The sequence below is a fragment of the Solea solea genome, chromosome 1, assembly GCF_958295425.1.
Source record: "Solea solea chromosome 1, fSolSol10.1, whole genome shotgun sequence".
NCBI classification, from domain to species: domain Eukaryota; kingdom Metazoa; phylum Chordata; class Actinopteri; order Pleuronectiformes; family Soleidae; genus Solea; species Solea solea.
The window spans coordinates 21,662,754-21,779,971 of NC_081134.1; the positions used below are offsets into that span (position 1 = coordinate 21,662,754).

Sequence of the window (117,218 nt, forward strand, 5' to 3'; positions counted from 1 at the left end):
TCCTCAAGTGAAAGCACTTATGAAGAAAAAAATGTTAGTGTCTGTATTTGCACACACATCCCTGAGAGTGTGTGTGTAATTCAAACACACTCGCGTCTCGCCTCCCCCTGATTGGCACCGCTGCATCAGTCCCTTCGCTCCCTCATTGGCCGGCACACGAGGAGGCGGCAGATTGTTGCTGTTGCCACGATCCAGTTGCTAGGTTCCCGGCTGTTGCTAGGAGACATGCGATGCATTATGGATGCTTGGTTTCCTCACAGAGTGAATGAGTGAATGTGAAATGCAGTCTGTGTGTGTGTCAGTGTCACTCATTTCAATAGTTTTGAATGATATTTCTGTCATTAATCCACTGCCAAAACAGCTCAGTTTGAACAGGATTAAATATCACAGAGAAAATACAGAGGACGTGACTCTGTGTGAACTGATGTTCATCCTCAGGAGAGAGTGACCTACTGACCTATGACCTACTGACCTATGAACTACAGTCTGTCTGCTGGAGCCACGACAAAAACACAGCAACTTATTTTTTCTGCAAATCTAAAGAAAACATTTAATTTCTACTGAAAAGGAAATGGTTAGCCTTTAAGCTATGTCACTGTTACAGTAGCTAGCTTAACTGGTTTAAAAAAGCCTGTCTAAATGTTTAGCATTGAAGCTAAGTCATTGCTCCAGTAGCTAACTCATTAACACAGAAAACTCTTCTGTTCATATTTGGAGCTAAAACTTCCTTAAAATTCAACATTGAGCTTAAACGACAACTAGCGCTATAGACGTGTTTGTATCATCAGACATGTGACTCAGACATGTGACCTCGTTCAGAGGTGGAAAACCCCGGATTTAAACATGGTTATTTTTAACATTCAAATTGTTAATAAATGATTTAACTCTGACAATAGTGTGATACACTGCAAACAAACCATGGACATTCTACAGCAGGTGTTTCTGATGTGAAGACTGTGGGCGTTTTCAAAGATAAGAGCTGTGTGTGTGTGTGTGTGTGCGTGTGTGTGTGTGTGTGCGTGCGTGTGTCTCAAATAGCTTCCTGAAACACATCCGTCTGAACACACTGCTGCTCATTCTGTCAGTGTTGTTATCAAGTCAAGTCGTCGTCTTCTTCATTCTCGCCTCCTCCGAGGCCACCAGAGCAAGACGGATGGGGGGGGGGGGGATATGATTAAAAAAAAGAAAGAAAAACAAATCCCCCAACATTTGCTCTATGGAAAATAATGTTTTTTTGTGTTTTTTTTTTTTGTTTGTTTTCATAAATATCAAAAATAACAGTGACAAGTAACCAAAGGCTGGCATTTAAAGGGTTAAAATCCTCAAAACTATCAAATATTTGGATGTTTTGCCCAGGGATGAAGTTGTTAAAAAGACTTATGCAGAAAGCTTTGTAAAGTTTTTATGGCAGTTTTTTGGAAGTGGACATTTTTATCCTTAAAGTCTTAAGAGGGAAGTAAATGTAGGGGTTAAAGAAAAAGTGTTGATTTACACGAAAGGAGTAAGTAAGAAGTGTGACATTTAAACTAACTCATGCAAACTACCTGCCATTGCTATTGCCTAGCAACAGTGTTTTCACGACTTTTACGATTTGACCACAAAAGGCAAACCAGGAAATTTTAATGCAAGCTAACAGGTGCAATTTTTTTTATAGCAATGAATGTATGATTCGCGATGCTAATGCTTATGTGGCTCTATGTTTGCAGAAGGAATAAAAAAGGTTCCTGCTAACATGCTTTTCTGATGCTAATAAGAAGCTTCTCATTGACCAACAAGTCTTTACAGCTCACTACATATGCTATGCTAAGCTAGGCTAACCAAGTCTGATTCCACATGATTTATGTTGTCTACAAGCTAATACATATGTTACATTTTTGAAAGCCTCAAATATATTTATATGTCTTTAGCGTTAGCTGTTTTTTCTAACTACGTCTAGTCTATGCTAAGCTAGGATAAGCAGGCCTGTGACGTGATTGACTGAGAAAGAAAATACTCCATTTTCCCTTGTTGTTTTGAAGTAGAATAAGAATGAAATGTACAACTGTTGTACAAACAGAGAACACGAAAAAAATGAAAAATAATTAAGTAGAATTGGTTTTTAACCATTTTTATTCAACTTTTGTATGAATGTAATCTGATATTTTAAAGGACTAAAAACAGTATCCGACACATCATATCTACTGCGGTCTCTCACTCTGTCGCACATCATTCGTGATTATGCAAAACAGAGCTGTTCTGGTTGCATGGAGAAAAGCAATTTCTCTATGCAAATAGTTCAATTCCCCACGAGGGCAGCCACCACACGCACGCTCATGAAGGTGCTAATGATGAGCGACGGCAGGCGATATTGAGGTCACTGCTCGCTCCACACCGATGAAAACGATCGGCTAAACACCAGAAGTGTTTGTACAACGGGTGAATCCACGGAGCAGAGCAGCGCGGCGAGAGTCGTGGCCCGCGAGTAATCCGAGAGGTGGTAACGAGAAGAGACTTGAACGGTCATTTCAATGAAAGACTTTTATTTATTTCTCATTTTAATAATCGCTGTCAAACCTCTGTGAAGGACTCTGAGAAAGGAAATAATACCAGGATTAAAATTACATAATCATACACATATGATTACATTATATATGAGTACAGTATATAACAGTATATATCTATACTATAAGCTGCTTTTGGATTCTGGAACTTTAAGTAGATTTTGAAAGTTTAAGTAGATATTGGAACATTAAGTAGGTTTTTGGAACTTTAAGTAGATTTTTGGAACTTTTAAGTAGATTTTGGAACTCTAAGTAGATTTTGGAACTCTAAGTAGATTTTGAAAGTTTAAGTAAATTTTGGAACATTAAGTCGATTTTTGAAATATAAGTAGATGTCGGAACTTTAAGTAGGTTTTTGGAACTTTAAGTAGATTTTTGGAACTTTTAAGTAGATTTCGGAAATTTAAGTAGATTTTTGGAACTTTAATTTCTGCAGTTAGCGCCCACTCCACTCTCTCTCCCTCCCCCCTCCTACAGCCACTCTTCCCCCAGTGATGGCCCCCCACACACCTCCTCCTCCCCCGGCTCCCAAAGTGACAACACTCTCCAAGACAACACCCCTACCCCTCCCCCACAGGTCACCCCCTCACTCCACATCACTGCTGACCAAATCATGAGGCAGCTGAAGAGACTCCATGCAGGCAAGTCTGCAGGACCTGATGGTGTGAGCCCCAGGGTTCTGAAAGCTTGTTCCCTCCAGCTATGTGGAGTGCTACAACACATCTTCAGCCTGAGTCTGAGTCTTCACAGGGTCCCCGTGCTGTGGAAGACGTCATGCATCGTTCCTGTGCCCAAGATACCACGCCCCAGCGGATCCAAGGACTACAGACCGGTGGCACTGACGTCACACATAATGAAGACCCTGGAGAGACTCATCCTGGATCAGCTCCGGCCCATGGTGAGACCACTGCTAGACCCCCTCCAGTTCGCCTACCAGCCCCGACTAGGAGTTGAGGATGCCATCATCTACCTGCTAGACCGTGTCTACGCTCACCTGGACAAGCCGGCGAGCACTGTAAGAGTCATGTTTTTTGACTTCTCCAGTGCATTCAACACCATCAGGCCAGCTCTACTGAGTGAGAAACTGACAGCTATGCGGGTGGAGCCCCCCCTTGTGTCCTGGATTGTGGATTACCTGACTGGCAGACCACAGTATGTGCGCCTGCAGCACTGCACATCAGACAGACTGATCAGCAACACCGGGGCACCGCAGGGGACGGTCCTCTCTCCCTTCCTCTTCACCCTCTACACCACGAACTTCAGCTGCTGCACAGAGACCTGCCATCTTCAGAAGTTTTCTGACGACTCTGCAGTAGTTGGACTTATCAGTAAGGGTGAGGAGACTGAGTACAGGGGTGTGGTGGACAACTTTGTCACGTGGTGTGAGCAGAACCATCTGCAGCTCAACGCGACAAAAACTAAAGAACTGGTGGTGGACCTGAGGAGGACCAGGGCTCCAGTGACCCCTATCTCCATCCGTGGGGTTAACGTGGACATAGTTGAGGATTACAAGTACTTAGGGGTGTACTTGGACAATAAACTGGACTGGACTAAAAACACAGACGCACTCTACAGGAAGGGTCAAAGCCGTCTCTATTTTCTGAGGCGGCTGAGGTCCTTCAACATCTGCCGGAAAATGCTGCGGATGTTCTACGAGTCTGTGGTGGCCAGTGCCATTCTCTACGCTGTGGCGTGCTGGGGCAGCAGACTGAAGGTGCGGGACGCCAACAGACTTAACAAACTCATCCGCAAAGCCAGCCATGTTGTTGGAGAGGAGATTGACTCCCTGACAGCAGTGTCAGAGAGAAGGATGTTGTCCAGGATTAGGTCCATACTGGACAACTCCCTCCATCCTCTACATGATGTGCTGACCAGCCACAGAAGCACATTCAGCAAGAGACTTATTCTACCACGCTGCACCACAGAACGCCACAGGAAATCATTCCTGCCTGTGGCCATTAAGCTGTACAATTCCTCTGTATGATAAATAACTCTGTAAATTTATTCTTATAATAGAACTCTGTAAATTTATTCTTATTTTAATAGTATTCTTTAATTTTGTAATTTTATTCCTATGTTTACTCCTACTTCTTCTTATAGTTTGTAATTTTGTAATTTCCAAAAAAATTGCTGTTACAACATTTGTTACCTTTGTACACTGGAGCGCTGTGACAAAAGAATTTCCCGCAAGGGATTAATAAAGTATTTTCTATTCTATTCTATTCTATTCTAAGTACATTTTGAAAGTTTATGTAGATTTTGGAATTATATGTTATTGTCAGATTTTGTCAGTTTGTTTAGGTTAGTGTGGACATATAAACCTCTGGTGGTCTCTGATGGTCTGGAAGTCTCACACCGCTTTGCTAGGACACCGCTATCTTCTCACGAGTCAGGTTTTGTGACTGTATCTCAGTCATGGAAGCAGAAGGATTAAAAATACACTGTAAAAACAACCTTGCTAGAAATAAGCCAACTATTCTTGTTGTTTTAAGAAGAAGAGTCTGCTAACGAGTAATGCACATTTTGCTTGGTTGTAATTCTTAAAATTAGCTCTTAAATATCAGACTGTAATGTTCATTAAACGAGGGGGAAAATGTAATAAAGTTATAGAAATTCTGTCTTCCTTTATTACATTAAGCTAAATTTAAGAATTCATACCTCCAAATGTGTACTACTAACTGGTAATTCAAACTTAAAGTAAGCTGTTTGATACGACAAAGTTTGATGCTTTTTCGTAAAAGTCTATTTTTTAAGACAAAAAAAAATACAATTCCCCTTATTTACTCTCTCGATAATCACATCAGCTTTTGCTGTGTGAACACAGAAAAGTCATGAGTCAGGAATCCATAACAACACTCCAATCAACAATGAGACTTTATTCACAATATGTTTACACCAATAGAACAAAAATATCTTCTGTTGTTTCTGTTTGGCTTTATGTACAGAGTTCATGTGACACTGGATGAAAAAATTATGTTAAAGTAGAAAGAACAGCGTTCGCGGGGGAAAGCAAATTACCTTTAGATCCTCAATGCAACAAAAACACAAAGGTAGAAAATCAAAGACACACTCAAAAAAATAGTTTCTACAGCAGTGTTGCAACACGTCAAAGCTGCAACACCTTTCCGACCTACTTCACTGCCAATCAACACAATAATAATAACTTTATTAATAATAATAATAATAATAATAATAATAATAATAACAATAATTATTATAATCCTTGGCTTTTGCACTCTGCTTCCTGTGCATTAAAGAAACTAAAAGTGAAGAGATAAAATGTATTTGCTTGTCAAACAAACAGCCATGCAGTAGTAGCATAATCTCTGAAAGTCAGTATTATTGGATTACCACTGGACGATCAAAAATCAGAATTTGACGGATTAGATATTTAAAAATGTATAATCCACTTATCGGCAAAAGCGTTGAGAGGAAACGTTGGATTTCCACACAAAACACAAGTTTTCCCAAATTCATCCTGAACAAACTGGCGTATCTGTGCAGGAATGACGTGAGTACTTCATTGAAAACAAGCAAACGTGCTGTAAAGAGAGAGGTTCGCAATCTCGAATCTAACCCTAATTGTACGTGGTAAAAAGTTGTAAAAGAGACTAAATCGGAGTGATAGCGGTAACGGCAGATTGTATTGTGTCGGACGCACAAATTGGTCGCAAACGTAGGTTTAAAAAAAAAAAGAAAAAGAAAAAAAGAACTCAAATCTTCACTCTCGCCCCCTGGTGACTGGCTGTATTACACGTCATAAACCCAACCTTCTCTCTGTTAGCATTAAATGTCATGTCAAATGTTATAAATGTTTAAAATGTATTATTTTTTGTCCAAAAAATAAACCACTATTTTAACCTCTATATAACCTACATTTTAATCTGTTTTAATCCAGGTAAAATAAATGTTTTATTATAATTATTATTATTTTTATTACACTGCAAAGTTCATCAAGTTAACATCAAATTTTCAAAAAATAATTATTATCACTTTTGAAATTTGCCATAAGCCGTGCAGTATTTTGTTATTTTTAATGATATATGCAGTGAATATGAACCAGAAACTCAACAGTCAAATTCAGTATTTGAGTTTTCAGTGTTCAAGAAAACAGCGAGTAAAAAGATGCCTTTGGGAAAACCATCGCAAAAAAACATGTTCAGCACAATTAAGTTTCAGATACAGAGTCCGTACACATCGTCCATTTATGCTACGTAGAAGAAGTGCAGTTTAAAAAAAACAAAACAAAACTAGCATCTTTATCACAGAAGTACTAGTCAGGGCGGCTTTTATTTCACAAACGACTCCATTCCGACGGCGGATTTTTGTTGCAGAAAAAGCCTTGTTTCCCGGTCGACAGACACATTTACGACATCGTCTAATAGTGTTTTCTGTTAAGGCAGACATTAGTGTCGCTTCACTGATGAGCCACAATATCGGTTGTCCACGATTCATGTCGAAGAAACACACACATATATTGCTACGGCTAGGCTATGCTAAAAAAAAGAGTACACCCAAGAAGAAGAAAAAAAACCGGACAACCTGACACGTTTGTTTTTTTATGTTGGTTCGACAAACGCGCTTGGACGAGTTCGCTCATTGGACGCCAAAATTCAAAAAGGCCGACTTCCTGTTGAGTTGAAGTTTTTATACGTCTGGATTGATAACATCTTCACACCAAGTTTTGGGAAATTTGGTGGCAATGCACGGGCACTATGGTAATATCGCATTTTGGCCGGACCTGTAATAATAATCCGAAGGAAAACGATAGGTTCCTCGCACAAATTTGTGCCAGGATTCGTGCTTGTGCCCTAAAAAATAAAATCACAACTATGACATTTTAGCTCATTTCCAGTATTAGCATCTTGTTTATTTTTCTTAAAATACGCCGGGAAACCAGTGCCGTGTCATCCTACAGGTAAAATTTTTCAAATTGTTTATCGACACAAAAGCAGATCACGATCCAAACTGACGATCTTGGTTTTTTCTCCCCAACTGATGCGCGACAGGTTGACACTAATCTAATGAACACAAACGATAATTAAGACACTTGAACACACAGTTATCAGTTTATCAATTAAATACAGTGAAATTCACTCTTGAGAACGGGCGGCACGGACAGTTTACGATAGCGGGAAGTTCTACGTACGCACACAACTGATTCAACGGTTTCCTGGCGTAAGACGGACAGATGAGCAGGAGAAGGAGATGAAAAATGAAATGTAGTATTTGTGCATTCCAGTTTGTACACGGACGTCGTAAATTCCTACTTTACTAGAAAACATCTTTCCATACTATCTGAGTAAATGTCTGAACTAAGAATATGAAATATTAACTCTATTTGACTCTGAGAAGTAATTAAATATTTTTTCTTTCATCCATCGTTGAATGGCGACGAAATAGTGGAAGTTTGACGTTAATCTCAGAATTCATGATGTTGATGATGTGGCTCTAATACTCTTCTGTACTGTGAGTGGCATCACAGGTTTAAAGCTAATATTCCGATTCATCTGCTTTTTCCAACACTTCAAGCCTCAAGTTCAAAAGTCAAAATGGCTGCTCTTAGCTTAAGTTAGTAAATTACTTTTCTCATTCGTGTCCAAAATACAAAGTCGTACACACACAGTGCTGCGCTCTCTTTGATGATGTTTTTGTGATTAAATGTGCTACATTAGCCTGCTAGTTGGCTACAACGCTAACATTAACCAAAAATAAAAAAGCATCCTTTTTTTTAAGTTTTGAAGAAACCTTGACGGCCATGACTCGTGCGTAGCGTCCTTCCCACTACCAAGTTACGAGTTCCGAGAAAAACAGGAGTGCACTGAATGGAAAGAACAGAGGACAAAAACAAGACGGTGAGAGAAGAGAGAGGACGGGAGAGGACGGGATGGAGGAGGAAGCAGTAACAGAGAACAGGAGCACTTGAGAAACGGACGTGAGAAAATGGCGCTCCGTACTACTGTGGAAGCGATTTCAATATGGCATTCACTTCCTCAGCAACGGCTGTCAGCGCAAACTCAAACTGATCCTGTAGTGAGAGCAAGAGCGGGAAAAAGAAGGAAGAAGAAAAGAGAAGAAGTGTTAAAATCAGGTTAGCAAGAGTGACGTCTCAGTGAAACTCAGTAGAAAAGAGAAGACGTGTTGTGTGCGAACTTTAATGTTTGTTTTTTTATTTATCTTGCATGTGAAACGTCTCACACATTAACTGTTGCTTATGCTAACTACCAACGCTAGCTGACAAATGTAGCCATGAGAGTTCATGTTAGCATTTTCCAGCTAAGTATTTAAAGGACAGCTAATATAACTGTGTTTTGTTTTGGGTGAAAGTTAGCGCTTTGTAAGCTAGGTGAAAATAGCATTTAGCTTGAGCCAACACAGTTTCTTTTGTCTTTAGCCGTTAGCCGTGTGTTGTTTAATGCTAACAAACTTGGTCATAACAGCTTACGTTAGCATTTTCTAGCTCAGTATTTACTGTATGTAAACTAAAATACTGAAGAATTTGCCGTAGACATGGAGTTTTTTCATAAGTTAAGGTGTTTTCCTTGCCATTTTAAAAACGCCTGGCAAAACATGCGTGTGCAAAGTAATGTGGGTACTTCTTTTCCATGTTTTTTTGTGAATGTTAGTGTAAATTTACAATTTAGCTTCATCTTAAACACTGAGACTATTTTTATGTTTTTGAGCCACAATGAATATAATATCATCGCTTCCACTGCAAGGAGACAAAATGTGTGTCCTTGTACATAATAACAACAATAACAATAATAATAACGACAATAATAATAATAGTAATTGATATTACTATTTTAAAATGTTTACCTTGTTCTGAACCATTCCCGGCCTCTGGTCCCGCAGATGCTCCAGAGTTGCGGCAATATCAATCTCCTTGGCACCTGTCGCACAAAAACACACACAATCAACAAAATACTGTAAAAATGTACTGTTAAAAATGATTTAACAACGTTGCACCCACTCCACCCCTGGGTCATACAACGTAATGTTTGTTTAATGTATGTATATTTTAATATCACTTAATATTCTTGTTTCTGCTGCTGTAGAAACAAAAACGTTAAAGGGCCTTGAATTTTCTTCACAACACTTTCAAGGATTTCAAAGACCCTTGGGGAAACACTTTCAAGGCCTTGGAATTTTTTTCTCTGTACAAACCTTCAAGGATTTCAAGGACCCATGGGAACCCTTAAAGGACACACAATGTCAGTGGGAGACATTTAACTTCACTTCTTTTACAAACATTTCAACTTTTTTTTTCTCCAAATTCGAAAAACTTTAAAGGATTTCAAGGACCCTTGGGGAAAAACTTTCAAGGGCTTTGAATTTGAAAACAATTCAAGGCCTATCAAGGTTTTTTAAAAATCACTCTAAAAAGACAAGGGTCATTGAAAGTCCTTGAATTCTTTTTCTCCAAATTCGAAAAACTTCAAAGGATTTGAATTATCCTCCCGGTGTTGCCTCATTGTGTACATAGGAACAAAAGAAAATGGTTTGAACGCACACGTGGGTTTAAAACATGGAATTAAGACGCTGACAAACGGAGGGCGTGGACGTGAGAGGGTGACAGCAGATACAATTCAACACAAAAAGAAAACATGAGGAATCACACAATAAAGCTGCTTTTTTTTATAAATGCACCATCTTCTCTTCGTTTTTTCACAATACAATCATTTCCTCGTTGATGTTTTCAGACGACGAGGAAGCGTCTTAACGAGTCCTTTGTGCTGCCTTTAAATAAAAACCCTTAAAAAGGATGACATTAGGGAAAAGAAACTTCCTTGCAAAGAAAAAAAGCCTTGTTGTGAGCTTCTCCCTCGCTTTAGGGCGGAGGTCGAGGAGGAGGACTGAGGAGGGAGGGAGGGAGATTGAGAGAGAGGGAGGGGAGGGTGTACAAGCAGAGAAAGAGGAGAAAAAGAAAAGAGGGAACGTTAAGGAGGTCGTGAAACACCCACGACAGCCGAGGGCCGAGCGCCGCAGCTGAAAAGCTTTTCTCTCTCTCTCTCTCTCTCTCTCTCTCTCCGAAACTCGATGGGTTTCGTTCAGTTCTTAAAAGATGAAGAGAAGGGAGGAGGGGGAAAAGGGGAAGGTAAAAGGGAAAACGTGAGAACCACAGCAACACCTCCTTGACCCTGCAACACCGCCGTCCTTCATCTGCTGTGTGAAAGAGAGCGGGAGGCGGTGGGAGGGAGGGAGGAAGAAAAAGACGAGGAGGAGGAGGAGGAGGAGTGTCTTTGATCAGGAGGAAGGATGAATGTAAGAGCTGGAGGCCACCAGCTTCTCAGGATGGACAGAAAACAGAGAAGAGGATGAAGAGCTGAGACGTAACAAGCTCATTGAAAATACATGAGGTTGACTTAGTACCCCAGAAGATTCAGCAGAGGGCAGGTGGACAACACAAGAACGAGCAACTCTCTGGAAAGCCCCTCCCCCACTCTTAGGGATATTTGGCCAGATTTTGGGCCTTCAGGTTCTTTTTTAAGGACTTTCCAGGACCAATTCCCCAAAACTTCAAGTATTGAATGAGCTGACAGAGCACCTGTAAGAGCGTCTTCATCCATAACATAGTAATTCTAACTCTGGTCTACGTACATCAAGCAACGCAGGTCATGAAACTGTAGGTGGCGCCGTAACCCATGTTCCCTAAATTACCTATGTCTATTTAGGGTATTTTCAAAAACCTTCAAGGGCCTTGATTTTTTTTCTTTTTTAATTTACAAACTTTCAAGGATTGTAAGGACCCATGGAAAGCCTTCTTGAGATCCTTGAAAGTAAGGGAATTTAGAAAAAAGAAAAAAAACAGAAAAAAATTCAAAGCCCTTGAAAGTTTTTGAAAATCAACCTAAAAAAAATGGGTCATTGAAATTAAAATTGAGTTTTTTTTTCAAATTTACAAACTTTCAAGGATTTCAAGGACCCATAGAACCCTAAATATCTATTTAGCGATTTTCAAAAACTTTCAAGGACCTTGAATTTTCTTCACAATACTTTCAATGATTTCAAAGACCCTTGGGAAAACCCTTTCAAGGGCTTGGAATAAATGTTCAAATTCACAATATTTCAAGGATTTCAAAGACCCATGTCTACAGTATTTTAGGCTTTTTACAAAAAATTCAAGGGCTTTGAATTTATTTCTCTCCAAATTCTAAAAAACACAATAATAACAACAATAAAAATGTGTTTTTTGTGTTAATGGAAAATGTTGATGTTCCTTTGATTTTGCCGTTACCTGTTTCCGTGGTAACACATTTCCACATAAGCCAACATTCGAGGGAGACTGACTTTTTTTAACACCCACCTTTAGCCATCTTGTTGAGGACCATGTCGACCAGGACATAGGTTCCAGTTCTGCCTGAGCCGTCGCTGCACACGTGGGCGAGAGACAAAGACACAGAGAGAGAGTAAATCACTTCAGATTATTATTATAATTATTCCGTGTCTTTCCGGTCATTTTTGAGCAGGTTAACGCACATAATAACTATTTTATGTTGTCATGGTGCTTGGACCCATGTGTTGCTGATGAAACGTGGATGGAGCGAGCCAAAGTTGCCCCGAATGTCATGACACGGGAACTTGTCAAAGACCAAGACGAACAAATAAGTCCATCGGTACCACGGCCTCAACTGAACAGGAAGTCGGCCATTTTGAATTTGCCGTCCATCTCAGCTTTGTAAATGAACAAACTTGTCTGAGCGTGTTTCTCGTTCCAACATTGACACATCACAGACACATCACAGACACACCGGCACATCACGACACATCAAAAACCCATCACAGACTCATCACAGACACATCACAGATTCATCACAGACACACCAGCACATCACCGACACATCACAGACTCATCACAGACAAATCAAAGATACATCACAGACACATCAAAGGCAAAACGTTATCGAAAAGGTTTTGTGGATTCAAAAAACAGGTGGCCACGGCAACCATCGGAACACTACGTTTTGTTTTAGCTTATCATTAAAGCTTAATGTACGCTGTACTATCTTATAAAGAAGTTTAATATATATTTTATTGTAAACTGGATATTTTAATTTACATTTTTTGCAGCAAACATGAATCCCTCATTTTCTGATGACACATATTTACGCACTTTGCATTGCCGTAATTGCGCGTTGGTTCGTGCTATCGGAAAAATTCTGATTGTTACTGAAAGCTGAGCAGTTGCACGTCAAAGCCAAGGTGTGGTTATTACGATAATGTCACTCGCTTTGTTGCAGGAAGTCGGCGAATCAGCGTCTTTGTCACCAGAGAGGGCAAAAAAAGTGGGAAAAACGCCTGTGCATACAGTAAGTTTTTGGCCTGTTCTTGGACAAATATGTTTTATACAGATCAAATCAAACTCACAGGATAATTTCTGGTCCTTTTATGATTAAAATAAGTCAAAAAAGTCCAGACATTCTGATGCTTAGGTGTTAAAGAGTTTATATAATATCACACCTTCACTTTTCATCGTGGAGTAAAATCGTTATATCGAACTGTGTTTAAAGAACTTAATCAAAGTGTAAAGATGAAATAAAACAGCAACATTAAAGGCCCAGTTTCAGTCTTTCTATACTTGCCTGCAGTGGACAATGATTGGACACGAGCGTCCGCGGTAGCACTTATTAACTTTCCTGTAAAGAAACAGAACAAAAAAAGAAGGAAATATATCAGTCGATGACAAACAACCACAAACACGCTGTAGAAACCACAAAGAAACAACACACACACATCAAGGTTTATTCACATCTTCAATAAAGAAACAGTTCCCAAAATAAAAGCCTTATTTTCACACCAAAGCTGCTGTTAGCGATGCTTTTGGCTAACACTTCCTGTCCGTTAGAGTTCACCACCGGTTGCAGCATTGGGAATTTTCCCACATCATTCAGACTTAGTCAGGATTTGTTCCGGTGGCTGAGAATCCAGTTGTGCAACAGTCGGAATCAAAGCGACGCCATTTTGGCAGAAAGAGAAATTACAGGTTTTGACTCATAAAAAGCACCAGGGGGCAGTATAAGGGTCTGATATATTGTGGGTCTGTCAGATTCTGCGATGTATCGCTCGATCGCTGAGGATTTAACGTGCGTAGTGAACTCTGACGCCTTGGAAGCGGCACTAGCTTTGTACATTTTTCCTGCGAACATGGTGGAGTAAACAAACTGAGTCCCTCGTATTCATACAACTCACTGTAGTTAGTGCAAATAAATAAATAAAGACAGCATGTAAACAAAGCATCTCTTCACCAACGCGGGTGTCATTTTCAGTTTATCTTTTATTTTAAAGATCGAAACAGAAAGTCTGCATTTCACATCATTATAATAACATTCCAGCACACAGTGATATTATTCTGCACTGCTTTCATACAAAGAAAAACTGAAAACATTCTTATTAAAGGCAAAGCAGTGGATTCTCCTGCCACAACTCAAAAATCACAATATTCAGCGGGTAAATATTATGTCAAACACATGGTGTGACTTTGGATGTGTGTGAACTTATTATTCCACCTGGTTCTTTTTAAATAATAATAATAAAAATAAATAATATGGAGTTAATTAAAGCAAATACTGAGGAAATAATGAGTTTGTTCACATAAATATTTTGAATTTGTCACATTTCTGTCCATGAACCATGACTGTGCTAAAAACTGATTTTCAACCACTTAACAAAGGGCTTATTAAATAAGAACACAATCTATATGTGCTTAAAGAGGACATATTATACCCAATCTCTCCAAGTTAAAATAGTTCACTGGTGTCCTAATGAACATGTCTGTGACATGCTTTGGTCAAAATACCATAGGGGTGAAGCACCATAGCAGTTCAATAACCCTGCCAAAACCGCCCCTTTCAGAACGCTCGGTTTTGTGCATGGTCCCTTTATATGCAAATGAGACACAGGCAAACACACACCCACTTCTTCCAGGGGGTTTCTGATTTGTCCTTTTTACTGCACTCACTCAGCTCCTGTTCCCTCCGCTCCGTTCCTCCCCCTCCCTCCACTTGAAATCTCTGACAATATCAACATGGCAGCGTGTGCGGAAAACAGCGAGAGTGCCGTCACAGGAAGAGACGTCCGACACAAGGATCAAGCCGAACACTGCCGAACTGTAAATCAGTTAAAAACACTTAGGGACAGCACCGGTGGCGATCAGCGAGCTGCATAGACTGCCGCTATGCACTCTCGAATTTTATAGGGACAAGGTGGAGCTAAGGTGGAGCTCTCGAGGTAAACTTACTGGTGGGGTGGTAACATTCGTGGTGAAATGCGCATGCTGCCGTCAAAATGCGCAGGGAATTCAACATAGCGTGTTTTATCGCCTATACTTACACTAAGGGGGACCGAGGACTGAGTATTCTTTTTCCACACTTTGGCGACTAGTAGGGCCTCCAGAGTCCCAAATAAAAGTATTAAAATGATTAAGAAGTTGATTTTGCATAATATGTCGCCTTTAAGTCTGTTTGGGCTGGAGAAACATTCTTCACTGTCCTGCACCAAACCCCACAGAGAAAAGCTGCCATTTTACGTCACAGCACACAGGAGTTGGTGCTCCACCGCTGCCTCCGTCAGAAAGACTTCTGTGATTGAAATACTTCGTTCACATCTACCACAGTGGCATAAACTGACCACACGAGGCAGCAGTGGCCAGCGGCTCCTGTGTCCCTGCGAGCTAAAATCATTGATTTTCTCTATGGAGTTTGGTTCAGGAGAGAAATCAGTTTGTGAACTGTTTAAAGTTGAGATAAAGGAGTGAACATATTCTAAAGACAGCGTAGACTTGATGTGATGAAGATTTCATTAAAGCAGCGTTTTTGTTAAAAGGGTAAAAATCAGTTTTCCCTCGTTCCCACTTCCTAAGAGGACGTCTACACGTCCTGAGGCTGCAGCCACACTTCACTGTAGAACTGTCGCACCACAAGGCAGAAATCATCTGACAGCAGAAGCAACAGAGAGAAGACGACAAAAGAGAAAAAGGGACGCATGACGGGGGGAAGAGGGAGGGGCAGGTACGCAGTCAAGCAAACCATGAGTAAGCAAAAAAACAAGGGGCAAGAGGTCACCACAGGTCACCGGGTACAGCAAGGAGAGAAAAAGAGGAGCAGGGAGTCAAAGGGCAGGAGGAGGAGGAGGAGGAGGAGGAGGAGGAGGAGGAGGAAAGGCCATTTGGTTGCAGAGTCACAGTCTCCAATGATCACTTTTGTGACTATGCAACTGGGCTTATATTACTAGCTGCAACATCACAAAAATGACACTGGCAACCGCTTAGTTAGCTGGTAAGACGGAGGGGAAGGAAGGAAGTTAGGAAGTTAGGAAGGAAGGAAGGAAGGAAAGAAGGAAGGAGAAGAAGAAGCTCAGTCAGTTGTGAATGAGGTTAAGAAAATAAAAACATGCGGCAGCAAGAGCACAGAGGGAGGAGAGAGACTTCAGCTCAACATCCCTCTGAAACCATCAGAAACCAACGTTATCGCCATTAAACGACCAACATCTCAGTCTCTACATACATCAGAAAGATCCCCTACTGGGACTCAAACTAAGCCACCGTGCGTCCGCAGGTAGAGGAAGACTCGTGAATCACGTCCTCTTCTGACCCGAAGCCTCACAAGCAAACGCTGGATTTACCATCACATGTTGGGATGGGAAATCCATGTTGAGTGGCCGCGGCCACCAGGCAACCTTGACACATTTATTCCTAGTGGCAGAAACTGTCACCTTCCCAAAAATTGCTGTAAAAATTGTATTTATTAATATTTTCTTCCAGTTTAAATTAGTCTTTTAAAACTACTTCAGCCTGAACTATACATAACAAATATTAATAACTGGCCACACGAGGCAGCAGAGGACCAGCAGCTCCTGTGTCCCCTGCGAGCAAAAATCACTGATTTTCTCTATGAGGTTTGGTGTGGGAGAGTGAGGGGTTTACAAACTTCAGTTTCCTGTTGGAAAAGTCTCACAGTGAGCTAAAGATGTTAATATATTTTTTCATATTTTTAGAAGATATCGTAGACTTTTGCGTGAGCATCGAAACCACACCCCCAAAGAACCTGAACTCTACTTCTTTTGTCATTAACTGTGACACATTTAACTTCCTGAAGCAACACCTCCATCTCTGAAAGGCTCTGCCCACATCTCCCATTATTTTCCAATGTTTTTCCCCTTTAAATACTGTTTAGTAAGTTTGTACTGAGCATCTCTGGGAGCCACTTCACTTTCTTTAAATCTTTGATTTAATTTACCCGAATATAAGTTGCCTTAGTTCAGCCCAAACAAAAACACGTATGAGCAGCTGTTCTGAAGAAGAACATCACACAGTCTACTCTGTTGTTGTCAAACTGTGGGTTTTTTCTTTAAGAACTTTCCAGACCTGAGTGTTTTTGTAACGTACGTTAAAAGAGGACTGAGAGCTTTGTGACGCTTCAGGAAACATAAAGTTATGATTACTTTGAGAAAAACACATCCAAAACAAACATCTTCTCAGACGACCGAGGAAGCCACTGACGTGTTTGAGGAGGATCCCTACCTGCGGAAGTCGAGGAGCGTCCGGCTGGTCTCCGGAACGTTCTGGTTGAGCCAAGTCAGGAAGTGGAACTGAGTCACGGTGCGCGTCTCGTTGGTCTGCATGTTCTTCAGGTAGAAGCTACGGACCAGGAAGTCGTCACACCAGATGTGTTCAGACACGAGGTTGACCTGCAGGAGCACGAGCAACCATCACCGTAATTCACAGTTTTAGATTCTATAATGTCAAATTTGTTGATTTTTATCTGGTAAAGAGTCTCGAAAACTAGAAACATTTAGTTATAAACTTGTTTTTCAGGTGTTTGCAGATTGTTAACTGACGACTAAATGAAACGTTAAAAACACTTTTCACACAACTGTTCAGCTTCTTAAATGTAAATATCTTCTTTAGTGTCTTTGCTCCGTTGAACAAAGAAATCATTAAAACTCAACGCTGATCAACATTTTTCTACACGTTCAACATTTTATGGATCAAACAATGAATAATGGAGGAAATAATCACCTATGTCAATGCTAATTGGAGGAATCTAATAAATGAAAACAAAGTAACAATCTCCGCCAAAAAAGCAGCAAAGTTCTTGAAAAATGTGTACCTTTTTCAAATCGTATCAAATTACACGGAATCTTCCCAGAATCCTGATGTCTGATTTACAACGTCTAATTCACGAGTCCTGCTTGTGCTCCGATGTCTTACCTCGTAGATGTGGTACAGGTTGGAGCCCTCGTCTGGCCAGTAATGGTAGCACTGCTTCACGCCGCTCTCGACGAGAGGCGTCAGCATGACGATGACCACGCAGCCGTTCTCCCACACCATCTGAAACCAGAACATGTGCTTGCTCAGACTCTTTAACCCTGCGGACTTCTCATTACTGTAACTCCTGGACTGGTGGAGGATAAAGTGGTAGAAGATTCCGGAAAGCAGAGAAATATACTTTACGGACCTTTTTGACATCAGCCTCTCAGTACCGTGATTCCTAAACGGTTAAATACTTGCTAGATATAGAGAGTGAAATCTTGGACAAAAAGGGCAGAAGAACTCACTCAACATTTTATTGACAATTCTTCAGCCATGAAATCTAAAATCCAGACATCATGGTAGGGTTAAAGGTTTGGAGCGGTAACGTCCTCTATCTTCAGCCGTCGGTACCTCCACTTGGTCGGCGAGTCCGTAGCGTGACGTCGTAGCAGTGCGCTGACTACGTAATTTGTCTCAGCAGGACGTCAAACTTTGGGCGAGAATAGACTTTGGCAGTGGAAGAAACACTAGTCGGCCCAATATCGTACCAGTACTCTTGTACCCCAAGGGAAGGGTACTGGAGAATGGAACGGTTGTGGCCGGTTATTTTGGTTTATATTCTGGAGGGTAATGTACGGCGGAAACGCCAAAATAGCAAGTAGGGCCTGTGTCCATTCTGGAGAACACAGGTTTCGGGTTAATTCTGCATTGGCTTCACTTTCACATTTTAAAACACAGTCTGTGTTTGAAACTTTGGAAACAGACTAAATGGAAGTGGAGCGTTGTAATTGCTGCTGCTCCCGACTGGGTGATTTGGAGAGCGAGGTGCGGCGTGCCCTCGTATTTCTCCTGCTGGCAGTCATATTCTCACAGCCGGAGGGTGAGAGGTCTCTGGCTCTGGAGATCCATTCTCCTCGACTGTGATCAGAGGCAACAGTCAGCTGTTAATGGAAGCCATAAAACAACGGCGCTCCCACATCATCACCGTGCCAGATAATCAAGATGGATACACCTGTCGTCCAGTCAGGGACACCAACACCACCGCTGCTGCTCCTGCTGCTGCTGCTGCTGCTGCTGCTGCTCCTGCTGCTGCTGCTGCTGCTGCTCCTCTCAACTCTTTCACTTAACTCTGTTGCACTTTTCCATGGATTGTCATCGCACAGATGTGACCGGACAGTTTCCAAGGGCGACTCATCGGAATCCTCACGGAGAAGATGTTGTGTGATGTGATAAATATTGTGTTGCCTGATAAGTTGCGATAAAAAGGCTGTACACCAATGATTTGTATCGTAACAGCTTTTTATCCTACGAGAGTGCGTCCGTCGTCTACTGTTACATCATCACTGTCCACGTGCATGTCGTTGTATATTGAGGGTCAGGGTTAGGATTAGGCCAGTAGTAATTGTGGTTAAGGTTAGAGTAAGTCTCCAGGAAATGAATGTCAATGCAATGTCCCCTCAAGTCAAGAATGTCCAACATGTGTGAGTGTGTGTGTGTGCGTGTCTGTGTGTGCGTGAGTGCGTATGTCTATGTGTGTCTGTGTGTGCGTGAATGCGTGTGTCTGTGTGTGCATGAGTGTGTGTGTCTGTGTGTGCGTGAGTGCGTGTGTCTGTGTGTGTGCGTGAATGCGTGTGTCTGTGTGTGCGTGAGCGCATGTGTCTGTGTGTGCGTGAGTGCGTGTGTCTGTGTGTGCGTGAGTGCGTGTGTCTGTGTGTGCGTGTGTCTGTGTGTGCGTGTCTGTGTGTGTCTGTGTGTGCGTGAGTGCGTGTGTCTGTGTGTGCGTGAGTGCGTGTGTCTGTGTGTGTGCGTGAGTGCGTGTGTCTGTGTGTGCTTGAGTGCGTGTTTCTATGTGTGTCCGTGAATGAGTGTGTCTGTGTGTGCGTGAGTGCGTGAGGGCGTGTGTCTGTGTGTGTGTTTGTGTGTGCGTGAGTGCGTGTGTCTGTGTGTGTGTGTGCGTGAGGGCGTGAGTGCGTGAGTGCGTGTGTCTGTGTGTGTTTGTGTGTGTGTGCGTGAGGGCGTGAGTGCGTGTGTCTGTGTGTGTTTGTGTGTGCGTGAGTCTGTGTGTGTGCGCGTGAGGGGGCGTGAGTGCGTGTGTCTGTGTGTGTGTGCGTGAGGGCGTGAGTGCGTGAGTGCGTGTGTTTGTGTGTGCGTGAGTCTGTGTGTGTTTGTGTGTGCGTGAGTGCGTGTGTCTGTGTGTGTGCGTGAGGGTGTGAGTGCTTGTGTCTGGGTGTGCGTGTGTCTGTGTGTGTCTGTGAGTGCGTGTGTCTGTGTCTCTGTGTGCGTGTGTGTGTGTGTCTGTGAGTGCATGTGTCTGTGTGTGTGTGTGTTTGTGTGTGTGTGAACATGATGGTAAAACAGAGATTAATAACGACACTGACAGAACAGGCTGGTCTCCCATGCGACTCGCAGCACTAATGAAAATCGGCTAACTCTTGTTTAAGAGGAGAGAAAGTATCGATTGTAAGTGTGTGTGTGTGTGTGTGTGTGTGTTTTACCTGCCAGAAATCAGCCACCGTGGAGGGCAGAGGGCCTTGGGTTGCGATGTACGCCGGGTTCCTGGGATCGTGATCCATCTGAGGAAAGAGAGATGACGACATCAGGTCATAAATATCTCATGATATCGAGCAGAGTCGCCCCCTGGTGGCTGTCCAATATACTCCTACTTCCAAAAAAAACGTCACTCCCTTCTTTAATTAAGACTCTATTGTCCTCAGTGGAAAAGGCAGCACCTGTGTGTTTGAGTGTAATCCCAGTGTCACATTACAGAACGTTCTGACAGACGTGACCACGCCTCGCTCTCTGAAGTTAATCGGTTCTCGTGTTTCCTCAGCTGGAGGAGGCGAGGTGCACCGCGTGACTTCCTCTCCACGACTTGATGGAAATTAGAGCGTGAGGCGTCGAGGACGAGAGACGAGTGTGAGGCGAATGTGTGAGGAAGTGAGTGACACTTCCTGCCTATTACTATGCAAATTGTGTGGTAATAATGGGCAAGACCAATTTAGCTGGAGGCAATTACAGGGGGAGACAAATCATTTCTGCGGCTTCTCTGTGAACACAAACAACATCGTCTCTAATGTTCCTCTGTTCTGTTTATGAAGGCCAGACAATAACGCAACGCTAATGAGCTCAGAGAGAGAAAAGGGCGACATGGCACCGACCATTTACGCTCATTAAAACGTCCGAATGACATAAAATAACGTAGCAGGGGGCAGAGCTGCGCTTTTAAAAAGACGTTTGAAAGTAAAAACTGTTTACGTTTAAGTGTGCGGACACACCCACTGGACAGGTGAGAAAAACAGGAGATTCAGGAGCAGAAATCCACTGATGTGTTTCACAGTTCAACTAAAGACATGGGGAGCAATTTGAATATCAGGGAGTATGAAATTGAAAGATGCACCGGGACAAATAAAGAAAGACAAGAGAGACCGGAGATGACGAGTGGACGTAGAAAAGGAGGGAAAATGTTCAGAAAACAAAAGTAATTCTAACTTTAATCTCAGAACTCTGAAAAGTTCAATCTCAATATAAAAGAAAAACTATTAGAAAAAAAGCAAACGAGATGGTTGTGCCACGCCCACCTTGATGTGGGCGGGCTCAAAGCCTGATTCATTTGCATTATTTTCTGATAAAATTTTCTTAGATTTAGATTTGACGCAGATCTTTTTAGTTTAGTTTAGAATTGATTCAGATCGTATTTATTATATTTATTTGTATTTTTCTTTTTAAATTTGCAAATAAATGTAGTAAAAAAATTATTATTTGACTATTTTACTTTTATCATGATTTATGTTCTCATGGTTGTACTTTTAATTTTTAAATATTCTACAGAAATAAATAATAAACTTACACCATTTTTAATTTTCAATTTCAATTAGTGTGTGTGTGAGTGTGTGTGTGTGTGTGCACAAATGCTCAGTTTTTTAAATGCTAAATGTTTCTCATGCTTCCAAACAGAAACAGAAAATTTCCTCTAAATCTTCTTCCGCTGAACTTTTCTGCAGTAAACACACGAACTAATGTCAGATTATCCGAACTCAAAGTCAATGGCGAGCGCTTTCTCAACAGCCTGCGCCGATCCCTGTTTTCTGTCTCAAATGAGAAGAGATTAATTAATATTCATGGTGCAGAACATAAACACTAGCTGAGGCAAAGCAAGCGTTGCATCAAAATTGATACTGTACGACGCGAGGCTGCTTTTGTTCCCGTGGCGCCCCGCGGTGAAGATTGTGAAGTTCAGGATTTAAGATGAATGTGTTCCTGTTCTCACTGATGCATGTACACGACTGAAAATAAAAACTAACATTAAAACATGTTTTTTTTACAGAGATCATAAAAACAGAAGACTTTTATTTTGAAGGCCAGGTTGAAATGACGCGGTATGAAAATAACGTTTGGTTCATTCAAGGATCGTCTACATCGCTCTCATGTTTAAACAAACAGTGACTTTTATTTGATCAGAATATTAAAATGACGTGAAAAGGTTTGTAGGATTTTTATGAAAGATTTACATAAAAACTGGTCTTTTATTTTCAAAGAATAATTACAAAAAACCCTTCCACATACTGTAATCACAATTCACAAACTGATCTTTGGCCACTAGATGTTCGCATGTTGTCACCAAACACCAAACTAAAGTCTGCAGTATCGTCACAGCAGACTTTTCTGACTCCAAAAGTCTGAAACCAAAGTCCACAGAGAAAACCGTCACTTTTAGCTCACGTGAACACGAGCCGCCGATTGCTAAGTTTGTAATTCTTGGGTCCATCAGTACAAACGGTTTCAAACCTCAAAGTCTGAACTCAGTGGATCAAAGACTCTCGTCTGCAACGATGTAACATTTTCTCTCTAGACTTTGGTTCAGGAAAAGCCCGGTTTACAAAAGTGACACAAACTCAGGTTTGAGCGACACTGAGATCAAACATATGATTATGATATTGCAGACTTAGATCATGGAGGGTTAGGGTCCAAAGGCGAGTTCAGAGTGCGGGTACTTACGATGGGGCTGGCATTGATGTAGTCAGAGTTCCCGTGGCTGCTCTCCACCTTCAAAGTGATCCTGGAGTGATCGTCTGGAAGACAAACGGAGGAATTCATCGCAACTGTTCCAAAAAACAAGTCCAGTGATCAGGAGTTCGCGAGTAAACAAGAGTCTCCCCGTTGTCTTAATGAAGGAGAACAAAGAAAGTCTCTGTCACATTTACTGGTTTGTGAAGTTTGATTTCAGAACTTAAAAAAGTGTCCTCGGCTTTTTCTTCAGACTTGATCATCAATGTATTCACCGTCGAGAGGAAACTTAAGATTTAATGGGACGAGTAAGTCGTTTTCAACATAATCAGTTCAATAACCGATAAACTGTCCACTGATACAAAAGTATTATGTTTGCTTCAGTGGTTGAAGTTAAGTTAAAGTTAAGTCTCCAGGAAACCGATGTCCCCAAATTTGAAATTGGATGATTTGTATTTCTGTCTCGGACTCAGTTTAGGAACATTTGGACAAAAAGTAACGCATCATAGGAAAGTGAGGACAGTTAGGGAAGGAGACAAAATCTGGGACAGTAGGACAATTTGGGAAATAAAACACAGTGGGAAAGTGAGGACAGTTTTGGTAATTTAGGAAGTGTGAGTGAAGTCTGAAAAAAGACTACAACTTAGGAAAGCAAGGACAGCTTGGCATAGTGAGGACACTTTGGAATGAATAAGAAAATAATGGAAAGGTGAGGGGACAGCTTTTGAACACTGGGGCAAGTCGGGAAACATTGAGGACATTTGTTCACACATCTTAATAATAAGACAATAAGGAAAGGTTAGCGAAACCAGGGACACTTTAGAAAAGTAGGGACAGTTTGGGACTTTGCAGAAGTTAGAATGATTTGGAAGAAAATAGAATATAACGGGAAAGTGAGGACAGTTTTTAAAATGACAGACAAACTTGCTCTGCCAGTAACATTCGTGCAGTGATGACGGGAATATTTGGTGCGTGGTGAATGAGTCTGACTCCTGATTGACACGTTTCAGAGCGGCGAGCCGTCCTCAAATCTTCTGCAGAAGCCAGTGATGCTTCAAATGTGGGAAGTGCAATTTCTTCCCGACAAACTTCTCCTGCTTCATTTTTTTAAAGACGGGTTATTTCCACAGAAGCTTAGACATTTGAATCATTGATGAGGGCAGTGCAGGAGAGCTTTAATAGAAACCTCATTTACAGCCCTGCTGCTCACTGCAGCTGCTCACTGCAGCGATAATGGAGACTGTGCTCGGAGAATACTGGGAATGTTGTGGTGAGGTGTTGCCATGTTTGAGCGAGAGTCACCAGGAAGTGTCACCTACTGTCTTTCCTTTACACGAATGACGAAAAACAACATTCATTAATGTCTTTTTTACTTTTTTGCCTCCAATGCATCGTTTGAGTCATTAAAGGTCACATACGCTACATTTAGCCTCACATGATGTTAGCAGACATAATCATTTATGTCATAACAATGGAGTCGAGTTGCGTTTCCCAAACTTTTCTAAACGTGAGCGACGTTTTAAAGACGATAAACCAATCGTGTCAAGAGCAAAATATCTGAAACAGCTCATTTGTAACTGAAGAATTTCTGGGAGCCGTTCAGGGAATTGATTTTAACTTTATTTTAAGCATGTTCTTTAAAACATAAACACAAAAATCCCATCTAAATGGTTTGGAAAATTCAGTAAGTTTGTTTGTGGACGCCCAAAAACATCTACCTCAACCTATCTTTGGGTCCCGACCCAGGCGTTGGTTATCACTGTGGTAGAACAGGAAGCCTGTGCTCTGGTAGCTGGTCCGTCCAAAAACATCCGCACACTGTTTCATTTAAATGTGAATATGAGCCACGGCCACATTTAAAGTTTTTGTTTGTTTTTGTTTGTTAGCTTGTCCTGCTGAAACAACGCCCTACGACCTCAGAAATTCAGAGTTCCAGCTACAAATGGAACGCAGAGTAATGTTTCTGTAGCCTTTGTTTCGTGCCCACTATGGTTATTTTCAACAAGGGTCTAAATGATGAAAGTCACATAGAAGCAGAAAAGCATAAAACACAGGTTTGAAGTCTTACATGCCACCACAGCAGCAGAGCGGTTCTTCTTAACGTTGCCGTCCTTCAGGCCGATGGTGGAGGCGTTTGGTTCCGCCTGATACGCACACAGCGCCTCCCACTCCTTCTCCAGGCGGTCCTTGTTCTTCAGGTGGTCCTCCATGTAGGACTGGAGGAGAAGAGGAGCAGAAGGAGGAGGTGAGTAAAGGAGTCAGACAGAAGATTGACGGATGGATTTCTGTATGTGATGCCCCATCGCTGGAATATAAAGACAGGACCTCTGTCCGTCACCACGGTTACCACGGTTACTAAACAACAGTCAAGTCTGAGGACTTCTAAGGGGGGAAAGTATGTAGCACTGGAAGAGACGTGAGAGGAAACATGAAATGAAGGTGGAATAAAGTAAAATAAGAGATCCCGCAAAGTCTCCAAGTTTGACCCATGGAAACAAAAAAGTAGCATAGCAAAGAACACACAAACACTTTGCAAGATCTCGTTTTTGTCAACCTTCGATTTGTTTTCCTTCCATCTCCCTCACGGGGCTCCGTACAAAAGCTAGCAATAGCTGCTCCACTTTTGCCGGCCATCTCATGCAAGCTCCGCCCCCAAAACATAGTAATGTTTTTGTAACCGTAAAACATTTCTGAGTGATAAAAATTGTTTGTTTTTTGCATAATTATTCCATCTGTTTTGTCTGTATTTAGAAAATGTACGGACACATTTACGGAGTCTTAAAAATCAAGTCAGTAAGTGTGGAAAAATAAAAAACAGTAGCAGCAAAAGTAGCTGTCGTGGACAGAATATCGTTAAAACTGTGATTAAAATGAAAAATTTGCTTCTCTTCACTTTTGCTAAAGAACTGGTTCGATATCTATCTTTCTTTTGGATTTTTTTTTGTTAATTTCAGACAAGTTCATGCATCGATGTCTCTCAGGGAGCGTTATGAGAATTTTAAAAACAAAGATGAAAGTGTTTCAGGACTAAATTACAGACCTACGCTTTAATCAGTGAGTGTAAATCGGTCTTATCTTCTCTGACTCTGGTTAATGAAGATAATTTCCAGCCGGGTCATTATTACCTCAGCCAGTATTTCATAATGAAAGCAGTCAGAGTGACAGAGTGATCAGTTGGCCTTGGGTTCACGCGCACATGTGTGACAGTGTAGACTGCGACGAGGCGGTGGACGTGGCGCCTCCGTGTCAGACGTGGACATCGGCGGCCGTCGCGTCACAAAGTATGGATTGTTTGTAATGGATGAGGGAACAAAAATGAGCTGGCGAGGCTCTTTAAATGGCTCCGGCGATGATTTATGGTGGCAGTTACAAAATGGGGCGGCCGATCTTAATCAGAATTAGATTAAAAAAAGAAAAAAGAAAAAAAAAGGCTAATGGCTTCCCACTAAAATGGGAGTTGGTTAAAAATGGAGGGGGAAAGTGTTTTAATCAAAGGTTTATACGGGATCACATGGACTAACTGATCAGTCTTTGTAGTCTAAAACACAAGAGATCATTTATGTTTGAACGTAGCAGAGTGACAACAAACGATTCAATGAATCTCTCCTTTCAGGGTTCAAAGAAAGTTTGAAATGTAAAATAATTACAGCTTAAAATGCAAATTGACATCCAGTACTATCATTTCAAGTGTAATGTTTTATGTATCTTCTCTGCACTACAGTGCAGTACCACTAATAGAGACAGGGGGCGACAGAGAGCAGAACTGTAGCTAGATAAAACCGGCTCTGTATTTGTGTGCAGAATGTCGTTAAAAAATTGTGACAATGTCACTTCTCTACATGTTTGTTGAAGAAGTGGTTTGATATCGGAGAGTTTACGATAAGTGAGTTCACGATAAAGTGAGTTTATGATAAAGTGAGTTAACGATAAAGTGAGTTAACGATAAAGTGAATTTACGATAAAGTGAGTTAACGATAAAGTGAGTTCACGATAAAGTGAGTTTACGATAAAGTGAGTTCACGATAAAGTGAGTTTACGATAAAGTGAGTTAACAATAAAGTGAGTTTGTGACAGAAAAAAGGTCCCGAAGAGGTAAGACATACAAGAACACACACACACACACTCCATCACCCTCTCACCTCTGCCCTCACTCTCTCCCTCCCTAATGCCACAGTAACAGGGTTTTTGTGTAAAAGGATTATTGCAATCCAATCAGCAGATGCTGAGATCACCATGTGTCGACCAAACACTGAATAATCCTCTCACCGCCGGGGGAATGAGGGGGTGGGGAAGGTTTGGGCAGAGTGTGTGTGTGTGTGTGTGTGTGTGTGTGGGGGGGGGGTTAAAGGAGCTCAATAAAAACTGCTTTGCAATAAGACTCAACCTGTCATCCTGAGCCTCTGACACTCAATCTGAGCACCTGTAGCAAACACAGTGGGGGGCCGATGTAATCCAGCGGCCATTTTGGGTCGAAGCAGAATACTGTGACTTATTAAAGAAATAAAGATTGTGTTGTTTAATCAGAGTCTGTGTATAAAGTACCTTAAAGGTGATACTTGAGTAAAAGTGTGCGATCAGGACTTGATCGCACTTTTACTTAATAATATTAAGTAAAAGTCTTAAAGTTTATGACATCTACTGTACACATTTTAACCACTTCTCATAACCAAATCAAATCTACGCTTGCTTTAGTCAGCAACATCTTAAACGTAACATATTAAATGTTCTCCACTTTATTTTCCTGTTTTCTTCAACTTTCAGACTGAGAATGAAGTTTGTTCAGAGAGAACCTCACACAGAGGAGCTGTGGATCCACTGCTGCCTCCATCACTACGTTCACACATGTTCATATGTGACTTCTGTCTTTGAATATTAATTCCACTTCAGTCATATTTTTTTTATCTGATGGTTAACCCAAGATACGTTACATGGAACACAGTGAACTCGGGGGTTTCCCACTTCCCTTATGACGTAAAAACCTGAACGTTCGCTTTAGAAAATGTCATTAAAAACAAACATCATCCATCAACCATGAGTCAGTTGGACTTCATTTTAGAGGCCGGTGTCACAGTTTTAACGTCCACTTCCAGAAGCCACACCCACTCTTCCTGTGACACCTGGGCTGCAGAATAATAATCTATAACATTTAATTTATCGACGACAAAGACGAGATAATGAGGAGAAGAGAGGGAGGGGAGTCGTTTCTAGTGAGTCGAGTTGTGTATGAAAACAGATCGGTGACGTTGTTGCCATGGTTACACAACACAGCCCAGATCTCAAACTCAAACAGTGCAAATTTACAGCGTCGCTGTACGACGTCACAGCAGAGGAGCGGAAAATCGACGACGAGGCTGCGAAAATAAAGCAGCCTTAGAAGAAATTAGCTTGTTGGTTCGTCTCAGGTGTCGTGACGCCACGATTCCGATCTTAGAAGGAAAACGATAAAATATGCTGTGGTGATGTTGTTGTTGTTGGAAGATTTCAATTTCAACACAGGAAAACTACTTATATCTGCGACCAGGTGAGTGTTCCAGTGCTTCACACTGCGCTGCCACCCACAGGTGGCCATGACACGGCTCATTTTTCTAGATGAAAACTTCCCTAATAATCTGGTGTGTACGATGTTTGCGTGCATACGAGGGAAAACTGAGTCATTCTTGTTTTACGCAGATGTGATTGGTTAGCATGGCTCTACACGTCATGACACACTGCCACCAACAGGTGTGGCCATGACACAGCTCAGTGGCGTATTTATGTGGTTTTTTATAAATGAAAATCTGGTGTGTACGATGTTTGCGAGTTTACGGAGGAAAGTGAAGTCGTTTTTTGCAGGATTCTGATTGGCTAGCATGGCTCTACGGTTCCCGATACACTGCCACCTACAGGTTTGGCAAGGTCATTACAGCACTCAGCGGCGATGTTATGGGGAATTTTACAGATGAAATCTTGTGTGATGTTTGTACAAGTTATTGATTGCAAAAGTCGCCTCACACATGTCATTAAAGCGTAAACAAGCAGATTTTCCTCTGAAAACACAGTCCAACAGCTCAGAGTGTGTAAAATGAGAAGTGGGAGCGGGTGGAAGTGACATCCAGCGACTGCCTCTCAGAAACCACTCACCAGTATCATGTGACCGGTGGAGATGTCCATGCTGGAGTGGACGGGCTCCTCGCTCCAGGAGGAGATGCTGCTCCGCGCAGACGGACTGACGGCTGCGCCACCGCCGCCGTCGCTGAACTGTGACGACACGCTGTTGATCCTGGACGAGATGGGTTCTGGACGCTCGGCTGGAGGTTTGACCGCCATACGCTGACGACACAGTTCCTGCAGGAGAACAAGGCTCAGGTCAAACAGACGAACTCAACCAAGAAAACAACACTGACCCTGGTTTGGGATCTATGTCACTGTAATTACAGAAGAGGCGTAAACTTGATGTTTATGTGGTATTTAATGGTATAACAAAAGGTGAATTTGTTAATATCTACATTGCATCAGGTTGTAAAGTTTATATTAGTTATGAATGGAATGTTGTTTTTCACTTTTTCTTTTTAATTTATGTTTAAAATAAAGAAATGAATTAAAACACGAACTTGCTAATGCTAATCATCGGGCTCAGGCGTAAATCGCGACGTCTCACTACATCTATATCGTCAGTTATTAAGAGTTAAAAATCACAAATAAGTGTTTTCAGGTCCAATCTGTTGATAGATAACTTCTCTAAGTGCAAAAATACACATATTTCTTTGTGAAATAATAATAATATTTATATATAATATTCTAATTATTTAATAATAATTATAATAATAATTGTTATATGGAAACAGACGACACCAAACATTTAAAGTCTAAATATTTCTTCCTTTTTTTTTGTTTAAATATATTGATCAGTGTATATAGTTCACAGTGTATATTGATCACTGAAATCTCAGATGTCTTGTTTTTATCCCCAAATCAAAATTCATCAGTTTTAATGATTTCTAAAAACAGAGAATATTCACATTAAAGGAGGTGAAAGATAAAATAACTCAAATAGTTTAACGAGCGACACGGTGAGTTTGTACTAATCTAAAAATGGGTGTGGTTAATGTGTGACGACCTTCAAGGAACAAACACTTCAAAAAACTTTTTTTTAATAAAACCCTGGTTCTCTGTTTCAATCATGGCGCTGCCATGACCCGGAGATTCTGGAAACACGTGGGAGCGACAACAATGAGCAAGAGAAACTTATCGAACACAACAAAGCCGACGTCCAGCAGCTGCAGTAAAGTGGCAATTATTTCAAGGACGTGTGCAAATAAAAAACAAGGAACTCTGAATTTTTACATGAGAAACGTTTCTGTGTCGGAGTTCTGTCGCTGTGTGTCTTTCTGTGCTTGGACTTTACCACCTCCAACAAGGACTGTACCACCTCCAACAAGGAGTGTACTACCTCCAACAAGGACTGTACCACCTCCAACAAGGAGTGTACTACCTCCAACAAGGACTGTACCATCTCCAACAAAGACTGTACCACCTCCAACAAGCACTGTACCACCTCCAACAAGGACTGTACCACCTACACCTCCAACAAGGACTGTTCCATGGCTCAGCTCAGCACGGCTCAGCACGGCTGATTTACTTTGCTTCATAGTTGCTCTCGGTGTTGCAATGTAACAAAGTACAAATACTTCTACATTTCGTAATTGTTCACTCTGATTGTCGTGTGCACGTTTGACATTTACAGACACAGGACGTGTGGCTAAAGTAGCCGCTAACATTGAGCACTGATACAAAATTCAGTTTGTGGTTGGATGAAATTTTTGAACAGTGAGATTAAATCTGTGAATTTATCCTTAATAAGATTATTATGATAGATTTTAGTATTTGAGCCATTTGTTCATTGACTAAAAAAAAGCTCATATTTGATATCAGAGCGATTTCCTTTAGTTTATGTTCAAAGACGTTCAGAACAGAACCTTAGTTGGGCAATAACAAAAAACACTAACCCAAAAGAACACAGGCAGAACACAGGCAGGACCACTCACAGAACACAGATATTGAGCGGGTCCTGCACTAGAAGTTTTATAAAGTCAATATAGCGATGAATCACAACACAAGTTCTAAGTTTAAGGTCCGGAATTTCGTTCGTGATTATTTTCGAACAAATCCCGACTGAGAACGTATTTACTTCAATTGTTTTGATTTGAATGAAGTCATTCTTCAGCCTGAGTGAATAAAAACTCACTGTGTCAACACCATGGAGGCCAACTATCGAAACTTTAACAAGGCGCGTCTGCCTCATCAGCTCTGCTTTAATGAACCGAGGTTAAAGGAGCAGCCCGCCTCTTTTGGGCATCGGGCCAAGGAATGTGATTGACGCCGCATGAGCGACGCAAATCAGGCATCACGGTGGCAGCCATGTGCCACCCTGAGGACCCCGTCTTTAATAAAAAGCTTGTTAGTGGCTCTGGGTTTGGGGGTCGGGTTGAGCCGGTGCCAGCGGGGCCCTGGTGTGTCCACAGAGACGCCTCTGTTTACACAAACCTTTGACCACAACACGTGTGTGCGTGTGTTTCTGTTCTCAAACAAACAAAGAGAAGCAGGAAGGACAGAGAGTGATGGAAAAAAGACTGAATAAAACAAAATAATTTATAACCATAAGTAGCTAACAAAAGGTGAATAAAAATGGTAAAAAACACATATTTAAATATTTTAATAAGATATTATGACAAAATGTTGTCATAATAAAATGTTTTTTTAAATAAATAAATCATTTTGTTCAATCATTTTCTTTGCAAAACTAAAATCAATCAATAAATTTAAATAGAACCCTGTGTCACCAGGCGACAGGTTAGCGAGAGGCAAAATGTAGATATTTTCAAAAGTGTGGGGGCCTAAATTCGACCCCTGGGGAACACCGCAGTTTAACTTCAAAACACTCAGATGTGAATTTATTAAAGTACAGATTTGTTAACCAGTTAAGTGTCACCAGGAGACACAGTGATATAAAGGTGAGTGTCATCGGCATAGTGGATGACATTAGCAAGAGAAAAAATGTGGACATTTCAAAAGTGTGGTGGCCAAAAATCGAACCACAAATGTTTGGATGTTTGAAATGTTCAGATAAGGCCATGCTCATTAGTAGCAGTTTAAAAAAATCAAGATGAGGAAACTTTATTGTCAGTGTGCAGTGGACAACGTTGTTTCCTGGACAACCAAACAACACAGGTGCGTTTTTTATTCTGTCTATTAATCTCTGCTGCTGGATCACAAGTAATTTCTCCATTTTTTTGTGGATAAATCCCGTTCTACTTTACTCTCTTCTGTTCTATAATCGTGAGATTATTACAATCAGAACACAAATAATAAATGGTATATTTAACGATGAAAAGTATGCAAATATGGAGTTGGATAGTGGAGATATCGTTTAATGAGATATTTAAAGGGGTTAAGATAAAATCTCAATTTGCGGAAAAATTTAGTTGAGTTCAACAAAGTGCAATCCCATTTAAATCCCATCTGATTGTTATTTTATTTTATTATTTTTTTTACATCTAGTTGATAAAAGTTTGACTCAGATTTAAAGATAAAAACTGAATTTGCGACGTCGTGAACTCCGGGGAGCGACTGACTGACATCATCGCACCGAGCGTTCCGACTCTCTGCACACGTCCCTCTGTCGACGCCTGTCAGCCAATCCCATGTCACTGTTTCACTGGGATGTTTGGAGTGAAGGGCCTGGCCGGGGAGAGTGGGAGGGGCCTTGTGTGTGACAGGTTTGTGTGTGTATTCTTCGGACCCGTTGCCAGACCTCAGTCTTAAGATGGGCATATGAAATTCATGGGGGGGGCACAATTATTAGCCTACAGTTCGTATATTTTTTATTATCCTATATTCTATTCGCGCAGCATGTAATCATCACGTTAAACCGTTGTATAGCTTACAACCAGTGCGTCATTTGTAAATCATAAGGTGCCGGAACGCAAAGTACATATGACAGCGCAGGGATGACGAGACAGGCACAGGTCATCAACATCAACACACACGGCCACTTACAATGCTGTGGGACTTACAACAAAAATAATATCCATGGTATAAATGTTATGACAATAATTTCTTGCTGTCACTGAGCAACTCCACACTGCCAGGGTTGCCTCTCTCTCCTCTGTGCTCATCCTCTTGGACCTTTCTGCAGCATTTGACACAGTTAACCACCAGATCCTTACTTCAACACTTACCCTACACTTATCCTACTCTCATCCTATCTTCAAAACTGAACATACAGAGTAACCTGGAGAGGATCTGTGTCGGAACCCTGTCCTCTAGCTACTGGGGTCCCTCAGGGTTCTGTCTTGGGCCCTCTCCTCTTCTCTCTGTACACCAACTCTCTTGGTTCTGTTATTCACTCTCATGGTTTTTCCTATCACAGCTACGCCGATGACGCCCAACTCATTCTCTCTTTTCCCAGCTCCGACACATATGTAGCAGAACGGATCTCCGCTTGTCTGACCGACATCTCAGTGGATGTCTGACCATCATTTGAAACTCAATCTCGAAAAGACTGAGTTTCTTTTTCTCCCAGGAAAGGGCTCTCCCTCCACAGATCTGACCATCACCTTCGACAACTCTGTGGTAGCTCCTTCCAAACTTCCAACTTACCAAAATTCTCTCACACTACACCGCTCCTCTGCTCCCTTCACTGGCTTCCTGTAGCTGCTCGCATCCGCTTCAAGACTCTAGTGCTTGCGTTCCATGCTACAAACAGATCCGGTCCAGCCTACATCCAGGACATGATCAAAACCTACACCCCAGCCCACCCACTCCGCTCTGCATCGTCAAACCGGCTTGCTGCCCCCTCTCTGAGAGGATCGCAGAGGCATTCACAGAACTCAAGACTGTTCACTGTCCTAGCTCCCAAATGGTGGAACGAACTCCCGGACATCCGGACAGCAGAAAGCCTCCACATCTTCCGGCGCCGACTAAAAACACATTTCTTTCGACTCTACCTCGACTAAGACAACGACAAAAAAAAAAGAAAAAAAAAAAAACCAAGCACTTACTTGTGACTGCACTTATGACTAGCACTTTATAGTTTGGCTTACTTGAAGCACTTACTTACTTCTAGCTCTTGTTTGTACCCAAATGTTTAAATGCACTTATTGTAAGTCGCTTTGGATAAAAGCAACTGCCAAATGACATGTAATGTAATGTAAAAAGTGAGAAAATGTGTTAATTTACGAACAGAAATTGAATCCGTTCTTAAAATTACAGCCCCTTTTATTTTTTGTCATTTATAACTCAATAGAAATGAATTATTTCTTTAAATTTAAAACTGTTTAATTAATTAATGCATTAATATATCTATATCAGGGACGGCGTTTAGCTCACTTGGTAGAGCTGCCGCCTCATGTTGAGACTACAGTCCTGACATTTGCGTCTTGATACACACAAGGGAAGCTCTCTTCTGATTTTATTGACTGTGCCAACCAGGCCCATATTTTTAATGTTTTAATGACAAAGAATGTAACATTAGAATGTATCAAGTACTTTCTTTAGCTAATATGATAATATAAAATACAAATTAAAGTAATTTTTTTTTAAGAGATCTGTGCTTCAAGTGGGGGGGGGCACATGCACTCTTGGGGGTGGGCTCGGCCCCATATAGCCCATAGTGACAGGTGTGGTGTTCTTGTATTTGTTACCTCTTTAGGACTGTTTTTTTTCTGACCATAAACACTGACCTTGACGGGAGTCAGTAGTCCTCATGGAGACCAAAACCTTAGGCAGAATCTCATTTTCTGAGGAACTGGTTTAGGACTAAGATTCGACAACTGAAGTAAGCAAGTCGTCATCATTTATAATACTGGTAACTTTAGTTGCTCACTTTTTAGGTTGAGGAGCTTGGTGATGTGTGTGTGACAGCTAACATGATGGAACTGCAGTTGTATCAGGCCGTCAAGACTTCCTGTCAACTTAAACTGCATGCAGCCCTGGAGACGACACACTCACACACACACGGCTGACAAAGAGACGCAGCTTACACGACTAAGACAGGAGCTGAACATCGAGCTCTTTCACCACCGATGACGTCGACGACAACTTCTCTGTGTCGAGTAAACCCTCACAGAGAGAACGTTCATCTTATTTAAATAAAACCAAACATGTAAACAACGGCTCACATGACTTTTTCATTTGCATTTTCCAATTAGAGGATTAAACGAAAAGCTCGGAGGTAAGTAACCGCGAAGATAAGATTTTCAAAAACGACGGTTGAGCACATGTTTTTTGTGCCGAGTGATGAAGGGACAGGAACGTCGTCATTGGACATGTGGAATATCACACTTACAGGGATAGATTAGGGTTTTTCATGCAGTGTCGTTGAACGATGAACCACAACAACTTGACACACCTGTAATACAGCTGTACATCTTTAACACACCTGTAAACCTGTAACACACCTGTAATTCACCTGGATGGAAACTGATTTGTAAACCACTCACTCTACCACACCAAAGTCCATAGAGAAAATTATAATTTTTTACGGAGCCCCGGACATGACATGATAAAAAAATCTAAATAAATTGTGCCCACGAAATAGCTATAACGTGCACACGAAATACTACTTTGTGGCCACAAAATAAGTATAACGTGCGCATGTTATACTTATTTCGTGGCCACAAAGTAGTAATGTGCACACGAAATACTAATTAATAATACTATCATTCCTGAACACCTGGGTAAGCAAATCGAGCAGTGTTGTGTTGTTATTGTCGTACCTGCGCCGGTAAAAAAACCTGCCTCTCAATATTCTGTTAAAATGCCTCTGGGTAATAATGGTTCCTTGCAATGACAGGCTTCTCAGAATGTCTTGTAGCTCATTCACAGCCTAAAATAAAACTCTATCACGCTATCTCTGTCCATCGTGTAGCTTTAGCCACTCTACTGCCTCGACCTTTGACCTTAGAGGATGTGCGCTTGATTTGCTTATCCAACTGTCCAGGAAAATGATATTATTAATTAGTTTTTCGTGTGCACATGATACTTCGTGGCCACGAAATAGTATTTTGTGCGCATGTTATAGCTATTTCGTAGGCACAGTTTTATTTATTTATTTATTTTTTTTACCATGTCATGTCCGGGCCTCTGTAATGTTTAGCTCAAGGGGACACAGGAGCTGCTGGTCCTCTGCTGCCTCGTGTGGTCACTTTGTGTCACTGAGGTCAATCTGAACGAAGGATTTCAAACATCAAAGTGACAAAATAAGACATTTAACTCACTGCTGGAGGCAGCAGTGGATCAACAGCTCCTATGCTGCTGTGATTTAAAACCACTGTTTTTCTGTCTGGGGTTTGGTGTGGGAAAGTGAGGCGTGTAGATAGAAACAGTAGTTTCAGGTCAGAGAAAATCTTTTAAGAGCGACATTAATCAGAAAACATATACTTCAGATGTTGTAGGCAAGATAAGAGAAGACTTATCTTATCACCACTGGTAGAAATGTCTCAAACATTAAGTTTCCATGTTTGATAAACAGCTGATAATTATGCAAAACACTGACATCATGATCATCAAGTCCCCGTTGATGAGGAGAAGCAGCAGAAACAGCAGCAGCAGAAACAGCAGCACAGTCTATTTCAGAAGGTAAACGTCCCCGGAGGAGAGCGTAAAATGTAAGCACTTAGGGGAAGGGCCGGGCTCATTATAAAATCAATGCTCTCAGGACCACTCTCATTTAAAAACACGCGGTGAAAAGGTCGGGGGGGGGGGGGGGGGGGGGGGGAGCCACTTAATATTGATTCTTTAAATTAAATTTCACACCCAGCTATTCCGGCCAAAGGATAATTACAGTGACCTGTTGGATCGGCGATATTACAGCAGGAGGATCGAGGAGGGTCAGAATTCACTGCATGGAGTCGGTCTGATCATCACACGCCGAGTTTGTGAAAGTCAAAGACAACTTTCTTTATCTGTGGTGCGTTTACATCAGATTCTATGCAAACTTTCACAACACTGACTAGGACAAGTTTACTCGCAGAATCTCTTCGATGCACCTCCAAAAAAGTTATGTTAACACACCCAAAATGTGTTTTTGTTTTATGTTTTAAACAAACATCAGTCCTTTCCATAGGTATCAAATATTAATGAATTTAAAAAAATGTTACCCTTACGTTTTTGTCATGATGCGTTTTCAATATTTCTTTTGGCAATGTCATATTTCACGTTAACGCACCTAGACATAAAAACACCACAAAAATGAAGCTACAAAAATTGTATAAATTATTTAAGCCAACATCAGTTCTCATCATACATGTCAAACATGAATGCATTAATACATTTTTTAACCCTTCAATTGCCAAGTTTTTGTCGCAACAAATCAAAAATAGTGATTTGAATGGGTTTCAATGAGGACATTTTTGTCCGTAGAGTGTGTAATAATAATAGTAATATAATATTACTTGATAAAAAATTAGAATTCACATCCTGGCATATTTCTTTTAACAATATGCCTAAAAAAACATAAAATATTCAACATTAAAAGCCAAAAACACAAAAATGTGTCAAGGAGTGTTTAAAGGTTAACTAGCAATACTTAACTAACACAACCTGCAAATAATCATCTACAGTTAACTACTGTACATTCATAAGTTATTGGCTAAATTCACACACTGGGTCTTTAAATTAAATACATTTTACACTTAAAGTCTGATACATTTTTATTTTGCATCTTAATTCCAAAAGTAATTTAGGATACTTCAGGACAAAGTTTAGTCATGGCATCTTTTGCGTTAACTAGCGATACTTAACTAACATGACCCACAAATAATCATTATCAGCTAACTACTGTACATTGCGACAAATGACTCAAATTACATGATGGACACAAATTTTTGACGTTACATTGAAATTTGACGTAAGGACGGTGCAGTGCAACCTCCTACCTGATAAGTGGCAGTAGCATCACCGCTGGTGTCTGTTCCCAGGTTGGTGAGCTTCTCCTTGAGCTTGTGGTGGGAGCGATGGCGGAGGCAGTAGACAGTAGTGGAGGCCAGCAGCACGCCGACGATGCACAGGATGGACACGACAGTCAGGATGAGGAACTTGGTGGACTCGGCCTGACTGAACTTGGACGGGATCTGGTTGATCTGGCTTTCCTGTGGACGACAGAGGAATTTTTCATTTTTTAAACATTCGTTTTGTTGGTTTTTTCAGGCAGCATTTGTTTTTTCCTGAAACCAAATGAGACCATATTTAAATGAGAGGGTGGAGCATGAGGGCTGTTCATGATCTGTCACCTGTCAATCACAAAGACGCCATGCCCTAAAACAGAACTTCCTTTATATTCTATGGAACAAAATGGAAGCTGTAATGAATAATTAAAAACAACCTTAAAACTAAAATGTTTATTAACAGTAACATTACTTTGTTACTGTACACACATATAACACACCTGTACACCTGTTACACACCCGTACACACCTATAACACACCTGTACACACCTATAACACACCAGTACACCTGTTACACACCTGTACACACCTATACACCTGTTACACACCTGTTACACACCTATAACACACCTGTTAGACACCTGTTATACACCCGTACACACCTGTAATAAATACCTAAACCTAGAACTTAAATATCTACTTCTTTCTGGCACAAAATTCAAGCACTTTCAATGACCCATGTCTATTTAGGACAATTTTCAAAAAAATGTCAAGTGCCTTGAACATATTTTTTTTTTTTTTTTAAATTCACAAACTTTTTTGGATCAATCCTACACTTTCTTCAGATGGTTCAGATGAAAATGTTTGATTCTACATCAGAAGGTGATGAAGAGGAATAAATCACACTGTTCTTTTCTCGAGTATTTGCTACAACACCACCCAATTCAGAAACTCCTCTTTAGCTGTTATTGAAAGAAATTTCCTTTCCGACCTTCTCACTGTCTCATCTGCTGCTTGAGTAAACACAATGGACACACACACACGAACAGTGTCTGACGAAAGTCTCTGAACTGCTTCTGGAGAGCGTTTTTGTTTTTATTGAACTGTTCATTATAAGCTTCGCCTTCGCTGTTCGTTTCCAGCGAGCTCGACATAATGGGCCCGCCTCATTTCACCCGACTATAAAGAGTTAACAATGGGCGACATCATTTCCCGTCATTACACACACACACGGCATAATGATCTTGACAACAAAAAAACCCTGGGCAGGAACTAAAAGAGAGGAGACAATGACAAGACTCACAATTCCAACTGACAAAGAATCGTCAATAGCGATCAATCACTAAAGAAGAAGAAACTAGGACCGTGGAGTCATGAAAGGCCCTCGCAGCAGTTCCCTGACTTCAGCTCCATCCACGTTTCGCCTTAGGGGGCGCTATAGAGTGACGCAGGGGTCCTATATCGGTCAACGTTTGGCAAAGTTATATGGCACTTTCTGTTTGGTGGCGAATGGTCTGAATTCGTCAAACTTCCGATGGTTGCCGTGGCCATGCCCTTTTGAATCCGGAAAACCTTTCGATAACTTTTTGTCTTTGATGTGTCTAGTACAAATTGTCGTTAGGGTTAGTTATGAGTTTTTAAACGTGCTGAGACTCTGCAAATCGCCAAGAAGGGGCGCCAAATTCAAGATGGCCGACTTCCTGTTGCATTGAGGGTTAGGGTTAACCCTAACCCCAGCGGTAAAACAAACCGCTTACAATTTTTGAAAAAAAGTTTGGTCAAATTAGACGAAACACTGGAAGAAAGTGGTTGTGTTCTGTCGTGAATGTGCTACTCTGCTATACCACTAGGTGGCACTGTTGTAAAGCAGAGTAAAGAGACCTGTGAAAGATGGTAATTATGACGTCTTATTATGCTACACGACTGCTCAACTCCCATTTGTATTGTCAATGTTTAAGTAAAACAGCGTTGTTCAAGATTCTAGCTCAATCTACATTACGAAAAGTTAAAGATACACTCGTCAGAATCGTATAAATTCAGTCACCACTTCAGTCAAAAATACAACACTGCACTGGATTAGATTGGATTTCTTGAACGTAAACATGCAGTAGTTAGACTACAATTCGCATTATCTAAGTGTGTTAGTCCAATTTTGAGAATTCCGATTTATTACAGTTTCGGTCACACGTCACGTAAAGTTGTGAGTGGTAGAATTCGCAGCTAGTTAGAACCATTCTATGTAAAATTCTAAATATTATATACTTTAAGCTAATAGCATAAATTCCTGTAGGCTAGTTTGGGTCCAGTTGAACGTAAACATGCAACAGTTTGACTCCAATAGCTCCAAATATCCATGTGTATGACTATGTTACACTAGGTGGGGATATGCCCTCCTTTCAGCTTGTTAGTTTTAGGCTTTTAGGTTTCCAGTTGTCACACATTAAATTGACATTGCTGGAAGCTAGCTAGAACCATTCTATTTCCATAAACTTCAAACGTTTAATGTTCAATTGGACCCAAATAAACCAAAACAACTTGTTATTACTGGTCAAAGCTGTTAAAAACATGCAGAAAGTCCAGGCTAATTTTGGTCAAGTTGAATGTAAACATGCAATAGTTTGACGCCAGTTCTCATTATCTGAGTGTGATAGTCTGACTTTGTGAAATCCGATTTAGTCGGACTAAAAGTTTGGGCGGGATGCAGGACAGAAAGTAGAACAGTCCAATAATATTAAGAAAAATTCCCTGGGTAGGCGGGAAAAGGGGCGGATCAACCTCAGACACGGACTGTTGAGGAATTCCCCCCCCCCCCCCCCAACAGCCCTTCGCAACACCCCCCCTCTATGATTTCATTCATTCATTCATTGCTGCCACATTCAGCACCTGATAGAGAAAGACCCACAATGGGGTGGGGACAGGCGGGGGGACAGTTCTTTGTGGGGGCGTCCACTTTGCTTCTAAGCCGTACTGTAAGAGACGCTCGCATAGTAATGAGGCGACGCTGAAAAGGAAACACAGTAAAACACTTTTTTTCCACTTAATAATAAAAATAATAATAAAAGTGGTAGAACATTTTTTTTCCGGATACGCCAATTTAATTCGGCCAATTTTGTACATTAGTGTTAACTTTTTAAAGACCTACGGCTATGTTCTTTACACAATACCGATAATCAGGTAAAATACAAAATACAATTTTCGATACCGGTTTTGTGCAATATACACAACATGTAGCAGATTTAAAACATTAACCACTTTGTAAAGAACAGAACGTAACAGAAAATGTGTTAAATTAAAATGCGATCTTTGCGATTTTTTTGAATGATTAACTGTTCACTGTAACTAACATCTAATCTGATACACATTTCTTTAGTATTGATAAGAAATTATCTTTTTAAATAACTGTAGTGCAATGTTTTAGAAACTGCGACTTACGACCGAGCATGTTCATGAATCAGTAACAAACGTAGCGCGTATGTTACATTTGTAGATCTTGCATTAGATGTCCACGAAAGCAGACACAAACGACAGTGCGAGTATTTCTTATGTTTCTTTTCATTAATGTGGAAAACACTGCGACACAAACAAATGTTTAAGCTCAGCTCGGTCAGTAATAACAAGCGGCCGTTCATCTCCCACCAGTGAGACGGGTTTCTCTCTCTCTCGCTCTCTTAACCCACGAATCAAACAACTTCATTTGTCATTTTACTCCCGAGTCGTCGTCTCATTGTTTTTTGTCAAATTAAGTCTCGTGGAGAGCGATGGCGTCCTGCTGCACAGTAGTAATGGCCCATAATTCAAGGCTCTAACTGTAACAGCTCAGTCATCTTACACAGGACAGATGTGCCCGGCACACACACACACACGCACGCACGCACGCACGCACACACACACGCACGCACGCACACACGCACACACACACGCACACGGATTACAACTCCTTCCTCTGCCTCTTCATCACGGCTGCCTAACACGTCCGTCTATTGATTCAAACAAAGGTAGCTCGACCTCAACTGCTTAATGAAGTTTGGAGAGAGACAGAGAGAGAGAGAGAGAGAGAGAGAGAGAGAGACACAGAGAGGAACTCCTCCAGCACAAAAACAAATATGAAGTGTTGACAATAACTCAGTAACGATTCAGTCACTTTTTCTACATAAGAAAATTGTTCTTGTTTTCTTTACAAATATAACACAACATGTTACTCAGATTTTCACACGTTACTCTTTTACTTTTAGCCTCTTCTGCCGCGTCACTCGAGTAAAGCTAACAGCTAAGCTAACAGGTGAGTCAGCAGATTTGTAAGTTACTCTGCCATCTACAGGTAAGAACATGAAATTGTTTCACAAGTCAAGTTTCCAGATGCCTTGGTGTTTTGAGTGTCCGCTAAAAGCTAAGCTAACAGGTGTGGCAGCGCATTATTTCACCCGTTACCTTAGCCGTCAGCTTCACCAGAGCAAATGGCTAAGCTAACAGGTGAGTCAACAGATTTGTTAATTACTTTGACATCTACAGGTAGGAACCAATACTTCCATAACTTTCAGATGCCGTCTTTGTGTCTCAAGTGTCCGCTAACAGCTAAGCTAACAGGTGAGTCAGCACATTTGTTTATTACTCTGCCATCTATGCAGAAGAACATACAATACTTCCACACACGCATTTGTATTGTGATTGTCCGTTACCAGCTAAGCTAACAGGTGAGTCAGCACATTTTGTTCCCCTGATGTCTCTTCTGCTGTTAGCTCTGGTGAAGCTAATGGCTGAGCTAACCGATTTGACTGTTACTTTGCCATCTACACGGAAGAACATAAAATACTTCCACGAGTCCATTATCAGGTTCTTCGTTGCCTTGGGTGTCTGCTAACAGCTAAGCTAACAGATGAGCCAGCAGATTCGTCTGTAACTTAGCCACATATGGGGAAGATACTTCCACGTGAAGATTTTCTGATTATTTGGTATATATATATGTACATAAATACATTTTATTAACTGAAATATCATATATGTATACATTTTGCTACAGAAATTCATAAAAAATAGGATTAGGAGTAGTATTATCCCTTGGTTTAGGAGGTACTTTTCTTAGTCATGTTTTCCATATTCCTGCTGCTTTACAAGAAAAATAAACCAACACATCTTCAGTTATTATTTGTAAGAGAAATTCACTGAGATGTCAAAACAAAAACCCTGTATTTGTTTATCTTCTTTATTGTTGCTTAAAAACAGCTCGGCAGCCTCTTCGGTGACGACACACGGAAGGGGAAACATAAATGTTCCTCGAAGGAGCAGAGAGAGATTTGTCACAAGCAACCGCCGAGAGGTTATCTGCTGTGAGTCTGCAGCTCTGAGGCCAAAAAACAAAAGGTTTCAGTGTGAAACTGTTTAATCCGTCAACATCCCAGACTTTTAATCTGTAATCTGCTGCAGATTATCATCACTCTGATGTCTTTACATCAGATGATGCATTTGGAGAAAAAAAATTGCTCCAAAAAAATGATGAAAAGGGAAAAATCTCAACGTCTCAGGAGGACGTTTTCACGTCCCCCGTACTAACTCTGCTGCCAACGAGGTTTTTACATTTATTTCACATAAGAAAATTTGATTTTTGGCTGCTGGGTTCAGCCCTTTTCACACACACACACACACACACACACACACACACGCACACACGCACACACACACAGGCATCCCTGAAAGGGAGTGGAACAAACAAAAAAAAAACACCTCTGAAAAAGCGAGGGAAACAGAACGCACCACTGCAGCACTGATTATCTGGACTAGATTTAACTTATTATTTTTATTATTATACATTTTATAATAAACATCTCTGCCGTTAACATAACTTTGTACATGTATTTATTTAACATGTGTGTGAAAGTGTTTCCACAGAGCACACACACACACCTAAAAACATCTATCTCGTTATTGAATACAATGACATCATTGGCGTATAAAGAGAGAGAATTGGGGGCAGAATTTGGTGGATTTTTTACTACTTAATGTATAAGACGAGGGGTTTGGCCGCGTGTGTCTGTGTGTGTGCACGTGTGGATTAGCCGGCTCTCGTTAGACAAAAGGCAGATGGATTTGCATGGCTCTGGCTTTTTTTATTCAGAGCGGGTGAGAAAAGGTCAGAGAGAGAGCTGCGCTCGGCCATTGTCTCACCGCCGCTACGTAGAGGAAACAAAGATATAATATTATTTACGTCCGATTCATTGTTGCTGTTGAAAAAGTAAAAAAAAAAGTTTGAGCCACAGTTTGGTTTTTTGTACTACATACACAAATACATACATATATATGTATATGTGTATATATATATACTGTACATATATATGTATATGTGTATACACATATACATATATATGTATATGTGTGTGTATATATATATACATATGTATGTTTATATATATATAAATAAACGTCACAGCACATGAACATCACATACAAGTTCATGCACACACACCCACTCAAATACACACTTTCATGTCTAATCCAGAACAACTGTCTTTATACGCCGACGATATCACCAAATTCGTCTTTATCACATAACTGCACACACACAGGATAAGGATGAGGAAATACGGGGACGTCATGAATTTGATTTAAAAAATAAAGAGTGACTGAGCGGAAATTTGAAAAACAATGTCTAAAAAACTGTGTCTGCGTTTCTCAGCGATCAAAAACGACCATGAGATAAACGTCGTTTTTTAAATAAATTTGCACTCAAAGAGTAAAAAGCAGCAGTGATTTCCGTTTAATCGGAGCGGGAATATGACGGGATGCAGCGTCGTAGCGCTAATCTGACAATCCCATTCTCCTGCTGCGCTACGTTACAAGAAAATATATCAGAAAATGCTATCAAATAAAAATGGACTTGCAGGAAAATGACGTGAATTCAGCAGAGGGAGGGATGAATGAATGAATGAATGAATGACTTGAGAGGAGAGCGGAGATTTTTTCCCCACAAATATTTGCAGAATAAAATAAATAAATAATGAATTCCTACCAAAAATCCACGGTGAGGTCGTGCAGCACACGCCTCCTCCTCCCACGTCTAATCACAATCCCAGTCCGACTGCACCGAGTAGGAGGAGGAGGAGAGTTTCATCCTCTCCATCTTTTCCTCCTTTGAGAAGTAAAAGATAAAAAGAAAGTTCCCAGCTTTCCTTTCTTTCTTTTTGCTGTTTGTTTCATCCATTTTTTTTTCCTAGGCGCAGTTGAGGATGAGCTTGGACACGGAGAGAGGGAGAGAGACGAGTGAAGACGAGACGAAGAGAGAGAGGAGAGGAAGGGAGAGACGTGTGAAGACGAGACGAGGAGAGAGAGGAGAGGAAGAGAGAGAACCTCTCTCTCTGCTCCAACACACACACACACACACACACACACACAGACAGACTACAAAGTGCACTGTGGGGGCTCCTCCTTATATTCCTCCCATCCCTTCCCTCCGCCCCCCCTGCCTGTCTACAGCACATGTCACCTCCCCTCGTTACCATGGCAACGGCCCCACATGTTGCCGACAGGAGGAGGAAGACGAGAGATAGAGAGAGGGAGAACGAGAGAGACAGAAAAAGAGAGGGAGAGACAGAAAGAGAGAGTGAGAGAGGCTTAAAGGGATCATTCGTGCAGTTGTATCAGTAAGTAGCCGTGTCATCATTCTCCATCTATTCTTCTTCTCTCTTACAGTCTTTTTTCTCGACTCATCTAGTTTAGTCTAGGATCACCAGCTCCTTCTTCATCAAACCCTCATCCGTTTGCTCGGGAAAGTCTGTGAACTCTGTTCCGCACTAAAAACTCTAAAAAAGGAAGCAGGACAACGACGCAGGGCATTGTGGGTAAACACAACCAAAACATACGAGTGTGTTTAGTTTTTACTTGTGATTTTGTGACCAGTAAAGTCACAGCTCGTGTCTTTAATTCCACTGTTGCCATCTACTGTAACTGTACACACACACACACACACATGCACACACACACACACTCATCAACAAACAGGGTTAATTAGTTCTTAGCTGCAGAGTCTAAAGAAGGAGGATCTGAGTCCATGAAGGACAAACAGCTGCAGCAAACATGGGAGGAGACTGAAGGACTTAGCACTGACTGTGTGTGTGTGTGTGTGTGTGTGTGTGCACACACTTTACATGTGTCTTTTAGGAGAATAAAGTGTTTACATGTCAGTCTTCATTTAATGAGAGCATGAATATAAAATCCATGTGTTCACATGGGGAAAATAAAATAAGTCAAGATTCAGTTCAATGTCCACTGACATGGATCAGATTATTATGGACTAACCAGGTCAAACATGTGGATTACATCGTAGAACAATAATAACAACAGTTTTACTGTAATTGTGTTTAAAATCATTTGATTTGACGACAAACTGTTGAGCTGTAGAGGAAACTGCTGTATGCAGATGACAAGTGTGTGTGTGTGTGTGTGGGGGGGGGATTTCTTAGTTTATCTTTCTATTCAACAATCCCACACACACACATGCATGCACACACACACACACACACATACACAAACACTCCAGCTTCTAAACAGACACCCCCCACACCTCCTTTTGTCCCCCTTGGCGACAGCTGGAGGTGGCAGGCAGTGTGTGTGTGAGTGTGTGTGTGTGTGTGTGTGTGTGTACCCCCCCTCCGCCAGCAGCTCCCTGAAACAAAAAGGTTTTTAGGAAGCTTTTTGGGCGCCAACGTTTCATTTCCCTTCTCCTTTCAGCAGCAGCTCAGTGATTAAAATCATGACGTCACCTTTTTATTCTCCATGATGACTTCAGCAAGAGAAAAGCGACGCACCAACACCATCACTACACCTGCTCTGGACTGGAGATGTGTCCAGGGTTTGACCCACGATAAATTCACAAACACTGGGTCATTCCTTCAGATTTAAAAAACGAGCACAAAATGTGATTTTTGATCCAAATGTGGAGAGAGAACTACACCACCCATCAACGAGGTCCTGGCGTACATATGGAGCAAGATTATAATCTGTGAACACTCCAATAATCCTTACATGGCCTTGGTTGTATATACATCAGTGTCTTGGATGTTGTTGCAGCCGCGGTGAGCAGTGAGATACCAAAGGTTCTCGGGTTGTCTCGGGGGGGGGATCCTGCACCTACAGCGGTGTGAATCACAGCGCAACTCATGATATGAAGTATGGTCCATGATACCAATAATATCGCGACACAACGATTCTGTGAAAATCGTCAGATTGCGAGACAGTCGTATACACCGCGATATCTGTCAAACTGAAGACGCTGAAAAGGTGCACATCAGTCCCCTTAGTCCATAGTGTTTCCTCTGAGTGGACCGGTTTGTCTTGGTGCAGTACGGTACGTTATTTTCTGGTTTCCATTAGGAACAGGACCAAAATAAGCAGCCACAACAGTTCCATGCTTTAGCATCCTTCTCTTTGGAGTACCACAGTAAAATGGTAGGACAGTCAGCTGATGGAAGCGACAGAAAAGCGTCACTCCCTGACACCCGGACCACTCCCTGACGTCCTCCATTGTTGTTTGCTGTGTTGCGTTCTATGTCGCCGTTTGTTACGACATCACGCTGCGCGGCCTTCGGGCTCAGCGCACACCCTGTCCAAGTCCACCCCCACGTAAGTTAGACACACGTAAACAAATAATGGGTTTCTCCGTCTGACAAACAAATGTCAATCCATCGATCTCCTTGGTGGACGTTCTAAAGGTCTGACTTCTCCCTGCATGAGTCCACATTGTATTTTCCTGAGGTTCCTGAAGTCTTTCTGACGAGGAGTCGTTGAGAAAAGCAAGAGCACAGACAGAAAGACAGAGATTCCTGGAGTTATTAGTCGAGTATGTTGGTGAGTTCGGTTCTCGACAAGCGCTCGACCAAAACACTTCACAGTCAACACTTCACATCTTCGAATTCCCGTCAAAAGATCTGCCAAGTTTGACGTTAATCAGACGCTCCGTTGCCACGGAAATCGGGGAAAAGAAAAGGGCGAGAATTCAGCAGAATTTCTGAGTTTATTAGTGTAAGGATTATCTGGTTGTCTGTTCATTAGTGTTGTTGTAAAGTGAGCTTAAAGATATCACTACCCCCCAGAGCCAGTAGGGGGCGGTGAGAGGGTGTGTCCCGGTGTTGTTGTACTTGACTAGCTGTGTGAAGCTGCCCTCCACCATGACTAGTTGTATGTGCCTGTGCTGATAATAAAAGTGGTTCCAGAGAAGAAACCAGCTTCCTTATTTTTGATATAGTGACAATATCACATATGGCGACGAGGATAAAAGCACCGAGAAGTCAAGCGCCGGTCTGCTGCGGGGCAAGTAAGCAAAGTCGTTGATGGTCCTGTCGTGTTTTGCTAGCTAAGAAGAGCTAGTGAAGAAAAATGGCGGCAATGGTGGGCGCGGTGGCGCCGTTTGACAGCAATTCGCAGACGTGGGAAGAGTACTGTGAGGTTTTGGACCATTTTTTTGTCGCAAATGATATAAGGGAGGCGGAACGGAGAAGAGCTGTGCTACTGAGCTGCGTGGGACCACAGACCTATGCCCTGATGAGGAACCTGCTAAGCCCGGATAAGCCAGGAGAGCGCTCCTATGAGGATCTGGTAGAGTTGTTAAAAAATCATTTTCACCCGAAGACCAGCGAGATAATGCAGAGGTGGAAATTTAATACAAGGAACAGGAAACCAGAGGAAAGTGTTAGTGACTATGTGGCGGAGCTGAGAAAGCTCGCGCAGGACTGTAATTTCAGAGATACGCTGACGGTGATGTTGAGGGACCGGCTCGTTTGCGGCATAAATGATGACGGCATACAGCGGAAGCTGCTGTCGGAAGACAAGTTAACCTTTGACAAGGCATTGAAGGTGGCGCAGGCAATGGAGGCGGCGAACAGAGACATGGTGGATTTGCAGGGAGCCAGAGAACAGGCAAAATGGAACCGAGCATCGGGGTCGGTGCACAAGGTGAATGATGTCCACGCCAGGACGCAGCAGGATGTGAGGACATGCTACAGATGCAAGGGAGACAACACTTGGCAATGAACTGCAGGTTTGCCAAAGAAACGTGTCATAACTGCGGGAAAGTGGGACACATAAAAAGGGCTTGCAGAATGAAGGACATGGGGAAAGGGAAGACTATGCAGACACAAGGGGTGACAGGAAAATTTAACAAAAGGGCTAATTTCATGCAGGAGGAAGGGGAGGATAGTGATAAGGAGGAAGTTTTCACTATGTACCACATCAAAGATAGCAGAATTACCATACACAACATGCAGGAAGAAATAGTCATTCCCAGAGAAGAACCAATAAGACAAGTGTTGACAGTAAATGGACAGGATGTAACCTATGAAGTAGACACAGGCTGTGGCTATACAATAATGTCAGAGAAGGCATTTTACAGGTTATTCCGTAGTGGTAAAAAACCAAGGTTGCTCCAGTGCAAGATAAAACTGAAAACATATGGTGGTCATGTAGTACCAGTGTTAGGAGCAGCAAAGGTCAAAGTGGAACATGAAGGCAGTGCTAAGATGTTAGCAGTAGTGGTCGTCAAAGGTTCAGGGACCAGTTTACTGGGGCGAGGGTGGATGAAAGCTCTCAAGATGGATTGGAAAACTGTACATAAGGTAGAAGACCGAGAAGAACTATTACAAGAAGTACTTTTGAGACATGACACAGTATTTAAAGATGAGCTAGGGACGTTGAAAGGCTTTGCAGCAAAGATACATGTAGCTAGTGATGCGAAGCCCTGCTTCTACAAGCCAAGGTCTGTTCCTTTCGCGATGAAAAAGAAAGTAGAGCAAGAACTAGAGAGGCTCTTAGAGGAGAAAATCATTGAACCAGTGAAATTCTCAGACTGGGCAGCGCCCATAGTACCAGTTCTAAAACCAGACTCCAGAGTCAGAATTTGTGGGGACTATAAGATAACGGTGAACAAAGTGTCACCAATTGAGCAGTACCCCATTCCTAGAATGGAGGATATGATAGCTTGTCTTACTGGGGGGGAGAAATACACCAAGTTAGACATGAGCCATGCATATCAACAGATAGTATTAGATGAAGATTCAAGAAGATACGTCACAGTGAATACACACAAGGGACTTTTCACATACACAAGACTACCCTTTGGTGTGAGCTCCAGCCCAGCTATATTCCAGCGCACGATGGAGGGTGTGCTACAAGGAATCGAGAATGTGGCTGTATACCTTGATGACATCATTCTGACTGGAAAGAATGACAAAGATCATCTACAGACATTGGATCAAGTGCTGCAACGACTCCAAAATGCTGGACTACGCTTAAAAAGGAGTAAGTGTCAGTTCATGGAGACTGAAGTGACATTTTTGGGACACAAAGTGGACAAGACAGGGTTGCACCCACTGCCAGCCAAGGTGAAAGCAGTGCAGGAGGCTCCCGCACCTACATCAGTGACTGAGCTTAAAGCTTATTTGGGACTGTTGAACTTTTATAATAAGTTTCTGCCTAACTTGTCTAATGTACTAGCACCTATGCATAAGTTACTCCGAAAAGATGAAATATGGGTATGGGGGCAAGAACAAGAAAAAGCTTTCAAAGAGTCAAAAGAGCTCTTACAATCAAGCAGTGTGTTAGTGCATTATGATGAGAAGAAAGAACTGATACTTTCCTGTGATGCCTCTCCATATGGAGTTGGAGCGGTACTAGCTCACCGTATGACAGATGGTGATGAGAAACCTATAGGGTTTGCCTCACGCACACACACCGCTGCTGAGAAGAACTATTCCCAAATTGATAAAGAGGGATTAGCAGTCATTTTTGGAGTGCAGTATTTTCATAAGTATCTGTATGGTAGAAAGTTTGTGATTTGTACAGATCATAAGCCATTGATAAGTTTATTTAACGAGATGAAAGCGGTCCCACAGATGGCGTCGCAAAGAATAATGCGATGGGCGGTGCTGTTGAGAGCATATGAGTATGTCATATTTTACAGGGCAGGTAAAGACCATGGTAATGCTGATGCTCTCAGTCGACTCCCTCTGCCAGAGAAACCCAAGGAGACAGAACCAGAGGAACATGTACTGATGCTGGACCGGGAACAGAGCCCCCTGACAACATCAGAACAGCTACGGTACTGGACAACTAGGGATCCTATCCTCTCAAGAGTCCGTGAGTATGTTCTCAGAGGATGGCCTGATAATGTGGACAGTAACTATATGCCTTACAGACAGAGACAACATGAGCTCAGTGTACAGGATGGCTGTGTGTTGTGGGGAGCTCGCATCGTGATCCCGGAGAAAGGACAATCTCCTCTGATGGAGCAATTACATCAGTCACACCCAGGCATGAGCCGCATGAAAGGACTGGCCAGAGGCTACATGTGGTGGCCCAATATGGACATAGACATTGAGAAAAAGGTAAAGACATGCCACACATGTCAGGAACACAGAAAGGCACCTGCCTGTGCACCTCTCCACCCCTGGGAGTGGCCGGAAAAGCCATGGAGAAGACTACACATAGATTATGCAGGGCCTTTCATGGGGAAAATGTTCTTAGTAATTGTGGATGCTCATTCAAAATGGTTAGATGTCTACCCAGTAACTTCATCTACGTCAGCAACCACAATAAACTGTCTTAGGAACAGTTTTAGCACACATGGTATTCCAGAGATGATTGTCTCAGATAATGCACAGTGTTTTGTCAGTGAACAAACCAGAGAGTTCATGACACGAAATGGAGTAACACATGTCACATCAGCACCGTATCACCCATCATCTAACGGGTTAGCTGAACGAGCGGTACAAACTTTCAAAGAGCTCATGAAAAAGAGTAGTGGTGATACAGTGGAGACAAAGTTAAATAGGGCACTGTTTAGCTATCGTATCACTCCGCAGTCAACAACTGGACTGTCACCCGCTGAGATGTTAATGGGTAGAAAATTGAGATGTACACTTGATCTCATACACCCAGATCTTAAAAAAAAGGTGGAAGCAAAACAAACTAGTCAGAAAGCATATCACGACAAACATGCTAAAGAACGCAACTTTGTGGCAGGAGAGTCCATCTACACAAAGAACTATGGATATGGACCAAAATGGGTACCAGGGCTGATACATGATACTACAGGACCAGTTTCCTACACAGTGTTGCTAGGAGATGGAAAGCTGGTCAGACGACACGTGGATCAACTGTTCAGCAGACAAGAGTCGGAGCTGTCAGTTCTGAGTCCAGAGCCGGTGCCAGGGGAGGAGTGTGGGCCACCCACACCACTGCCAAAAATGCTAGGACAAGACACAGGTCCTGGGCAAGAAGGAGACAGAGTCTTGCCTACAACGGAGCAGGAGCAAGTGAGCAGTACGCCTGCTGGTACTCCAACACCATTGTTCCGTTCTCACAGGATCAGGAAACCACCAGCGTACATGAAGGACTTTGTTCAGTGAGTGGATATATATAAAAAAAAAAAAAAAAAAAAAAAAAAAAAGGAAAGGGGGGGAGGAAAGGATTAACAGTGGTGTACTTTGTGGAAATAACAGGTATGTTATACAGGAATGTTCAAGGTTGTATCAGAGTAATTGAAAGTTTCACAACTGTTGTTTTGGGTTTTGTTTGAACCAGATTTTTGTGATTATTGTTGTGAATGTGAACTAAGGAATAGTTTAAATTTAAGAAGGGAGGGATGTTGTAAAGTGAGCTTAAAGATATCACTACCCCCCAGAGCCAGTAGGGGGCGGTGAGAGGGTGTGTCCCGGTGTTGTTGTACTTGACTAGCTGTGTGAAGCTGCCCTCCGCCATGACTAGTTGTATGTGCCTGTGCTGATAATAAAAGTGGTTCCAGAGAAGAAACCAGCTTCCTTATTTTTGATATAGTGACAATATCACAAGTGTGGGCGTCTTCAAACGGACATGAAGCGTGCTGACGTGTGCGAAGCTTACAGGAACACCAGGAGTGACGCGGTACTCACTGTCATTAACTGCCGTGCCAACAAAAGACTTCAGAACAACAGTCGCCACATAATGAGCTTGGAAAACATCACTCATCTCACAACCATCTGCTTCTTTGTTCTGACGCCAAACATCCGCGCCGCCATCAGCCGTGTCGCATGGACGCCACGTTAGACGCTCCGGACACCGCTCCGGACACGCCACGGAAAAACCACTCGTGTGTGAGCTTTCACACCCACGACCAAACCAATGTCCTTTGTGCAGGGACATATTTTGGATTCCTGACTCACCGTCCTCCCCCACTGCTCTCGTCTTCAGAGATGGCACTCGAGACAAAACAGCCATCATCTGAATGATACGGTAGCCCCCCCCCCCCGACATAAATCTTCAACGTACAGTAAAGACAGAATAACATCTGGGTTTGAACGACACAGAGAAACTTGAATCTCTTTAACCTCACATTTATCCTCCACAAACTAACTATGATTCACGATATAATATGCTTTAAATTTGTTTTATTCAGATTTGTAAACAGAAAAGGGGCGGGGCCTTCTGCGTGCCCCTGAGTTAGTGCTTGTCTTCATCACAGAGGATCAAATATCACGGCTGCATCAGACTAATATATTGGACACGGTAGATACTCGAGTTTGTGATATTGGTATCGGTAGATACTGAAGTTTGTGACATCAGTAGATACTCGAGCTCATGATATCAGGGATTGAACACAAGTGTATTTATTATTTTATCTTTAATTTCTGCAGATAAATGAAAACAATGCAATCTAAATTTTATTCAAATTTTACACACTGCACCTTCAAAGACTCACAGAAAGTTAATGTAAAACTGAGGTGTATTATTTTTTTACATAACTGGACACACAGGACAGAGGACACTTTGTTATCGTCTCTGAACCAGACATATGGCAAAGATGTTCGTTTGTAAAAAAATGTAGCTGGAATGGATTCAATATTATTATTGGATATTTGTCTTATTGGCTTTTAATCTGCTTCTAATGTGTCCAGTCACAAAACTGTGTGTGAGTGTGTGTCAGAGTTACTGCATGCACGCACGCACATGAATGCAAACACACACACACACACACACAGAGTATCTTGTTAAAATAGAGCAGTAGCATTATTTAGCACTGAGTTCCAGAGTCAGGACAGAGCTGTTGATCAAGGTGAACGCTTGTCTCAGCTCGGCCTCACATTCAATCATTCACACGTCCACCTGCTGCCTGTCTGTGTGTGTGTGTGTGTGTGTGTGTGTTATTGTTGCCTCAATCCAAGAGTAAAGAAAAAGCAATTCACAGTTCACAGAACTCCAGATACTAAAACATCAATAAGCAACACTGGTACACACTATTTGCTGTTTCTTAATATATTGTTGCTCTTTTTTGAGACACAGAGACACAGAGAGCTTCAGTCCAATAATGTCTTTGTCTAAACTGCTCTCTCTCTCTTCTGTCTCTATGTCACCTCCTTCTTGTCCTTCTTGTCTCCCACCGCTCCTTTGTCCCCCATTTTTTCTTTCACCACAAACTGTCTTGGCAGATTTACCTAAATATCAACTCAACTTCTTTCTTGCAGAAGAACATTTATTTTCTTACAATTCTACAGCCATAAAATCAGAATCAGAATCATGAAGCTCATAGTAAGGACAGCTGTGAGTTTAAGAAGATTAAAAACAGACAAACTAATGCTGCACATTCATCTCGGAGCCGCTTCACTCACTGGGAATCTCTGCTTCATGAGCTCGGCAGTGTGCTTGTGTGAAAGTGAGGGCGGAGCGGTGGCAGCGAGCCAGGCTGGCAGTGCTGACCCCTCCACTCCCTCCTTCTCCTCTCTCCTCGCTCTCTGCCCGGCTCTGTCACCGCCAGTGCCCTCGCCGTGTCCCGACTTAAGCGAACGGCTCCAACAATTTCACAGTTTAATTTAAACTAATCTGATGAAACCAGCCAATGCTAATGAGGAGGCACGTGCTTCTGAGGAGAGGAGCAGCGGCCATGTGACCCCCGACACCGAGGAGGTGAGGATATATATAAATGTATATATATATATATACATGTACATGTATATATTTATATATGTATATATATATATATATATACATGTACATATATATACATACATGTGTTTGGGATGGAATGATGCATTTGCAGAAACCTCTGATCAGACCTGATCTTGGTTTTTAGCGAGTGATTGCAGTGTTTCGTGGTTTAAAAGCAGTGGCGCTGGTCTGGAAAACAGTGCAATCTTTTCAAAGTATTCATCACCTGATAAAAGCTGCCAAGGTCAGACCTGTGGGAGATTGCTCAGTGGAAAACATTATTTGTGCAGTAGGTCCCTCAGCCTGGAGAGCACTCTGAGAAGAGCCGCGTCTCTTTGTGACGTTTGAAGAGCAGGGAAAAAAAAAAGTTTAAATGTCTGCGCCACTAAACTTTCTTTAAAAATCTGCAACACCGTGTGCTGTAATGATCGCTTCTAGGGCCAAGGGCCAACAATGAAATCAAACTCTCATCACTTTTCCCCTCATGTCTCGTCCTGAACTCCCTAATGAGGTAAAAAATACAGAGATTATAACACACATTTTCTAGGGGAAAAGAAGAAGGAACTTTAACAGAATTGGACTGCAGCTACTTTAGGTCAGATTATGTTCCATTTTATCTAGACACAAAAACACCAAACTTGGATTTTTTCTGTCCACACGAGAGCAAGGTTTAAATCTGGTTAAATCTATGAATGATCAACAAACAAACACTCGCTTATCATCAGTATATACATGAACCCAAAAACTTAGATCAGCACAGAAACATAGACAGCAGAGTTTCCAAGACCTGGAACTTGTTTTTTCTGTGCATACTTAAACAAACAAGCCAAAAAATATGTTTCAAGGTTTGTGGTCATTTTTAAATACGTACTAAATAACTCTTCGATGCATCACCATTTTTGAGTACCTGCTTTGTTTTTAACACTTCTCACGGTGGATCAAATTCAGCCGACCACAGGGAGACACTCGATTATCATCAGCATATACATGAACCCAAAAACTGTCACAGATCAGATCCAACCACCGAACTCTCTATCTATCTATCTATCTATCTAATCATCATCAAGTTTTGATTATTTACAGTTTGTTTCCCAAAATTTAAACCTGAACTACTTGTGAAAAGGTGAATTTTATATTTCTTAAAAACATTCATGACATAACATGTAACTATTCCTGATACATTATATAGTTTCCTGACGTTATAATGAAGCTACAAAGAGTTAAATGTGTGTTTTTTTACGTGTTACACACACACGCAGTAACAAGTCCACACAAGAGGCGTGTCACACAGCGTGATATCGTCTGTGACCTTTGAGTCCTGAGTGAGTGGTTTTTGATTCTTTTACTTTTTTCAGGCTTTGTGAAACACAAGACAAACACGGAGCGACGACTTTCTCCTACAGTTGTAGCATTTTAATGTCACTGAGATAACAGACACACGATATCAAGATCCCACTCGTACAATTTCTGTCTGAGAAATAAATTCTCTGTGTTTATTTTGCATCATCTGTCACACACACACGCACACACACACCTTTCATCAGACTGATGCTTTACTTTGCTGCAGCCGTGGTCACCAGTGGAGTCTAAATGTCATCTGTAATCTGTCGTCTACTCCGCGGAGAAAACACGAATGCTTATTCTAACGCTAAGTGACAGTGACAAAAAAAAATCCAGGGGATTGAGGAGAATTGTCACGTCATCCAGATTGTCAGGAAAACTGAGGGATTCAAAGAGGAGTCCTCAACTTTACCTTCTTTTTTTTTTTTAAATGATTCACTTCCTGTTTAGATCAATCCATTCATCTAGTCGATAAGCTACTTATCTGTCAGAGATAACTAACTAACTAACTAACAAGGTCCTTATCTTTCAGAGATATCTAACTAACTAAAAAGCTTTTTATCTTTCTGAGATAGCTAACTAACTAGCTAGCTAGCAAACAAACCCAATACCTTTGTGAGGTAACACAAAGATGAAGAGCTTTTTGTGTTATTTTTAGTCCACTGTAAATGTTAACTAAAATACTCACACAAGTATTTTAGTTAAAGAGCGAGTGAGTGAGTGAGTGTGGTTTGACCATTTCATACACTTAATGGTGGCTAAGAAAAATAAATAGATTTTGTTGGGGAGTGAGTGTGAGCGAGAGAGAGAGTGAGTGAGCGAGAGCGAGGGAGGGAGGGAGGGAGGGAGTGTGAGCGAGTGAGTGAGTGAGAGTGAGGGAGTGAGTGAGTGTAAGCGAGGGAGGGAGTGTAAGCGAGGGAGTGTGTGAGTGAGTGTGAGCGAGGGAGAGAGTGAGTGAGTGAGAGTGAGGGAGTGAGTGAGTGACCGTGTGTGAGCGAGTGAGTGAATGAGTTAGTGTGGTGTGACCATTTCATACACTTAATAAGAAAAATAAATAGATTTTGTTGGGGAGTGAGTGTGAGCGAGGGAGTGTGTGAGTGAGTGATCGAGGGAGTGCATGAGCGAGTGTGAGCGAGGTAGTGAGTGAGTGAGAATGAGGGAGTGAGTGAGTGACCGTGTGTGAGCGAGTGAGTGAATGAGTTAGTGTGGTTTGACCATTTCATACACTTAATAAGAAAAATAAATACATTTTGTTGGTGAGTGAGTGTGAGCGAGGGAGTGAGTGAGTGAGTGATCGAAGGAGTGCATGAGCGAGTGTGAGTGAGGTAGTGAGTGAGTGTGAGCAAGGGAGAGAGTGAGTGAGTGAGAGCGAGGGAGTGAGTGTGAGCGAGGGAGTGAGTGAGTGAGCGCGAGGGAGTGAGTGTGAGCAAGGGAGAGAGTGAGTGAGTGAGTGGGAGCGAGGGAGGGAGTGAGTGTGTGAGTGTGAGCGAGGGAGAAAGTGAGTGAGTGTGAGCGAGGGAGAGAGTGAGTAAGTGTGTGTGAGCGAGTGAGTGAGTGAATGAGTGAGTGTGGTTTGACCATTTCATACACTTAATGTTGGCTAAGAAAAATAAATAGATTTTTTGTTTGTTCATAGAAATTAGACAGTCAGACAGACAGTCAGACAGACAGGCAGACAGAGTGACGTCAGTGTCAGACATACCAAACTGCTCTGATGAAAGGAAACTCCACTGCACACTGACACACACACACACACACACACACACATATACCCAGCATGCATCTGGCCCTTGGGTGCCCCGCTGTGAGCAGTGATTTCCATATCAAAGACTGCTCAGGCTCGGTGTCTCGGCCAGAGAAAGGTGAGGCCGCACTTCAGCAGCCTCTCCGTTCACTTCCTCTCATGCATTCATTTAAGTATCTATGAACGAGTGTCGCCACACAATCGCACACAAAAAAACCCTACACACGTGTGTGTGTGTGTGTCATTGTCCTAATGTCCTATCATGTAATTTATCCTTGTGAATAATCTCCGTGTAATCCAGCTGTTTGCTTCTGTTCTGAACCAACACTGACACTCACCGTGAAACCATGAGGAAAAAACAATGATGAAGGCACTACAATCCAGATTATCTGATGTGGAAACGTGGATTATGTGGAGATTACATTCCAACACTGTTTTTATATCTGTGACCTGTGTTTAAACAGGTTCAGCTCAAGTCAAGTTTAGACTTTAAGCAACTACAGCCACGGTTCTCAAACTGTGGTGCGCGTACCACCAGGGGTACGCAAGCTTCCTCAGGTGGTAAATGGATGAGGAAAGCAGCAGTAACAGCAGCAGCAGCAGCAGTAGCAGTTACATTAAAAGCAGTAACAGCAGCAGCAGTAGCAGCAGTAACCAGAGCCGGATTAACGCAAAGGCAAACTAGGCACGTGCCTAGGGCCCGATTGGCGGGGGGGGGGCCCAGACAGAGGGACAATCAAAACCTAAAAATGATTTGGTCCGTGTTTCAAGACGATTTACAGCGAGGCACATGTCTGCGGCGAGGTCCGGGCGGGGGTCCACTGTAAACCGCCTTCGCCCCGAGCCCTTCAAAGCCGATCTAGAGTCGGTCACGGCGCACCACCGGCGGAGGAAATTTCATGTCAAACTTATGTGTGACACTGCACTATAGAAATGACTGAAACGTGACTAAAACTAATAAGTGTTTTAGTCCAAAAGACTAAAACTAAGACTAAATCTAGAAAGGCTGCCAAAAACAACACTGCACAGTACACCATCCAGAGAAACATCCAGACCAGTGGAGAAAACTGCTGAACAGTCCAGACCAGGAGCTGAGCTGCTGAGTGTTGAATACCAGAAAATGGAGAGAGGTGATGCTTGACATCTTTACCACTACAGCACAGTTTCTCTTACTGCAGATTTTATTGGTCTTTGTATATTTCACTACTTATTAAACTATTCAATTTAATCAACACATTTAATTAAGATTTTCTGCAAAATACAACAGCTTACAACATTTATCTTATTTGCTCTGTTTACATAGCAATGCTGACACCTATTGGTGATTTACTGGTAGAGCCTTGTAGTAACGTATAAATACGGTAATAAAAATCAAAAAATAGTCTGATAGACTGTTTAATATACGACACATGACTTATTTTGGCATACAAAGAACCAACTCGTAACCAAAGACTATGCTATGTAAAATGTGAATTCAGTAAAATGTGTAACTTTGGAAACTTTGGTATTGTTTTTCTTAGCCACCAACTGCTCACTCTCCTGTTGTGATGCGTAGCGTGGGTGGGAGAACACTACATAGCACGTACATGTAAGGGGCGTGATTGAGCAGCTGAACTAGGCTTGTAGGCTCAGAGAGAAGTGGTTGGCTTTATTAAATAGCGTGCACAAGGCAACATAAAGCAGCAGCAGCAGCAGTTATAGTTACAGCAGTAACAGCAGCAGCAGCAGCAGCAGCAGTTACAGTTACAGCAGCAGTTACAGCAGCAGCACCCACGTGAACGTGATTTGGCCCAAGACGAACAAAAAAGCGAACAAAAACTTCCAAACTTTCAAGGATTTTTAAATTTGGAAAAAGAAATTCAAGGTTATTGAAAATCAACCTTAAAAAGACACGGGTCATTGAAAGTGCTTGAATTTTGTGCAAGAAAGACTTATTATACATTGATATTGAGGCAAATGTCTCCACAGGAATTTTTTTTCCTAATTTACAAACTTTCCAGGACTTCAAGGACCCTGTGGGCACAAACAGCAGCGAGAGACATTTACCTAAATATCAATTTTGCAAATGACCCATGTCTATTTAGGGCTATTTTCAAACATTTTTTAAGGGCCTTGAACATTTTTATTAAAACTCACAAACTCTCAAGGGATTTAAAGGACCCATGGGGAAAAACTTTCAAGTGCTTGGAAAAAAGAAAATCATGGCCCTTAAAGGTTTTTGAAAATCGATCTTAAAAAGACAGGGGTTATTGAAAGTGCTTGAATTTTGTGCAAGGAAGAGGTTGTGTTGATATTGAGGTAAATATCTCGGTGGGAGTTTTTCAAGTTTCCTTTCAAGGATTTCAAGGACCTGTGGGAACCCTGAAGGGCACAAATGGCGGCGGGAGACATTTACCTAAATATCAACTCAACCACTTTATTGCACAAAATTCAAGCACGTTTCAATGACCCATGTCTATTTATGGGCATTTTCAACATTTTTCAAGGGTCTTCACCATTTATTGAAATTCACAAACTTTCAAGGATTTCAAGGACCCATGGGGATCCTAAAAATATTACTTATTTTAAACATAGACCATTGCTGGCTGAAAGAGTAAGAACTGTGACAGTTTGGTGATGTCAGAGGCTGATCTGCCTCAGCATGGATCCTCTCCACTGACCTTCCACTCCCCTCTTTTCCCCATCCTCCCTCCTGCACTCGTTCTCCGTCAGAGCTCACCGCTGCCTCACCGTGCAGTGAGCGCAGACGTGATGGTCAGAGAATAGTAACGGAGAGAGGGAGAGACAGAGAGAGAAGAGCAGCTAACCTACTGAACAGCTACTCTGTATTTACTTCTCATAATATGTGTGTTTATACAGATATTGTACATATTGTATATACTGTAGTGTGTAAATAAGAGTGTATGAACAATGTTGATAAATATATGCTTTGGCAATGTAAGATGCATGTTACCATGCCAATAAAGACCCTTTTAGATTTGATTTGAGAGAGAGAGGGAGACAGAGAGAGAGAGACAGAGAGGAGAGACAGAGAGAGGAGAGACAGAGAGAGAGAGAGAGAGAGAGAGAGAGAGGAGAGACAGAGAGAGGGAGAGAGTGAGAGAGGCCACCATTGATTTGTTATGTCAGAGATAGAGAATCTAGTGCCACATTCGGCCAATTTGGGTAGTACACCTTCAGTAGGTGGTGCAGCTGGCTTTGCAGGTTAGCGTTGTGGCCCTAAAAGACAAAGTGGAAGCCAACAGCATGGCTAGTGGGAACACAAAATGTGTTTTTTAACAATTCCTGCAGAATTCATCGGATCGCTCTAAAACTTGAAACTCAATGAGCGTACCGAGTTTGGAGAGCTTTAGTGCACGGCAAGGCCAAGAAATCAGTGAAAGGACAAGAAAAAGATGAAAATGACGAAGAAATTAGAGGAAAATCGTGCGTTCTTGCTCACAACAAACAAACAGCTGAGTCCGATTCCTTTGATCCAAAACTGGGTCAAAGGAATGATTAAACACATTCTGCTAAAAAAAAGGGACGATTTAACCCACATTTTCACATATTTCCGACCAACGAGGATGAGGTTTATCATCGTAATATTGATCTGTGGCTACTTCAGGTTTGCCCGGCAACCATAAATGATCTTTAATGGGTTTGGATTTTAATTGTACTCACATCTGTGACTCCGGCCTCCAGGATGCTGAGCTTGGCCTCCTTCTCCAAATCCACTTTGTGTTGAACTACGGTGAGAAGACGACAGAGAAGACGACAGTCATCAGTGTGGTGGAACAGTGAGGACATCAGTAACAAGGGAGAAACAGAGAAGTAACTCCAGGTCAGTGTTTTAAAAAACATCTTTGTATACAACATTAGTTAGTTATTGAGAATAAAAATAAATAAAGCTGCACACTACTGGACAACAATGATGACAGCAGGTCTTTCTGCAATCGTTTTATTCAGAAAACATTTGATCATTCTGGAACAAAGAGGAGTGCATCGTCTGCATAAAGGAGAACATTAATGATGAAAAGAAGAAAAACTATCCTTACTTTAATCTAGAGGGCATGTTAACCCCCTCAAAAATGACCACACAGCCATGGATATAATAATAATCTGAAGGATAACAATAGGTTCCTCGCACAAATTCATGCCAGGAGCCGTTTCATTTTCTAATTCTCCCGGTAAAACGTGCAGTTACTGTTGCGTCTCTTCACTGCAGAGCTGCTGATATTAAAATTGACTTCTTCACAGATGGAATTAACCTCTGCACAGAACTTTCCTTTGGAAGGAAAAATGACCCTTAAAGGGAAACAAACATCACAGAAAACAAACAGAACGTGATGAATGAAAGAAAACGAGAAAAATCGAATTCTTTTGCTTAGCATCGGTGTGAAAGAGCGGAGACGGAGAGCGAGTTTGCTTTGTCTACAGGCACACATGACGATGAAGGTGTGAATAATGTGTTCATATTCACGTTTTTACATTCCATTCACCAGCGAAGGAAACCTTGACCTGAACACAATTTTGCTTTCAAACCAGAAGCTTTTACATTTTACACACACTCACTCACTCACGAGCAAAGAAAATGATCTTTTTAAATATCTCATATTCAAATCGAGGACTTTCAGATTTTATCATAAAAACGTAATGAGTCAACATTTTAGTGCAATAATATTTAAATATTTCAGATGCCTAAACAAATTTTTTTTGTTTTGTCACACGAAAGCTTTGTTCTCTCCGTCCTTTCAAAGTTAATAGAATCAACCCACTTTCATTTTATTGATAAAATCTATTTGATTTGATGTAATCTGCCGTTGCCCTTTCTTTTAAACTGTGGCTACTGTCCAATACGTTACATCAATGTTGTTATTGCTATGTGTTTTTTTTTTTGCTTTTTTAACCACTCACTCTCCCACACCAAAAGCCACAGAGAATATCAGTGATTTTAACATCACACACACAGGAGTTGTTGATCCACTGCTGCCTCCATCACTGAGTTCAAATGTCTTATTTTGTCACTTTTAAAATAGTTTGTTCAGCTTGACCTCAGTGACACAAAGTGACCACACGAGGCAGCAGAGGAGCAGCAGCTCCTGCATCGCTGTGGTAGTGTGAGTAGTTTTCAACATAATTTTTAAGATATCAGTGTAGTTAGTGTAGATTTTATTGGTTTTGCAGTTTGTGAAGTGTTTTTTTTTTACCATGTGACCCTGTGGGCGGCCATGTTTACTGTTTCTCAGTCGGTGCTGTTCACTTACTCGTACATAATTTTGTGACACTTAAAAATACCCCCACCCATGTGTTCTTTAAAAACATTATTCGCGATGACGCCTATAACAAACCTTAAAAGTTGTAAGGACCAGCAAAAAAAATTTCCTTTCACCACAACCTGTCTTGGCAGATTTTGCTGCACATCTTTGAGTCTGGTTCTGTCAGTGTACGGTTTAAAAATGCACTCTTTAAAAACAGCTGACTGAATAACAACAAAGTACTACCTAGTTACCTACTACTACTAATAATAATAATTTGGCAACTATTCTAATTATAGATAAATCAGTTTTAATGCATTTTTTTTTATTGTTGTTAATTTGACTTTTATGATCAAAGTCTTTAGTCAATTTTTATTAAAAACCAAAAAAGAACAATTGAAGATTAACCAAGAAAATAATCCATGATGTTGAGATGAGGATTTCACTGTGAATGTCACAGTAAGTGCTTTTGTGGAATAACTATTCAAATTAGAGTTGCACGATAACCACGGTACCCCACAGTGCCAAATTTTAACGGTTCCTACTATACTAGAAATTCTACACGACGATACTACTGTGGATTACTATACTACCGGTGCCAGTTTCCGCTACAAGCCTCCCGGCTTCTCACTGTATTGCTACTCCCTTGTAAACAAACCCACATTGCAACTACTGCAACCGAACGACACAGCTGCTGAATGATTGGCTGTTTGCCTGTTACTGGTGATGTTCGGGGATACGATAGGCTGTTTCCGCACGCTGGGTCCGCCCGTCTGTTAGCTGATTGGCTGTTTGTGTGTTTCTGCCGGCAAGAATGAACTCTGCTTCGCTTCAAAACAAACAACAAGCTAAAGTTCTGTCTTGCCCAGACACGCGCACAACTTACAGTCACAAACACGAGACAACACACTCACCATGGCAGAAGCACCGGGCCCGAGCGGTGAGTCTGCCACGTCGTCGTCAGTGGCACCGCTAACTTTGCTAAAAAAAAAAAACTCCAAAAGTCACATTTGGAACTATTTTGGCTTTAAACGAGACACAGACGGTAAAGCAAAAGACGATGGCCGTCCACTGTGCAGGCGCTGCCACCAAGCTATAAGAGCCAAAGGAGGGAACACATCCAACCTCATAAAACACCTGCAGTGTCGTCATCCACATTTATATGTCGATACCAGGTTAGTATTGTCTAATATTAGGCTATATGCTCCGTGTACAGGCTGAGGAATGAAGAGTTAAAGGATCTCAAAGTATAAAGCACATAGAAAAGCCATAAAAGTACAGTTTTACAGGGAATCAGTTCCTGTTTAGTGTATTTTGTTCTCTATGGTTTATTATGTTGGAAAATAAGAATTATTGTCAAACAGATTTTTTTAAAACACAGTGGATTTGTTATCCTAAGTTGATTATTTATATTAGTTAAACATAAATTAATGTGCAAAGGAAACTGAATGATTATATATATATATCTATATATATTTATATATGTATAATCATAAATATATATTTATATTATGTATGTATATATATATAAATACATATATATATATTATATGTTTATCATGCACCAAACAACATTATAAGTAATTAATTACTAGTAATATTTAGTATTTATAACTTGTACAAATACATTGCAGTTCATAAAAATTATAATAATAAAAAAAGGCCACAGTATCGCGATAATACCTGGAACCGTGATACTTTGTCTGGTATAGTATTGTGGTTACTCATTTTGGTATCGTGACAACTCTAATTCAAATATTAAAAGTGTGGCGATTAGAGGTGAAATAGCTCCTGAGACGCGATTTTTCTACATGACTTTTTCAGTTAAATATGTTTTTTAATGCATGAAAACACAGGAAATTACGGTAAAATACATCATGGATTAGAAAATGACTGCTCTCAAAATAATACATGGTAAAACCGTATGGTAGTACAGTATTTTTTACAGTGCAGTTTGTCAGTCCAGGCCCCTCTCGCTCTCTCTCGCTCTCTCTCTCTCTCTCTCTCTCTCTCTTTTGTCAGCAGTGAAAAATGAAGCATTTGTGAATTGGCGGCACTAGCTGTGTCTCCCTCCGAGCGCCTCTCACATGCACTGAGTTAACATAAAGCAAAACTCCAGGCACTGGGGGCAACCCGAGTGACAAATGAAGCGTGTGTGTTTTTGGGAGGGAATAATAAAGAGGGCCTGTTTTGTAGAAATGAGATTTGGTCCTCGTTACTTCCTTCAGGCTCCATGTTTTTGTTTTTTTTTCCTACGTATCCAAGAGAATCAGTGGAGGACGGAATATTCTGGAAATGTAAAGAAAAGAAGACAAATAATCCCAGTTTACGCCTTTCCATCCAGCATATTATTGATGAAAAACGAAAACTTCCTTTGGCCTTTAGTACGGTAAACTCATAGTTCATACATGTAAATATATACAGTATATATATATATATATATATATATATATGTATATATACATATATATAAACATATATATATATCTATATGTATATAGATATACACATATATATATATATATATACATATATGTATATATATATATATATATATATATATATATATATATATATATATATATATACATATATACACACATATATACATATATATATATATCCAGAGCCGGATTAACGCAAAGGCAAACTAGGCACGTGCCCAGGGCCCGATTGGCAGGGGGGCCCAGACAGAGGGACAATCAAAACCTAAAAATGACTTGGTCCGTGTCTCAAGACGATTTACGCTCCTCGTCCTGATGACGCGACGCTGTCAGGGCGCACTGAATACAGTCTGCTCCGATCGACAGTCGCGCCGGAGGCAGGCGAGCGGGAGAAGCCACAGCGAGTGCACATGTCCGCGGCGAGGTTCGGGCGGGGGTTCACTGTAAGCCACCTTCGCCCCGAGCCCTTCCAAGCCAATCTAGAGTCGGTTGCGGCGCACCACCGGCGGAGGACATTTCATGTCAAACATATGTGTGACAATGTTGTATGATGAAGTCGGCATCAATTCATGAAAAAAACAGTTGAAAAGTTGAAATATGGAGATTAAAGGTTTCTGCCCAACAGTAATCTCCAATACTTAATGACCTACAGTAAATGGATTTGTTAAAAGACTATAATTTTAACAACTCACATATACAAACTAAAACTGACTAAAACTTTTTTGAGTTTTCGGCGGCTAAAATTGGACTAAAACTATCACATATAGAAATGACTGAAACGTGACTAAAACTAATAAGCGTTTTAGTCCAAAAGACTAAAACTAAGACTAAATCTAGAAAGGCTGCCAAAAACAACACTGCACAGTACACCATCCAGAGAAACATCGAGACCAGTGGAGAAAACTGCTGAACAGTCCAGACCAGGAGCTGAGCTGCTGAGTGTTGAATACCAGAAAATGGAAGAGAGGTGATGCTTGACATCTTTACCACTACAGCACAGTTTCTCTTACTGCAGATTTTATTGGTCTTTGTATATTTGACTACTTATTAAACTATTCAATTTAATCAACACATTTAATTAAGATTTTCTGCAAAATACAACAGCTTACAACATTTATCTTATTTGCTCTGTTTACATAGCAATGCTGACACCTATTGGTGATTTACTGGTACTACTGCCTTAACAATGACACTCGCAATGGATAAGATAAGGATAATTTAATAGCATTTAATAGAGCCTTGTAGTAACGTATAAATACGGTAATAAAAATCAAAAATAGTCTGATAGACTGTTTAATATACGACACATGACTTATTTTGGCATACTAAGAACCAACTCGTAACCAAAGACTACGCTATGTAAAATGTGAATTCAGTAAAATGTGTAACTTTGGTAAGTTTCAGATTTCAATTCATAAATAACATCGATGGAGGGGGGCCCAAAAAATACAGTCTGCCTAGTATAGTCCATTTATTTAATGCGGCTCTGTATATATCTAATGTATATAGATATATATATATATATATATATATATACACACATATATAGGAGTTCAGTAAATTGCTAAAATTTCCAAAATTGATTATTAAAATTTAGGGACCGCAAAAAAATCTGTGGGTCCCGACCCTGACTTTGGGAACCACTGATCTAAACTGTTTATCCCATAATATTTTTTTTATTTTTTTTTTAGACTTAAAAGTCTTTATTTTTCTGTACATATATACATGTATATATATACAGGTACATATATACATGTATATATGTGCAGGTACATATATACATGTATACTTGTATATATATATATATATATATATATATATATATATATGTACAATATATATTGTATACACATATATATTTATACATGTGTATATAAATATATACACACATGTATACACATACCTATATATGTGTTTATACATAAACATTTATATATACTGTACATGTGTACGTGTATATATATAAATGCATAAATATGTACATATGGCTGTATATGTATACACACATATATGTATTTACTGTATATACGTGTATATATACATATTTGTACATATACATGTATATATATATATACATATATATATTCACGTATACGTACATACTGTATGTATATAATATAAAATAATAACGACTATTAAGATTTTTTTGGGGGTTCCCCGATTTTTTTTTTTATTTACCAAATCAAAAAAAGTGATACTGGCTGTAACTCTGTATAACTATATAACTATATATATATATATATGTAAACACACACACACAGTGAGGTTATGCAGTGTGTGTGTGGCGGAACAGAGTCATTATCCGCTCACACTTCCATATAGCCATAATAATAGTAATAATGTGTTTTTGTCGCATTAATTGTTGACATTTACAGCGTTTGGGTTTTTCTGCTCGCTTAGTTCTCGCTCACACATTTAAAAAAGGCAGGTATTAAAACACCTCCATTAGTTCACACAAACAATTCATTAGACTGAGACGACAGCAGGAAAACATCCCGACCATCACCTGGCGCAATTAATGACTCGCTGCCTCGAGACAGGAATAACACAAGTTCATTACCAGATCAACACTCACACCACTTTTCCTCAGAGTGGACAGATTCTACTCTTAGTATTATTATTTTTTTATCATTTCATTATTGCACATAACAAGAAAAATAATCCGTAAAAGGTCTATAATATCTTAAAGATATGTGAAATAAAATTTAGACTTTTGAGTGTGTAAGTGAGTGAGTGAGTGAGTGAGTGTGTAAGTGAGTTAATGAGTGATTGTGTAAGTGAGTGAGTGAGTGAGTGAGTGTGTCAGTGAGTGAGTGAGTGAGTGAGTGAGTGAGTGTGTAAGTGAGTAAGTGAATGAGTGTTAGTGAGTGTGTAAGTGAGTGAGTGAGTGAGTGTGTGTGTAAGTGAGTGAGTGAGTTAGTGAGTGTGTAAGTGAGTGAGTGAGTGTGTCAGTAAGTGAGTGTTTAAGTGAGTGAGTGTATAAGTGAGTAAGTGTGTGAGTGAGTGAGTGAGTGAGTGAGTGAGTGTGTCAGTGAGTGAGTGTGTCAGTGAGTGAGTGTGTCAGTGAGTGAGTGTGTCAGTGAGTGAGTGAGTGAGTAAGTGTGTGAGTGAGTGTGTCAGTGAGTGAGTGAGTGTATAAGTGAGTGAGTGAGTGAGTGAGTGAGTAACGTGGGATCACATTAACACAAAGACAGTTTGCAGGTTTGTGATTGTTCTCCTGGAGTTTTGTCATAATTTCATTCAGAACTAAAAGTTTCCTGTGAAAATAAAAGTTGGTCCTTGAAGGAAACATCAGCCGCACATGGACCTGACAATACTTCTGTGAACGTCACACACTCTCGCCCACAGACGCTGCTCGCCGCGACACCACATCAGACAAAGTGTCGCACAGAGGACACACACACACACACACACACACACACACACCAACACACCATCTCCCTACCAACGCAGCCTGAAGGCACAGTGGCCTGATGGGTAAAAATTCCAGATAAGAGACAGAGACGTTATCCTTGGCAAACATGTCACCTTGTCCCGCGGCTCCTAATTACAAACCAGGAGAAAATGTGCTGAAGTGATAAAGAACGCTTTCTCTGCTCACATTATCAGCATTAATAACCGTTAAACTGTGCTGACACACACACACACACACTCTGTGCTGTGTGCGCCCCCTGCTGCCCAGAGCCTGAACACGGCTACCAGTGAGGGACACACAAGGAAAAACAAGATAAAGCCTTGACCAAGCTTCAAAGAAGTCTGGTTTGTCGTGTTCCTACAGAAGCCTGAGTGGCTTTAAAAACATAAACCCAGAATGTCTCTGTCTAGGTAAACATGAAAAAAACTTTTATCTCACTGTGGCACAGACTTTTCTAACAGGAAACTGAAGTTTGTAAACCACTCACTCTCCCACACCAAAGCCCATAGAGAAAATCAGTGATTTTAGCTGGCGGAGACACAGGAGCTGCTGGTCTACTGCTGCCTCGTGTGGTCACCTTGTGTCACTGCAGTAAATCTGAGCGCAGGATTTCAAATTCCAAAATCACAAAATGACACCTGTGAACTTAGTGATGGAGGCAGCAGTGCATCAACAACTCCTGTGTGCCGTGATGGTAAAATCACCAATTTTCTCTATGAGGTTTGGTGTGGCTACTGTGTTTGTAATACTGACACAAATCTTAATCCCATACTTTTTGTCCCTCTATTGAGACTGATCTGTGTAAACAGATGTAGGTCCCCACAACATGAGTCATACCTGAAACACACACACACACGCACTCACTCACGTACACACACTCACACTTACACACACACACGATCAATACCGTTCCACATTACATTAACATCGGCTCGGCTCTCAACCTGCGGCCTAATTAAAAAGATAAGCGGCTTGGTTTTTGAAGTCTGCTTTAAGAGGCACTGCTTTGTTTCTGCGGCTGAATACTGAACAGAATCACAACTTCCTCAGCAGGCGGAGCTAAGTCTTTATGGATTTTGGAATTCTAAGTAGATTTTGGAGCTTTCAGTGGGATTTTTAAGTCTTTTTAACTTTGATCTACAGTTGGAGATTGTTGGCTTTGATTCTTGTGTCGGTCGAGTGATGAAACTCTCTGACTAATCAGTGACCTTCAGTCAGTTTTTTAGTATTGGCTCACCTGAACTTCGTCAGAGCAGGAACTAAAAAAACAGAACTTCAGGTTCTATCACTGATGGAGAAGCAGAAAACAGTTGAGTCGTGCTGTAACTGTACGGACTGTTATTCAGCCGGGGACGCTACAGTCCTTTCCATCCTTCATCATAAATCATACACAAACATACTGTGTGTACTCATTTTTGTGTGTTTGTAGCTCTTAAGAATCCAAGAGTCATGGAGAACAAAGCCTGGTCCTAATGAGGTAGAACCTCTTTTTGAGGTTCTGTTTCAGGTTTTGCTGCCCAAAGTAATGATGCAGTGTCCTAACAAGAGTAGCTCCACAAACCTCTGTGTGTGTGTGTGTGGGGGGAGAGAGAGAGAGAGAGAGAGAGAGAGAGAGAGACGGAGAGAGAGAGAGAGAGAAAGAAAGTGAGATCAGGCCAGTCACTGTGGGCCAGGTTGAGCAGCAGTGGCCCCGGAGAAAACATGACCATGGCTAACATGACTGCTGCTAACATGAACGTGGCTAACATGACGTGGTTAACATGACCATGGCTGACATGACCCCGGCTAACATGACTGCGGCTAACATGAACGCTGCTAACATGACCGTGGCTAACCTGAACCCAGCTAACATGACCGCGGCTAACATGACCGCGGCTAACATGACGTGGCTAACATGACCATGGCTAACATGACCCTGGCTAACATGAATGCGGCTAACATGACTGCGGCTAACATGACCGCGGCTAACATGACCCCGGCTAACATGACCCCGGCTAACATGACCGTGGCTAACATGAACCCAGCTAACATGACCGCGGCTAACATGAACGCGGCTAACATGACCATGGCTAACATGACCCCGGCTAACATGACCGCACCTAACATGAATGCGGCTAACATGACCGCAGCTGACATAGGGCGATGGGCGGGGTCACACAGGGAGACAAACAACCATTCACCACTTTCACATATTTCCCTTACTGCATAAAAATGTCCAATTCCCGTCCGTTTTCACCGCCATTGAGTTCGTCAAAAATGTGAAAAACATTTCCTGGAATTCCAATAGTTCTAGAAGCTGTATCATGGAATAATCACACAAAACTATTTCTGCTTTGTTTTTGTTGTTTTTGCTGCAGAATTGAAAAACTCAGCTCAGAACTATCGGCCATGTCAGGAGACTCTGTTACAGTTTTTCTCAATTGCTAAAACACTAAACCCTATTGTCTGAACCAAATGCTCAGTTGCCTGAATCCACTGATTGAATCAATCACTCTTTTGGCAAAAACCATAAGCACTTTTCACCTGTTTAGACACAACTTGCCAACACATTTTCATTGTGATGCACCCATGCTGCATAATGGTGAGCACAGGTGACAAAAGTCAAACACAGTTAAAGCACAGGTGTCACCACGTGAACACAACAACTCAAAATTGATCACACTTGTGGCTAATGATGTGAGGGAACATATAAGCCAGTTCAGAGAGCACTGGTTTGTGAGGCCCTATGATGGATAGAAATCTGAGAGGAAGAGTTTGTGTGAGAGGAGGTTGAGGTGGTCAGCGTAGATATCTGATGAAATCAGAGCGACTGTGATTGACCATGTTCTTGTCCATGGTATGAGCACGAGGGAGGCCGGACAAAGGCTACAACCAAACATCAGTAGATTCACTGTGTCCACCATAATCCGAAGATTTAGAGAAGAGAACAGGTAATTACCTTTTTTGACATTATAGTATAGTATAGTATGCAAATGTTGACAGCAATAACTGTATGACATACTATATACTGTACCACAGTATACTGTAAGTAAATACATGTTTCAGTACATCACTGTACCAATGTACTGTAGTATTGTAATGGAGGGTTGGTCTAACAGTTTGTAGGCCTAGTATTCCATGTATATCTTTTGTAACTGCATGTTCTCTTTTTGTAGAATTGAAAGACTGCCACATGGGGGTGAGAGGACAGGTACGTTCTCCCCGCACCAAGAGACCCTAATTGTTGATATGGTCCGTGAGAACACAATTAAACTGAGTGAAATTCAGCAGAAGATCATTGAGGACCATGTAAATTTTGAGGGTATCAACAGTGTCAGCCTCGCTACTGTTGATCGTGTCGGACTGCGCATGAAACAGCCTGGATACAGCATGCCAGAGGTTTTTTCCCCCGTTGCCTGGCCAGACAAAATGTGGCCTGTGATGTGGATGAAGTCCTGTGGCCTGACCCAGTACGGAGACATGATGATGTGGCTGAGTAATGCACTTATTTGTATATTTTTGTACTTTATTTTTACATGGGCTTACTGTACACAAGTGGCAAATGCATAAGATTTCTGTTTTTACAAGTGCTACGTGTAGATGCACAAGCTTTCAGTTTTTTGTCTTTTTGTACAAGTGCTAAATGCACAGGTTTTTTGTTTTGCAACATGCATTTAGCCTACAGTCAACAATAAACATTTATTTCTCCAGCTTCATGTCCTGAGCATTGTGTTTTCTATTTTTCTACGTAGTGTTTAGTGACTGTTCAGTAGTGTTTTTAATTTTGATTGACTCGGGGCACGATTTGACAACATAGTTCAGTTTTGAGCACAGATTAAACTGTTTTGAGGTGAAAGTTTGGTTTTGCAAGAAGAGTCTGAGGTTTGGTGAATGTAGCTTGAAAATTGGCTTTTGTGTTCACAGTTTAGAGAAAAGGAGAGCAGCTTTCAAGAAATGTGTCTTAGCAATCGAGAAAAACTGTAACACTATTAAAAAATGCTACAATCTCCTAAGGATTACAGTGCGTGCGTGCGCGTGTGTGTGTGGATGGTGATGGCAGCAGCAGCGGCAGTTAACTGATGAACATATCTTGCCTTGGCAGAGTCACTCTGCTGGACTTGGGTCCATGCCAGCCTGTGTGTGTGTGTGTGTGTGTTTGTGTGTGTGTGTTCGTGTTCAACACCAGCGCAAATAAATAATATCAAAGGCAAAAAGAGAAACCTAGCTAAAGGTGGATGAGATGAAATCTCTTTCTAAAGCAGAACATAAGAAGAGGGAGAGGATATTACAGCGGCAGACACAAATAATGCAGCAGATTAAAGCAGAAAAAAAGAAAGATTCCTAATTATACTCTGCTGATTCTTCCTGACTGTTTTGACACAGCTAATATGCTTTTCCATTGCCCTCCGCCCTGCCAGGTTAGCACGGCTCTAATAGGCAATAGAAGAAAAGCTATTTACACTTCAAGGCGTTAATGCAACACTTTCCCTCAGTCTTATTACCCCTCACCTGACAAGCACAATTACACCAAGTGTTTGGAAAGCAACATTTTAACATCACATCACAAAAAAGCTGCGTGTAAGAAACGTCATTTAGAGAAGACGTAAATCAGTGCCGCTGTGTTTCAAATCAGAATCAGTTTTTTAAAAACTCCCACACCAAAGCTCAGAGACAAAATCAGTGATTTAAACTCACAGGGACACAGGAGCTGCTGGTCCTCTGCTGCCTCGTGTGGTCACTTTGTGTCACTCTGAACAAAGAATTTCAAATGCTGAATTCTAATAAGACATTAGAACTCAGTGATGGAGGCAGCAGTGAATCAACAACTCCTGTGTGTGTGTTATGTTAAAATCACTGATTTTCTCTCTGGGCTTTGGTGTGGGAGAGTGAGTGGTTTACAAACTTCAGTTTCCTGTTGGAAAATCTGTCTCACAGTGAGATAAAGACGTGAATAGTCAATGAGGAAGTTGCTGGATGGGGGAAGCACTTGACACAAGGGGGCACTCTGTCGAGCGAAACAGCGTCCAGACTTGCAAAGTTCTGCTTTAAAGGCATTTTAACGTTTATAAAATGCGACGTGTTTATCATATATTTCAAACCAGTTTCCAGTCACAAAGCAAGATTTCACACAGTAAAAAAGTGATTTCACAAATATCTTTCAACTTTCAACAGAAAACTTCACGTGAGCGTCAGATTCCTTTAATCTGCCGTTCTAATCCAGATCTGACAGAGAGGTAAGAAGAAGAAGAAAGGTACGACAAAAATCCGCACGTACGTTCTTTATTAATTATGCACAAAAAAGGAGGAAACTACAAACGCGGACCTGCTCTTTGAAGGCAGCGAACACTAAATGTCACCCACGGCTTTGAAGCTCTCGTCTGCCTTTTGTCTCTCACGTCTCCTCGACATGAGACACAGACACGGACGCGCTGAAATTCTCTTCCCACTCAATACAATAAAATAACTCCATATTTGAGCGACTGTTTCAACATCAACATTTATCTTGTTCACTCTGCTGCAGCAAAGAAAAACATCATGTGTCCTGAAATGATTTGAGGACATCTAGAGATTAAAATATGTACACAAACTTTAATCCCATTTACAGCTGCTGTTCCTCTTTTTTGGTGAGAGTAAAGTTTCAGGATTACGAGTCCTTTATTACACTTTATGACCAGCGGAGTAAAATGTGAAACGACCCTACAAAAGTGTTGTGGTTCAAACTAAAGGTTATTCTTAAGATTATGTTTGGCGTTTTGGACCAAATTTTTTGTTTGTCACTTTGTGAAGCGTGGACTCTCCCACACCAAACCTCATGTATAAAATCAATGATTTTAACATCACACACACAGGAGTTGTTGATCCACTGCTGCCTCCATCACTAAGTTCAGATGTCTTATTTTGTCACTTCAGTGTTTGACATCCTTCTTCAGATTGACTTCAGTGACACAAAGTGACCACACGAGGCAGCAGAGGACCAGCTAAAATCACTGACTTTCTCTATGGGCTTTGGTGTGGGAGAGTGAGTGGTTTACAAACGTCTGTTTCCTGTTGTAAACGTGTGTCTAACAGTGAGATAAAGTGACAAATATGAGTGTAACTTTAAAAGGAAATAGACTTCATAGTTTTCTCATGTTTTCAAGCTGAGATGGAAGACCAAAGTGAAGGTTTATGGATGTAGTGAAAGAGGACATGAAGTCAGTTGGTGTGAGAGAGGGAGATACAGAGAACAGTGTTAGATGGAGGTGGTTGATTTACTGTGGCAGCCGAAAGGAAAAGAAGAAGAAGTTAAATGTGTTTGCTAAAGGCTTTAAATAAATACTGGTCTGGCATTTCCAACAATAAAGAAGTCTTGTAAATATGCTACATGTTTGTTTTACTACTAGTGACACTCAATTTTACATTTGACTTCAGTGCTGCAACAATTAATCGAGGACTAAATTAATCGCCAACTATTTTCATAATCATCTAACTGATTTGATGTTTTTTTAATCACTAAAACAAGTTTTCAGCTTCTTAAATGTGAATATTAGCTGGTTTCTCTTTGATGGAAACAATCATGAGTTTGAGCCTCTGCATTTTGACACCTTCAAAGACGAGGATTAAATTGCCACCAAAAATACCGACCCAATGTTCTCCCACCCACCACAGAATAATCTGTTTAACTCTCATTCTCTCACCACGACGACGACAACAACATCGGGACGTTCATACAGCAGAGATATTTTCAGTTTGTGGGACAGACAACGTGAGCTCAGAAATCAGCATAAACTCTCCGCTCTTAAAATATTGATCTGATTCTCTCTCACTTCAAAGCAGCAGCTCCATCATCGCCATGTTCTACTTTTCCATCACAAGCAGTTATTCATCCTGCAGCAAGAGAATAAGACAGAGATGAGGAGGAGGAGGAGGAGAAGGAGGAGAGGAGGAGAAGAGGAGAGGAGGAGGAGGAGGAGGAGGAGGAGAGTAGAGGAGAGGAGGAGGAGGAGGAGGAGTGGAGGAGGAGAGGAGGAGGGCGCACTTGAGTGCAGTTGTAATCAAGGTCTGTGCGCTCAAGAGGGACCTAATCAATCCAGCTGTCTGCCTCTACATCTCATCAGACACCGGCCGAGGTCCAGAGAGAGAGAGAGAGAGAGAGGGAGAGAGAGACAGAGAGAGTGGGAGAGAGGGAGAGACAGAGAGAGTGGGAGAGAGAGGGACAGAGACAGAGAGACGGAGAGAGAGAGAGACAAAGAGAGAGAGAGAGAGAGAGACGGAGAGAGGGAGAGAGACAAAGAGAGACAAAGAGAGAGGTATAATCACTGCTACACGAGGACTCGACAGCTCTGAGTCTGAACTGCAGCCAAAGTGCAAAGAAAATGACTCAGACTTCAAAGGGGCTGTTTGGAAGAAATTAAAATCCTACCAAATTACAGTAGCTACCTAACAGCCCACTAACCTACCTACGAAGTAACCAACCTACCGACCTATCTGCCAACCTGCTGACCAACCTACCAAACTAACAACCAACCAACTCACCTACATAGCAACTAACCAACCAACTGACCTAATAACCTACTAACCAACCTATGTACCATCCTACATACCAACTCAGCTAACTATCTCCCAACCAACCTTTCAACCTATTAACCTAACAACCCACTAACCTACCTGCCAAGTAACCAACCTACTGACCTATCTTCCAAACAGCCCATTAACCTACATACATATTTACCATCCTACATACCTACTCATCTAACCAGATACAGTACCTACCAACATACCGACCTACCTAACAACACACTAACCTACCTACCAAGTAACCACCTACATATCTATCTACCAACCTTCCGACCTAACCAAACAACCGACTTGCAACAACCCACACCACACTGCCAACCAACTAACCAACCTACTGCTCCAGGTCACTTAAACATGTGTCAAGAATAAGTTCAGCTTGTTTCTGTGAAAGTCTAAGTGCAGTACTAAATTTGACCCATAATGGTCACTATTTTACATATTTTACACGCAGACTCTTAAACACTCTGTGGACAGATGAGTGTTAGCGCGCTAATGTAAACAAACAAACAAACAGGTGTTGAATGAACGCTGTGAAAAACTCAAAGACACAAAGATGAAGATGTGATCATAAGAACCAGTCATGAGACGCATGCTCATATGTATGTATGTATATGTATATATACTGTATATACATACCTAATAACTACACATATAAATATGTATGTATATATATATATATATATATATGTATATACATACATATATATATACATATACATATATGTCTAGTTATATACACCAGATCATTTCACTTTCACCCGCTGCAGTTTTTAAAAAAGAAAAGTATGTTAAATTATTCAACCTGAGGACTAACAGGTTTTGGGGAGGTCCAGGTCTGTTCTTGCGCTCAGATGGGATTACAGACATAAATTATCGTATGACACAGTCAGATTTAAATTAGATTATACATAAAATATGAAGCCGACAGCCACCTTGACACTGTCCTGTCATTTTGAATGTAAAAGATAGGGTTATTATGGGCCTGTTCCATTTCAATTAAAATGTGTGTGTGTGTGTGTAAGTGTGTATTCCTGGAACTGGATGAGCATCTACAACTACATTTCTGTTTGCAATTATTTGCCAAACGTTGTGAAAGGTGGTGCCAACCGCGGGGCCCTTGTGTTTTGGGGGGGGGGGGGGGGGGTGGAGCCAAACTGTTTAAAGAACCTTCTTGGTCTTCTAGTTTTGGGGCTATCTATAAACCTTCCAACCTACCTATACATTTACCATACTCTATACTCACCTAACTACCTACCTACCAACAAATCTACCTACCAACCCACTAACCTACCTGCCATATAACCATCCTACCTACCTATCTACCAACCTAACAACCTTCTAACCCACATACATATATCTATCTACCATCCTACACACGGACTCACCTAACTAGCTACCAACCAACCAAACTATCAACCAATCAACATACTGACCAACCTAACAGTGATCAGTGGTAGAGCAGCTCTTTGAGTGATAATTCTGTCGCATTTCTATCGATATCTCTTGCATTTCGGATCTAAACAGCATCAGAGTCCATGCGGCACACACTCGTACCTCCTAACTGTCTTTGACTGTCATTTCTTTCACACCCATTCATTCATTCATTCATTCATTCATGTATCCACCATTTTCTTCCGCTCGCTGTCATTAGCGACTGATTTTGTGTCACGGCCGTCAGCGAGTGGAACTCCTTCATTTTTCCCCCGTTGATTGCTGGATTGATTGCATTGGAAAAAGCTCAGACGCAGCCGAGGCCGCTCCTTCAGCAGCAGCAGGTAAATCTTTTCCAGTTAACTTTCATTTCAGTTCACCTGCTAATCGGCTTTCATTGCGGTAAAGCTGGAGGCTAATCGATTCAAGGATGTGGGTTTCTTTCTCTCTCACCAGCTGCAAATGAAAAGAACCAACAGTGAAAGAATGAGAGGGTGATGTGAGGAGGAGGAGGTTTTTATCTCTTCAGCTGTTGTCACGGCAGAGCTGGAGGCGATGCCTCATCTGAGCTTCAAAAATCTCTGCACACCTGATGATCCAGAGTCACCTGTGGTTATTTTGGTCCGACTTCACAGCGAGCGGCGAGCTGAGCACCGTCCTCTGGAGCTTCACGAGCATCTGTGAGTCCTGCCGTCAAGAGAGAGAGAGCGAGCGAGGAGGAGGAGAGGAGACGCAGGTGTGTGTGTGCTGAGCTTGTGTGTGTGCGATCCCTGAGCCCCGACCACGCAGTCGTCCTGCCAGACACTCAGCCAACGAGCCGGCCTGATTTCCCCGGCTCTGGCACCGACCTGCTGGCACCAAACTGGCCCGTCTTCTCCCACTCCTGCAGCTGGCAGCTTCTCTGCGATTTGGCTCGCTGCTCCTGACACTCGCTGTGGCATTAACGGGCCTCTCCCACACGGCCACATTACATTTTGCATCATCTAGGTTGCTACAGAGTAGCGGAGGTCCCTCGCCCTCTGATACAAGACAAATAAACTTCTTGCAACAGCTCATGGACCAAAATTTCCACCGTAAAAAAATATATAAACAAAGTTTCCAACTGCTTTCAGTGGAAAGCAGCCAGTCAACCTGAAGACGCTTCATAAATACTAAATCTCAAAGGGTTTTTTCTCTCTGAGATTCACAATATGACAAGCATCATGAAGAGGTTTTGAAAATGTAAGTTTCACCTGAAACCAGGCTCCAATTGGATGAAACCAGTCAATCACACAGGTGTCCACTCATACATTCCTTTAAAGGTTCATGTTCACCCCTCCTGGAGCCACCTCATCGTGGTGGAGGGGTTTTGCGTGTCCCAATGATCCCAGGAGGATCCTCATTTGCCTGGGGCTTTATGGCCCTGGTAGAGTTGCCCAAAGCAAACAGGTCAAAGAGTGGTTTAAAGACCTCTAGCCAAGAACAAAAGAAACGCCTCCCTGGTGAGGTGCTCCAGGCACGATCCACTGAGAGGAGGCACTGGGGAAGACCCAGGACTCGCTGGAGAGACTATTGGCGCATTTCCACCGGATCTACTCGCCTCGCCTCTCCTCGCCATGGCACGGTTTAAGTAGCGTTTCCACTAGCGTAGTACCTGGTACTAGAGCTGCAACTAACGATTATTTTCATAATCGATTAATCGGTCGATTATTTTCTCGATTAATCGATTAATCGTTTGATCCATAAAATATCAGAAAACCTTAAAAAATGTTGATTGGTGTTCGTCAAACCTGGAAATGATGATGTTCTCAAATGTCTTGTTTTGTCCACAAACCAAAATGATTGACTTTTAATAATTTCTTTGTTATCCAGAGCAAAGAAACGGAGAAAATATTCACATTTAAGAAGCTTAAACAATCAGAAATCTTGTTTTAATCATGAAAAAAGCTTCAAACCGATTAATCGATTATCAAATAAGTTATCAATTAATTTAGTAATCGATTAATAATCGATTCATCGATTAATCGTTTCAGCTCTACCTGGTACCAAGTACTATTTTTTAGTTCCTGCTTAGAGCCGGTGGAAATGCGCCATATGTCTCTCAGCTGGCCTGGGAACACCTCGGGATTCCCCCAGAAGAAGTGGACGAAGTGGCCAGGCAGGGAAGTCTGCCTGTTTTTAACCTTGAGATTTGTGATGCAGTGTTTTCTGATCACATGCCTGTGTTATTCGAGGTTACTCTTGCCGATGGTCAGGCTCTCGATGGTCCCTCTGTAGAAGGTGGAGAGGATGGGAGGGGGGAGAGACACCCTTATCATCCGTCGCAGGAACTGTAGGCGCTGCTGGGCTTTCTTCACCAGGGAGGTGTGAAGTGTCCAGCTGAGGTTGTCTGTGATGTGAACTCCCAGGAACTTGGTACTTCTGATGACCTCCACCGCTGTACCATTGATGAGAAGTGGTGTGTGTCTGGTACGGGATCTTCTGAAGTCGACGATGATCTCTTTTGTCTTGTCAACATTCAGGAGCAGGTTGTTCACCCTGCACCAGTCCACCAGATGTCTCACTTCCTCTCTGTAGGCCAGTTCATTGTTGTCCTGAATGAGGCCCACAACTGTTGTGTCGTCCGCATATTTTAGGATGTGGTTGGTGTTGTACCTGGGACGACAGTCGTGGGTCATCAGGGTGAACAACAGGGGACTCAGGACGCAGCCCTGTGGGGAACCGGTGCTCAGGGAGATGACACTTGAGGTATTGTTACCCACACGGACAGACTGGGTTCTGTCGGTGAGGAAGTCCAGCAGCCAGTTGCACAGGGGGGTGTTGAGGCCCAGTGGGCCCAGTTTGTGTACCAGGTCCTGGGGGATAATCGTGTTGAATGCTGAGCTGAAGTCCAGAAACAGCATCCGCACGTGGGTGTTCTTGTCCTCCAGGTGCTCCAGGCTCAGATGGAGAGCAGTGGAGATGGCGTCCTCAGTGGAGCGGTTAGGTTGGTACGCAAACTGGAGTGGGTCGTATGATGGAGGCAGTATGGAAATGATGTGGTCCTTAACCACCCGCTCGAAGCACTTCATGATGGTCGTTGTTAGTGCAACAGGGCGAAAGTCATTAAGGCATGTGATGGTTGGTTTCTTGGGCACTGGGATGATCGTGGCAGACTTAAAGCAAGGGGGGACAACGGCCTGGATCAGTGACGTGTTGAAGATGTCTGTGAGCATGCAGGCCAGCTGGTCTGCGCACTCCTTGATCAGCCGTCCTGGGATGTTATCAGGGCCAGATGCTTTCCGTGCGTTAACTTTTCTCAGGGCTCTCCGTACAGCAGTAGTTTCGAGCCTGAGTGCCTGTTCATCGAGGTGGGGGGTGGCTTTCCTCGCAGGGGTGTTCAGAGCTTCAAATCTCCCAAAGAAGTTGTTGAGCTCATTGAGGAAGCTGATGTCGTCTCGGCAGGGTGGGGGTGTCGCTTTGTAGTCTGTGACTGTCTTGATGCCCTGCCACAGTTGCCTTGGACCTTCTGTCTGTGGGCGCGTTTTGCTGCCTTGATGGCCCGGTTCAGATTGGCCGTCGCTGTTCTGAGTGCCTCCGCTTCACCGGATTTGAAGGCAGCATTCCGCTCCCTCAGTCTTGTGCGCACCTCCTTAGTCATCCAAGGTTTCTGGTTGCCCCGTGTGACTATTGTCTTTTCTACTGTGACCTCCTCCATGCACCACTGAATGTAGCCGGTCACAGATGCAGCATACTCCTCCACATCTGTATGTTGACTGTCTGTTGCAGCCTCTCTGAACATGTCCCAGTCAGTGCATTCAAAACAGTCCTGCAGTGCAGACATAGATCCCTCAGGCCACACTCTCACCTTCTTCACAGCAGGCTTTTCTCTGGTGAGCAGGGGCTGATATGCTGGAATTAGCATAACAGAGAGATGGTCTGAGGAGCCGAGGTGGGGGCGGGGGGCTGCTCTGAAGGCCTTCTTGATGTTGGTGTAGACTAAGTCCAGTGTGTTTTTCCCTCTGGTAGCAAAATCCACATGCTGATGGAATTGTGGAAGAACAGTCTTCATGTTGGCCTGGTAAAAGTCCCCAGCAACAATGAAAACGCCCTCCGGGTGTGTGGTTTGCATGTCACTGATGGCACTGTAGAGGGTACTTAGCGCTTGCTTGGTGTTAGTGCTGGGTGGTATGTGCACAGCAACAATGGTGACGGTGGTGAATTCCCTGGGCAGGTAGAAGGGTCTGCATCTCACAATCACAAACTCAATGTCCACAGAGCAATGGCTGGAGACCAGGGTAGCGTTGTTACACCAGCTGTTATTAGTGTAGATGCAAATTCCACCCCCTCGGGTTTTACCTGTGAGAACGTGACTCCTGTCGGCTCTGAATGTTGTTAGCCCGTCCAGGCTAATGGCTGCTTCAGGGACAGATGAGTTTAGCCACGTCTCAGTGAAAATGAGGATGCAGCAGTTTTTTGTTTCCCTTTTGGTGGTAAAGTCCAGCTTCAGATAGTCCAGTTGGCTTTCCAGGGAGCGTATGTTGGCGAGCAGGATGGAGGGAAGCGGCGATCGGAACGGGTTATCTTTTAGCTTAGCTGTAAGTCCGCCGCTACAACCGCGCTTCTGTTTCCTCCCGCACCGCCTCCGGTGTCTCCGTGGGCGGACTGCGCTGGTGGGAGACTCCACTGCTTTGTAGGCCGCTGGATCCGACTGATGTAGCAGACCAAGGCTTTGTAGTGTGGTCCGCGCCTCTAAATGTACGTAGTGTCAGAAAGACTGAATTTGCGTAAACTAAGCATGACCTAACGGTCATATACCGTTTGTGAGCTGTTCCGCTGAGCAGACAGTAGTGTAGATGGCGAATTAAGCGATGTATTGGCTATATTACCGGGAGCCGAAGCAGCCGTTGCCGTACAGGGCGCCGCCATCTTTATTTCCCAGCCACCATTCAAACAGCAGAACAATACATACATACTTGCATACTTGAGTATTGAGAAACAACCACATACTTGTGTACTCCCGTACTTGGCAAGTATATACTCCCAGCGTACTTCTCAAGTACATACTTCCCAACTAAGCAAGAACATACTTGCTTACTTGAGTATTGAGAAACGGCCAAAGTCTCTTCTGTTAGGGCTCTAATCTCACCTCCTGCATATGACCCCTCTGTCTCTGTTCCCTGCACTGCTGTTTTTAACCAGTTTGAACCCATGACATTGTCTTTTTTACAGGAGGTTGTTGGTCGGCTGAAGCCCTCAGGTTCTCCAAATGATGCTGTCCCTCCTCGACTATTTAAAGAGGTTTTCCACACTATAGGGCCATCTATTATTCTGGTTTTAAATAGCAGCAGGTGTGGTCCCCAAAAATTTTAAACATGCAGTTGTGCAACCTCTTATCAAAAAACATGGTCTAGACCCTGCAGTTCCTGCAAATTTCAGGCCCATCTCGAAACTGATGAGAAGTTAGTCCATGGTCAAGTAATGGCCTTTTTAGAGGAAAATAATATCCTTGAGGTTTTCCAGTCCGGTTTTAAATCACTGCACAGCACCGAATCAGCACTTTTAAGAGTTTTTAATGATATCTTTTTAGCTACTGACTCCGGTGACTGTGTAGTTCTTGTGACTTAACTGCTGCATTTGATACAGTGGACCACGAGATCCTGATCTCACGTCTGGAGGAGCAGGTGGGCATCAGGGGCACAGCTTTGGAGTGGTTCAGGTCATACTTGGCTGATCCATCTTTCTGTGTCAGCCTCGGTGACTCAACATCCTCCTCGGCTCCTCTCACCTGCGGGGTCCCACAGGGCTCAGTTCTGGGCCCCCTTCTTTTCTCTCTATATCTGCTCCCACTTGGCTCCATTCTTAGAAAATATGGCATCTAGTTCCATTGCTATGCAGATGACAGTCAAATCTACATGCCTATTAAAAAGAATGATGCATACTCTTTTAAAATTTTAGTGTCTAATTTGAGTGTCTTGATGACATAAAGGCCTGGATGGCTCTGAACTTTTTAAATTTCAATGACAAAAAGACAAGTGATGGTGTTTGGTGGCACCACTGGGACCCCCCAAGTAGATCTGGGTTGCTTGGCACCACTTTTAAAACCCACTATCACAAACCTGGGGGTTAAAATCGACTCTGATCTGAAGCTTGACAACCAGATCAGGTCTGTTGTTAAATCAAGCTTTTTTCAATTGAGGCAGCTGGCCAAAATAAAGCCAATTCTTTCGAGGCAACATTTTGAAATGGTAATTCACGTCACCACTCGGCTTTCTTTTTTTTTGAAAAAAATAAAATAAAAATTTGAACCTTTTACTTATTATGCCTTTTATTTATTCTGTACAGCACTTTGGTCCATTGTGGTTTGTTTAAAATGCTTAACAAATAAAGTTGGATTGGATAGATTGGATTGGATTGAGCCTCTCTGGATTGATGGATGATGGATGGTTCATGTTTGACACTATTCATTGCACTCCCTGGACTTCCACAGAATGTGGATAGAAAAGACATTCCATATTTGTGCTCCTTCAGACTGGAACACCCTCAAACTCCAAAATCTGGTTTCTCCGAGTCTGCCCCTGGTGGCTAACTTCTATTGTCATCCTGGGCTTCACTTTTCAAGCCATTCTCTGTGGTCCGAGAGCCTCCGCATTTATAACGGGGCAAAGCGAGGTAGCTGAAACGCTAAAGAGTTTGGTAATTCCATTTGGCATTTTGACAAGTGTTTAGTTGAAGTGAAGGTCAGTCCTGTCAGCATTCCAGATCTATGCTAATCCACTCAGACGGAAGGAAACAAGGAGGCAAAACATCAGTGGGTGGGGGTGGGGGAGGGGGGGGGCAGAACGCAACCGATGCCTTTGTCGAAGTAACTTAAACCCTGCTCCTCCTCCTGCTCCCACTCGTCCACGTCTTCGGTGACACATCAGCTGTTTTTCGGAAATGAGTCGGACACGACTTCCTCTTCAGCTCAAGACTTTTATAACTTTGCTGTTTTCTTTTAACAGGAAGTTTTAACCTGCTGTGAATAATACCGACGATAATAATATATCATAGGCCGAGGTACGGCTGCTTTAACTTTGTCTTTGGTAGAGAACAAAAATACTTAAAAAAAAAACTTATATTATTAAGAAAAAACGCTGCCATTAGGGACATCAAGAAAAAATGTATTTCAGCAGCAGAGGTTCAGCAGCTCCTGTGTCTCTGCGAGCTAAAATCGCTGATTTTCTCCATGGACTTTGGTGTGGGAGAGTGAGGAGTTTACAAACTTCTGTCCAGAAGTCTGTCCAACAGTGAGATTGTCAGCGTCTCAAACGTCCACACAAAGTTAAACAGGCACTCACAAAGTCAACGTTAATGGCTTAATTTTGTTTTATCGCTGTTTGTCTAAAACTCTTTTAAATTGATAGAGAAAATGAATCATCGGGAATAGATTTCTGAGTTGTTGTAAAAGTAGTCACATGCTACACAATATTCACCCAAACATCGACAAATGATGGTTATTTTATTTACTTTGACTGATATGTGAACTAAGAATGAAATATGTAAATAAACTGCATATTTCGCCACATCAACCTCCTTTTCAACTTACCAAAGTGATCGTGACCTTCCTGTGAGGATAATCCTTTACATGTCAACAAAAAAAACCAAAAAAGAACTCCCTCAAGCTTGCTGAAGAAACGGCTTTTGTCTCGCTGACGTCCAAACACTGTCCTCTGAGACATGTGTGAGTGTCTCTCCTCTGCACGTACACGGAAAGAAAAACCAAGAAGAGAGGAAATGTGAGAAGAACAGACGGCAGCAGCAGAGGTGAAAGCTCCATGTCAGCTGCTCTCTTCCTGCTCCAAGAGCTAATTGACCTGTGTGATATCCTGACCCCGACCTCGCCACCTATTCACCACTCTCCCATTCTCACGGCTGCGACGCACCGCTGGAAGTAGCCGCCGGCTGCCACCGCCCACCCTCAGCTGGACAATGTGGGGTCACCACCTCGCTGTCCACCATCTTGACATCCAACCTCCAACCCCCTCCACACTTGACAATGGAGACGGAGTCACGCACAATGAGCAGACGTGCGTGACAGAAGTGGCAACGCGGCTCCTTAGAAGGCAGCGCCAGGCTGCACGAATGTGACCTTTAAGGCCACAAAGGTCACGGTTGATCCCATGTGAGAAGGATGAGATTTAAACTGGACTATTGCGAGGCCACAATCACAACGCAAATAATAATAATAAAAAAGAATAAGTTAAAGTTAACTGTGTCATGAATTCTAATCATTTTAAAATGTTAAAGTACGGTACGGTGGCCCTCGTCTGCTACAAAGAATGTTACTTTGTTTGTTGTTTTTCTGTTTTAGCGTTTTTCTTAATGTTTTTGTTATGTTTTAGCATTTTTGTAATCTTTTAGCGTTTTTCTTAATGTTTTTGTAGTGTTATAGCATTTTCGTAATCTTTTAGCGTTTTTCTTAATGTTTTTGTAGTGTTATAGCGTTTTGTAATGTTATAGCGTTTTTCTTAATGTTTTTGTAGTGTTATAGCGTTTTGTAATGTTTTAGCGTTTTTCTTAATGTTTTTGTAGTGTTATAGAGTTTTTGTAATGTTTTAGTGTTTTTGCAGTGTAATGTTTTAGTGTTTTTGTTGTGTTATAGCGTTTTTTTTTTATAACATTTTTATTAATGTTAGCTTTTTGCTAACTTTTTAGCAAAAAGCTAAAAAGTTTTAGCTTTTTGTAATGTTTTAGCGTTTTTCTTAATGTTTTTGTTGTGTTATAGCGTTTTGTAACGTTTTAGTGTTTTTGTAATGTTTTAGCGTTTTTCTTAATTTTTTGTTGTGTTATAGCGTTTTGTAATGTTTTAGCATTTTTTTTATATGTTTTTGTAGTGTTTTAGTGTTTTTTCTCAATGTTTCAGCGTTTTTGTAGACTGTACTTTATCTGACGTCCCACTGCTCCGTTCATGCAAATTAAATTACACAAAACTGAATTATTTCTTTTTAACACAGTTGCTAGAGGCCCCTCCCCCTCACTCACGCTGCACACACAGGGTGTTTTTTTTTACAGGAGACGTGGAGTGTCTACAAATGATGATAAAATGACGTTGTTACAGCGTTTGTATAAAACTTAATGTTTCTGAACAGCAGCCAGTGTGTGTGTGTGTATGTGTGCTCCTGGATGGATTGATATTGGAGTTGAATATGACAAACGGAGCTTTAAAAAGATGGAGGGCGACGCCCACGCGGTTGCACTTAAGCAGAGCGGACACCATATTTCATTTTAGAGCGGGCTCTGTCAAATGTTTGCATTAATAACAGTCGAGGCCCGCCTGTGACCTCGCACACACGGCTGACGAGAAACGAGAACGCCATCGATGACACTTGAACACAGGAGTTACATAATCACCATGTAGAGTGTGTGTGTGTGTGTGTGTGTGTGTGTATGTACTCATAATTGTTACCTCTATCTTTTGGTGGTTGAGAAACATTTTGTTCAAGTGGTTACCTGATCCTTCTGAGGACTAACTCCGCACCCAATGCCTTATTTAGGAAAATTACACTTTAATAATTTTTTTGTGTTTTCTTAACATTTTAGCGTTTTTGTAATGTTTTAGCTTTTTGGTAAATTTGTAGCTTTCTTCATGATTCAGCGTTTTCTCAATGTTTTATCATTTTGTAAATTTTGTGTTTTTTGTAATGTTTTTTTAATGCTGTGTTTTCTTAAATGTTTTGACAATCCAGGGCCACTGTAAAAATGTGACATCATCAGACTGCCGGCCACTGATTGGTCAGAGAGTGTCGTCACTGGACGTCCGACAAAAGAATCAAAGCCAACAAAGTTAAAAAGACTAAAAATCCTGAAAACATTTACTGTAATCTTCAACATTTAGCAAAGGAAATGTGTAAAATGTCGATATTTAACAGAGGAGTCTGGTGGAGTTAGAGACAGCGCTGCTGAAAGCCGACGATCGATTGTGAGCCCAACCACATACCAAAAAACAAATAAATTAAATAATAATTATGATATTTTCTCAGGTGGTTCTTGGTATTAAAAGGTTTGAGAACGTCTGTGACACAAACCTATGATGTCTAGTTCTATAAAGAAACGCATCGAGAAGAACTCTTTTCACATTTCTTTGAGGAGTCGCATGTTTTGAGGATTGCTGGTGTCAGGGCTCAGGTGCGACAGCAGCCGCTCATAATGAGTCGTCTCAGTCTCTGTCAGTGTAAAAAAAGACAAACATCACTCAGAACCTACCTGCCACGTTGGCCACATCTGCGGTGCTGACGTTGTGAGTGTTCGGGCTCACTTTGAAGGTCACAGCCGGGCCCACCACCCTGGAAACAAACACACACAGTCATATCTCGGTGACTCTGGACAGCTATTTCTCTGTAATCTAGTGGTCAGTGGCTCCCAGTGACACTGGTCTATTTGCGCCAGACGAGTCACTGGACAGGCATCAAACAGGTGAAAGACGGCACGGATTCAGGACGATTTTCAGGTGATTTGATCGTAAATGTCGGGGACGATGGACGGACGTGTAGTGAGTAAACAGATTTAGCGTCTGGGACATCTCCACAAGAATGTTTTTCTGTTTCCCTGCCTAGTCTGACGTCTCCAACGAAATGCTCGTGGACGCTGACCAACAGGAGAACAGAGTGTTCTGACATGAGGGACATTCTGTCTTCTTTGAGACACCGAGGAACGGGTCAACAGCTTTCTTTTTCTTTCTTTACTTTTTTGTGTCTAAATATCACTGTCCTCTTTTTTAAAAATGCCGTTATAAAAACGTCCTCACATTAATTGATGTCCTCATGTTTGAACATTAGGAAAACACTAAAAGATTAAAGAATAAACACAGCAGTTTAAATAGATTTAAAAACTGAGAGCTCTCTCCTGCTTCTGTGAGAACGTTGTGAATGCAGCGTTAGGACAGAATCGGCTCACAGTGCCTAGTGGCGGGGGATCCTGGTGATAAATCTTCCTGCTGGGCCTTTACTCTGAATTACAGAGGGAAACAAGAAGGTTAATCACATTAGGGGACTCCGCTCCGCCACTGACCACCCAGCTTCTGCCTCTGACTGAGTTTCATGAAAAACACGGAGAAACAAAGATTTTGCCGCACTCAGTTTCTCAGTCACCACAATCGTTTCAGCGTTTTTTGTAATGTTGTGTTGATTTATTTTAGCTGTTTTGAGGAAAGTTTTTAGGTGGAAAATAAATATTTCTGATTCTATTTTGAAGAGAATTTCAGATATTTTGAAGGTTCAATGCCAGCGTTATTAAAACAGATCAACATGTTCAACATTGATTATTTCCTGACTGATTGATCAATTCCTTCATCATGTTTCAACATTTTATGAACCAAACAACTGATAGATTGATTGAGAATATAGCCAAAAGTCTGCTAATGAAACGATACAAAAAAACAACTGTATAGCTGAAATAATTAAAATTGTTCAATATTCTTTAAAAAAAAAATCATATTCTGCTATTATTTTGATTGAAATTGCGATATGATTGGCGATATCACGGGGAACGGTCATTTTTACATGATTATTATTATTTCCATTTGAATTACATATTTAAATGATGACTGTGTGATATTTATGCAGATCTGTGAGGGGAAAAAAGAGGTTTATACAACACTTTTCTGGCTGAAAACTCAAGTTTGTAAACCACTCACTCTGCAGCAACAAAGTCCATACAGAAAATCAGCAATTTTTAGCTCGAATAAACACAGGGAGCTGCTGGTCCACTGCTGCCTCTTGTGGTCAGATTGTGTCACTGTGGTGAATCTGAACGATGGCAGCAGTGGCTGGTGCAGAGGGAGCTAACAGTTCACAAAGCAACACAAATATCAATTTTCCTGTAGGATACGTCTTTCTTACAGTGAGGAAAAATGGCAGATATTGTAAACTTACACAGACATACATTTTACAAGCTGAGTCTTTTGTTAAGTGGCTGAAATCCGTTTTTCCTCGTGTCCACTGAAAACATCAGCCATGTTTTCACTGATGATCTGCCTCCAAAAAAACATGAACTATCACTTTAATATCCTTTTTATTTATTTCTGGTATATCTGTAGTTTGGTGTCAACACAACCCAGGGAAAAAACACACACCAGTCGTCAGTGTGATCCATGGAGGCCCAGACACTTCACCGATGCTCCTTATTGCGGGTGTTTAATTGGGTTTCTCGGTCCCTGATGTCAGCGTTTGAAGGAAAACACTAACATTCACCACACGTACCGCGGTGATGGTGCACTCCCCAACATTTAAGGTGCAATAACAAACTAATCAGACCGGGTCTAAACTAATGATACCCAGGGGGGCTCCTGGTGACGCTACGTGCTTGAATTATAAAAATCAATCCTTTACTTTGCTCCGTTTCTTCTGCGATATTCCACATTATACTTGTTTCACATCCATCTGACCCCAGCCACCGGGGAGGAGGAATGTGAGGGTTGCATCAGGAAAAGTAAAAAATCTGTTTCAAATCTAATGTGGGGATGTGTAGCTGTGTTTCCATCACGCTACGGTTTGGTTTGATGATAACTCATTTAATTCTCGATTGTCTACATGGTGTCAGGAGTAATATCATGTCCATCAATAGTTTGTCATGTACTACACTAAGGCCTTATTGTCAAACTAAAATCATTTATTAACAATATGAACGTGACAATAACCAGACGATTGGAAACTAGCTGTAAACACAACAAGTCATAGGGCACCTGCCATCTAGTGACTCTTTTCTGTAATTGCAGTGTCCACCCTCAAAATATGAATTATTAAAGAAATAACAGTATTAATGGAGTTTATGAAAAAATCCAAGTCAGCAACAAAAAAATATTACTGAATTCAGACTGAATTAAAAGTCTAAAACTAAATTAGCAAAATTTAGATAAAAATAGCAGAAAACTGACAGTTAATGTTGACATATTTGTCCAGAGTTTAAATTAAGTTTTATTTGCTACATATAACAAAAAAACAAAACAAAAAATCATAAACACCGATTCATTTTGGTTTGTGGTCATTTTTCAACATTTTATGAACCGAACAACTAATCGATTCATCAAGAAATGTTTAAGGTGGAAAATAAAGTACTTGCTATTTGTAAGAAAATTTTTGATATTTTGAAGCTTCAATGTCAGTTTTATTAAAGAAAATCAACATGTTAGAGATTATTTCCTGATGAGTGAAGGTGAGTTTCATGCCTCTGCTCGAAAGTATTAAAATAACTGCCCACGACTTTCATAATTGATCAGTTTGTGTTTCAAGTCAAGTTTCTGTCATTTTTCAGCTTTATAAATGTGAATATTTTCCAGTTTCTCTGCTCCATATAACAAAGGAATCATTAGAACATGAGAATATCCTCATTTCCCAGTTTGGGAAACAGTGATCAACATTTTATGGACCAAACAAGAAGTTGCAGCCCCCAATTTAAATGTTGAAATGACTCAATTCATATTGACGACAGAATCACAGTCGTCTTTTTTTGTCTCCATCCAATGAATCATTCAGTTTCGGCTCACTCTCTCCTCCTGGTGGCAGCTCTCTGTTATCACCTTTCAGCTCAGACTCAGACATTACATCACCTCAACACTTCTGTATCAAATAAAAAAAAAAACACACTCAGTGATGGTTATACAACAGCCATTATCATGTAGCAGCCAGCTGCAGTGAGAATCCACCCACGCCGCTGCTTCTTCTCCACCGCCATCAGGCCGCCGCCGCCATGGAGAACGCTCACCATCGCTATTATCTAATCAGTATGGGACTGTTCCAAATGTCTGAGTCAGGCTTGTTTGGTGACCTGCCACAGAGCGTGGGCTCACTGTGATGATTCACACACCAGTGTGGAAGTTTTCACTGCAGGCTCTCTCTCTCTCTCTCCGGCCTCCCGAGAGGAAACCTGCCAAGGAGGTTATGTTTCTTTCATGAGCGTGGGATCATCTCATCTCTAAGTTTGTCCTTCTCTTCCCGTCTACGGTTTTTGATGAATGGGTTGGTCGTCACCCAAGAATGTTCCCGTTTGATTTTGGGAAGAATCAAGGACGCCCGTTTTTTGGCACAACTGGGGGGTCTCAGGGAAAATCATAAACACAGTCCACTGGGGACCATGTGTCATGTAGAAAATCAAGGTCCATGAAGGTACCATACATGGTTCCTTGTCCGTCTGTGGTTAACCCTCTAAGACCTTCATGGTAATCAGGCTGCCTGGATGTAGAATTGTCAAAAAAAGATAACTTTCACTTTCCATATCCCACAGTTATTCAACTGTTTAGGAATTACGGTACTGAGAAGCTGACGTCACAACGTGTGACGTGCCGGTGAATCTTGTCTGTGATTGGAAGTTGGTTGTTCCGCAAGAAGTCCTGAGAGCTACCGTGGTATCCATCCATCCATCTATCTTCTACCGCTACCACCTATCTTCTACCTCCGATTTCCCAACGATACTTTCTCTGCAGTAGCTGGATCTCTGCTGATTGGCTGCGTGGAATCCACTTGTTTCTAAGATCTTGCGGTAACGTGGGAAGTTAACAAATACATAGTAGTTCTTTGCCTGGTAAAGAGTTTAAGCAACTTGCTCCATGGAGCTCCCCAGGCTAAAGTCGTCAAAGACACCATAACTGGATAGCCATCGCTCCGAGGAAACTACAACAAGCAAGTTTTTCGTGGCTCTACATACTTCATCCAGATTGTGGTCTGACTGATTGTAGATCTTTCCAGTTGCGAAATTTGGTTTGTGTGTGCGGGAGCAGACACTCTACCAGAAACTCTACCATCAGCCTGAGTTTCATCCGGATCTGATCCAGATTATGGATTTGGTGGCAACTAAAATGTAACATGGTTCAGACCCAATGAACAAGTTCAGATCTTAGCGACATCCTGACAGATCAGGTTTTTGTAAGATGATAAACAGATATTTATTATATCTGCAGGTAAAGTTCTGTACAGATCCAGAAAGTTCTTCTAGGACCTTCACTGGCGTGAAGGTCCTATTGCGTCTGAGGGCTTTGAACGAACACTCACCCAACTTGGCGAGCCCATCGGGATCTGCGAAAAAGTCCTGGGTCTAAGAAAGAGTGCAACCAAAGTACATTGGCAGGAATAGCACGCAGCTGAAGAGCTAGGTGCATGAGTTTCTGGCCACACCCAACAGGAAGTCCACCATTTTGTATTTTGTCCATCTCTCATAGGACAACCCTAAAACTCGGTAAGTGAACGTGAATCGTAACCCGCGAAACGATTTGGTGAAGTTCGGTCAGTTCAATTTTGTCTTCCCTCCCCACGACTTCTTAAAACGTAACTTGTCCTTCAGTTTTGAGATTTTCACCACAAACAACAACATATCAAATTGTGCAGATCAACCTTAATTATTCGAGAATTACTTTCCTTTGGATTATGAGAGAGTGCCACCTAGTGGAAACACAAAATGTGCAAATTAGTTTTTTTTGCCATTTTTTTGCGGCAGTAACTTATCAATACAAGCATTCAAACTACTGCGGAATGAGTTCGTACATCTCGTGTCACCCGGTGACATTCACGCCCTGCACGAAGGAAGTGATTTTTTGATTTTAATGTCAGACGGAGGCAACGACAACATTGAGCTAGTAAAGTGAGACGATTGCAAACAGGTTTGCAGTTTGACTGAAAAACACAAAGAAGCGTCTCCGCCTGCCCCTGCTCTACTGCTGTACACACACAAACGCTCCTCCTGACAGAGCCTGTTTTTTTTTTTTTTTCAATGTTTCAATGTTTGTGTTCAAAGTCCAAACACAATCACAACGATCCTCCAAAAATGACACACTGCAGCTTTAATCAGTAAAGTGTGACTAAGTGAAGTTATTTCTTTTCCACAGGCTCCAGGTCAACGTAAAGCCTTCTGTCTTTGGGCAGCCTTGGAAAATAAGCGTGGCGCCTCTGACAAATTGTCAGGGCGGCTCCCCCTGCTGGGCTTTCACTGCGCTCACAACAAAAGAGAACCCCCGGCTTTCCTCCCGCTCTCTGTGCATCTATCACTCTCTCCGGTGTGTATAGCTCCGCGCTGTCACTCCCAGAACGAGAGAACAAAGACCACGAGGTGCATTAGAACAGTCCGGGCCACCCAGACGCTCAATACAGCAGCCGGGGCAGCGCCGCGAGGACAGCGAGGATGGGTGGAGCGGTGGAGAGAGAGAGAATCATTGCTGCTCACATTCAATAACACATGAATGTACATGTGGTTTCTAAAATCTTCCTGTGTCATTTAAAGTAACACACACAAAATAACGTTTTGCTTGTAAGCAGATAAAAAAACAAGAATTATAAAAAAGCAGGTTTACGTACGAGAGTTTGGCAAAGTCGGACATCTGGATTCCGGCCCTGTGAGCCAGGACCTCCATCAGGTGGAGGCCTTCGTCTGTCTGGAGCCTAAAGTCATGGAGGGAAAGAAAGGAAATGGCACAAAACAAGAAGAGTTAGTGAACCACAAGTTACATCTACCAAACTTTATCTAAAAACACTTTTTACTTCATTTTGAAGCCTTAAAGAGCTCAAAACGCTGACTCTGTGTCATCACCGATCAACTGGAATTATGCAGCTGTGAAGGGCTGCTGCATTTAAACTCAAGTCTGCCAACTGTTCCCTCTTCTGCACCAAAGTCCAAATCAGTGATTTTAGCTCACGGTGACACAGGAGCTGTTGGTTCTCTGCTGCCTCGTGTGGTCACTTTGTGTAACTGAAGTCAATCTACAAAATTTTAACTCAGTGATGGAGGCAGCAGTGAATCCACAACTCCTGTGTGTGATGTTAAAATCACTGATTTTCTCTATGGACATTGGTGTGGGAGAGTGAGTCGTTTAAAAAGTGATAGAATATTCAGTTTTAAGTCAAAAAAGTTGTCTAACAAGTGACAAAAATATTCTTAAGACTTAAGCACGGGTAGACTTCAGAAAGAGTGGTTAAAATCCACGTTTTGTAATGCTGGATATAAAAGCAGTGGATGATGACACGTCTCTGGTTGTATCTTCTTTTTCTCACTGATCACAAAGTCTTGAAGTGGCTTTTCTTTACTTTTGTACGTGTTGTGGTCAATGCCACGCGTCAAGGACAACTCTGATGTTCTTCTGAAGTTCAGATGTTTCACGGAAATGTCAAGCGGCACTTTGAAGAGCCGCAGTTTAAAAAAAGAGAGGAATCTGCTGAGTTCACTGAAGGCCAACGGTGAGACGCAGAAGTGACACCTTTTAAGCTTCCGCTTCACCTAGGATCAGAGCAACGCCGCTTCTGAGAGCGTTGTCGCGACGCTGCAGGAGTCCTACCTTCATGTGTGGACATCTGTGGGCTCCCGTCGACACTTCTGAAGCTCATCCAAGTCTTTTTACTTGTTTCACGACGAGTATTTTCAAAAATGACGGCGTTTGAGAAAGTATCACACATGATTGACCATGATTGATCAAGACACATTCACTGACCTGCAGGAAAACCTCACTGACCTCGCTAAACGTGACACAGAAGGATATCTGTGATCCAGTTGAGACTTATCGCCCTCACAAGGTTGATTATTGGAGTTATTATGTGGGGTTAGAGCGGTCTTCTCCGTTTGCTTTAGGTTTAGCAGTTTTTCCCAGTTTGACTGAGGTCAGATAATCTATAAACTCTTGGAAGTTCCTAGAACTCGACTAAACACCTGAGGCTTGGGAGTTTTCACTGGAGCTGTTATGGAACAATTTACCCCTTCAAATTAAATCTGCCCCGGCTCTTTTGAAGATTTTAAATCCCTTTTTAAGACCCATCTCTTCTTCTCTGGCCTTCCCGTCGGCGTGAGAACATCTTACCGGCACAGATTTGAACACATTTACAGTATTTTATGTTCTCGTTGGGACACAAATCTGTGCGTCGACGACTCACTCTGTGTCGGTGATGACGTAGCCAAAGACGTCATCGTCAGCCTTCTTCCTGTGGTCTTTGACGTCCAACTGGAGTTCGGGAATGTGTATCGTCTTCTGGTGCGGCTTGTCGTACACAAGCGAAGCAGGAGGGGGCGCCACCTCCTTGATCCAGCCCTCCACCTCCGACACTTCCTCCACCGACTGCGTGGCGTCCTTCTTCTGCACCGTCACGCCGGCCTCGCTGGTCCGACTCTGCACATTCTCCTGACCCGCCGGTCGCCCCCCGGTCGTCTCCATGGCAACGTAGTTCAGGTTCCGCACCGACGGAGACGTTTTGTCCAAGTATGCAAGAAGTTTGGTGAGGAGGTTCGTCCCGCTATCGTCCTGAAAACAATCAGGTAAAATAGAGAACAGCTCATTATTTAGTCTCATAGTCAGTCTGTTGGTGAATGTATGCAAAATCTCATTATTTGGCAGTGAGTCTGCCGGTTAATGTATTCACTAGCTCATCTCTCTCTTTGGATGTAAAGAACAGTACATTATTTGGCAGGCAGTCTGTTGGTGGATATAAAAAAAGCTCAATATTTTGAAGGCAGTCTCTTGGTGGAGGTATGGAAAAGCTCATTATTTGGCAGTTGGTCCACTGTTGAATGTAGTCTCTTGGTGGGTGTTGAAAAAAAGCTCATTATTTGGCATTCAGTCTGTTTGGTTATGTTTAGAACTACTCATTATTTAGCAGTCAGTTTGTTGGTGGATGATAAAATAGCTCATTATTTGGCAGTCAGTCTGTTTGGTTACACAGAGGAGCTGAGGGACATTTTTTAAGTATGCAAGACGTTTGGTGAGGAGGTCGTTAAAAAATATTCTAAATGACAATGAGCGTTAATGGTGAAAACATGAAACATGAACCTTTTACGTCATAGCGAGACTTAATGTAAGTCGCTTTGGATAAAAGTGTCTGCTAAATGACATGTAATGTAATGAGATAAATTCTATCTTTAAGTGAGTGCATGTTTGGTTTTTCTTACCATGTCCTTCACATTCTGCTCTTCAGTTTCCATGTGATGTTCTATCAAAACAAAGAGAGTCAATGGATTCATGCATTTAGCTGTTGTTGGTGGAGAGTAAGCAGCAGCCATCTTGAAACTGGGCTACCTCCTTATTCTAGGAAGGTTCCTACCAAAGGATGAATTCAATTTCACAACAACATTAATAAAGTACTGAAAATGATGACCAAATATCCGTAATGGTAAAGTAACTGTATCAAATATCGATATCGGACAGGAAAAGTCGTACGGCCACGTTTCTTCACTTCTCCGTGGACTGAAGCATGAAAACTGATTGTGTTTACACACGGCTAAAGAAGAAGCCCATTTATTTCCACATTGATTTTTATGTTATGTATAGATTCACTTCCCAGCACTCGCTCAATACTTTTAATTGTGTACAAACACAAAATAATTCACTGCATAATTACCTTGAAGAGCTGCCGGCGCCATCGCAGCGCTCCCCTGAGGTTCTAGCGTCGGAGCGTTCTCTATCACCTTCCCTTCATTATCATCTTCTTCTCGTTCCTCCACCTCTTCATCTGCACTCCGTAGCGCCCCCTGCAGGTCCCTAGGTCCCGGCCTAGCCTGAGTCGGGCCCCGGGTTAGTCCTCGGTCCCGGTCCACCACCTGCAGAGCATCGGCTATCAGGCTGGACAGTTGATCCAGGTCCTGTGGCGTTAGGTTGTCCACGTTCACGTGCTGCCTGCCGACGTTCTTCAAAACCTTCTGAATGAACCTCTCTGGAGGGAAACGGGTTAAAATATCAGAGTCAGAGACCTTAAAGGAATAGTTCTAATAGTTTTAAGTGTGGTTGTCTGAAGTACTAGAACATCTCGTCAGTGCTGATTTTGCTTTACAAGCCTTCAACGTGCCGCTAGCGTTGAGAATTAGCCTCAGTTGTGGACGCTACCTTTCATCGAAAACTGATGAAAGGTAGCTGGTGGGGACACGATGCTAATCCGATTTAGCAATGTCTAAAGAATTTTTTTTTTTGGCTATAAACTGAAGGTAGCTCCTAATGTAACGTAAACACCGATGCCACGGGGTCAGGCTACAGTAGCTGCTAACATCCAACACCTAGCCTATCCGGCTGCAGCTTCTGGCCTCAGTAGCTGCTAACGCTAAATGTAGAACACTGACGCCACAGGGTCTGGCCACAGTAGCTGCTAATGCTAGCATCAATCACTGATGCCCTGGAATCTGGCTAAATGGCTGCTAATGCTAAATGTCAAACACTGATGCCACAGCATCTGCCTACAGTAGCTGCTAAAGCTAACATCTTACAACATTTGCACAGCATCTGGCTACCTTCTAGCAGCCTTCTTGAGTTGCTAACTTTTATCTCCATTTTATATCAAGTCTTTTTTTTAACAACTTTGAACGACAAACAAAATGTAAATCAGTTAAAAAGATTTAAAAATCCCGAAAACATGGGTTGATCTCCATAATTTAACAAGAAAATGAGGAGTCTGGTGTAGAGTAGAGCTAGTACTGTAGAATGGAAAAGCTCCATGTGTGTCAACACTAAATACCTTCATGTTTGCAGAACTAGCCCTTTAATAAAAATCTGTCACGTACCGTCCACAGACGTGAGCAGATCCTTGGCTGAAGCTCCTTGTGTTCTCCCCATCTTCAGAAGCCTGGTTTTCAACGTGTCCTTTTTGAGCCCAGAGTTTTCTATTCCGTTGCCGTGGGGCGGCCTCGGGCGTGACGAGGGAACCCCCTGCTCCTCGCCGTGCAGTGGGCGGAGATGCCCAGAGAGATACTGCCTGAGGGCGCTCAGGAGAAGGTTACCGTCAAATTGTGTGGCGAGGAGATGGCTCGCCAAAGATTGGCGAGATGAGAGTGAAGAGAAGCTAGAAGGAGACGATTTCTGAGCCAAAGTCTGGGCCTTTAAGCGAGGGAGGTCGGCAGGGAGGCCAGACTGGAAAGTGTCGCTCTGAAAGGACACACACACGACAATGGTATTTCAACTCAAACCCACAGACAGTATTTCAAATCTTACAAACTCACTGTGCTAGCATACGCTAAATTTGGAGCACAGCATCTCTTACTGGAGAGTAAAGTAACAAAGATTACAACGGACTTTAGATGCTAAACAAGAAGCTCATGTGACAAAATGTTCGCCTGAAGAAGCAAAAAGTTTGACTTTTCTAGAAGGAAAAAAAACCTGACATTTGTAAAACGCTTATTTTCCTGAACCACATTCCATTGAGAAAATCAAGGTTTTTAGCTTGCGGGGACACAGGAACTGCTGGTCTGCTGCTGCTTCATGTGCATGATTTGTGCTACTGAGGTAAATCCAATCAAAGGGTTCCAAACACCAAAGTCATAGAAGTAACAAGTTTGAACTGACAGAGGGACACTGCAGTGCTGTGATGTAAAATCACTGCTTTTCTCGATGGACTTTGGTGTGAAAGCGTGAGAACACAAACTTCAGTTTCCTGTCATACACTCAGATAAAGTCACAGCATTTTTTTCAGATGACATAAAACTGGAGAAGAAACATGTCCCCAAAAATCCCTTCTTCTTTATGAAAGGTTGGATGAATCCAACTTTGGAGCTAATGCTTAAATTGGAGAAAAGCCTTCTTCCACCGGAGAGTAAAACAACGATTAAAAATGTGACTATTTAAGCAGAGAAGAGGAGTTTCCATAATGATATAATTCATCCAGCAAGAGATACTAACACAAATTCAACAACAACTAACTGTGCTCTGCTAGCTAGCCGTGCAGGCACACACTCAGTAACAAAATGGTTGTCAGCAGAGACATTAGGGAAAAAAATTCACTTTAGATTCAAAAACAAGAAGCTGACATGACAACATGTGCAGCTGAAGAAACTGAAGACTTTTCTTGTAGAGAAATGTGACATTTGTAAATTAGCTCATTTTCCTGAACCAAAGTCATTGAGAAAATCAGCGATTTAAGCTAACACACGCAAACTTACTCATGGAGGCAGCGGTGGATCAACAGCTCCTGTGAGGCGTGATGTTAAATCACTGATTTTCTCTGTGGACTTTGGTGTGAAAGAGTGAAATGTTTACATTTAGGTTTAACATTACAGACTCTCAATACAGTATTTTTTATTATTTTTTAACAAAATAACAGCTAAACTAAAGGACCACTTTATGGGGATAAAAAACAAGTCATTAATCCACTCAGACGGTCATATTAACACATCCATCAGCCCGCAACAAAAGCAAATAATCACTGCCAGCTCCATTAACACCCACATGGGAGCGCGAGGAAATCATCATAACAACCCCAGCATCAACCATTAAAGGGTTCATTCAGGTTTTTGGAAGTGAGTCTGCGTGGAGCGGCTCGCTCTGCCGCTGGGGTCACACGGCAAAAACAACAAAACGAATGAGTGCTGTGTTTTGTTGAGTCGGGCACTTACACGAGCCACAATGATCCCAACACCATAGATTTTCTATTCAAGGTAACACATTTCTTTGCTAGCAAACGTACCATTAATGGGGGAATATTTACTAGTTGGTGTTGCTGACAAGGGAGATTGACGACGAATGACGTTTTAAATATTTTCGTACGTCTGCTTTGGGCAACTTGACACTGACCCACAGTTTCTGGTGGCAACCCTAGCACAGACGAAATGAACGCAAAATACGGCACGAAAGGACAACAGTGTCCGTCTATGAACAGGCCTTTAGCCACGCGTGGGTTACGCTTAAAGGGTGAAGACAAGGAGACACCTTACTTATTTTGGCAGCTCGTAGCCAAGCAGGAAAGAGAACTTGTAACCAACTCCTGAGTTTTAACTCAGACAATTAAAAATCAAATTTTTAAAGGATATCGACTCATTATCATTATTATATTTGCGCTACAGGGACTTTAACGTCGTCACAGTCACACAGGTCTGGTATCTTCACTCATGATGAACCCATGCGGAGACGACCACAGGCTCCACGCCCTCCCCCCTCCAACAGATGAAAGACTCTTCGAGGCCATGGCAGCAGGAACCAGTCACACGGAGAGTTATTAATTAGAGCAGTGAACTGGTGAACTCTCCGCTAGTATTATTTGGCTGGTAACGGTCGTGCTGGGAGAAGCCCATCCGTTAGGACGGTGAAGCGAGGGCAGAGTGACAGCGACGGATGACGCTGGACTCCCCGTGGTGAAGGTGTGTGTGTGTGTGTGTGTGTGTGTGAATGTTCTATTGACAGGCAGGTGGCTGTGAATGGAGGGCTGGGCTAAGTGCAGATGCAAGGAGGGACAAAAAAAAAAAAAACCCAAAACCAAAAAAAACAAATGCTCCACCTGCTGTTCGCCCACTTTCAAATGTGGAAGTGTTAGCGAGGGGAGATGGAGTTAACTGAAGTTCACTGAAGACCAGGAAACACCAACAACTACTGCTGCTCCTGAGACAACAGGATTTCCAGGGTTTTCCTCACCGTGCCGGGAGTGTTCTTACTGGCAGCAGACGACATCATGGGGAGGAGGCCGAGACGCTGGAGGTACGTCTGCAGGTTCCTCCTCAGCTCCACCTCCACAGGCTTCACTCTCTGGTCCACCGGGTCCATCGCCTCAGCTGCAGGCCTGTGAGACAAAAGTGTGTCATGAACAATCGTAGCAGAACTAAGAGTCTGAGGCAGTTATGACCATCATGATATTCAGGCTGTAGAATTGTCAAAAAAAAGTTCATAAAGTGAGTTCTTCTGCCGACAGAAGCCAAAGATCTTATTCACAACGAACCAGAACCTTCACCATTTGATCTACATAAAACCTGTCTGTAAACAAGTCAACACGGGTGTGTAAAGTCAGCGTGGTTTCATGTGGTGAACATCTGACCTGCCCTCTGTGTCGTAAGCAGGTCTGTTCTGCTGCGGCCTGAAAGGAACTCTCCTCAGTTTGGACAACTCCTTGGACAGAACCTGCTGTGTGGCATCATCTTCCCAGGTCAAACCTACGGACGGAAAAATGGACCGGACATTTAGAACCACAACAGATAACATGGGAACTCTCAATCTCCCTAATAATGACACAAACCTTGTACCCTGATGAGGATAGTTCAGGTTCTTTGAAGTATGGAACGTAAGACGTGCCCCACACCAAAGTCCATGGAGAAAATCAGCGTTTTTAGCCCAGTGGGAAAGAGGAGCTGCTGGTCCACTGCTGCCTCGTGTGGTCAGTTTGTGTCACTAAGATCAACTGAATGAACGATTTTAAACACTGAGTTTACAAAATCACACATTTGAACTTAGTGATGGAGCAGCAGTGGATCAACAACTCCTGTGTGCTGTGACGTAAAATCACTATTTTCTCTATGGACTTTGGTGTGGGAGAGTTAGTAGTTGATAAAGTGACAAAAACTCCCGTTTCCAGTTAGAAAGGGTTCTAAAATTATGTATAAATGAAGCATTAAGCACATGAAACTGTTCATGGGGGAAAAAAATTGTCAAACCTTTGGTTTTTAGTGATTTTGCAGCATTTATCAATTTATCAAGTTCTAATTTACGTACATACAAGACACAAACAGTATACAACCTATGTATAATCTATGCCATCTTAAGTCTACGATACCTTAGGAATATGTCCGTCACTTTATGTCACTGTTAGACAAAGTTTCTAAACCGCTCACGCTACGCACCAAACTCCATGTAGAAAATCAAGGATTTTACATCACATCATAGTGGAGTTGTTGATCCACTGCTGCCTCAACCAGTAAATTAAAATGTGTTATTTTGTCACTTCAGTGTTTGAATTTCTTTGTTCAGATTGACCTCAGTGACACAAAGTGACCACACGAGGCAGCAGTAGACCAGCAGCTCCTGTGTCCCTGTGAGTTAAAATCACTGAGTTTCTCTCTGGGGTTTGGTGTGGGAGAGTGAGTGGTCCACATTTTAGGTTTATTTTTCTGTTGGAAAAATCTTTCTAACAGTGAGATAAAGATGTGGACACATTTTAAAGATTCAGAATGTTTAATCTAACAGTGATATCCGTAGTTGAGTCTTTGCATTTCCTGGTGTTCCCACTGTCAGCCATGTTTTTCCAGAGAGGGTGAGTGTCTGAATCTCACTTTAATACCGGATATGCTCAAAGTTTACCAACTAACTGTTTTTTTTATTTTTCTACCTGTCACTGCACCAAAGGCACAGATGATGGACTTGGGAGAGTCAGCATCAGCAGCAAACTGACAAAGAAAACATAAATCTCTTCTGTAATTCAGCGAGTGTACAAGAAACAACAAGCTTTAAGAGCCGCTCAGGCTTCAGCGTCTGTCTCTGATGCTTAACATGCATCCAAACACGGCGCCTGGCAGCCGAACAGAGGAGCCGGCGCCAGCAGCAGATGGGGTGGCGGAACTAAATGTTACCGGAAATATGGCCACGAAAACACTGAATGTAAAAGTGAGGCGCTTGGCAGCAGGCGACGCGTTCCTCAAAGAACTCCAGATGTGGGTCGAGCACAGAGGATGCAGACTTTAAACATCACCGTAGCTGTCGGCTGAGAATCACGACAAACAGGAAGGTTTTTTACGATTCCGATTCTGGTTTAGCAAAACTGGATCGAAAAGAAAACTGTCAAATCCAAGACGAACCAAACATCACGTAAATGGTTCATTAAAGATCCATCCATGTTCGAACGCTACATCTACAGCGAGTTGCTTGTGAGCTACCATAGCAAGACTAGCTAGGCTGGTTTCAAATGAAGGACGCAGATAATGTCACATGATTTCTGTTCACAAAACACCAAAAAATAGAGGCAGCCAACTAATGAGCTAACTGCTGAGAGGCTAAGAAGCTACCGGCTAGTTGCTTGTGAGTTACTTTTGCAAGATTAGCAAGATGTTGTTTTCAAATGAAGCACACAGCATACAAATAATGTTACATCATCTCTGTTCACAATGTAAAACAGAGGCAGCTAGCAACAAGCTAGCCTTTGGCTGCTAGGAAACTAGACAAGATTGTCTGTTTTCAGCCGTGAAATGCTGTTAAATCGTTTTTTTTCCTTCACGAAAACCAAAGAGAAGTGACAATACGCCGTTTAATGCATCGACAACAACAACAAAAAACGCACTGTAGCTTCAAGAAAGACACAACTACACTCACAGACGTCGCTGCTGCCGTCGTTCGTTACAGAGTGATTCAGCGTGCCGACAAATGTCTTTGGACAAAATGAATTATGACCCCAACGGCCACCCATCAGCCACACGCCGCTCTCTCAGCAGCTGCGCGGCACGGCCAGCTTTCACCATCAAAGAGACATAAATGGCGGCTTTAATAGCGGCAGCCGTGTCGGGCGGGGAAGACGGGTGAACAGACGGCATCTGACACGACAGGTTAATAAACGCAGGATCCCCTGCCAGGTTATTCAGAGCCACCTCTCAGACTTCACCGGCACACACAGAAACGAAGGAGGCTGCGAGTCCGACGGAGGCAAAAGACGCTCAGAGGGACAAAGATGCACGATTGAGCAACAGAAAATTAGTTTTATCTCCCGAATGGACGGAAATACAGGAGGACAACAGAGGGGAGGTCAAAGTCAGAAAATGACTGACTGGTTCATTTATTTTTTCTGTTCTGTCCAAACGACCACAGGCCAAAGCTTGACTCTTATGAAATGTAAACCTAAACCAAAGCCAGACTTTGGTGTGAGAGAGTGAGTGGTTTACAAACTTCAGTTTCCTGTTGGAAAAGTCCGTCTAACAGTGAGATAGAGACGTGAACATGTTCTTAAAATATCATAGACTTAAGCTGACATAGATTTCATATGATATGTATTTTATTAAGTGCGCAAATTTACAGATTATATTAGTTTTTTGATTCATTAAAGTTCTAGTATGTAAAATGTGCAGAATTTGCAGAAATTAAAATTGCTAAAATATTCACAGTGGAAGACCCACGGGCTGTTGTTCAGATGTCTGCCTCCATCTAGTGGTGAAATGCAATATCAGCATCTTACCCCCCCCCCACACACACCACACACAAGGAAATGCAGCTGTCATCAATAGTCAGGGTTTTTTCTGCCACTTCTGTGACACCTGATGTTATTGGACAAATAAGTAAATGTTATTGTGCTTTTTATCCAGAAATAAATCCCACATTTAAAGAGCTTTTCAATAATTGACATTAGTTGATGTCATAATAAGCATTAACTTAACTTACTGTTAATTAATGTTTTAACTGAGGTGAATGAAGGTATTATTTCACATTTGTTTAAGTCAAGTTGTTTAACTCTGCTAATGGGATTGTTGAGTAAGCAGAACGTAACGATAATTAATAATACTGTACGACCAAATATTAACATATGCTTAACACAACAGATACTTACTTTATAATAAGGGTCACACCGAGAATTAATCACAGCTTGATTATAGTTAAGTATTGACTATTTAGCGCCATTACAACTATATAACTTAATAAAGTGTTGATTAAGTGTGTGAATGAGATCCTGGATTGCAAAACAATGAAAACAAAAGACAAATACCTTTTTATTCTTTATTTCAAGCTCCCGTTATAGTTTTATGAATTAACATAGATTCAGAGGAACAAAGGACCCGCCCACAGTGTTTGATTGACAGGTGATCGCAGCAATGAGACCAAACAGAGTTTAACTCACGGCCTCTTTAATTAACAGAAGACCTGCACTGTGGTCCAAGTAAACTCCTCCTCTGCAGACTTTAACATCTGAGACTTTAGTCTTGATACCAGCTCGTGGAACAATCTAAAACCCAAGATTTGTCATTGAATCCAAATCCACATTCTTCTGACTCTCCTGATCTGCTGATGTTCTTGTACGTCACTGCTACACCAACTCCTAATCCTGTCCACTCAACCTCCCAGTAACAACCAGTCAGACTCTCTATACTCAGGACCTGATGAAAATCAGTGAATCCGTCCGTGTGACGAGGATAAGACTGATCTTTCATCATGAATGTTACTTTTCTGTTTCCCCCAGATAAGAACAGCTTTGTGTTTACTGTGTTTGGATCCAGTATGAGTTCTGAGGAATTCAGCTCCGGTCTTCGGCTCTGGTTCTGTCAGGAAGTGTTTGTAGGTGTTTGTCTCAGTCAGAACGTACTGCAGTTGACCTCTGACCTTTGCCACAGCTGCCGTCACCTCCTCAAAGTATGTGGGAGGTTGGACGTTGACGGTTGACGAGTGTGTAGATGGACTGAGTGCTGACACTGAGCGGGGGTTGAGGAGAAACTGGGTGTGATCGTGTGTGAGCTTCTTCAGTTCAGCTTCTCTCTTCTTCAGCTCAGTGATCTCCTGCTGCAGCTTCTGAATGTCTTCGAGTCGACTCACTTCAGTTTCCTGCTGGGATCTGATGTGCTGGCGTTCACCTTCTTAACCAGCACCTTCTCGTCTTTGTCTCTGTCCTGGAGTCTCTGGTGGTCTTCTTCTAGACTCAGATCTAACCCTAACCCTAACCCTAACCCTTCTTCTAGACTCAGATCCAGCACTCTCTGCCTCTGCGTCCTCTCTGCTGCAGTTGAGACCGTGTGGTGATCTTTATGTTCTTCCACAGAGCAGAGGTAACAGATACACTGCTGATCAGTGCGGTAGAACATCTTCATCACCTTATTGTGATGAGGGCAGATGTTCTCCTGGAGATTCTTGGAGGGCTCCACTAGGGATGGGGCTGATCCGATCCAGTACTGGGTTCCGATACAAACGTAATTCACGGATCGGAAATTTCCAATCCAACTGTAGAGATTTCCGATCCGATCCGTCCGTCCGTGCTTTAATTAGGGCTGTAACCAACCAAATAAATTCTTGGTCGACTGAAGCCCTGAAATTTTTTCTATGATTTGCCATGTTTGTAGTCGCGCTGTGATATGCAACTGTTGCTGGCAAACTTTGCATTTGACTTTTTTAACGCCATCTATTTTTGTAAAATGCTGCCACACTGCCAATGTCTTTGACATGGATCTTAGAGGACTGACTGTTGCCTAAAATGAAACGCTCAAAATTTAATAAAACCACCGACGTACTTTAATCTATCTGCCTCTTGTTGGTTGGGCTAATCCAAAATACTGAAAACAAGGGGTGTGTTCTCTGAAGACAAGCTGTTACCTGTGAAACAGGGGTGCTCTGAAAACACCCACATTAGCACTTGGTAAATTCCTCCAGATGAAATCAAATTAACCAAAGACTATATGAAATTAACATGGCAAAAAGTCGACTTATCAGAATCGGAGTTGAACCAGAACGTCGACTGGGACTTTACAGCCCCCGCTTTAATGTTGTCTGCTGAAATGTCTCAACGAGTGATTCCCTGACTGCTCTGCTAGCTGGCTGCAAAAAGTGGAATGGATTTTCTGAAAAGAGGCGAGTCTCAATGAGGAATTCAGGAAATCCATTCCACAGTTTACAGCCAGCTAGCAGGCAAGCATTGACCAGCATTGACCAGCAATGACCAGCAATGACCAGGAGTTAACCAGGAAAATCAGCTCCGCAACCTCCTCTGCAACCGACGTAATCCCAGCCGTCCCCGCTGAGTGCACTCCCTCCGCCGGTGGTGTGTTGCGACCGGCTCAAGGTCGGCTTGGAAAAGCTCAGGGCGAAAGTGGCAGGCGGAAGGTTGATGCGGCATCAACCTCAGAGCAGAAAGAAGAGCCAAGCGCAGCCATCCACCTCCTCTCAACCACACCCGTACTGTGGATGTTACAGAGCAAGAGTGGCCTGATTTAAAATCAACACCAGACTCCGCTTCATCCATGACGCGTACAGAGTACTGACGGTGCTGTGTCTGAATTTCAGCAGGTAAGTTTACATGTTGTATGTTTGTTAAAGCCCACATAGACCGGAAGCTCCAATTAACGCTGCGTTTGTGTGTGTATCTGCGTCATTACCTCGTTTATGAAACCCTAAAGTTTCAGAACAAACAGTTCAGCCACTGCTGAGAAAATAGGGTTTTATTGTTTTCCTGGGCTCTGCGAAGCAGATCGGCACTTCCTTAGTTTGATGTCGTCATCAGAAATCCTCACCACTCCTCTCACCACCGTAGCGCCTCCTGGTGCGGGCACTAGTCCGGGCACATCCGGTTGCATACATTCAACCGCAGAAGAAGAAGAACTACTCTCGTTGTAGCTGCTGAGATGCAGAGCATCCACCGTGCCAGAGGGGGAGCTGTGTATCTGAGAGCTGGCCTACCAATTACGTCACTTCCAGGTACCTGGCCAATCACAGGACAGTGGGAAAGCTCTCGTTGGCTGGCCAATCACAACACAGTCCATATTCTGGGGGTGTGGTTTTGGTCTGAAACAGCGTGGCTGACGAGAGCGTCAGTGAGGAGATATTTTGATCGGCTCGTTCGCAGCGATTAGGAGGATTTTAACCATGAAAACAAGTTAATATATGTAATTAGACCTCCATAACTAACATATATGTGATACAAGCATTCGATGTCACCTTTAACGTTAAGTTAACGTTACTGCAGCATAATATGTGCTTGAACTGGGATCCATGTAACGCTAACTTAAGATATGAGTGTGTAGTCTTATGTTATGGCTATATAGCTAACTAAATGAAAAGCTAACTGAATATAGACAGTAACTGATAAAGCTTAACCTGTTAAAATCTATTACATCGGCTGTTAAACTGCTCACTGTTATGTTTATCTTGTCCTCACAGTGACCTCTGACCCTGATGTAAGGAGGACAAGGCCAGTCGGTGTGAATCTGTTCACACTGACAGAAAAAGAAAATGAGTAAAGAAAAACAGTCACAAGTGCCACTGTGGCGAGTGCCACAGTCACAACTTTATTAGTAAAGGTTTGCAGCCCTTTTCTACAGTGGAGGTGAGTAAACTGTTGCTATTGTTGACCAGTTAAGTCTAGGTTATCTCAGCTTAGATTATGGTTTTTGAGTAATAATAATACAACCACGTTATTGTTATGTTTTGTGTTCTAATGTCAAATAGGGAGACGATAAGACATTGATTTTACCTCTGTAAGTTTCTGTGAGATCCTTAGTGAAAATGACTTGTCACTTTTGCAATTGTTCTTTTTGCACTGAAAACAATTTGTAGTTCATTTTTTTTATGTAAAAAAACTGCATTGAGTGTAAAAATGCCAAAACTGAAAAATAAAAACTAAGGATGGATTTTTTTTCCATAATGTGTAATGTAATTTTCTTTTTTAGAAATGATATTATAAAACTGGTATCGAAAAAAGTATCGATCAAGAACCGGTATCGAAATGAAAGTATCAGTATTGGTACCGGTATCTAAAATGTTTGATTGATACCCAGGCCTAGAAATCTCAGGCCACATCTTCAGCTCCAGCATAGCAGTGATCAGCAGGAGCATCGTGGAGTCCAGTCTTCTTCAGCTCCTCCACTAAATCACATGGTGTTTTTCATCAGTTTAGGCCTCAGTCTGAAGGTCTCTCTACACAGAGGACAGCTGTAGATCTTCCTCTCATCCTCTTGATCTCAGTGGTTGTTAATACAGTTCATACAGTAGTAGTAGAACTGTAGATCCAGATCGAGCAGCAGAATCTGTTTCCGTCCAGCTGATTTCCTCTCTGAGCCATTTCTCCTCCTGATAACGACTAAGGAAAATTCACTGTGACTCAGACTTTTAAAGAGGCAGAGTGATTGAGGACTGACCGTGATGAACAGCTTCAACGTTGATTACTGTAAAAAATTAACCTGTGAAGTTTGCAGCACTTCTCTAAGAAAGTGAATGATACAGAAATGAGCAAATGACCGAAATGTGATTCTTTAAATTTACTTTTTCAAGTTACGCTGCTCACAAACAGCCGAGGTCAGGGTGTGAATTTACCTTATGACAGTCGAAAACTCCCTTGCTATTGTTACGACAATCAAACTTGATATCGTACCAGATTTTCTTTAAAAAAAAAAAGAATAATGTCACGTTTTACAGCCGCATTTAACAGGTGACATCACAAGAACGAGTAAAAGAGGCTAAAGTATGTTTGTAAGGAAAGAAAAGTCAAGCAAGAGGAATAAAATGAAGAGAAACACGACAACGTCAAAGAATAATAATAAGAATACAAAGAGTTTTCACCACTTCACTACCTGCTGGCTTCAGCTGCTGCTAGCTGCTACTGTGACTGCTAGCTTTTAGTCTCCATGCCAACATAGCTGCTAGTTTCTGCTGTAGCTACCACTTACTATTGTGGCTGCTAATGTAGCTGGTACTGTGACTGCAAGCTGTTACTGTGGTTAACAGTGTAGCTGCTAGTTGCTGCTGTGGCTACTAGCTATAAATGTATCTGCCAATGTAGCTGCTAGTTGATGTGTAACTAGGGCGGGTGCTTGGCTGAATTCCTATAAATACGCGAGGAATGGGAGGTGTGGCGTGAGTGCGTGTGAAAAGCGCCATTTGCGTGAGAGTTGGCAGCCCTGCTGTAGCGGCTAGTTGTTATTGTGGCTGCTAGCTGTAAGTATAGCTGCCAATGTAGCTGCTAGTCACTCCTGTGACTGCTAGCCACAGGTCTAGTTGCTGTTGTGGCTGCTAGCTACAAGTGTAGCTGCTAGCTGTTATTGTGGCTGATAGCTGAAAGTACAGCTGCCAGTGTAGCTCCTAGTCACTCCTGTGGCTGCTAGCTGCAAGTGTAGCTGCTAGTTGCTATGACTGCTAGTTGACACTATAGCAGCTAGTTGCTATTGTGGCTGCTAAATGTTACTGTAGCTATCAGTGTAGCTGCTAGTCATTCATGTGGCTGCTAGCTGACACTTTAGCTGCCAGTTACTGCTGTGGCTGCTAGCTGTAAGTGTATCTGCCAATGTAGCTGCTAGTTCATGTGACTGCTAACTGACACTGTAGTGGCTAATTGCTGCTGTGGCTGCTAGCTGTAGGTATAGCTGTCAATGTAGCTGCTAGTCACTCCTGTGGCTGCTAACTGAAACTGTAGAAGCTAATTACTTCACCCCAAGCATAGTATTGTTTTTGGTGACTCTGTGTGTGTGCCCGTCTGTGCTTCTGCATTTGCATTTCCCAACATGACCAACAGAGGCCGCCAGAGGCTTGTTGCATGAATGGGGTGAAGTCTGCATCTCTGATTGCCTTGTTGCTAATGTGGTTGCTAGCTGAAAGTGTAGCTACCAATATAGCTGCTAGCTGCTAGTAGGTGTGGGAGAGCGGTTTACAAACTTTAGCTTCCTGTTGTAACAGCTCATCTTAAATCAAGATAAAGTCGAGAACATCGACTGTAGAGTGGTTTTCAGTGAGACTGAACTTATTCTGCTGTGAGTGTGTGTGTGTGTGTGTGTGTGTCACCTCTGTTGGACAGCTTCTCCAGCAGCATCCTGAAACGCTGCACCACAGATGGGGAGACATCGTAGGTGTAAATGTCCTTCACTGGAACAGAGTGACACCTCCCAAACATCCCATCTGTGAACACAACAGCAGCAACACACACCAACATGACAACGTCTCCATGACGACAGGCAAAAAAGCAGGACACACTTCAATAACAGGTGTAAACATAATCTGATAAATCAGCACTATCAGCAGGTACACAAGGACACACTTGACATAAATGGGTTAGGGTTAGTGTAAATGAGACATTTTAACAACAGCTGTAACTCTCTCTGTCTGTCTGTCTGTCTGTCTGTCTGTCTGTCTGTCTGTCTCTCTCTCTCTCTCTGTCTGTCTCGCTCTCTGTCTGTCTCCCTCTCTCTCTCTCTGTGTGTCTGTCTCTCCCTCTCTCTCTGTCTGTCTCCCTCTCTCTGTCTCTCCCACTGTCTGTCTCTGTCTCTGTCTCTCTCTCTGTCTTTCTCTGTGTATCTCTCTCTGTCTCTCTCTCTGTATCTCTCTCTCTCTGTGTCTCCCTCTGGCTCAGGGTTGTAGTCACGACAACGACACACACTTTTTTCAGGACCGACCTGAGACCATCCGATCAAAATCTGCTCTCTGGACTCTTTTAATCTTTTTTACGACGTGTCACGCAGGGTGACTTTTCACTCAGTCATAAATCTTACGGTGTGAACATGAATAACAGGAAGTGTCCAGTCTCAAACCTAAAGGGTGTAAATTAACGTTAAACACATTAAGTTTAGTTCTTCTGGTATAGCCACTCTCCCACAACAAAGTCCACAGAGAAAATCAGTGATTTTAGCTGCGGACACAGTAGCTGCTGGTCCTCTGCTGCCTCGTGTGGTCACTTTGTGTCACTGAAGTCAATCTGAAGAAGGATGTCAAACATTGACGTGACAAAATAAGACATCTGAACTTAGTGATGGAGGCAGCAGTGGATCATCAACTCCTGTGTGTGTGATGTTAAAATCACTGCTTTTCTCTATGGGCTGTGGTGCAGGAGAGTGAGTGGTTTAGAAACTTCAGAATAAACTGTGTAAGGACTTCAAAAGATCTCAATTCTCCTGTTTAACGAAGGCAACACATTTGTGTCACGGAGTGAAACGAGGTCACCTGAAGCTGTCACAGCGCAGACAGAATCTGGGCTCGGCTAAAAATAAAACTTACCACCGATATTATCTTTTCGTTTTCCCAAGACCACACACACACATTAGATGAGCTTTCAGAACGACAAGGCAAAGACAGGAAGTTCATTTAATTTACAGCAAACACACACAATATCTTCTATGTCATACACACCAGTTCAGTTATACAGATACATCTATAATCTCTATATATGACATGGAACATAAAAGGGAAAACATCAGACTGAAATGAGTGAGTGTGTGTTGCGTCTCTTACCGTTGACACAGATCTCGTATGCTGAACACAGTTCATTCTCAAACAGGCAACCTGTGAGACACACAACCAGGTTAGTGTTAGTTAATGTTAGTTAATGTTGGTTAGTGGTAGTTAATGTTAGTTAATGTTGGTTAATGTTAGTTAATGTTAGTTAATATTGGATAGAGTTGGTTAATGTTTGTTAGAGTTGGTTAATGTTGGTTAGAGTTGGTTAATGTTAGTTAATGTTAGTAATGTTGGTTAGAGTTGGTTAATGTTAGTTAATATTGGTTAGAGTTGGTTAGAGTTGGTTAATGTTAGATAATGTTAGATAATGTTAGTTTATGTGGTTAATGTTGGTTAGTCAAACCTGAAAATGATGATGTTCTCAAATATCAAATGATTCACTTTTAATGATTTGATATATGGAGCAAGTGTGTGTGTGTGTGTGTGTGTGTGTGTGTGTGTACACAGGTATTACTATGGATTAGGTCAGTGGTAGTTATGATTAAGGTTAGAGCTAGTCTCCAGAAAATTAATGTAAATCAATGCAATGTCCTCTGAAGTCATGGAAACCGGACTGTGTGTGCGCGCGTGATTATCTATGTGTGTGTGTCTTATTTTTCCTCTATAAATAGCTGATAATCAATATTCTCCCACTGATCTCAGACCTGCAGTGAAGACTGATGCAGGAAAGAGAGAGAGAGTGGGCGAGAGAGCAGACCCCTACCCCTCCTCCTTCAGATTACATAAGCAGCACACACACATCAGAGGAGACACTTCCTGTTTACACGTTTACCTTCACAAACAACAGAAATGTTTACGCTTAAGCTGCCGATCGTTTCACAATATATCAATCAATACATCAGTGTGGTATTTATTTATTCACACGACACAGTCGTACAACGATATGTCGCGATATCGGTCTAAACTGAAAGAAAACAAAACATTACTGTGAAAAGTGTGAGAACAAAGGTCATAGGTCATATCCCGCTGTAAACGCCCTCTTCTTCAGCCAGGTCACTTCTGACCCAAGTTTCCCCTTGTTCATTTGAGCAGCCCCGCCGTGAGGAGACATGAAGTAATGACGCCCGGTGAGTGAAACTTCCTTTATGATTTGTACTGGTTTATTATCATATAACACGAGGACGGACAGCGATGTATGTATACGTGTAGATATGTGAGATATGTGAACATACACATATAAGTCCACCAAGGATGTCTCACAAAGTTCCTTCATGGTTGTTTATGTTGAAACGTTTGAATTAAAAGTGACTTTGAGCTCAAACAAGTGTCACGATGTTGAAGAGAACTTCCTGGTTTCTTTCCTCCAGCGAGGAGGTTGTGACCTTTCCGTGCTTTGAGGACGTTTTTAATCTCCCATGGCAGCGCCGCACTCTGACGATAATCTCAGAACGCTGAAATTATTGATGCCATATAATATTTAATCTGACAGTGACCTATTAAAGGAATTTCCCACTCACTTTTTGAAAATAGCAGAAGCAGTTTTTCGTAAATCTCCTCCCGACAGTCATGTTTGTAGGTGATTTTAAATTTTCTAGGGGGCGCTGTTGTTTCATTTCGCTACACACACAAACACCCTGTCTGCAATCTTCATGTAAGAGCTCATTTTCTGTTGTTTGCACTCATTGTCACAACAACACAAACCTGTAGCTTTAGCTGTAGCTTCTGTTGTTGTTCTGCCGCTGTTTAGTTGTCGTAAACATAAACAGTCTGTCCTTCATTTTACAACAGCTGAGCTAGTCACGCAAGAATTGCTCACAAGCAATGTGCAGCTCTGATTTTTCCTCTCTGAACAAAAACAATGTCACGTTATTTGTGTGCTACGTCTTTCTGTCTGAAAACAGCCTAGCTAGTCTTGCGAGAATTGCTCAACAACAACTAGCAGGTAGCTTCTTAGCCTCTCAGCAACTAGCTTGATAGCTAGCTACCTCTTCTTTTTTATCGTAAACAAAAGCAATGTCACGTTATTTGTTTAGTTTAGCTCGTCTTGCTTGAGTTGCTCTCGAGAAACTAGCAGGTAGCTACATAGCCTCTCAGCAGCCAGTAGCTCACTTGTTAGCTAGCTGCTGCCTCTGTTTGTTTGTTTTCTCCGTAAACAAAAACAATGTCAAGTTATTTGTTTGCTACGTCTTTCATCTGAAAATAGCCTAGCCAGTCTAGCCTCCAACAACTAGCAGGTAGCTTCTTAGCCTCTCAGCAGCTAGCTTGTGAGTTAGCTACCTCTTCTTTTTTGTAGTAAAACAAAAACAATGTCACATTATTTGTTTGCTACGTCTCGCAATAATTGCTCACAAACAACTAACAGGTAGCTTCTTAGCATCTTAGCAGCTAGCTACGTCGTCTTTTTCATCATAAACAAAAACAATGTTACGTGACTTGTTTAGTTTAGTTTAGTTTAGCTCATCTTGCATACGTTGCTCTCGAGAAACTAGCAGGCAGCTACATATCCTCTCAGCATCAAGTAGCTAGCTTGTGAGTTAGCTACCCCAGTTTTTAAACAAAAACAGTGTCACGTTAATAGTTTTAGCTTGTCTCATACTTTTAGTCATATTATTCTCTTACACGTGAATACTGGGCTGCAATTAACAGATTATTTTCATTAATTAGATTTTTGGTTCATAAAACGTCAAAAAATGTTGTAAAATGTTGATCAGTGTTTGTCAAACATGGAAATGACTTTTGTTTTTGTCCACAAACACAAAATGACTCAGTTTAGAATGATTTCTTTGTTTTATGGAGCAAAGAAAGCAGGAAATATTCACATTTGAGAAGCCGAAATATTCTATATCTACGATATTAAAAATAGTTTATTAGCCATCGATTAATAACTGCGGCCCTGTTTAAGTACATTTTCTCTGTGAAAGATGAATCTTTTCACATTTGTGCGTCGCTTTTCTGGCTTCACTGAAGAAAATGAAAATAAAAATATAGATTTAAACATTCTACATTACATCTTTTAATTTCTCAGGTGTTGTTTTACATATAAAATATATTTGGACATTATTAATAACATTTATTCTCTTTTAAACCTAATATATTTGGCTCTAAACAGGTGCAGGGCCTGGTGTTTCAGGGCCCTCTGCAGTGACTCCCTGGAAACCGTGTGCGTAGTTTTTAGTAAAAAAACCGCGGTGAATCGTTTCCACCATGTTCATTTATTCTGGGTTTGTTTTATGTTTTTTTTTTTCCTCCTGAGCTCAGGTGAAGCTGCGGCGGACACACACACGCAGAAAATGGCTGAGGAGAACCTAACGCGGCTCCGGTCACGTCACCGTGGAAAAACAGACCATAAACTCACCGAATCTCCTGTCAGAGGAAGCGGGGGAGGAGAGGAAGATGAGGAAGAGGAGCAGGTGGCAGGAGGAAGGCGAGCGATTCATGTCTCCTCTGGGTTTTTAGCACTCCGCTGTTAAAACGACATTTTTTCTAGGGGGTTCGGTTCGTCTTCCTTCCTGAAGAGCCGGGGGCTGTGGATGGATGAATGTAGGCGGAGGAGGAGAGGATGCAGCAGGGCGTGAGTCGTCCTGCTGCTGGAGGAGGAGGAGGCGGCTCACACACACACTAGTGTTCACCACACACTGCACTTCCGGTGAGGATTTTCAAAATAAAGGCATAACAACAAAAGCTCCAAATCAAAATGTCCACGTATGAAACAGCAATTTACAAACTCATTAGTGTTCACAAGTGTATTAAATGCACTTATGTTGCATTTGTTTCAGAGTAAATCCATCGGGTTTTAGCGCCGGACATCACATGACATGAGTGTGATTATGCCGCCATGTTAGCAGGAAAAACCTGGCCATACACATGTGGACGTGACAACGTTCATTTTCAAGTCACTCGAGCAATATATCGCACAACCTGACATACTCAATATATCCCTCCTTACACTGCCCCCTGGTGGACATTACAAACCTGCAGTATCCCAATATCTTCAACTCTTCCAGTGGAATTTCCTTGTCTGACCCTGGTGAAAATGGTTACACATCACAATAAAAGCATGTAAAATAAACAACATATGAACGTTATCTAGCGTCAGTACCTCACTACCTGATCTGCATTGATCACTTCTGCACTCAGTCAGTGCTGACTGTGCTGTGAGCGCCCCTCTGTGGCAGAAACCAGACTGAATACACAGTCACTTCACAGAAAAAGCTTGCCTATAAAAGTCAGAGTCAGATTAAGATTACAATATTTTGAGATTATGATGTTTGGAGCTTCATTTTAACATTAAAAGCGACATAGAATGCTTGTATCACACATATATGTTAGTTATGGAGGTCTACTTACATATATTAACTTGTTTTCGTGGTTAAAATCCTCCTAATCGCTGCAAACGAGCTGATCAAAATATCTCCTCACTGACGCTCTCGTCAGCCGCACTGTTTCAGACCAAAACCACACCCCCAGAACCAGGACTGTGTTGTGATTGGCCAGCCAACAAGAGCTTTCCTACTGTACTGTGATTGGCCAGGTACCTGGAAGTGACGTAATAGATAGGCCAGCTCTCAGATACACAGCTCCCCCTCTGGCACGGTGGATGCTCTGCATCTCAGCAGCTACAACGAGAGTAGTTCTTCTTCTTCTGCGGTTGAATGTACGCAACCGGATGTGCCCGGACTAGTGCCCGCACCGGGAGGCGCTACGGTGGTGAGGATTTCTGATGACGACATCAAACTAAGGAAGTGCCGATCCGCTTCGCAGAGCCCAGGAAAACAATACAACACTATTTTCTCAGCAGTGGCTGAACTGTTTGTTCTGAAGCTTTAGGGTTTCATAAACGAGGTAATGATGCAGATACACACACAAACGCGGCGTTAATTGGAGCTTCCGGTCTATGTGGGCTTTAAAAAGCCTGAGCAACATCACCCACACCCAAAGACAA

At 42.0% G+C, this 117,218-nt stretch overlaps 2 protein-coding genes across 2 annotated transcripts; one reads left to right on the forward strand and one right to left on the reverse strand.

Moving 5' to 3' along the window:
* Positions 1 to 5,396: 5,396 nt before the first annotated feature.
* LOC131445625 (receptor-type tyrosine-protein phosphatase N2-like) lies at positions 5,397 to 115,911 on the reverse strand. The gene is made up of 23 exons (XM_058616432.1): positions 115,632 to 115,911; positions 112,331 to 112,381; positions 110,891 to 111,004; positions 101,487 to 101,601; positions 101,090 to 101,234; positions 98,254 to 98,614; positions 97,104 to 97,415; positions 96,655 to 96,695; positions 95,646 to 96,010; positions 94,083 to 94,166; positions 88,009 to 88,088; positions 61,406 to 61,470; positions 37,710 to 37,922; positions 28,915 to 29,118; positions 24,863 to 25,010; positions 22,786 to 22,859; positions 20,286 to 20,363; positions 17,749 to 17,868; positions 17,059 to 17,225; positions 13,124 to 13,177; positions 11,848 to 11,912; positions 9,360 to 9,433; positions 5,397 to 8,568 (listed from the first exon to the last, which is right to left on the reverse strand). Exons 1-23 carry the CDS (start codon positions 115,711 to 115,713, stop codon positions 8,497 to 8,499), a joined length of 3,084 nt encoding a protein of 1,027 aa, XP_058472415.1. The 5' UTR covers positions 115,714 to 115,911; the 3' UTR covers positions 5,397 to 8,496.
* LOC131445466 (uncharacterized protein K02A2.6-like) lies at positions 48,731 to 52,132 on the forward strand. The gene has a single exon (XM_058616421.1). It carries the CDS (start codon positions 48,732 to 48,734, stop codon positions 52,104 to 52,106), a length of 3,375 nt encoding a protein of 1,124 aa, XP_058472404.1. The 5' UTR covers position 48,731; the 3' UTR covers positions 52,107 to 52,132.
* Positions 115,912 to 117,218: the final 1,307 nt, after the last annotated feature.

Bases quoted from the DNA above. Each gene is read 5' to 3' on its own strand.
- LOC131445466 (XM_058616421.1), top strand. From the start codon at position 48,732: ATGAACTGCAGGTTTGCCAAAGAAACGTGTCATAACTGCGGGAAAGTG.
- LOC131445625 (XM_058616432.1), bottom strand. From the start codon at position 115,713: ATGAATCGCTCGCCTTCCTCCTGCCACCTGCTCCTCTTCCTCATCTTC. The intron at 96,011-96,654 runs GTAAGAAAAACC...GATTGTTTTCAG, and splicing joins AGCAGAATGTGAAGGACATG to GACGATAGCGGGACGAACCT. The intron at 13,178-17,058 runs GTAGGGATCCTC...GTTTCTTTACAG, and splicing joins ACGCTCCTCGACTTCCGCAG to GAAAGTTAATAAGTGCTACC.